This window comes from Hevea brasiliensis, chromosome 17 (assembly GCF_030052815.1).
Source record: "Hevea brasiliensis isolate MT/VB/25A 57/8 chromosome 17, ASM3005281v1, whole genome shotgun sequence".
Classification (NCBI taxonomy): domain Eukaryota; kingdom Viridiplantae; phylum Streptophyta; class Magnoliopsida; order Malpighiales; family Euphorbiaceae; genus Hevea; species Hevea brasiliensis.
Window position 1 is genome coordinate 1687826 of NC_079509.1, and position 117071 is coordinate 1804896.

A 117071-nucleotide genomic window follows, 5' to 3' on the forward strand; every position below is an offset into this window, starting at 1 on the left:
AGCAATTGGATAATTTGTTTTATAACGATTAGATCATTTAATTTCGATTAGGTATTTGATTATGGATAAATAGCTGTACAAAATTCAGTTGGTAATCGTTTTCCACCGTTAGGCTCGAGGAAATGAATTAGTGTATCTGTTATTCAAAACCTGTTTAAGGAATCCAAGTATTATTTATGTTGTATTACAAAATAATACAGTGATTAAGTTTGAACAAGCTCAGGACCTTTCAGATTCTTGAACAAACAGCAACTGTAATTAGGAAGAAATATAGCACGTGATTGTTTTGTCAAATCTGCTGTGGATATAACATTTTCTTTTTAATTTCAATTTAAACAATAGTCCCCATAATAAGTTAAAAGTGTGCAAGCTCTGAAATGTAATACCTTCCACTGTACTTTAAGATATATTATAATATGATATTTACCCACAAGTTTGGTTGATAATGACAGGATGAGCACGCCTATATTGCATCACAGGCTTTATCTAAACAGAGAAAAGATTGCCGGTTGAATGCTTTGTTAATTGCTTTCTGTTATTTTTCCCTGCAGATGATCCCAGAAAGACTGAACACTTACGCGCACTTGAAGGAGCTGAGGAGAGACTTCAGCTGTTTAAAGCAAACCTACTGGAAGAAGGTTCCTTTGATGCTGCTGTTGAAGGGTGTGAAGGTGTTTTCCATACTGCATCTCCTTTTTATCATGATGTTAAGGACCCACAGGTTAGTTTTATGTTCTTGCTCATACGAAAATGTATGTTGTTTCTTGTACATGTAATGCATTATTTTTCATCAAATGCTAGAAAGAAACTTAATGGTTTCCCACAATTATTTTCACATTTGTTTTCCTTACAAAAGACAGGATTGGGCGGTTCTGTCAATGTCAAATGTATAGTTTGTAATTAGCACCTTTTGATATGATAATGAAAAGCTAACAGATATATACTGATATTCAAAGTATGTTACTGCTCTGGTGAACTCTTGCAAAATCCATTTAGTGTTCTTGTTGATTTCTGAATTCTCAAATTCAACAGAAATCTATGATGGCCACCTGAGTTTAGCATTCAATGATTTTTAGCAAATAATTTCAGTTATTGCTTTGCACCATATGGTTGCACTACCATCTTTTTATAAGTTGTTCAGCTTTTAAGGTGTTACACAACGAGATTTGATTGGGAATGCCCGACTTGCTTGTCCTCTTCTATTTTTTGAGATGATAAAATTCTCTAGAGCTTCTGATCACATTGTGACAACCATTGGAATAATGAGGATATGCAGTAGCTCCCGACTACTGGAATATTGAGACTATGCAATGCCTTATATATTTTATGTCAAGTTTCACAGTGTTGAATAGGTATTTGATTCAAAATTTATCCATGATTGCATTAATAATTTAATTTATTAAAATGTTTGATTTATGTAGTTGTTTTCATCTGGGAACTTTTCCCTTCTCGTTAAAACTGTTTGTTCTTGGGGTCAAGGATCTTAGATGTTAATGTTTGGGTTTTTTTTTTTCCTGTCTTTTTGCCAAATTATGGTCTGCATTTCTATTTTAAGCTTCCTTCTATTCTTTGTTCACTGTTAAAAGTGAGTATATTTTTGTAATTGACTATATTAAAGACGTCATGCTTATCAAATTGGTGGCAATATTCCCTAGTAGAACCATTGTGGTATCTCTCTACCAACTGTTAAGAACGTCTGGCATAAGACTTGTGCAACTTTATTTTGTATCTAACTGGATATCCATTTGTTTTATTTAATGTGTAAAACTTCTTCTCTATTGCTTATCTTCTCATTTCAGGCCGAGTTAATTGATCCTGCATTGAAGGGAACACTTAATGTTCTTAACTCATGTGCAAAAGTCCCATCAATCAAACGAGTTGTCTTGACGTCATCTACGGCTGCAGTTGCTTTCAATGGAAAACCTCGAACTCCAGAGGTAGTAGTTGATGAAACTTGGTTTTCTGATCCAGACTTTTGCAAGGAATCTAAGGTAAGCACATTCTCTAAATCATCTACGAGAAAAGCCAATTGCTTGCATATTTAAATTTATGGTCACCAAATCTTGCTCATGACTATTGTCTAGTTTTATTCTTTATACATCATCAAAATGATAACTAAACCATGATTATGTCCTAGCATGGGCTAGCTTCATGAATGTTAGTTCACATATTGATATGTTTGGAGTCTAGGGCTGGCATAAAACATTAGTTCCAAAACATACCTATCACGAAAGGAATTCATGACATGCTACCCCGCCTTGAGAGAGAGAGAGAGAGAGAGAGAGAGGTCTTCCTTCCTCTGACCCATATAGTCCTCGATGTTGCTTTGTGGTTTGGCTTTTAGAGTACACTACATTTTTCTTTTTCTCCTTTGTTATATGATTGATAGTTCTACATTATTATCGTGGATTGAACCGGATCAAATATAGGCGAATGTTGAAATGTAGCTTTAATATTTTAAATCAGCTTTTTACTTCAATACCTAATTTGAATGCAATGGATGGTTTCTCTATTTCTGGGCCATTAAATAATTTACTGTCCACTAGCTTCGGTGCTTAATTGATTGAATAACAATTTTTGTGCTTTGTTAATTCTCTAGTATGGGATATTCCTCAATAATCATTTTCTTCTTTTATTTTTGCTTTAGCTTTGGTATGTGGTCTCAAAGACCTTGGCTGAGAATTCTGCATGGAAATTTGCAAAAGAGAAGAGCATAGACCTGATTGCTATAAATCCAGCAATGGTGATTGGTCCTCTCCTACAACCAACTCTTAATACAAGTGCTGCTGCAATTTTAAGAGTGGTAAAAGGTATATATTTATGCTAGCAACTGCAAATTTTTTATCTTGTATATAAATTTGGCATTTATCTCTTCTTCTTTAATAGCCCTTCAGAAAGAACCAACATAGAGTTAATTGGATTGGATAATTTAGAAGATAATCCACATAAAGGACGTGTATGTACATATTTGTGTTAATTTGTTAGTCTTCCAAACAACTGCTTCTTGTTGCTGGCAGTTCTGTTACATCATGATGCCAATATTAGTATCTGGCTGAAAAGAGAAAATTAAATATTGGAAGGTATTCTATCACTAGAACAGAGCAATTAAGATATAATTATCATTTTCGGAAACATCTAGTCTGTAACTCATAATCTGCATATTGTCAAGAAATAATACCATTCATACTCATACGGTAATATAGTTTTCTTTTTCCTGAAAGTGTGTGCATATTTTTCTCATCTCTTAACTAAATGATAGGAGCGAACACTTTCCCAAATGCAACTTTTGGATGGGTGAATGTTAAAGATGTTGCCAATGCACATATTCAAGCATTAGAGATTCCGTCAGCAAATGGACGATACTGTTTGGTTGAGAGAGTTGCACACTACTCAGAGGTAGTGAATATGTTGCGAGAGCTTTACCCAGATTTCCAACTTCCAGAAAAGTAAGTCTTTTTCTGCTGTTATGTTTTCCTTGTCAAGGGTATTTATATCAACTGATTATGTCCATAGCAATTGTCACTTGTTTTGTGTGGTTTTAATCAAGTTGCACATGTTACTTGGTAAACCAGGCAGGAATTACCAAGGATAACACTGTCACTGCCATCTAGCCATTCTTGTGTTGCTTTATGCAGCGTGCACGTGTCCTCTCATTCTTATGCTAGTTGATAAGCACAGAGAACCATTATTTTTTTTTTTTTAAGGAGATGAAAGAAGGAAAACTGAAGAAGTTCTCTAAGTTAATGCTAGCTTGCATTATATTATGAAATATGCATTAAAGCTCCTAGAGAGGGTAAAGAAAGAGTGTGTGGACTGTGGATACACATTGGATTATAGGGGCTGAATGCCTTCCGGACCACCATGCCATGATGTGATGGAGGAGTTTCATGGTGTGGTGCAGTGTACAATATGAAGGAATAAGCAAAGAGGGGAAAAAAAGAGAGAGACCAGAATTAGAGTTTGCTGAATACTTATGAAAATGTGTACATTCAGTTTTCTTTTGACAATTTCATCGTATTGTCGCTGCTGCTGGTTTATATTTGTTGTGGTTATGTTATAATTTGGCACCTCCATTCATTTTGTACCATTGTAACTATTTCTTAAATTTCAGTGTCCAAAAGGCACTTGAATGAAACATGACAATTGTATTCTCCATATTTCTTTTTTGTTGTAGTAGCTGTAGATTTTTAAATTAGTTTCCTTGCTGGGAAACCTTTGCAGGTGTGTGGACGATAAACCTTATGCGTCAACATATCAGGTGTCCAAGGAAAAAGCAAAAAGCCTGGGTATTGACTTCATACCCTTGGATGTGAGCTTAAAGGAAACAGTTGATAGCTTAAAGGAGAAAGGATTTATCATATTTTGAGCATTTTCTTTCAATAATAAACAAACATGGAACCTGGAACTTGTGTTGGCCTTGTGGTCTTGGTTTGGTGACTTTTGAAAGATGGTTCACATTTTGTAAGCTTGAATAAATGGAACTATTGTCTCTTTAGCTGCATTGTTTTCAGATAATGAAACCTGAAATCTCAATATTAGGTTCTTACGTCGAATAGTAATGGCTAATATGTATTGAGTGTTGTATGAATTTTGTTAAATCAAAGTGGGAAATGAAATTGAGTACTCTCAGTTTAAACCCAAATATTCACCTGTGCGTTTGAATGCTGTCTTGTCATTCCATCAGTAACATTGCTAAAGTTGCATTCCTTAATAAGTACCAAATCATTGTATTTAAGCTTCTTAAATAAACAACTGCTCTGAAAACTGAAAGTTTCCTTGTTTAGATTACATATATATTGAGAAAATAAAGGCAATTTGATCTCCAAATCCACATTCCTAAAGGTTAGTATAAAATTTAAGAAAATTCTTTTGAATGTTTTGTTATTAAAATAAATATATAACTATTAATTTATTATATCATATGATTTATTTAGTATTGAAATAAATGTGTAATTTTTTATTTATTATATCATATTTGTTAAAAAAATTAATGTGCAAAAATTATTTTAAAAACATTTTAATGGTAAATATTAAAAAATATATTTATCAATTAAAAAAATAGTTAATGACTTTTATGAAATAAAAAAATAACAAAACGAGGATCCTATCAGCTCATGTGCAGTACTGGTTCAGTTCCAATTGTTAACAAATCCACTGTCTAACTGCAATTTTTTAAAGGTTATTTTTGTCAATTAATAAAAAATAACATTACAGTTTATAAATAATTTTAATTATATAACCAATACAAAATATAGTCAATAAATATTTTATTAGTTATGTTACACTCTAACCTTTAACTAATAAAACATGCTAACATGAAACTAAACTGACAGATTTCCATGGTAGAAATAATTAGTTGAATACAATAGCTACTAGAGACATAATTCTTCCTCTTTCTAATATATATTTATTCTACCTAAATTCTAAAAGTTTCCAAGTGGTACAACACAACTATCGTAAGAAACCAACAATCAAAAATCAAGCACTAAACCTGTAATATCAAAACAATCAAGGGTATTTATTCAGTAAGTGACATTATTTAAATAATAAAATACTATTACCAAAGAACGACGACTCAAAAGTCAATTGTGTTTCCAACTGCAGAAAAATTTACTTACCTTGGACTGCACTTAAAGGTTGCCTACGTACCACCTAAGAAGAAGGATCAAGCCCACGTAGCTCTTAGTATGTATGATAAACTTAGTGTTATAACTTCACTCAATTGAATTATCCATATAACAATGGAACTCCCACTATTAGCATGTTATCTAAAAGTCTCTAAAGTTCTACTAAAATTTTGACATCTCACTTAAACTAGGATTGTTTTGTTTCCCCCTATCAAAATTTCTTTTACATAGAGTCTTTAGTAGGCACCATAATCACAAGCTTTAAGGCTTAAGTCCAATAGTTTGCATTTTATAGTCCATCATTTAAGACAAGAAAAAAAATATAAATGTTTACAGTGGGAAATACAACAGTAAATTTATCTAGAACACTATAAGAAATAAATAAATAAATAAATGGAAGTATAGAATAAAAATAGCATACTCATTTTAGTATATTTCAAAGATTTTCTAGATGATGAGCTTGATTATTACTCATATCAAAAGTAAATTAAATATGCATATTTTTCCTTTGAGTACAAAAGGCCTCGTGGGTTTAGCTTGTCACTTGAGATGGTCCACTCATTGTCCGATGGCTAAAATTTGAAAAGAAAAGAAAACTATAAATTTGGTTTCTTAGCTTCTTCGTCCATCTTCTCTCTCTCTCTCTCTCTCTCTCTCTCTCTCTCTTTATAAGTCAATATCACACTTGTGAGAATGTGAATGCAAGAGAAGCAATTTACTAGAATTAATCAAGTCTACCACCATAGCATGGCCAGGAAAGATACATATAGGAATAACAATTTACAAATAAAAGAATTCATATTTCACAACTTGAGCTCATATAAAATATTTGCGATAGTTTCATTGTATAACTACCGATTAATTATTATCACCAAGGTCAACCATGAAAATTACACCTGATTGACTTTAAACTTTGTCAGAATGGATTAAAAGAAAGACTGACATGTACTTCTATAGGGCATAACCTGGTTTGAAATGTCTTATTCTTGCTTAAAATTCAAGATTTTCAGGTCATAGAAATGAACTGCAATAGACTAGTTCAATTATTTATAACTTTATGCATGCACTTGAATAACTTTGTACAAGCCTAAGCCTCATTCACATTCATCAATGTTTGTCATGCACAGAAACGAAGAAAACAGATCATTTCAGGGGATATCTTGATCATGTAGATCCATACAGGTATTTTTTAATTTTCTAGACTCTTTTAATCACTAATTTAACTTAAATGAGCACACCCATAGTCTACTAAAGTAGCATTATTTATGATAGATAAGAAAAAAACCATGCAAAACCAATGGAAAGAAGGTACTTTAATAAAATATAAACATGGTTATAATTAACAACCAGCTGCAATATCAATAAGAAGTTTAATACACTGTACCTCAAAGAGTAAATATTTGTCTAGTATTTAAGCATGAGAAAAATTGCAATTATAATACAAACAAACTCAAACAAAACCAGCCAACACATAGCAGAAATATGGCATACTCTATAATCGATGGCATTGAAGTTTTGATACTTTCATAATTTCACTAAACTAGTCCTCCTTTTGAAAATTTTACATCACGATCCTACTTTTGAAATCTAATCAACAAAATAGAGGTAAAAACAACCCAAGTTAAACAATATATAAAAGTTTTTTTTTTTTAATAATATAAAGGAAACTCACAATTGGGTTACGGAAATCATCCAAGCCGAGTTGAGTTTTGGAATTTCCCCTTCACTTTCCTTGACTTAGATGGATTCCTTTTGTTGAGAATTTAACCAAATCTTTGGCGGAGTGTTGTTGCAGAAATTTTCCTATCCCCTCTCCCTATTTTCGCACTCCTCCACTTTCTCCCCTCTCTTTTCTCTTTCACTTGAACTAATGGCTAGAGAGGTTTCATTGGTACATATAGTGATGAGAGTGGAGTTGGCTGCACTAGAAATTGGAGGGGAAAATATGACAGCCACACAACTCTCTCCTTCAATTTTAGTGTTTTCAGGTGTAGATTTCAGTAAATCGATTGGTTGTGGACAACTAAGGGTGAGGAAATGCTGCTAGAGATGAAAATGGACAATGATAAGAGGGAAATTCCACCGAAAATTTGTTGGGGTTCAAGGTCTAGGCCATGGCTTGGCCAAATCTTCACACTTCCCCTCTTTTTCCTGATTCTAGACTCTTCCCCTTACTCTTTTCTTTTCTTCTCTCTTTTTTTTTTTTTTTTTTTTTTTCATTTGCTGGAGAGAGTCCACGTTACCTTATTATGTGGAAGAAAAGCAGCATGCTGTCCATTTTTTTAAAAATTTCACCTTAGTGCTTCAACTCTTTAAAAATTAATTTTAAACCTCAAAACTTCTAATACGATTTATAGGTTCAATTTCAAATTAAAGAGCCTTTTAAATGAGCAACTGGTATAATACCCATCGGCTGCAGTTTGTATAATTTTTATTTTTAGAACTATTTCTCATCAGCTGATAACTATAGCTGATTTGATTTTATTTTTTATTTTAATTATATTATTTTTTTTATTTAACTTAAAAATTAATATTATTAATATTTTTATTTTTTTTATTTGTAATTTTAACATTTTAATTAATGTGTTTTAACTTTATTAAAATATTTTTTATTAATAACATAAAATATAAAATATTTATTTATATCTAAAAACTTAAAATTAATTATAAATTTTTCTATTAACAATAATAATTATTTTATTATTTTATCTATATTTTTAAAATTATTTAATTATCTTAAAAAATAATTATTTTCCTATTTCAATAATAAAATAAATGGTATATTATAAAAGATTAATAATTATATATTTATTTAAATAATATAATACATTAATTTAATAATTATATATTTAATTTAATAATAAGATAAATAATATAATATAATAAATTTATAATTTTATATTTATTTAAATAATAAAATAAATTATATAATATATACCCTCATTTTACATATCAACAGCAACAGTTAGATATAATTTTATCAAACACTTAACATAAAACAGCTATCATCAGCTATCAGCTAACAGTAACAGCTATCTGTTGTATTCAACAGTTAAATCAAACAAGCCCTAAATATTCTCCCCAAAACTTCTATTTTTTTTTCCATATTCTAATACATTCATTTTTATTAATTTCAAGAATTACAGTGTTACAAGCTATCTATAAGCTATTAATTATATCTTAAAAATTTATCAAATACTTACATTCAGTTATTTAAATAACTATGAGTTATTTATAAGCCTTTAAATATCAAAGTCTTAAATTTTACATTATTTTTTTTATATTTTTCTGTTTTTATCTTTTTATATGCATTAAATTAAAAAATCATTAGATTTAATGATCCTTAGATTAACTTCAATTAGAGAAAAAAAATCTTAATATTTCTTTACTTTAAATTTTAAAACCTCAAATTCATCCAAATTTTAAATGTCATATTAAAAACTTTTTGCTCTTTTATACGCACAATTTTTTTTTTTTAAATATTACATTGGTTACAAGTAGATGAGGTTTAATGATTTGATTCTACCATTAATTGTAATCCAACTCAAACAAAGAAAATCAGATAATTTCCTAAAATTTCTAATATAATATATTGAGATAAATATTAAGATAATAAACCTAGTTGGTTTAGATAATACTAGGCTTTGAAATTCTATCTCATCATTTTTTATCATCTTTTTATTTTTTTTTTAATTTTATGGAAAATCTTGTTCATATATAAAATATTAAGAAAAAAAAAATCAGAAAAAGGGTGAGAGAAAAAAGAATTCTAAAGCCTGTTACACTCGTAAGCGTCAATGTTTTCTCTGGAAAAAATTTCTCAGAAGAGTCCAAATATGGAGGCAACTCAGCTACAATACAGGACTCCTTTTACCGTCACTCATCTTCTCCTCCTTCTCCTTCTTCCACTTCATCAATTAGCGGACCTTCCAAACGACCAAGATTACTACCACCTCATGAAAACGTCGCTAAAGACAAGGAGTAACTACCGGAAAATATGCTTTATTGAAAATCTTGTTCATACATGGCAATAACATTCTGTACATTTGAATGTGCACTTACGAAGCTTGCTTTAGTGGACTTAATGACCATTAACAATATGGAGGACCCAAAATACTCTCACAAATCAATCTTTTGCTTCAAAAATGTTTCTACCAACTCCTGTGTAGCAAGAGGTGTATACCTGAAAATTCAAACAATCATCTCTTAAAACAGCACATGATATCAGAACAATTTTACAACTATTTTAGATGTGTAAGGAGCCTACTGTTATAAGCCTACTGTTATAATTACAGAATAAGTTTGGATAATGCTAGGCCAATACATGAGCCACTAACATGTAAACTGAGAATGAAACAACAGAAAGAAAATAGTCTTTTAACGTGATTTAGGTAACTAAAGAAGCTGGATTTAGATTTTAGTTGAATAACTAACGATAGCTGCTAAACGGTACTCCGTTAAGATTAATGCAGGTTAAATCACACTACCAGCAATAAGTGTACCTATGGATACATAATATAGCCGACCCCAACTAGTTTGAGATAAGGCTCAGTTGTTGTTGATGTTTGGATACATAATATGCGAGTGACTATAGATGGAAACCAAGGCGGAACATGGAGACTTTAATAATCAACTTGTCAAACCAATGCAAGTTTTAAAACCCAATGGAAAATAGACTAATATACCAGACCAACTGTAAGTTCTCGAGCCACTGTTTGGTTAATTTCAGTTGAACTTCCAACAATGTAGATTGATGTCCCTTTGAGAAGCTGCATAGCTCCAGCTGTCAAGGATTCCCAATGTCAGGCCATTTCAAATCCGTGTCCTGCTTCTTCAAGTTGATAACAAGCTGATCATCATCTATAAATCTGCATGAAGGAAGAACCTTGTTATCAAATCAAAGGTTTAGAAAAATATGAAAATTTCTAAATATATAGAAAATATAATCCATATGCACTTAGCATCACAAACCAGATTGTTTCAGCAGGCTTTACCTTCTCAAACAGATGACAGGTTTCCATAAGTGTGGTGAGAGGCCCTGAGCATTGTAGTCTGACAATTAAGGAGGTACCATCAGCATCCTCAGATATATATCTCTGAAACTCTGAAAATCTTGGCTTCCAAGTGGTAATCTCAATTCCACATCTGAAGACCCATCAAAAAACTGCATCACATTGTCCAATTAAATGATAGAAGAATTAAAAAAAGAAAAAAGCATTAACCAAATTCAAGAAACTTGTTGAATCCAGGGCATAAATGAAGGAAAAACCTTTATTTTCCATTTAATGGGAAAGATAGTGAGAAAGAATTGAAGAAGGCATCTATTCTTTTAAAAACAGATTCATAGTACGTCGTTGGCTTAGCTGCTCACGTTAATAATTATGAGCACCATCAATAATACTATTCTACACTAGGCAAACCAACAAATTATAGGAAAACAAACAAAGCGTAAACAAGTACGTTATCCACAAAGCCAGATAGAGGATAATGGTGCTCAATTTGGGTATAGCTATTTGTCCGGGAAAAGGAAAAGAAATGAATTTTTAATATAATATAATGAGATAAATATTAAGATTCTAAACCTAGTTGGTTTAGATAATACTAGGTTTTGAAATTCTATCTCATCGGTTTTTATCATCTTTTTATTATTTTTAATTTCATTAAAAATCTTGTTCATATATAAAGAAATTCACAAAAAAAAAAAAAAAGGGGGAAGGAGGAAAAAGAATTCTAAAGCCTCTTACGTTCCGAAGCCTCAATCTCCTCTGTAAAAAAACTCCTCGAAAGAGTCCAACTATGGAGGTAACTCAGCCACAATACTGGGCTCCTTCTACCGTCAGTCATCATCAACTGCCTTCCAAAACCCTCTCTGCTCCTGCTTCGCCTCCTTCTTCTTCTTCCACTTCCAAACGACCAAGATTACTACCACCTCATGAAAACGTCAACAACAACGCTCTTGATGTTGACTATTTTAATTTTTTTCCTCCTGGGTATAGGTTTTGCCCTAAAGACGAAGAGCTTATTGTTTATTACTTGAGAAACAAGGTAAACAATCAGCCTTTACCTCGAAACAAGATCGTGGATGTTAACCTTTATAAATACAACCCCTGGGATCTTGCAGGTACTTTCATCTTAACAAAATATCTTTATGAATGTATTTTTTTTCCCATGTTTGCGAATTTGTAAGTTATGTTTATATATTAACATAAGATCTTTGAAATTGTTGGGATACGAAAATTAACATTGTTGTTTGAATGATATGGTGAACAGAGGAGTACAGAAAATATGGGGAGAATGAATGGTACTTTTTTACACCAAGGGAAAAGAAGTATCAAAATGGAAGTAGACCAAAGCGGGCAGCTGGTAAAGGATACTGGAAGGCAACTGGAGCTGATAGACCTGTCAAGCATAATGATGTTGTGGTTGGATATAGGAAGGCACTTGTTTTTTACAGTGGAGATCCTAAAAGTAGCAAAAAAACTAACTGGATAATGCATGAATATAGGGTCAGTGATGCTCCCTCACGTATCAGAAGAAGTGCCGATGACAAGAAGGTATTGCTTTCTAGTTTTCTTAGCTCTCTGCATTCTCATTAATATAAATTCTTGTTTCAGTTCATTAACGCTCAAACTTGAGACCTTATATAATTTTTAGAGTTAATTTTTTTTTTCTGTGGCCGCAGTTGGATGATTGGGTTTTATGTAGGATATACAAGAGAACTGAGAAATCCATCATAAGTGGACATACAAATGAGGAACCTGCACAGTTAGATGATGGAGATGTTGATGTGAATGTAGAACACGAGGGTGATTCCCAAGGTTACACAAATACTGTTGCTGATTATGAGCAGCCTAATCCAATTTCAATTCCATTGCAGGAGTTTGAAGATATATTTTCTGATCTCCCTCCATTGGAAGACTTAACGAATTTCAAAAGCTATGTTCATCAGCAACCAATTCTAGAAGCAGATAGTTATTGTTCCTATGGGACATCAATGGTGGAACCTGCATTTGAAATCCATCCGATAGAGGACTTCACCACTAAATATCTGAATGAAAATGATTGTGGGTTGAAGTCAATAGCATTACCAGATGAGTGTGCTTTTTATTCAGATGATAGGAAAAGGTACATTCCTGACCAATTTTGTATGGTAAGTTTAGAAAATATTGTGTGCATCAACTCCCAAAACAACCTCTTGAATCAATCTTCCTCCAAATAGTTAACTAATTGATGCACTTAGCTATCATTATTGTTGTTTTCAAAGGTAAAGGAAGATTGGGGGATGTTAGGCATATGAGTTATTGTATTAGCTAACAGAACTGAACTGTACTAAGTTTAACTTCTTTGATGATTTTAATTTGATTTATTTTTCAATTATATTTGTAGTTAGCCATTAATGTTTGAAAATAGCTCTTATCTCTCTGATTGTTGTGCTTGGTATAGTCGTTTTAATTAATAAAATTTTTAACTTGGGGGTAGAGCGGTCATTGTTCATTTTTTATATTTTCTTTTTAATTTACTCTTTTCGATTTTTTTCCCAAAACTCAATAGTAATATTCCAAGGCATTTTTGTTTTATTATTTTATTTTATTTTTTAAATTTATTTAGCTCTTATTATCATTTAAATTTAAAATCTTATTCCAACAACAATATTTTAAAACTTTGTAACTTGGTATTATTATTATTATTATTATTATTATTATTATTATTATTATTATTAACTAAATCAGGACATATTTTTATTGTTTTTAAAAATAGTAAAATGTCCCCTTTGCCCCTATCCTATCTCCCTATTTCCTTCAATGAAAATCTGAATTGGAGAGAGCCATTGATTACAAGACACTCTAACAAGTCTCACCACTCACTGAAATACAGTCATTGAATACAAGATAGTTCATCTCACCACAAATTAAAAAATCTCGATTTTCAAATTTATCTAATGCACCACAACTTTTTTATTTTAAAAATATTAAGATTTATAACAAAACAAAAATTTCATTAGTTAAAGTTTAAAATTAATAAAAATTTACTTTAAAAAAAAAAAACTTATTAAGACTGATTAAAAATAGTTTTCATTAATTGAAGTTTAAAATTTACGTCATTTCTTAAAAAAATTATTTTAATATATAACAATTATTGAATTTAAAAAAAATGAAGTTTTTATTTTGTAATTAAACAAGTTTTCATTTTTCTTAAATTTAAGTTGACTTTATTTTATGAGAAAATAAATTTTAATTCTTATACTAACATTATATTAAAAAAATATTAAACTTGTATCTAATTATTCTTACACTAACGTTTTTCAATTTCTTTATTTTTGGTGTCTTATTTTTTTAAAATTTTTTATTTTATTACCAAAATAAATACTTCCTTTTTAAATTTTGCATGACACAACATGAATATTTTGACACTCTACAGTTTTTTTTTTTTAATTAATTGAATATTTTGAACCATAATGAATATTTAATCCCTTTTAAATTTTTATTTAAATGTTTCATTTTATTAATTAAATTTTTATTTATTTATTTTAATATTTAAACCTCTTATATGTCCAGAAATAAATTATCTTTTTAATAATTTTTACTTTTTACTTTTATTTTAATTGTTTTTAATTTATTTAATTTGTATTTATTATTATTTTTTTCTTAAAATGGTTTTAAAATTATTTTATTATATGATAAAATGAATTTTACTTTGTACACCAACATTGAATATCATACTTTCATTTTATAATAAAGAAAATATAGCAATAACAAATTATTAATATATCATGAGCAGTATTTCTCATACTTTCTTTGTTATAAACACAACTTTAAAATGATAAGATTTGGATGAAAATTATTATTCTTTTTATAATAATAATAATTATTATTATTATTTTAAAAAATAAAAAATATCTATTTAGAGTTTTTAGTAATTATAAATGATAAATAATTAAATTTGCTTTGCTTTTAAATTACAATGTAGTCTATAATATTTTTAATTTATTTTTTAATAATTAAAAAATATTTTAAAACTATGTGCATATGCATTATTGTTATACGCTAAAACTATTATTATATGAATAATATTAGGCACATTTTTTTAAATGGATAAAAAAATTTACTGTAACACTCTTAATTTTTAAATAATTATTTTATATATAAATATAAATATTTTAGTCTAACTTCTGGTATTGTGAGCTTTGCGTAGGTGCTTTTATTTTGTAGCAATTCAATCGTCGCCCGAATCTATAATTTCAACCTGAGCAGATAAGTTGCCAGAATTACTCTGAAATTAGGCCAAAGTTATAGGCTACCTCATAATTTTCAGATGCCTCGGATGCGTTCCATACATCAAAATTGGCATAGGTAAACCTAAACTCTGAGTTTCTTCAATTTTATAGTGCTAAGTTTATAATAAAATTCCATAAAATATTCGTCAGTAGCTAAAAAATTATAATTCCTTTTGCATTAGCTCTATAATATTGCTAAGGACCGCGGGATAAAATTTTAGAATTTTTAGAGCTAGCTAAAATGACTTTTGCAAAATATCCGATTTAAACCTTATAATTGAATTGTTAGATTATGTGAGATTTGCCTGAGTTGGAGGGCCCAGGAGGGGCCATGTGTTGTTGTTGAGATCATGTATGGCTTTAGAAGTGTAATTTGAACTACTTTGCAGATTGGGTAGGTCCTAGATATAGGGAAAACTTTGCTGGATTTTCGACACAATTTAGGGTGATTTGGTTCATTTTAAACTTGTATTAAGTCAATTATATTAAATAATTGTAATATAATTGTCAGGTGAGCCGGGACAGCCTTCGTCCTTTGTCCAGCCACCACATTGACCTCGATTTACGTCTGTGAGTAAAATATTAATTTTAATTATAATTTCAATATTATTATATATTTAGGCATGCCCACGCATCACTTATAAATATATATTTATGTAGTTAAATACTAGACACATTTTATATTGCATCTTTATTTGATGAAATGTTATGGATGTTATTTTATGGTAATTTGGAGCAGTGTGCGTATGTTGTCGTGCATGTGGTGTGTGATATCGGATATGGATAAGTCGGGGTAGGCACGGCTCGAGATGATCTCGCTGGCCCTCGCATTTGGACTATTAAGAGAAAGTCTAGCTTGAGATGTACTCGCTGGTAGAGATTGGATTAAGAGGGCTATATAAGGGATCAACTCCCATATATATACTGTTTGAATATTATGTAGGTGTGTGAGTACTCCAAATTACCTTTTTATTGTTTACGATATGATTTGTATTAAAACTATGAAAGTGTTGCATTCCACTCTTTAGGATGCATTAGCTTTAGATAGCTATAGAAATTGTACTTAAAATAGGTATTTTACTTTTTGAGTTGAACGCTCACTCCTATTCACCTATTTTTCCAAGATACAGGAAGTCATTTATTGAGTTTAACCTGCTATCTTCTTCGCATGTCTACTATTGGCATTTAATTATATTTTGTACCTTTACCCTGTTCTAGAACTCCGCATGTATTATTATTATTTGTGATGTATTCATTTGGATATGTTATGTATGTATTAACTGGAATTGTAGGCATGATATATGAGTATGTATGGATGATTATTGGGTTGAATGAGGGAGCTGAGTTTCAATTTGAAATATTATTGTTATGAGTATATGGAGGGTGAGCTGAACTCTCCAAATTGTTATATATATATTGTGTTTACAGGTCGGATGAGTCAAAAACTCCTCGTTGAATGGTCCATGTTATGGCCGGACTTTGTCCGATTAATTTCTTGAAATTGAGTTCAACATGGGCTTTAGGATTGGGTTAAGAAATAGTTAGGTTTTCTACGGGCCTCAGGGGCTTTAGGCTGGTATAAGTCCTAGTGCCGATCCGACCCATAGGTTGGGTCATGACATTACTTTTTTTACTCTACAATTAAATATTTTTTTCTTGTGAAATTATATTTTTTACTCTATGTATTATAATAAGTAAATGATAAATATTATATTGTTAATATTAGGTTACATTTGGTAGAACGTAATATAATCCAATATAATCACCTATGTAATAAAATTAAAATTGTAATGTAATTTAATAAAATTATCATTATAATTTTATATTTGGTTGCATAAAATATAAGTAATATAATGATAAATTTATCATTAAATATTAATGTTAAGGTAAGTGTTGAGCACTGAATGAGTCGTATGTGTCTAAACTAAGAGATGCAGATATGAGAATGTTAAGGTGGATGAGTGGCTATACTATACTAGATAAAGTTCGTAATGAGAATATTAGAGAAAAGGTAGGAGTGGTGCCAATTTAGGATAAGTTGAGAGAAGGAAGATTGAGATGGTTTGGTTATATGAAGTGTAGACATACGGAGTCTCCAGTTAGACAAGTAGAACACATTAGGTTAGAGGATAGAAAAAAAAGAAGGGGTAGGCCTAAATTGATTTGGAGGAGAGTAGTACAACATGACCTAAAAGCATTACACATTTCCGATGATTTAACCCAAAATCGTTTAGAGTGGAAAAATATAATCCATATAGCCGATCTCAAATTTTTGGGATAAAGATTTAATTTAGTTGAGTTGAGTTGAGTATTTATGATATTAATAATAAGTGATAATGGTTGTAATAATTGATAGTTGAATAGTAGTTGTAAGTAGTAGCGGTTTGGCATTGTGTTTGAAGGCCTAAAATTAATTTTTTAAATAAAAATACTATTTTAGATACTATTGAAAAAAATAATTTAAAAAAAAATTATTTCATTATTTTAATTTTATTATCACTAAAATTTATTAAATTTTATTTTAAATTATTTTTTAATACTTTTTAAGTAATATATATAAGAAAATAATTTTCTTAAAAGCAATTACAATGAAAATAGTTTTAAGCGGTGGTAGTGAGCTTGTATAAACTTATGTGTATGGTGGCCCAGAGGCAAACGGGCTTTAGAGGTAATACTATAACCAATCCTTTCTGGCTAAAACATGGCCCAATTTGTTTGGGTTTTATTAATATTACCCCAAAATTGATCCATGGGATTTGATTTAAGCCTCGTTTAGGATTTGCAATTAAAAAATCATTTTAAAAATGTATTATTATTTTCATAATTTTGTTGTTAAAATTTAATTCTAGCTTTTAATTTTATGCATGGACATTAAGAATGTAATAAAAAAACGCACTTAATAACAATAATATTTTAAATGTTATCAAAAAATAATTTAAAAATTATTTTTTTTAACATTTTATATGAAAATATATTTAATTTAAATTTTATAATTTTCAAATAATAATTTTAAAACATTTTTTTAAAAATATTTATATGATATATAAATGTGGGGAAGAAGACGGGGAATATTGGATTTGCCAAAATACCCTTTTTATTTATATTATTTACAAATTATAATAATATAATTTTTATTATTTTAATTATTTTTAATATTATTATAAATTTAAAAATTTTAACTTGTATTATGTAATTATTTTATTTATATATAATAATTAAATAGAAAAATTAATTATTTAAATAAAATACTAAGATTTTATAATAATTAATATTAAAATTTAATTAGTGTAATACAATATATAAATATTTAAAATTTTTCATACCTATTATTTTATTATTCTTGTTAAATTCTTATATAAGATAACATTTCTTAAAATATGATAATTTCATTACTTTTGATAATTATATTTTGTGAGAGTAATAACTCAAAATTTTTATACATATGAATATATTTAGTATAAAATAATTTAATTATATGTAACATTAGTGATGATATAGGTTTTAAAAAATTATTATATTAGTAAATATTACAACTAATATTTTAATTCTCCAAGATGATAGCAAAATAAAATTATGAAAAAAATAAAAATTTATTATACTATTTATGTAACACCCCTATTTGTATAGCCTGGTATATTTCACTGTTCCGGTGACCGGTGTCGGTCCGGACAATTAAAGGGATCAGAACCATACTTAAGACAACTAGAGAAACTATAAGCACAAATAATTAGTAATGTTCAATTAGTTATGTATAAATAAGAAAAACAGAACATAAGAAGTTAAACGAGTCGAGAGTCACAGCGATGGGTGACCTCCTCGGGAACGACTGCGAAGTCATTTTAAACTCAAATTTCGAACCGTAAAATGTGACGCCGCGGTCCTTAGGACCCTTATGAACACAGTAGAAAAGAGAAAATCACGAAAAAAAATTGTTAAGCAAGTCAAATAATTAGGTCAGGGAGCCAGAAGAAATATGGAATTATTTGTAAACTGGGATGAACCAGCGAGGGGCAATTTGGTCAATTGACCCGAGTGACTCTGACCTAATCACAAATAAAATCGGAGAAAAGAAAATTTCAGAATCGAGAATTAAATTAAAGAACTAATAGAAAAATAGAAAAAAAAATAAAAAAAAAGAGAGGAAAATGAAAAAGTAAAAAGGTGATGACATCATGCATGACCTCATGCATAATGTCATAAACAAATTAATTAAATTATTTATTAAATTGGATTTTTGGTCTTCTAAAAGGGATAAAGATAAAAGAAAAAAAAATTTTAGAATTGTCTTCTTCTTCCATCAAGTTGCCGCCTCCCTTCTCCATAAACCCTCCATGGAAACTTCTCCATTAAAGCTTGCACTCAAGCTTTAATTTCTCCACTTAGTCTTAATAACTCCCTTAAATACCTCACTATAACTTGTAATCTCAACTTGAGAAGAAGATTGAAGGAAGAAAGGAGAACAAAAGATTGGGATTTGAGGATCTAAATAAAGGTTAGTCTCTTAACTATCAATTAGTTATTTAAATGCTTCATTAGTTACTTAAATGAGTTTAGAAGTTAATGAAGTGAAATAAAAATATGTGAAGAGGACTAAACTGAAATTTCATCCAGCTTGGAGGGATTATGATTTTGTATGGTTTGAGGGTTTTGAATGAGTGTAGAAACCTTAATTAGTTGAATGATTAGCATTAAAACCATTAAATGTAGTTAAATACAATGATTTAGTGAGATTAGGGTTTGAATGTTAGGGTTTATGAACCAAAATTTGGAGAAATGCATAAATGATGACTTTGACCTATTGTGAGCTGAAAAATGGTCAATAATGACCAAAGGAGATGTGTTTGAATTGTTGGAAGTGAAGCCAAATTTGGAGGTTGAATGGTCATGCTGCTGGCAGCATGACCAAGCCAACTTTGAAGGACCAAAACGGAAATTTTACAAGTCCAATTGATATGGCATCAATTGGAGATGAAAATAGACATAAAATGCCACAATTTTCATTAAGGAACCATGGCCAAAAACTGACTAAAACTTAGTGAACCAATTGACCAAAGTGAAATGAGAGCAGGCTGCCATTGTACAAACTGACCAAATGAACAGTGTTTGTTCATTTGGTCATAACTCGAGCTAGGCAGGTCAAATTGACCTGAAATTTTACCAGTAGTTAGATCACATATAGACCTAAAACTTTCATGAAGAATACAAGTCCAAATTCTGCCAGCAACCAAGCCATTTGGCCACCCCAAGTTGGTGACTCAAATCTGCCAGCACCCAACTTTGCCCAGAAAATCTGGGTTATGTTCCGTTCGGCAGCCCTGATTCAAAGGGCCATAACTTGAGCTAAAAAACTCCAATTGGGGTGATCCAAAAATGAGAATAAACTTAAGATATTAAGGAACATTTTCTATGAAGGAAGTTTTGCCAAATTCTAACAGTAAAATTGCCAATGGAACAGTGTAACTTGGAGCACCAAAACTGAAAATTTGACAACTTGGCCAAAATGACTTAAGCTTTGAGAAAATGACCAAAACCAACAAATTTAATGACCAAAATGTAGTATGTGGGTGAAGTTGGAGTTCCCATACCTATTAATCCTTAAAAAGTCAACAATTTGACTTGAATAGTGTAGTGAATAGTAACCCGAAACACAAAAACTTCGAGAACGTCGAAATTAGTACATTAAAGCTAGGTAAAAATGAAGTGAAATTTATTTTTGGATTTATGCTAAGTTATGGTACTGAAACACTGTGAAACTGTGTGTTTCAGCTGAAAAAGACTTGGAAATTCGAAGAGACTTAGTCAAGGCTTCAAGGTGACTCAAGTCGAGTTTGTGCACAATAATTCTTGTTTAAATATTTTATTCTAAAAAATTTGACTTCTGTGATTAATTATGTACTGTGTTGCCATTTTATAATCGCAAATATGACTTTGGAAATTGATCAGATTTCTCATAAATTATTTAAATAAATTGTTTTGAATTGATTTTGTGTTCACACTTAGCATGACAATATCACATTATTCCTCCTCCATTTATGGGGTTGAGATCGTTTATTTTCCTCCCTCTCTGGCTTGCCAGTTGAGGTTGAGATCGGATGAGTACTCATTAGCTAGCTAGCCACCTCCCTCATTGATTTCGATTAATGGGGTTGTAGATTGCTTTGTCGTGGTATACAACATGGCATTGATTGGAAATTTTGTGTCATGGCTTAAGTTGTGTAGGACTTTGGCAACACTGTGTTTATGAAATTGTTTGACTAAACTGTGTTTAATAGATTATTTGACAAAATGGTGTTGTTATGAGCTTTGAGATTTGCGAAATATGAAAGGAGGAAACGGAATGGAAAGAGGAGATCATTCCGAAGAACAATCTGTTAAGGCTGAGGTTCAAGGGGAAGCCCTAGCACTCCAGAACATGAGTGGGTCAGCCACTCCAGCTCCTGCACCAACACCGCAGTTCCCTGCTCAATTTGTACAGCAGATGGCTGCATTCTTCCAGCAAATGGCGGGAAATGTGCCACCCCAAGTTCAAATGCCAGTACCTGTAGCACAACCACAGCCCTCAGCTCGGCAATATGAAAAACTGATGAAATTTGGGGCCACCGAGTTTAAAGGCACGGTGGATCCACTGGAGGCAGAACAGTGGTTAGAAAGAATGGAACGAGTTTACAGAAAACTGCAGTGTATGGAAGAGATGAAGTTCGAGTATTCTGTTTCCTTGTTACAAGGGGATGCATATGAATGGTGGAAGACCATCCCCCACAGCTTGGTTGAGCCGCCTGTGCTGACATGGACAGACTTCCTGAGGGAATTCAGGCAGAAATGGGTTCCTGATGCATATGTAGATAAGAAATTGCAAGAATTCCTGAGTTTGAAGCAAGGGGACCAAACCATAGCAGAGTATGAGAGAGACTTCTCAAGGCTAAGCCACTATGCTGGAAGCTTAGTCTCCACCCCCAGAGATAGATGCAAGAGGTTTGAGTCCGGGCTAAGGCCAAGTCTGAGGATGCAAGTTGTGGGTTTCCGACATCAGAATTTTGCTGAATTGATCTCACAGGCCCTGGAACTGGAAAGGATAGAATCTGAAGGGGCAGTGAAGAAAGGTACACAAGAAAAAGATAAGACTGAAAAGACTACTGGACAAGCATCTGAAAGTGGTTCTGGCAAGAGGAAACAGTTTGGGGGATCCAGCTCCCGTAGATCCGGCAGAGGCAGATTTTCTGGCCAAAGACCACCCCGGTCTGGTCAGCCGACCCAACAAGCTTCTCGAGGATCTCTATCAGTACGACAGTGTGAAACTTGTGGTAGAACTCATGGTGGGGTTTGTTTCAAGGCTACTGGTGCATGTTTTAACTGTGGAGGGAGCGGACGTTTCGCTAAAGATTGCACTAGTCCACGCCGGTCTGGACCTTCTGCTACATCTGAGGGATCAGCCCAAGTCTCTGCACCTAGAGGGTCACAGTCAGCTGCTAGAGGTAGAGGCAGAGGTAGGGGTCCTGGTAACACTCCTGGAAGTCAAAGCACTGTTAACCACCAAGATCCGGGCGCACTGTCGAGTGTATACCATGCGTCAGAGGGAAGAAGCTGAAACATTAGACTTTGTAGTTGGTAATTTCTCCATCCTTGACCAAGATGTGCATGTGTTATTTGATCCTGGCTCCACACATTCGTATGTTAGTGCTAGTGTGATGTGTTCTACTGCTATTCAGTGTGTACCAATGAACTATGATGTGCTAGTAACTAGTCCATTAGGCCAGGAGGTCAGGGTAAATAGGCTATATAGGGACTGTCCTTTGGTGATCCAAGGACACACTTTTTTATCTAATTTAATTGAAATGCCCTTCAGAGATTATGACATTATCTTGGGCATGGATTGGTTAGCCAGGCATCATGCAATGATTGGATCGTAGATCAAGATCACTTTTGGTCTTCCTCAGTATGGTGATGTAATAATACACGGGGAGAGGCAGTTATTGCCTTCAAACATCATTTCAGCTGCACTGGCCAGAAAAATGATTAGAAAAGGGTGTGAGGCGTACTTAGCACATGTGATAGACACCCAAGTGGGGAGTCCAGCAATGAAGGACATTCCTACTGTATGTGACTTTCCGGATGTATTTCCTGATGAATTGCCAGGATTACCTCCAGAAAGAGAAGTGCAGTTTGAAATTGATGTTATGCCTAGTGTGGACCCAATCTCCATAACACCATACAAAATGGTACCAGCAGAACTAAAAGAATTGAAAGTGCAGTTGCAAGAGCTGCTTGATAAAGGCTTCATTCGCCCTAGTGTGTCACCTTAGGGAGCGCCAGTATTGTTTGTAAAGAAGAAGGATGGCACTCTCCGGTTATGCATTGACTATCGGCAGTTGAATAAGGTGACGATAAAGAACAGATACCCATTGCCCCGTATTGATGATTTGTTTGATCAGTTGAGGGGTGCAAATGTTCTCCAAAATTGACACGAGATCGAGTTATTACCGGTGAAAGTACAAGAGCGAGTATTCCTAAAGCGCCTTGAACCCGCTATGGTCATTATGAGTTCTTGGTCATGCCATTCGGTTAACTAATGCTCATTTGCTTTATGGATCTGATGAACACTATCTTCAGACCATACCTTGACCAGTTTGTTGTGGTATTTATTGATGATATATTAGTCTATTTGAGGAATGCAGAAGAGCATGATAGACATCTGCGGATTGTACTGCAGACTTTGAGGGAGAAACAACTATACGCCAAATTGTCGAAATGTGAATTTTGGCTGAAGGAGATATCCTTTTTAGGGCACATAGTATCAGCAGAGGGTATTAAGGTAGATCCTAGCAAGATTGAAGCTGTCCTTAATTGGAAGCCACCCAGAAATGTCACAGAGATTCGCAGTTTTCTGGGGTTAGCTGGATACTACCGTCGATTTGTGAATGGATTCTCTATGTTGGCATCTCCATTGACCAAGCTACTTAGAAAGGATGTGAAATTTTAGTGGACGGATAAATGCCAGCAAAGTTTTGATGAATTGAAAAGATGTTTGACAGAGGCTCCAGTCCTGACTTTACCCACACCGGGTAAAGAATATACTGATTCTGACGATGCTTCTCACAATGGGTTAGGTTGTGTGTTGATGCAAGATCGAAATGTCATTGCCTATGCATCACGCCAGCTAAAACCGCATGAGAGGAATTATCCGACACATGATCTGGAGCTTACAGCCATTGTGTTTGCTCTTAAGATCTGGAGACATTATTTGTATGGGGAGAAGTGTTACATCTACACAGATCATAAGAGTCTGAAGTATTTGGGCACCCAAAAAGAGTTGAATTTGAGACAGAGGAGGTGGTTAGAATTGATAAAAGACTATGATTGTCTGATAGACTATCAGTCAGGAAAAGCTAATGTTGTGGCTGACGCCCTAAGTCGCAAGACTATGGCAAGTCTACAGGTTACTCCTTTGTCTTTAGTACATGAGTTGAGATCATTACATGCCAGTCTAGAGATTAATGATGAGGGGCCGACAGCAGTTGCATAGCATGTACAGCCAGTGTTAATTGATCAGATCGTAATGGTCGCCGAATGATGAAAAGTATCAGAAGCTGTTGGAAGAAGTCAGACAGGGCAAGAAACCAGAGTTCTCAATCAGAGATGATGGTCTATTGCTACACCAGGGCAGAATGTGTGTTCCTAATGATGTTGATTTGAGGCAGATCATTTTGAAGGAAGCACATGAGTCTCCTTTTGCCATGCACCCTGGTGGTACAAAAATGTATAGAGGGCTAAAGGAGCATTACTGGTGGATGGGTTTAAAAAGAGACGTGGCAGAGTTTGTATCCAAATGCCTGACTTGTCAGCAAGTAAAGGCAGAGCATCAAGTACCAACTGGGTTGTTACATCCACTACCAGTGCCAGAATGGAAATGGAAGAGAATAACAATGGATTTTGTAATGGGACTTTCGAGGACACAGAAGAGTCATGATGCAGTGTGGGTCATTGTCGACAGACTGACTAAGTCTGCTCATTTTCTGCCAATCCGAATGGACTATAGTTTAGATAGATTGGCCAGGTTGTACATCGATGAGATTGTGAGACTTCATGGAGTGCCAGTATCCATTGTATCAGACAGAGATCCTAGGTTCACTTCTAGATTCTAGGGTAGTCTTTAGAGAGCCATAGGAACTAGATTGAACTTCAGTACTGCATTCCACCCACAGACAGATGGCCAGTCTGAGAGGGTAATTCAGATCTTGGAGGACATGCTACGGGCTTGTGTGATTAAGTTTGAGGGTAGTTGGGATACACATTTGCCTTTGATTGAGTTTGCTTACAACAACAGCTACCAATCAAGCATTGGGATGCCTCCATATGAAGCTTTGTATGGCATAATATGTAGAACCCCATTGTGTTGGGATGACGTGGGTGAAAGAAAGATGATTGGAAACTGAGGAGAAGATCAGGGTGATCAAAGATCGACTTAAAGCTGCATCAGACCGTCAGAAGTCCTATATTGATTTGAAAAGAAAGGATATTGAGTATGCAGTGGGTGAGAAAGTTTTCCTCAAGGTTTCTCCTTGGAAGAGGATTATGAGATTCGATAGAAAGGGGAAACTAAGTCCTCGTTTTATCGGGCCATATGAGGTATTGGAAAGAGTGGGTCCTTTGGCTTATCGTTTGGCACTACCTCCAGAGTTGGAGAAGATACATAACGTCTTCCATGTGTCTATGTTGAGGAGGTATCGATCAGACCCATCTCATGTACTACCAGTAGAAGAAATTGAAGTGAATCCAAACCTCACATATGAAGAAGAACCCTTAGAGATTCTGGCTTATGAGGTGAAGCAGCTACGGAACAAGCAGATACCATTGGTAAAAGTGCTGTGGAACCATCATTCGGGCCAGGAGGCTACTTGGGAAAGAGAGGAGGACATGAGGAGACAATACCCACAGTTGTTCTGAGATTGATACCAGGTAAAATTTCGAGACGAAATTTATTTTAAGGGGGGAAGAATTGTAACACCCCCGTTTGCATAGCCTCTTAGATTTCACTGTTCCGGTGACCGGTGTCGGTCCGGACAATTAAGGGGATTAGAACCACACTTAAGACAACTAGAGAAACCATAAACACAAATAATTAGTAATGTTCAACTAGTTAAGTATAAATAAGAAAAACAGAACATAAGAAGTTAAACGAGCCGAGAGTCACAGCGATGGGTGACCTCCGCGGGAACGACTGCGAAGTCGTCTTAAACTCAAATTTCGAACCGTAAAATGTGACGCTGTGGTCCTTAGGACCCTTATGAGCACAGTGGAAAAGAGAAAATCACGAAAAAGAACTGTTAAGTCAGTCAAATAATTAGGTCAGGGAGCCGGAAGAAATATGGAATTATTTGCAAACCGGGATGAACCGACGAGGGGCAATTTGGTCAATTGACCCCGAGAGCTGACTCCTGACCTAACTGTCAAATAAAATCGGAGAAAAGAAAATTTCGGGATCAAGAATTAAATTAAAGAACTAATAGAAAAAAAAAGAGAAAAATAAAAAAGTAAAAAGGTGATGACATCATGCATGACCTCATGCATGATGCCATAAAAAAATTAATTAATTGAATTATTAAATTAGATTTTTATGGTCTTCCATAAGCCAAAATTTATAAAAGAAAAAAAAAATTAGAAAGCTCTTATTCTTCCCGTAGCTCCCTTTCTCTCTTTCTCCCAAAGCTCTCTCACCCTTAAAACCTCCATGAAAGCTCATCTTTGAGCTTGAAAAACCAAAAATCTCACCATAGAAAATTACTCTACCATGGTTAAAGCTTGTTTTGGCAACTAGAAGAGGTGATTGAAGAATAAAGAAAGAAGAAAGGAAGGGGTTTGAAGGGAAAGAAAATTCTGCACTAAGGTTAGTAAACTAAATTTGATTTTCTAGTTGAATTAGTTGTGTTTATAGCTTAATTTACTTAGAAATAAACTTAAAATGAAAAGAAATTAATTATTGGAGGACTAGATGGAAATTTTGGCAACTAGGGTTTGTGATGAAAAGCATGTGTTTGGATTGAATTTATTATGTTAGGCAAGCTTATGTGAATGTGGTAATGAGATTGAAATGTTTAGATTTGGTTAAATGCAAAGAAATTGTGAACTAGGGTTTTGGGACTTAGGGTTTATGAACCAAAAATGCAAGAAATGAGTAAATGGCATGTTTGACCTATTGTGAAGTGAAAAATAGTCAATTGTGACCAAATGAGTTGTGTTTGAATTGTTGGAAGTGAAGCCAAATTCGAAGGGTGAATGGTCATGCTGCTAGCAGCATGACCAAGTCAAATTTGAAGGACTAAAACGGAAATTTTACAAATCCAATTGATATGACACCAATTGGGGATGAAAATAGACATAAAATGACACAATTTTCATTTAGGAACCATGCCCAAAAACTGACCAAAATCTAGTGAACCAATTGACCAAAGTTGAATAAGAGCAGGCTGTCACTGTACAAACTGACCAAATGAACAGTGTTTGTTCATTTGGTCATAACTCGAGCTAGGCAGGTCAAAATGACCTGAAATTTTACCAGTGGTTATATGAGATATAGACCTAAAATTTTCATGAAGAACACAAGCCAAATTCTGCCAGAAACTAAGTCATTTGGCCACCCCAAGTTGGTGACTCAAATCTGCCAGCACCAAATTTACCCAGAAAATCTGGGTTGTTTTCAATCCGGCAGCCCTAGTTCAAATGGCCATAACTTGAGCTACAAAACTCTAATTGAGGTGATCCAAAAATGAGAATAAACTTAAGACAATAAGGAATATTTCCAACAGTAGATTGACCAATGGAACAGTGCAACTTAGAGCATCAAAACTGAAAATTTGACAATTTGGCCAAAAGGACTTAAGCTTTGAGAAAATGACCAAAACCAACAAATTTAATGACCAAAATGTGGTATGTGGGTGAAGTTGGAGTTCCCATACCTATTAAGCCTTAAAAAGTCAACAATTTGACTTGAATAGTGTAGTGAATAGTAACCCAAAACACAAAAACTTCGAGAACGTCGAATTTAACGCAATAGAGCTAGTAAAAATGAAGTTAAATTTATTTTTGGAGTTATGCTAAGTTATGGTACTAAAACACTGTGAAACTGTGTGTTTCAGCTTAAAAAGACTTGGAAACTCAAAGATACTGAGTCAAGGCCTAGAGGCGACTCACGTCAGGTTTGTGCACAATAATAATTGTTTAAATATTTTAATCTCAAAAATTTGACTTCTTTGATTAATTATGTACTGTGTTGCCATTTTATAATCGTAAATGTGACTTTGGAAATTGATCAGATTTCTCATAAATTGTTTGAATAAATTATTTTAAATTGATTTTATATTCACACTTAGCATGATAGTATCACATTATTTCTCCTCCATTTATGGGGTTGAGATCGTTTATTTTCCTCCCTCTCTGGCTTGCCAGTTGAGGTTGAGATCGGATGAGTACTCATTAGCTAGCTAGCCACCTCCCTCATTGATTTCGATTAATGGGGTTGTAGATTGCTTTGTCGTGGTGTACAACACGGCATTGATCAAAAATTTTGTGTCATGGCTTAAGTTGTGTATGACTTTGGCAACACTGTGTTTATGAAATTGTTTGACTAAATTGTGTTATTATGAGCATTGTTAATTTGAGAAATATTTAAATTGTGTTTCACCAATGAATGATTTATGTATTGCATTTTAAATTTTTATTGTGCACCACTGAGTATTTTATACTCAGCGATAGCTTATTTTGCTGTCGCAGATAAGAGCAAGGAGAAAGCAGCAGAGTAAGCTGCTATTAAATCGAGGACTACTCTGATCATTTTGTACGGGTATTATTTTATACCCTTGTAGATAATTTTAATGTAAATATATAAATGTTGTACGTATCAATGTAGTCGAGCAGTTGTAAATAAATTGTAATAATATTATTTTCGATTCTCTTCTATAAATTTAATATTTGTACATATGAATTTTCTGCTTTATGCTTTGTGAATGGAGATATTAAATATTTTGAGATGAGAAATCTTGATTTGTATTGTGAAATTATTTTGAAGTGTATTGAATTGAGATGATTGAGTTATTGAAGGTTGGGAGTTGTGAAATATTTTTGGAAGTGTTTTTTTTAGGTATTTAAAGAACAGTTTTCTCCAGTTTCAAATGGAACTCTGTCAAAATTTTTATAAAATTTATGACAAAATTTAAATGGACAAAATTTTTTACTAATCTTTAAGCTTTGAATAAATGGTTTTTAATTCTCACTAAAATGCTCACCACTTCCAAAATGTAAGAAAATCGTTTTAAAATCTCTTGTAGGGTACTTAATGAGTTATCGGTAGGTGAAGTTCGGTAGTTCATTAAGTATTCTACGGGATCATGTTATGCCTTACGGAGGGGTAAGATGTGACAGGACAGCCTTCTTCCTCCGCCCAGCCGCCACAGTGACTGCTATCAAGTCTGTGAGTAAAATATTAATTTTAATTGTAATTTCGATATTATTATATATGTAATGCATGCCCATGCATCACTTATATGTATATATCTATATAGTTAAACCCTAGGCACGTTTTATGTTGTATTCACAACTGTTAAAGTGCCATGGATATTGTTGTGGTAATTTAGAGCAGTGTGCATGCGTTGGCGTGCGTGTGATGTGGTGTTGGCTATGGATAGGACGGGTAGACACGGCTTGAGATCTTCGCTGGGACCCGGTCCTTCGGGGTAGACACGGCTTGAGTTCTTCGCTAGGACCCCAATTTGGTTTATTAAGCGAAAGTCCGGGTTGAGTTCTTCGCTGATACAGGTTGGATTTAAGAGAGCTGATCAACTCTCATATATTTATGATTTGATATTACTGGGTGTGTGAGTGCTCCAAATTATTTTTTTGTTGTTATGATGTGAAACTATTGCTGATGTTGCATTTCACTCTATAGGGTGCATTAGCTTTAGATTATTATAGAAATTATGGTTAAAATTGATATTTTACTCTCTGAGTCGAACGCTCACTCCTGTTCAATATTTTTCCAGGCCACAGGAGGATATTTTTGAGGTAAACCTGCTTTTCAGGTCGTTTATTAATGTTTGTATAAACCTGTTAACTCTTAGAATTTCCGCATGTATTAGAAATATTTATTTGATTTGGGTCTGTAATATAATTATCATGTTGGACCTGTAAACGTTTTATTATATGCATGTTTGATAGACTGGATGAGGGAGCTGAGCTCTCATTTATTTTTATGACATTGAGTATGTGGAGGGTGAACTGAGCTCTCCAATTGATTATATATTGTGTTTACAGCTCGGGTGAGTCAAAAACTCTCCGTTGAAAGGTCCAATTTATGGCCGGACTTTGTCCGGTTGAATTCTTGAAATTGGACCCAAATGGGCCTTAGAGTTGAGTTAAGGAATAGTTAGGCTTACTACGAGCCTCGAGGGCTTTAGGCTAGCTCAGGTTCTAGTGCCGATTCGGCCCATAGATTTGGTTGTGATAAATTACAAGCTAAGTTTATAATTTATATAAATTTAAATTTCTTAATTCTATTTGTTTTTGTCCTTCAAATTTTTTTAAAATCTAGTTTTATCTGTAATAGATACTCTAAGAGTCGTACAATAATTAAAATAAAATATTTAGTAATAATAATTATAAAAGGCAAGTTATAGTAAATATTCATCAAGTGAGGTAGGTTATAGTTAAAAATAATTTAACTTGTATTTTAATTTTAAAAATTCAAGTATTTATTTTGAAAGAATTTTGAAAATAACAGTCAATTTTAATAAATTTGATTTGATTGTTTAGATTAATTTTTTATTTAAACTTAAATTTTATTTTATTAACAATTTTTAGTTGAGTTGATAAGTGAATTTTCTTAAAATTTAATTTTAAGGTTAAAAGTTATAAATTTAATTGTAAAATAGTTATCTCATCAATAATGAAAAATTAAATTTATATAAATAAAAATATATAATAAAATTTATTTTATTATATATTAATTTTTTTAGTAATTACATTACTATGTTATTATTTAGTTAATTTAAACTTAATTAAATTAAATTCTTAAAATTTTTTAATAATTTTATACTTAATAATATATATATATATATATATATATATATATATATATATATATATAATTCAATTGTTCATTGATTAGCAAATTCATTTAATTTTTTTTTATTTTTTTAATTAAATCGTATATGTGTAAAATTTTTTATAATTTATAAATACATGTACTTTTTTTAAAAATAATATTATTAAATAGCCCACACCAAAAAACGGCATATAAACTTGTCGTATTTGTCAATTTAGAATTTTTTTATCAGATGATAAAAGGAATGAATTGAAGGAATGCTTGTCATCAACTGCATCACCGGCTAAGTCATCGCTGTTGAAAAATTATTGCCTACGTCCCTGCACGCGAAAGCACAGCGTGATACGTCCCTGCACACGAAACCACAGCGTGATTATGAGGCACCGTTACCACTTTTGTAATGGCCAAAAATGGCTATAAAACGAGGATAGATATCGGGTGAACTGAGCAGCCAGAACGTGGAGGAAACAGAGACAACGAAAATGAGCAGTGGAGTAGGGAAGATCGTTTGCGTCACCGGGGCCTCCGGTTACATTGCTTCCTGGCTTGTGAAGCTCCTTCTCCTCCGTGGCTACACCGTCAAGGCCTCTATTCGTGATCCAAGTTCGTACTCATCTGTTTCTTCATCCGATTCCCTTTTCTTTTTTGCTTCTCATTTCTGTATATGTAGATGTACATAGCAATTGGATAATTTGTTTTATAACGATTAGATCATTTAATTTCGATTAGGTATTTGATTATGGATAAATAGCTGTACAAAATTCAGTTGGTAATCGTTTTCCACCGTTAGGCTCGAGGAAATGAATTAGTTTATCTGTTATTCAAAACCTTTTTAAGGAATCCAAGTATTATTTATGTTGTATTATAAAATAATACAGTGATTAAGTTTGAACAAGCTCAAGACCTTTCAGATTCTTGAACAAACAGCAACTGTAATTAGGAAGAAATATAGCACGTGATTGTTTTGTCAAATCTGCTGTGGATATAACATTTTCTTTTTAATTTCAATTTAAACTATAGTCCCCATAATAAGTTAAAAGTGTGCAAGCTCTGAAATGTAATACCTTCCACTGTACTTTAAGATATATTATAATATGATATTTACCCACAAGTTTGGTTGATAATGACAGGATGAGCCCGCCTATATTGCATCATAGGCTTTATCTAAACAGAGAAAAGATTGCCGGTTGAATGCTTTGTTAATTGCTTTCTGTTATTTTTCCCTGCAGATGATCCCAGAAAGACTGAACACTTACGCGCACTTGAAGGAGCTGAGGAGAGACTTCAGCTGTTTAAAGCAAACCTACTGGAAGAAGGTTCCTTTGATGCTGCTGTTGAAGGGTGTGAAGGTGTTTTCCATACTGCATCTCCTTTTTATCATGATGTTAAGGACCCACAGGTTAGTTTTATGTTCTTGCTCATATGAAAATGCATGTTGTTTCTTGTACATGCAATACATTACTTTTCATGAATGCTAGAAAGAAACTTAATGGTTTCCCACAATTATTTTCACATTTGTTTTCCTTACAAAAAGACAGGATTGGGCAGTTTTGTCAATGTCAAATGTATAGTTTGTAATTAGCACCTTTTGATATGATAATGAAAAGCTAACAGATATATACTGATATTCAAAGTGTGTTACTGCTCTGGTGAACTCTTGCAAAATCCATTTAGTGTTCTTGTTGATTTCTGAATTCTCAAATTCAACAGAAATCTATGATGGCCACCTGAGTTTAACATTCAATGATTTTTAGCAAATAATCTCAGTTATTGCTTTGCACCATATGGTTGAATTACCATCTTTTTATAAGCTGTTCAGCTTTTAAGGTGTTACACAAAGAGATTTGGTTGGGAATGCCCGACTTGCTTGTCCTCTTCTATTTTTTGAGAGATGATAAAATTCTCTTGAGCTTCTGATCACATTTTGACAACCATTGGAATAATGAGGATATGCAGTAGCTCACGACTACTGGAATATTGAGACTATGCAATGCCTTATATATTTTATGTCAAGTTTCACAGTGTTGAATAGGTATCTGATTCAAAATTTATCCATGATTGCATTATTAATTTAATTTATTAAAATGTTTGATTATGTAGTTGTTTTCTTCTGGGAACTTTTCCCTTCTTGTTAAAGCTGTTTGTTCTTAGGGTCAAGGATCTTAGATGTTAATGTTTGGGTTTTTTTTTACTTTTTTTTTTCCTGCCTTTTTGCCAAATTATGGTCTGCATTTCTATTTTAAGCTTCCTTCTATTCTTTGTTCACTGTTAAAAGTGAGTAGGTTTTGTAATTGACTATATTAAAGACGTCTTGCTTAACAAATTGGTGGCAATATTCCTAGTAGAACCATTGTGGTATCTCTCTACCAAGTGTTAAGAACGTCTGACATAAGACTTGTGCAACTTTATTTTTTATCTAACTGGATATCCATTTGTTTTATTTAATGTGTAAAACTTCTTCTCTAATGCTTATCTTCTCATCTCAGGCTGAATTAATTGATCCTGCATTGAAGGGAACACTTAATGTTCTTAACTCATGTGCAAAAGTCCCATCAGTCAAACGAGTTGTCTTGACGTCATCTATGGCTGCAGTTGCTTTCAATGGAAAACCTCGAGCTCCAGAGGTAGTAGTTGATGAAACTTGGTTTTCTGATCCAGATTTTTGCAAGGAATCTAAGGTAAGCACATTCTCTAAATCATCTACCAGAAAAGCCAATTGCTTGCATATTTAAATTTATGGTCACCAAATCTTGCTCATGACTATTGTCTAGTTTTATTCTTTATACTTCATCAAAATGATAACTAAACCATGTTTATCTCCTAGCATGGGCTGGCTTCATGAATGTTAGTCCACATATTGATATGTTTGGGGTCTAGGGTTGGCATAAAACATTAGTTCCAAAACATATCTATCACGAAAGGAATTCATGACATGCTACCCCGCCTTGAGAGAGAGAGAGAGAGAGAGGGTCTTCCTTCCTCTGACCCATATAGTCCTCCATGTTGCTTTGTGGTTTGGCTTTTAGAGTGCACTACATTTTTCTTTTTCTCCTTTGTTATATGATTGATGGTTCTACATTATCATTGTGGATTGAACCGGATCAAATATAGGCGAATGTTGAAATGAAGCTTTAATATTTTAAATCAGCATTTTACTTCAATACCAAAGTTGTATGCAATGGATGGTTTCTCTCTTTCTGGGCCATTAAATAATTTACTGTCCACTAGCTTCAGTGCTTAATTGATTGAATAACAATATTTGTACTTTGTTAATTCTCTAGTATAGGGTATTCCTCAATAATCATTTTCTTCTTTTATTTTTGCTTTAGCTTTGGTATGTAGTCTCAAAGACCTTGGCTGAGAATTCTGCATGGAAATTTGCAAAAGAGAAGGGCATAGACCTGGTTACTATAAATCCGGCAATGGTGATTGGTCCTCTCCTACAACCAACTCTTAATACAAGTGCTGCTGCAATTTTAAGCGTGGTAAAAGGTATATAGTTATGCTAGCAACTGTAAATTTGTTATCTTGTATATAAATTTGGCATTTATCTCTTCTTCTTTAATAGCCCTTCAGAAAGAACCAATGTATAAATTTGGCATTTATCTCTTCTTCTTTAATAGCCCTTTAGAAAGAACCAATATAGAGTTAATTGGGTTGGATAATCTTGGAGATAATCGACATAAAGGACGTGTATGTATATATTTGTGTTATTTTGTTAGTCTTCCAAACAACTGCTTCTTGATGCTGGCAGTTCTGTTACATCATGATACCAATATTAGTATCAGTCTGAATAGAGAAAATTAAATATTGGAAGCTATTCTATCACTAGAACAGAGCAATTAAGATATAATTATCATTTTCGGAAACATCTAGTCTTTAACTGATAATCTGCATATTGTCAAGAAATAATGCCGTTCATACTTATATGGTAATATAGTTTTCTTATTCCTGAAAGTGTGTGCATATTTTTCTCATCTCTTAACTAAATGATAGGAGCGAACACTTTCCCGAATGCAACTTTTGGATGGGTAAATGTTAAAGATGTTGCCAATGCACATATTCAAGCATTAGAGATTCCGTCAGCAAATGGACGATACTGTTTGGTTGAGAGAGTTGCACACTACTCAGAGGTAGTGAATATGTTGCGAGAGCTTTACCCAGATTTCCAACTTCCAGAAAAGTAAGTCTTTTTCTACTGTTATGTTTTCCTAATCAAGGGTATTTATATCAACTGATTATGTCCATGGCACTTGTCACTTGTTTTGTGTGGTTTTGATCAAGTTGCACATGTTACTTGGTAAACCATGCAGGAATTACCAAGGATAACGCTGTTACTACTCTCTAGCCATTCTTGTGTTGCTTTATGCATTATTCATGTGTCCTCTCATTCTTATGGTAGTTGATAAGCACATAGAGAACCATTATTTTTTTTAAGGAGATGAAAGAAGGAAAACTGAAAAAGTTCTCTAAGTTAATGCTAGCTTGCATTATATTATGAAAAATGCATTAAAGCTCCTAGAGAAGGTAAAGAAAGAGTGTGTGGACCGCGGATACACATTGGATTATAGGGGCTGAATGCCTTGCAGACCATCATGCCATGATGTGATAGAGGAGTTTCATGGTGTGGTGCAGTGTGCAATATGAAGGAATAAGCAAAGAGGGTAAAAAAAAGAGACCAGAATTAGAGTTTGCTGAATACTTATGAAAATGTGTACATTCAGTTTTCTTTTGAGAATTTCATCATATTGTCGCTGCTGCTGGTTGATATTTGTTGTGGTTATGTTATAATTTGGCACCTCCATTTATTTTGTAGCATTGTAACTATTTCTTAAATTTCATTGTCCAAAAAGCGCTTGAATGAAACATGACAATTGTATTCTCCTTTTTTCTTTTTTGTTGTAGTAGCTGTAGATTTTTAAATTAGTTTCCTTGCTGTGAAACCTTTGCAGGTGTGTGGACGATAAACCTTATGTGCCAACATATCAGGTGTCCAAGGAAAAAGCAAAAGGCCTGGGTATTGACTTCATACCCTTGGATGTGAGCTTAAAGGAAACAGTTGAGAGCTTAAAGGAGAAAGGATTTATCATATTTTGAGCATTTTCTTTTGTTGATAAATAAACATGGAACCTGGAACTTGTGTTGGCCTTGTGGTCTTGGTTTGGTGACTTTTGAAAGATGGTTTACATTTTGTAAGCTTGTATAAATGGAACTATTGTCTCTTTAGCTGCGTTGTTTTCAGATGATGAAACCTGAAATCTCAATATGAGGTTTTTATGCCGAATAGTAGTGGGTAATATGTAATGAGTGTTGTATGAATTTTGCTAAATCAAAGTGGGAAAGGAAATTGAGTCCTTTCAGTATAAACCCAAATATTCATCTGTGCTTTTGAATGCTGCCTTGTCATTCCATCATTAGCATTGCTAAAGTTGCACCAAATCGGTGTATTTAAGCTTCTTAAATAAGCAACTGCTCTGAAGAATGAAAGTTACCTTGTTTAGATTACATATATATTGAGAAAATAAAGGCAATTTGATCTCCAAATCCACATTCCTAAAGGTTAGTATAAAATTTAAAAAAATTCTTTTGAAAGTTTTGTTATTAAAATAAATTTATAACTATTAATTTATTATATCATATGATTTATTTACTATTGAAATAAATGTGTAATTTTTTTATTTATTATATCATATTTGTTAAAAAAATTAATATGCAAAAATTATTTTAAAAACATTTTAATGGTAGATGTTAAAAAATATATTTATCAATTGAAAAAGTACTTAATGACTTTTCTGAAATAAAAAAAATAACAAAACGAGGATCCTATCAGCTCATGAGCAGCACTGGTTTAGTTCAAATAAACCACTGTCTAACTGCAATTTTTTAAAGGTTATTTTTGTCAATTAATAAAAAATAACATTACAGTTTATAAATAATTTTAATTTTATAACCAATACAAAATATAATAAATAAATATTTTATTAATTATCTATAAGCTAGTAATTATATTTTTAAAAATTTATCAAACCCTTACATTCAATTATTTAAATAAATATGAGTTATTTATAAGCACTTAAATATCAAAGTCTTAAATTTTACATTATTTTTTTTATATATATTTTTCAGTTTTTATCTTTTAGTATACATTAAATTAAAAAATCGTTAGATTTAATGATCGTTAGATTAACTTCAATTAGAGAAAAAAAATCTTAATATTTCTTTACTTCAAATTTTAAAACCTCAAATTCATCCAAATTTTAAATGTCTCATATTAAAATTTTTTTCCCTTTTATACATATAATTTTTTTTTTCAATAAAAAAAAACATTATTATTGTTGGTTACAAGTGGATGAGGTTTAATGATTTGATTCTACCATTAATTGTAATCCAACTCAAACAAAGAAAATCAGATAATTTCCTAAAATTTCTAATATAATAAATATATTGAGATAAATATTAAGATAATAAACCTAGTTGGTTTAGATAACACTAGGTTTTGAAATTCTATCTCATCGGTTTTTATCATCTTTTTATTTTTTTTTTAATTTTATGGAAAATCTTGTTCATATATAAAATATTAAGAAAAAAAAATCAGAAAAAGGGTGAGAGAAAAAAGAATTCTAAAGCCTGTTACACTCGTAAGCGTCAATGTTTTCTCTGGAAAAAATTTCTCAGAAGAGTCCAAATATGGAGGCAACTCAGCTACAATACAGGACTCCTTTTACCGTCACTCATCTTCTCCTCCTTCTCCTTCTTCCACTTCATCAATTAGCGGACCTTCCAAACGACCAAGATTACAACCACCTCATGAAAACGTCGCTAAAGACAAGGAGTAACTAACGGAAAATATGCTTTATTGAAAATCTTGTTCATACATGGCAATAACATTCTGTACATTTGAATGTGCACTTATGAAGCTTGCTTTAGTGGACTTAATGACCATTAACAATATGGAGGACCCAAAATACTCACACGAATCAATCTTTTGCTTCAAAAATGTTTCTACCAACTCCTGTGTATCAAGAGGTGTATACCTGAAAATTCAAACAATCATCTCTTAAAACAGCACATGATATCAGAACAAATTTACAACTATTTTAGATGTGTAAGGAGCCTACTGTTATAATTACAGAATAAGTTTGGATAATGCTAGGCCAATACATGAGCCAGTAACATGTAAACTGAGAATGAAACAACAGAAAGAAAATAGTCTTTTAACGTGATTTAGGTAACTAAAGAAGCTGGATTTAGATTTTAGTTGAATAACTAACGATAGCTGCTAAACGGTACTCCGTTAAGATTAATGCAGGTTAAATCACACTACCAGCAATAAGTGTACCTATGGATACATAATATAGCCGACCCCAACTAGTTTGAGATAAGGCTCAGTTGTTGTTGATGTTTGGATACATAATATGCGAGTGACTATAGATGGAAACCAAGGCGGAACATGGAGACTTTAATAATCAACTTGTCAAACCAATGCAAGTTTTAAAACCCAACGGAATATAGACTAATATACCAGACCAACTGTAAGTTCTCGAGCCACTGTTTGGTTAATTTCAGTTGAACTTCCAACAATGTAGATTGATGTCCCTTTGAGAAGCTGCATAGCTCCAGCTGTCAAGGATTCCCAATGTCAGGCCATTTCAAATCCGTGTCCTGCTTCTTCAAGTTGATAACAAGCTGATCATCATCTATAAATCTGCATGAAGGAAGAACCTTGTTATCAAATCAAAGGTTTAGAAAAATATGAAAATTTCTAAATATATAGAAAATATAATCCATATGCACTTAGCATCACAAACCAGATTGTTTCAGCAGGCTTTACCTTCTCAAACAGATGACAGGTTTCCATAAGTGTGTTGAGAGGCCCTGAGCATTGTAGTCTGACAATTAAGGAGGTACCATCAGCATCCTCAGATATATATCTCTGAAACTCTGAAAATGTTGGCTTCCAAGTGGTAATCTCAATTCCACATCTGAAGATCCATCAAAAAACTGCATCACATTGTCCAATTAAATGATAGAAGAATTAAAAAAAGAAAAAAGTATTAACCAAATTCAAGAAACTTGTTGAATCCAGGGCATAAATGAAGGAAAAACCTTTATTTTCCATTTAATGGGAAAGATAGTGAGAAAGAATTGAAGAAGGCATCTATTCTTTTAAAAACAGATTCATAGTACGTCGTTGGCTTAGCTGCTCACGTTAATAATTATGAGCACCATCAATAATACTATTCTACACTAGGCAAACCAACAAATTATAGGAAAACAAACAAAGCGTAAACAAGTACGTTATCCAGAAAGCCAGATAGAGGATAATGGTGCTCAATTTGGGTATAGCTATTTGTCCGGGAAAAGGAAAAGAAATGAATTTTTAATATAATATAATGAGATAAATATTAAGATTCTAAACCTAGTTGGTTTAGATAATACTAGGTTTTGAAATTCTATCTCATCGGTTTTTATCATCTTTTTATTATTTTTAATTTCATTAAAAATCTTGTTCATATATAAAGAAATTCACAAAAAAAAAAAAAATAATAACAGAGAAGGAGGAAAAACAATTCTAAAGCCTCTTACGTTCCTAAGCCTCAATCTCCTCTGTAAAAAAACTCCTCGAAAGAGTCCAACTATGGAGGTAACTCAGCCACAATACTGGGCTCCTTCTACCGTCAGTCATCATCAACTGCCTTCCAAAACCCTCTCTGCTCCTGCTTCGCCTCCTTCTTCTTCTTCCACTTCCAAACGACCAAGATTACTACCACCTCATGAAAACGTCAACAACAACGCTCTTGATGTTGACTATTTTGATTTTTTTTCCTCCTGGGTATAGGTTTTGCCCTAAAGACGAAGAGCTCATTGTTTATTACTTGAGAAACAAGGTAAACAATCAGCCTTTACCTCGAAACAAGATCGTGGATGTTAACCTTTATAAATACAACCCCTGGGATCTTGCAGGTACTTTCATCTTAACAAAATCTCTTTATGAATGTATTTTTTTTCCCATGTTTGCGAATTTGTAAGTTATGTTTATATATTAACATAAGATCTTTGAAATTGTTGGGATACGAAAATTAACATTGTTGTTTGAATGATATGGTGAACAGAGGAGTACAGAAAATATGGGGAGAATGAATGGTACTTTTTTACACCAAGGGAAAAGAAGTATCAAAATGGAAGTAGACCAAAGCGGGCAGCTCGTAATGGATACTGGAAGGCAACTGGAGCTGATAGACCTGTCAAGCATGATGATGTTGTGGTTGGATATAGGAAGGCACTTGTTTTTTACAGTGGAGATCCTAAAAGTAGCACAAAAACTAACTGGATAATGCATGAATATAGGGTCAGTGATGCTCCCTCACGTATCAGAAGAAGTGCCGATGACAAGAAGGTATTGCTTTCTAGTTTTCTTACCTCTCTGCATTCTCATTAATATAAATTCTTGTTTCAGTTCATTAACGCTCAAACTTGAGACCTTATATAATTTTTAGAGTTAATTTTTTTTTTCTGTGGCCGCAGTTGGATGATTGGGTTTTATGTAGGATATACAAGAGAACTGAGAAATCCATCATAAGTGGACATACAAATGAGGAACCTGCACAGTTAGATGATGGAGATGTTGATGTGAATGTAGAACACGATGGTGATTCCCAAGGTTACACAAATACTGTTGCTGATTATGAGCAGCCTAATCCAATTTCAATTCCATTGCAGGAGTTTGAAGATATATTTTCTGATCTCCCTCCATTGGAAGACTTACCGAATTTCAAAAGCTATATATGTTCATCAGCAACCAATTCTAGAAGCGGATGGTTATTGTTCCTATGGGACATCAATGGTGGAACCTGCATTTGAAATCCATCCGATAGAGGACTTCACCACTAAATATCTGAATGAAAATGATTGTGGGTTGAAGTCAATACCATTACCAGAAGAGTGTGCTTTTTATTCAGATGATAGGAAAAGGTACATTCCTGACCAATTTTGTATGGTAAGTTTAGAAAATATTGTGTGCATCAACTCCCAAAACAACCTCTTGAATCAATCTTCCTCCAAATAGTTAACTAATTGATGCACTTAGCTATCATTATTGTTGTTTTCAAAGGTAAAGGAAGATTGGGGGATGTTAGGCATATGAGTTATTGTATTAGCTAACAGAACTGAACTGTACTAAGTTTAACTTCTTTGATGATTTTAATTTGATTTATCTTTCAATTATATTTGTAGTTAGCCATTAATGTTTGAAAATAGCTCTTATCTCTCTGATTGTTGTGCTTGGTATAGTCGTTTTAATTAATAAAATTATTAACTTGGGGGTAGAGCGGTCATTGTTCATTTTTTATATTTTCTTTTTAATTTACTCATTTTTTTCTTCTCACCACCCAAAACTCAACAGTAATATTCCAAGGCATTTTTGTTTTATTATTTTATTTTATTTTTTGAATTTATTTAGCTCATATTATCATTTAAATTTAAAATCTTATTCCAACAACAATATTTTAAAACTTTGTAACTTGGTATTATTATTATATATAACTAAATCAGGACATATTTTTATTGTTTTTAAAAATAGTAAAATGTCCCCTTTGCCCCTATCCTATCTCCCTATTTCCTTCAATGAAAATCTGAATTGGAGAGAGCCATTGATTGATTACAAGACACTATAACAAGTCTCACCACTCACTGAAATACAGCCATTGAATACAAGATAGTTCATCTCACCACAAATTAAAAAATCTCGATTTTCAAATTAAAAATATTAAGACTTATAACAAAACAAAAATTTCATTAGTTAAAGTTTAAAATTAATAAAAATTTACTTTAAAAAAAAAACTTATTAAGACTGATTAAAAATAGTTTTCATTAATTGAAGTTTAAAATTTACGTCATTTCTTAAAAAAATTATTTTAATATATAACAATTATTGAATTTAAAAAAAATGAAGTTTTTATTTTGTAATTAAACAAGTTTTCATTTTTCTTAAATTTAAGTTGACTTTATTTTATGAGAAAATAAATTTTAATTCTTACACTAACATTATATTAAAAAAATATTAAACTTATATCTAATTATTCTTACACTAACGTTTTTCAATTTCTTTATTTTTGGTGTCTTATTTTTTTAAAATTTTTTATTTTATTACCAAAATAAATACTTCCTTTTTAAATTTTGCAAGACACAACATGAATATTTTGACACTCTAAAGTTTTTTTTTTAATTAATTGAATATTTTGAACCATAATGAATATTTAATCCCTTTTAAATTTTTATTTAAATGTTTCATTTTATTAATTAAATTTTTATTTATTTATTTTAATATTTAAACCTCTTATATGTCCAGAAATAAATGATATTTTTAATAATTTTTTACTTTTTACTTTTATTTTAATTGTTTTTAATTTATTTAATTTGTATTTATTATTATTTTTTTCTTAAAATGGTTTTAAAATTATTTTATTATATGATAAAATGAATTTTACTTTGTACACCAACATTGAATATCATACTTTCATTTTATAATAAAGAAAATATAGCAATAACAAATTATTAATATATTTGAGCAGTATTTCTCATACTTTTTTTGTTATAAACACAACTTTAAAATGATAAGATTTCGATGAAAATTATTATTCTTTTTATAATAATAATAATTTTTATTATTATTTTAAAAAATAAAAAATATCTATTTAGAGTTTTTAGTAATTATAAATAATAAATAATTAAATTTGCTTTGCTTTTAAATTACAATGTAGTCTATAATATTTTTAATTTATTTTTTAATAATTAAAAAATATTTTAAAACTATGTGCATATGCATTATTGTTATACGCTAAAACTATTATTATAAGAATAATATTAGGCACATTTTTTAAAATGGATTAAAAAATTTACTGTAACACCCTTAATTTTTAAATAATTATTTTATATGTAAATATAAATATTTTAGTCTAACTCCTGGTGTTGTGAGCTTTGCGTAGGTACTTTCATTTCGTAGCAATTCAATCGTCGCCCGAATATATAATTTCGGGCTGAGCAGATAAGTTGCCAGAATTACTCTGAAATTGGGCCAAAGTTATAGGCTACCCCATAATTTTCAGATGCCCCGGATGCGTTCCAAACATCAAAATTGGCATAGGTAAACCTAAACTCTGAGTTTCTTCAATTTTATAGTGCTAAGTTTATAATAAAATTCCATAAAATATTCGTCAGTAGCTAAAAAATTATAATTCTTTTTGCATTAGCTCTATAATATTGCTAATGACCGCGGGATAAAATTTTAGAATTTTTAGAGCTATAATATTGAATTTTTAGATTATGTGAGATTTGCTTGAGTTGGAGGGCCCAGGAGGGGCCATGTGTTGTTGTTGAGATCATGTGTGGCTTTAGAAGTGTGATTTGAACTACTTTGCAGGTTGGGTAGGTCCTAGGTATAGGAAGAACTCTGCCGGATTTTCGGCACAACTTAGGGTGATTTGGTTCATTTTAAACTTGTATTAAGTCAATTATATTAAATAATTGTAATATAATTGTCAGGTGAGCCGGGACAGCCTTCGTCCTTTGTCCAGCCACCACATTGACCTCGGTTTACGTCTGTGAGTAAAATATTAATTTTAATTATAATTTCAATATTATTATATATTTAAGCATGCCCATGCATCACTTATAAATATATATTTATGTAGTTAAATACTAGACATATTTTATATTGCATCTTTATTTGATGAAATGTTATGGATGTTGTTTTATGGTAATTTGGAGTAGTGTGCGTGTGTTGTCGTGCATGTGGTATGTGATATCGGATATGGATAAGTCGGGGTAGGCACGGCTCAAGATGATCTCGCTGGCCCTCGCATTTGGACTATTAAGAGAAAGTCTAGCTTGAGATGTACTCGCTGGTAGAGATTGGATTAAGAGGGCTACATAAGGGATCAACTCCCATATATGTACTGTTTGAATATTATGTAGGTGTGTGAGTACTCCAAATTACCTTTTTATTGTTTACGATATGATTTGTATTAAAACTATGAAAGTGTTGCATTCCACTCTTTAAGATGCATTAGCTTTAGATAGCTATAGAAATTGTACTTAAAATAGGTATTTTACTTTCTTAGTCGAACGCTCACTCCTGTTCACCTATTTTTCCAGGATACAGGAAGTCCTTTATTGAGTTTAACCTGCTATCTTCTTCGCATGTCTACTATTAGCATTTAATTATATTTTGTACCTTTACTCTGTTCTAGAACTCCGCATGTATTATTATTATTAGTGATGTATTCATTTGGATATGTTATGTATGTATTAACCAGAATTGTAGGCATGATATATGAGTATGTATGGATGATTATTGGGTTGAATGAGGGAGCTGAGTTTCAATTTGAAATAGTATTGTTATGAGTATATGGAGGGTGAGCTGAACTCTCCAAATTGTTATATATATATTGTGCTTACAGGTCGGATGAGTCAAAAACTCCCCGTTGAATGTTCCATGTTATGGCCGGACTTTATCCGATTAATTTCTTGAAATTGAGTTCAACATGGGCTTTAGGATTGGGTTAAGAAATAGTTAGATTTTCTACGGGTTTCAGGGGCTTTAGGCTGGCATAAGTCCTTGTCACGACCCAACCTATGGGCCGGACCGGCACTAGGACCTGGGCCAGCCTAAAGCACCCGAGGCCCGTAGTAAGCCTTAACTATTCATTAACCCAACTCTAAGGCCCATTTGGGCCCAATTTCAAGAAAACAAGCGGGACAGTCCGGCCATAAAATGGACTTACCAGCGGGAGTTTTCGACTCACCCGACCTGTAAACACAATATATAGTCAATTGGGGAGCTCAGCTCACCCTCCACATACTCATCAACATAATAATAAATGGGAGCTCAGCTCCCTCATCCAATCCATCAAAACAGACATAGGATATTAAGTTTACAGGTCCAACATGATAATAATATTACAGACCAAATTCAAATAATTACTGCTAACACATGCGGAAATTCTAGGAGTAATTAAAATTACACAAATATTGATAAACAACCTGCGAGGTAGAAAAGCGAGTTAACCGAACAAAATATCCTCCGTGGCTGTAAAAATTTTTGAGCAGGAGTGGCGTTCGACTCGAGAGTAAAATATCAATTTTAACCATAATCTCTATAACTATCTAGCCCTAATCCAACCTGTGGAGTGAAATGCAACAGCAACAATATTTTCACATCATAACATCAAAAGGTAATTTGGAGCACTCACGCACCCTGTAGCATCAATCATAACATATGGGAGCTGATCCCTATCTGACTCTCTTAAATCCAACACAGTGCCAGTGAAGAACTCAAGCGGACTTTCGCTTAATAAACCAAATCGAGGGTCCCGAAGAACTCAAGCGTGACTACCCCTCGAAGGATCGGGTTCCCATGAAGAACTCAAGCGTGACTACCCGTCCTATCCATAGTCCACACCACATCACACGCACGCCAACGCACGCTGCTTGCTCCAAATTACCACAACAACATCATGGCACTTCAACAGTTATCAATGCAACATAAATCGTGCCTAGAGTTTAACTACATAAATATATGCATATAAGTGATGCATGGGCATGATGAACATATAATAATATCGAAATTACAATTAAAATTAATATTTTACTCACATACTTGACTACAATCCTTTGTGGCGGTGGGCGGAGGAAGAAGGCATCGCTCACGACAATTATATTACAATTATTTAATACAAATTTGACTCAATACAACAAAGAAAAAGACCAGTACGTCCTAAGTCGTGCCGAAAATCCAGCAAAGTCTCTCCTATACCTAGGACCTACCCAACCTGCAAAAGTGCTCAAAACACACTTCTATACTCACAATCAATATATCCACAGCTCAATCATAACACACAGCCCCTCCTGGGCCCATCAAATCAATCATCCATCACAGTATGTAATATTTCAATTTAGTCCTTATAATTGACCATTTTTGCAAAAAAAAACTGCTCAAATAAGCTCTAAAAATTATAAAACTCTGCCCCGTGGTCCTTAGAAATATTACTAAGCTATTGCAAAAAGAATCGTAATTTTCTAAGCTACCACGAATATTTTATGGATTTTTAATCCTATTTAAGCACTAGAAAATTACGAAAAAGCAAGGTTCGGGTTTACCTTTGCCGATTCCGACTTCGGGAACGCGCTCGGGATGCCTGACAATGGTGGGGTAGCCAAAGCCTCGATCCAATTCGGAGACTTTTCCGGTAGATGGTCTGTCTGGCCGGAAATTCACAGATCCGGACAACTGTCGAATTTCCGCGAATTGAGGATACCTACACGAAGCCCAATAATAATATATAAAAAATCAGGGGTGTTACATTCTTCCCCCCTTACAGAAAATTCGTCCTCGAATTTTACACAAGGCAAAATAAAGCACATGATTATACATTGAACAAATAGGGGTACTTGCTACGCATGTCCCGTTCTGACTCCCAGGTGCACTCTTCCACTGACTGACTCCTCCACAAAACCTTAACCATAGGGATCTGTTTTGATCTCAGCTGTCTCACTTGGTAGTCCACTATGGCTACAGGTTGCTCCTCAAATGTCAAGTTCTCTTTTAGCTCTATCACATCCGGCTGCAGTACATGAGAAGGATCGGGAATGTATTTCCTGAGCATGGAGATGTGAAACACGGGATGAACGTGAGAGAGGTTGGATGGTAGCTCCAACCGGTAGGCAACTGCTCCAACTCTATCAGTAACCTCAAAAGGTCCAATATACCGAGGTGCCAACTTGCCCTTCTTTCCAAATCTCATGACTCCCTTCATTGGAGAAACCTTCAGAAATACATAGTCGCCACGCAAACTCCACATCCCTTCGTGCAGGGTGCATAACTCTTACGCCTCTTGAAAATTTTTTTGATCGTTCACGATTAAAGGAACTACCTCTGAAGTGTACTGCACTAGGTCTACATCATGTACCTTCGCTTCCCCCATTTCTGTCCAACACAGAGGAGACCTACACTTTCTTCCATATAATGCCTCATAGGGTGCCATTCCTATGCTAGAATGGTAACTGTTGTTGTAGGCAAATTCTACCAAAGCTAGCTGCTCATCCCATTGACCTCCAAAATCCAAGACACTCATGCGAAGCATGTCTTCCAGTGTTTGGATTGTCCTTTCAATTTGTCAGTGCATGCGAGGGTGGAAAGCCGTACTGAAGTTCAACTGTGTGCCAAGTGCCTCCTGCAACTTTCTCCAAAACCGAGAAGTGAACTGGGGCCCTCTGTCAGATATTATGGAAGCCGGAACTCCATGCAATCTGACTATTTCTCGAATGTAGAGCCGAGCATACTGTGCCACAGAATATGTAGTCTTCACAGGTAAGAAGTGAGCTGATTTGGTCAAGCGGTCTACAATTACCCATATCGAATCATATCCTCGCGTGGTACGAGGCAACCCAGTCACAAAATCCATAGTGATCATCTCCCACTTCCATTCTGGGATAGGGAGCTCTTGCAGCTTCCCTGACGGTCTCTGGTGTTCAAACTTCACCTTCTGACAAGTCAAGCACTTGGACACAAAGTCTGCTAGGTCTCTCTTCATGCCATTCCACCAATAGCTATCTTTTACATCATGGTACATCTTGGTGGAACCTGGGTGGACACTGTACAGTGTGTAGTGTGCCTCTCGCATGATTTCATTCCTGAGGTTGTCCACATCGGGCACACATATCCTAGAACCTTGCACTAGGGCGCCATCATTGGCAAATCCGAACTCACCACCTTCACCTTGCTGTACTCTTTCTATAATCTTCATCAATTGTTGGTCTCTGTGCTGGGAAACTCTAACTCTGTCCCTTAAGTCTGGCCTCACTGAAAAGTGAGCCAACAATACCCCCTCATCTAAAAGATCTAGGATTAAACCTTGATCCATCAACTCATGTACCTCCTGAATCAACAGTCTCTTCTCTACTGAAATGTGCGCCAAACTGCCAGAAGATTTTCTGCTTAAAGCATCTGCTACTACATTGGCCTTCCCAGGGTGGTACTGGATGGGGCAATCATAGTCTTCCAGAAGCTTCATCCATCTCCTCTGTCTCAAGTTTAAATCCCTCTGTTGGAAGATGTACTTCAAACTCTTATGGTCGGTGTATATCTCGCACACTTCACCATACAGGTAGTGTCTCCAGATTTTTAGTGCAAAGACTACAGCCGCCATTTCCAAATCATGGGTGGGATAGTTCTGCTCATGCCTCTTCAGCTGCCTTGAAGCATAAGCCACTACTTTTCCATTCCGCATCAAAACACACCCTAGGCCAACTCTGGAGGCGTCACAGTACACGGTGTATCCTTCACCGCTCATAGGTAGTGTTAACACAGGGGCAGTGGTTAGACACTCCTTATCCTCATCATTATAACTAACTCTATCGAGCTCTCTTCCTGTCCTTTGCATCTTATCCACTTCCCTTTTCCTATTTTTGGTATTGTTGGTATCATTTCAACCTGCTGTACTTATTCCTTAATTTTAGTCCTATCTTATCCTTACACCTTTTCCTTCAAAGATGTCTATCCCATCATCAACTTTAACTTTCTTTTTATTTCTTAGTCTTATCTTGAATACTAGTTTCATTACTTCAAGAATTCTAACCCTATGATTTACTCCTACCAGCACATTCTTCACCTTATGTAACACTTATAATTACCCATAGAAATTTTTTTTTTTTTTTCTTGTATCCCCTTTTTTCCAACTTAACTATCAGAACATTATCATTCCCTATCAGCCTTAGTAGGAAATTGCTTATCCTGGATGAATATGAGCCCCATAAACTATAAGTTCCATCTGAACTAACACTATTTGTAGGAAATATGTGTCATGCCTTAATTCCAAACAAGATACTTCACGTGTTCATTCTCCTTAATATAATCATATATCGCCCATAGCTTTCTAAACTTCAACCTCAAATTACCCATCAGCAACAATTTCATCTATTGAATCTCAACCATAAATAGTACTTCCTCCACTCATAGTTTAAAAGCAGGTTGCAAGCCTTAGTAGCTAACTCAATTTAACTCCTGTCATTACTCTGTTCGTCCTTTCATACTTAATACTAGGTATGCACTTCTTGTCATTCTCATATCAGAAATTATGTATAAATTTGTGCCTACTAAACTCTCAATAACTAGGTCTCCTTGACTCGATTTATGTTCCTTATATAACCTTCTAGAACCAAAAGCACAAGCTAAACTTGAAAAGAAAGACAATATCCTCTTATATTAAACTACACCCGATTGTCATATTATAACGTTTCACCTAAGTTTCTTGGTCTTTCTCTCCAAAATTCATCAGCTCCTAGCACAATTATGCTCTACCTAAAAGGTCTCATCTGCATGAACCCTTTCTGAGTATAATTTTCCTTCTTGACATAATATTTTATAATTTATTAACTTTACTTATACTCGACCTATGATTCATATCTATCATCGTTTTTATTGTGCCCTTAACTTTTGTTGATTCCTGAAAGATTTCTCTCACTAATAAATTCTTTCAACACTAATTCCACCCTTATCTAGGGTCATTAATTTGATCCTTGAACTTTCTAGTGATTTATAACCATCCAGACTTGTCACTTTTCGTTCTACCCCTACTATTGTCCTGTCGTTATTGCTTCACTACAAAGTGATTCTGTTGATCACACTAAAAATGTTTGCCGACATTCATAACGAACCTCTAACTACCTTCTCACTATCTCAAAAGTCTAACCTAAAACCTATGTGTCATTATCTATCATTCTTTTCCTCTCATCATACCTATTTGATCTCTTAGACTGACTTTTATTCAACTTACTGCTTACTAACTTCTCTTTCTCTACCTATTTAGGTAGTCCGCAATACCATCGCACACCTTCTAACATTTACTCATTATTATTGTATTCCATACCTCCATCACTTTTCTCACTAATGTGGTCCCATTTTGGGTTTTCCATCCTTGTCATTCTCCTTGCCAAGAATAACATTTAGCCTATCCTATATCTTAACTTTGTTCCTTTTATTATGCGCTCTTTAGGTTGTCCTTTCATTTATTTCCTTTGTCTTACCCAAAATAGAACTTGACTATTCTATCCCTGGTTCCATTCTTCTTCCTAACATAATAGCTGTACTTGCTAACTATATCTTTCAGAGTCTCTATCGCGTTATCATATGTCTGTGCTACTCAGATTTGGTCCTTTGACCACTCTAGCTAGTACTTCCACTAGCATTTAGATTATATTGCATCTGTAATCAATTGCCCAAACTTTCATTCTGCACTTTCTTTATCCATTGGCCTTCTGTGATTTATCTTCGCTAATTTATTACTCTTAACACTATTATAATTATTTTCCATGTTTACTCAATTCCAAAACTTAAGATTTCGGGCACCCAAACCCGTCATCCAATTCAAAGGATTTACATCCATCGTGATCTGATTATATATGATTCGTATAATGGAACTTGTATCCTCTCCAGGATACTCGAGCCAACTACTCTCTACCACACTCTATAGTCCCATCTGGGATACTATTCCATAAGTCATCATTATCAGTAATAACCTTCGATCCATTCTGAAAAGATAGGACTATATCCTAACTTGCTGCAACAAAGGTACTACATCTACCACCTTGCCAGAACCATGTCAAGTTAATGACTCTTTTATCATATCATAGCTCTATAAATCATCAATTCATAGTTTCGACCTTCTCTAGGTAGTAGAGTTGTACTTTATTCCATACTGATACACACAAGGTATACTATTCTCACTCTATAAGTGTCACCTTTACTTTGCAACTAGTCCAAAACCTCTGGTCTGATGGCAACTCTTGATGTAACTCTAACTCATCTTTGAGTAGCCAGTCCGACTCTAGTTATCACCCAACCGTGACCTTTCAATATTCTAACTCTAGACTCTTAGCCAGAGTTCCCAACTCCTCTGCAAATATAGAACTCGTTCTAGCATAAGCTGTACCAAAGCAGAAGCCATCTCAAACACCCTCATTATGGAGCACCACGGGGATGCACGCGACTCTACACAATAATCTCATGTGCATCAGTGTCTGCGACACAGAGCGGACATCGAGAACATTGTATAGTTACTACGATACGTCTGACAGACTAGGTCTCCTAATTTCTTATCTCTCCGAATCTTCTATTATCACAAACTTATTACATTTGGGTCATCTCGATGTTACCGATAGTGGTATCCTCATCCTTATCTAGGGCAACTGTACTTTTAAGACTCACTTTTATGTACTCGTGTCTTACACGAAATGGGCACACCATTGACAAAAATATAACATTTCTTGGAGTACGTATCCTCATGATAGATCTCACATGTCTACTAACTCTATTTCACATTTCTGTGTACTCCACGAAAATCAAGACACTAACTGAGGTAATCTTATATTTCCCGAGGTATAACGTAGAATCTAGAAACAAAGAATTACAGGAAAAGACGAAACAGAATCCTATACTCCGTATGTGACTCCTAGTAGACTCTTCCCAATACTTAGATAATTTTTCCCTATGAATCTGGAGCCTAAGCTCTGATACCACATTGTAACGACCCAGCCCAGCCCAGTCAGTATTGTCCGCTTTGGCCCGTGGGCCTCACGGATTTGTCCCTTGGGAGGTTTCGCTCCCAAAAGCGCGCTGAAAGGTTTGAAACTGTCCTTTACATATTGGGCCCATTCGGTACCTGTAGGCGTTACGTATCGCCGTCCCCACAGTCCGCTCTGATACCACATTTGTCACGACCCAACCTATGGGCCGGACCGGCACTAGGACCTGGGCCAGCCTAAAGCACCCGAGGCCCGTAGTAAGCCTTAACTATTCATTAACCCAACTCTAAGGCCCATTTGGGCCCAATTTCAAGAAAACAAACGGACAGAGTCCGGCCATAAAATGGACTTACCAACGGGGAGTTTTCGACTCACCCGACCTGTAAACACAATATATAGTCAATTGGGGAGCTCAGCTCACCCTCCACATACTCATCAACATAATAATAAATGGGAGCTCAGCTCCCTCATCCAATCCATCAAAACAGACATAGGATATTAAGTTTACAGGTCCAACATGATAATAATATTACAGACCAAATTCAAATAATTACTGCTAACACATGCGGAAATTCTAGGAGTAATTAAAATTACACAAATATTGATAAACAACCTGCGAGGTAGAAAAGCAGGTTAACCCAGAACAAAATATCCTCCTGTGGCCTGTAAAAATTTTTGAACAGGAGTGAGCGTTCGACTCAGAGAGTAAAATATCAATTTTAACCATAATCTCTATAACTATCTAGCACTAATGCAACCTGTGGAGTGAAATGCAACAGCAACAATATTTTCACATCATAACATCAAAAAGGTAATTTGGAGCACTCACGCACCCTGTAGCATCAATCATAACATATGGGAGCTGATCCCCTATACAGCTCTCTTAAATCCAACCTGGTGCCAGCGAAGAACTCAAGCCGGACTTTCGCTTAATAAACCAAATCGAGGGTCCCAGCGAAGAACTCAAGCCGTGACTACCCCTCGAAGGATCGGGTCCCAGCGAAGAACTCAAGCCGTGACTACCCGTCCTATCCATAGTCCACACCACATCACACGCACGCCAACGCACGCACACTGCTCCAAATTACCACAACAACATCATGGCACTTTAACAGTTATCAATGCATCATAAATCGTGCCTAGAGTTTAACTACATAAATATATGCATATAAGTGATGCATGGGCATGCTGAACATATAATAATATCGAAATTACAATTAAAATTAATATTTTACTCACAGACTTGACGACAATCACTGTGGCGGCTGGGCGGAGGAAGAAGGCTGTCCCGGCTCACCTGACAATTATATTACAATTATTTAATACAAATTTGACTCAATACAACAAAGAAAAAGACCAGTACGTCCTAAGTCGTGCCGAAAATCCAGCAAAGTCTCTCCTATACCTAGGACCTACCCAACCTGCAAAAGTGCTCAAAACACACTTCTATACTCACAATCAATATATCCACAGCTCAATCATAACACACAGCCCCTCCTGGGCCCATCAAATCAATCATCCATCACAGTATGTAATATTTCAATTTAGTCCTTATAATTGACCATTTTTGCAAAAAAACTGCTCAAATAAGCTCTAAAAATTATAAAACTCTGCCCCGCGGTCCTTAGAAATATTACTAAGCTATTGCAAAAAGAATCGTAATTTTCTAAGCTACCACGAATATTTTATGGATTTTTAATCCTATTTAAGCACTAGAAAATTACGAAAAAGCAAGGTTCGGGTTTACCTTTGCCGATTCCGACTTCGGGAACGCGCTCGGGATGCCTGACAATGGTGGGGTAGCCAAAGCCTCGATCCAATTCGGAGACTTTTCCGGTAGATGGTGCATGCGGGGAAATTCACAGATCCGGACAACTGTCGAATTTCCGCGAATTGAGGATACCTACACGAAGCCCAATAATAATATATAAAAAATCAGGGGTGTTACAGTCCTAGTGCCCATCCGACCCATAGGTTGGGTCATGACATTACTTTTTTTACTCTACAATTAAATATTTTTTTCTTGTGAAATTATATTTTTTACTCTATGTATTATAATAAGTAAATGATAAATATTATATTTTTAATATTATGTTACATTTGGTAGAACGTAATATAATCCAATATAATCACCTATGTAATAAAATTAAAATTGTAATGTAATTTAATAAAATTATCATTATAATTTTATATTTGGTTGCATAATAAAAATATAAGTAATATAATGATAAATTTTGTTTTATTATTTAATTTATTTATGATATTAATCATAAATAAATTAAATATTAAAACAAAATTTATCATTAAATATTAATGTTAAGGTAAGTGTTGAGCACTGAATGAGTCGTATGTGTCTAAACTAAGAGATGCAGATATGAGAATATTAAGGTGGATGAGTAGCTATACTATACTAGATAAAATTCGTAATGAGAGTATTACAGAAAATGTAGGAGTGGTGCCAATTTAGGATAAGTTGAGAGAAGGAAGATTGAGATGGTTTGGTTATGTGAAGTGTAAACATACAGAGTCTCCAGTTAGACAAGTAGAACACATTAGGTTAGAGGATAGAAAGAAAAGAATGGGTAGGCCTAAATTGACTTAGAGCAGAGTAGTACAACATGACCTAGAAACATTGCACATTTCCGATAATTTAACCCAAAATCGTTTAGAGTAGAGAAAGATAATCCATATAGCCGATTTCAAATTTTTGGGATAAAGGTTTAGTTTAGTTGAGTTGAGTTGAGTATTTATGATATTAATAATAAGTGATAATGGTTGTAATGATTGATAGTTGAATAGTAGTTGTAAGTAGCGATTTGGCATTGTGTTTGAAGGCCTAAAATTAATTTTTTAAATAAAAATACTATTTTAGATACTATTGAAAAAAGTAATTTAAAAAAAATTATTTTATTATTTTAATTTTATTATGAGTAAAATTTATTAAATTTTATTTTAAATTATTTTTTAATACTTTTTAAGTAATATATATAAGAAAATAATTTTCTTAAAAGTAATTACAATGAAAATAGTTTTAAGCGGTGGTAGTGAGCTTGTATAAACTTATGTGTATGGTGGCCCAGAGGCAAACGGGCTTTAGAGGTAATACTATAACCAATCCTTTCTGGCTAAAACATGGCCCAATTTGTTTGGATTTTATTAATATTACCCCAAAATTGATCCATGGGATTTGATTTAGCCTCGTTTAGGATTTGCAATTAAAAAATCATTTTAAAAATGTATTATTATTTTCATAATTTTGTTGTTAAAATTTAATTCTAGCTTTTAATTTTATGCATGGACATTAAGAATGTAATAAAAAAACTCACTTAATAACAATAATATTTTAAATGTTATCAAAAAATAATTTAAAAATTATTTTTTTTAACATTTTATATGAAAATATATTTAATTTAAATTTTATAATTTTCAAATAATAATTTTAAAACATTTTTTTAAAAATATTTGTATGATATATAAATGTGAGGAAGAAGACGGGGAATATTGGATTTGCCAAAATACCCTTTTTATTTATATTATTTACAAATTATAATAATATAATTTTTATTATTTTAATTATTTTTAATATTATTATAAATTTAAAAATTTTAACTTGTATTTAACTTCTGTTTAATTCAAAATAAAATTTTATAAGAAAAATTAAGTAAAATGAAAATTATTTTTAAAAAATAATTTGCATGGAATTTTTTTTTAAATATAACAATCTTATGAAAAATAAATAATTCAAAATTCATAATTCATTTTTTTAAATAATATATATATATATATATATTAGTTTTTGAAGTAAGTACAACGTACATCAAAAGAATTTATAATATGTAATTATTTTATTTATATATAATAATTAAATATAAAAATTAATTATTTAAATAAAATACTAAGATTTTATAATAATTAATATTAAAATTTAATTAGTGTAATACAATATATAAATATTTAAAATTTTTCATACCTATTATTTTATTATTCTTGTTAAATTCTTATATAAGATAACATTTCTTAAAATATGATAATTTCATTACTTTTGATAATTATATTTTGTGAGAGTAATAACTCAAAATTTTTATACATATGAATATATTTAGTATAAAATAATTTAATTATATGTAACATTAGTGATGATATAGGTTTTAAAAAATTATTATATTAGTAAATATTACAACTAATATTTTAATTCTCCAAGATGATAGCAAAATAAAATTATGAAAAAAATAAAAATTTATTATACTATTTATTTCTGTTATCAATCATTTTTCACCTGTTATTGTGGGTATAATGTTTTATATAATTTTTTTGAAAATATCATGATTTTCATCCTTCATTCTTTTTAATATTTTAAGTGATTTTTAATATTTTTCTTTACATTAACAAATAATATAATTATTACATAAATAAAATTTTTGAAATTTACTAAGTTAAATAAAAGTATATAGTGTCATAGTTTTATCTATGTTAATTGATCCAAATTTTATGAAGAGAACAAAATTTTTCCAATTAGGGTGATCATGGATCTAATTTTAAGATCGAATCATTGATTTTCATTTATAAAATTAAAGACTTGATATCGTAATCTTAATTTCAATTATTTTTTTGACATTTGAAAATTATTTTAATTTTTCAATAAAAAAGTCAATTTGATCTTAAATTGAATAATTTACTTTTAATTTAAAACAAAAGCTAAAAATGCTCTATTTAAATTGATTCTAATGTTTTTTAAAATCTCAAATTAAAATGATTAATTTTAGTATGATTTTGAATTTTAAACATATTATGGATACATGTAATTTGGCTTTATAGGTGACCATAAGATATAAGAATAAAATTTAGGGGTGGCCACGGTCCGGTTTCGAATTGAAATGAACCGGAATCGGATTGGTCAAAACCGGACCGAAACTGATCAAAACCGGACCGAAACCGTCCTTCTACGGTTTGGTTCAGGTTCATATTTTTTAGAAATTATGAACTGGCGGTTTTGAACAGGATTGAATTGACTGTTCGAAACCGAACTAAATCGGTTTAAATACAAAAAAATACAATAAATACCTCACTCCACTCTTAATTCATATATATATTATTAATTCTCAACACAATTAATCTCTACACTCTCTTTAATTCTTAATACTCTTTCAATTTCTCTCAAATTTTCTAAATAATTATTTTCTACACTCCTTTTAATTATCAGTATTCTCACAATTCCCCTACTTTATTATTTTATATGCTCACTGAAATTTTTAATACTATCTCAATTACTCTGTTATTATTTTATATCTTCAATAAAATTTTCAATACCCTCTATTTTAATTTTTTTTTCTTTTATACTTTTTTAATTATCGATTATCATATAATTTTTTAAAAAATGGCAAGTAATACTCAACTCAACTAAACTTTTATCCCAAAAATCTATTGGGGTCGGCTATATGGATTCTCTTTATCTACTCTAAACGATTTTGAATTAAATCCTCGAAAGTGTGTAATGTTTCTAGGTCATATTGAACTACTCTCTTCCAAGTCAGTTTAGGTCTACTTCTTCTTTTCTTTATATCTTTTAATCCAATGTACTCTACTTGTCTAACTGAAACTCTCGTATGACTATACTTCACATGACCAAACCACCTCAATCTCCCTTCTCTCAACTTATAACTGAAAATTTTGATTCCCCTAAATCCTAAAGGAATACATAGGCAAAATTAAGTTCATGCACCTTTTTCTAATTTTTTTTTAAATTAATTTCATCTCTAATTTTTTAATAAGTTCAAGTATTTGCTTATTAAATTTTTCTTAAAAATAAGTCATTTTCATTCTTTTTTTTCTTATTTTATTTTGATTGAAAGATTTCTAAAAAAATTAAAATATTTTTACAAATATAACTTAAATTCTAAATTAATAAAATTTTCCTCTAATTTTTTTTCCTTTAAGTCGCTCTTAAACTGCCCTTAAACCGCTTCCAAACGGTCCTCCAAACTATCTTGAACCATTATTTTTCGAACTATCCTTTAAATCGGGGTTCGAACCGGAACCGGCGGTTCAGAAACTGTCTTCCAAACCGTCCCATGACGGTTTGGTTCAGGTTCATGATTTCATTGAACTTGAATCAGTGGTTTAGGAACCGTAACTGACGGTTCCTGAATCGTGGCCACCAAAAGAATTAAATATTATATATATATATATTAAAATATTTAAAATTAAAAATTATAATGTAATTTAATGTATTTATAATTAAATCTTAAAAAAAATAAAAGAATGAAATTTAATATTGATCCTATAATTACAATATATAATCTTAATTATAAATAAATATAATCATATTAAAAGTAAGTAATATATTTAGAAAATAAAAAAAATGCATATATAAAATCAGTTTTTATTTTAGTCAATAAAATTGTTAAGTAATTTTTGAATTGGGCTAATTTACATATAAATAATGATTAAACATTAAGACGGTGCAATTTTTAATAGTAAAAAATTCAGTCATCATTTTAATTTTGTTAACAAATTTTACGAATTTAACATTATCTAAGAAAAATTTATGGTTGCATAATAAATTTTATGTCAAATAGAATAATAAGTTAAAGTTATATTGTATATGCCATTATGAAGCGGAATCCAAATTCTAATTCTGTTTGGGCTCTAATTATCATTGACAATTAATTATATAAAATTGATTTTCAAATAAATTAATTATATTTAATAAATTTTATATTAATTATTTAAGTTAATAGCATTTTAAAAAGAAGGGGAATGTTTGAAATTTTTTTATTATCAAGAATTTTAATTTAATTACAATTTTTATAGCATTAAAAATTTAATACTTTTAAGATTTTTTTATTTATTTAAATAGTGATAGTATTTTATAAATAATAATTTTATAAATATAATAAGAATATATTTATCCATTCAAAAGTTGGTCTCTCATTCGTATATTTATATATATTATAAATTATATATATATATATATATATATATATATATATATATATATATATAAATGTTATAAGGTTTTTTTTTTAAATTAGTTATTAAAATTTATTACTTTGTTAAAATATATAAAATATATAAATTTAACTTTTAATCTAGAATTTTATTATAAAAGGAATTTCATATGTGTGAAAAATCCTATTAATACTACCTATACACAATTATTCATGAGTCTTGATTGTAATATATTATAATATTTTACTTAATTTAAAATAAAATTTTATGAGAAATAGTTAATTATAGTAAAATAAAAATTAATGTTTCCAAAAGAATTTTTATGAAATTATTTTAAATTATTAATTTTATGAAAAAGGTTAACTAAAAAATAATAAATTTATGTTTTAAAAAAAATCATAAATTTATGCTTTAAAAAAATATCTAATTTAGATTGAAACTCAAAGTGTTATAAAGGCCTTTTTAATTATGTAACACCCCTAATTTTTAGATATACTATTTTTAGGTAAATATTGATATTTTATTTTATTTAAATTTTAGGAAATTATTTGAAATTTTTAGAGTTTTAGAAATCGGGTTCGATTTTTCAAAAATATAAACTTTGATGATTTTTAAAAATTAATTTAAAGACCACGTGGCAAAACTAAAAATATATTTGGAGTCTACGAATTTTTCTGAGTTTTCTAGAATTTTTTCGTAATTTTTGGGCCTCGTTTTCGATCCCAAGACAGAGAAAAAAAATTTAAAATTTTGTATCTTGAATCGAACTGGACCGGATCGGACCGATCGAATCAGACCGGCTTCTTCTTCCTTTTTCTTTCTCCCCGCGCGCGTCCCGACCTCTCCTTCTCTCTCTCCTGTTTTCTCTCTCCTCCCTCCTCCCCTCGTCGGCCAGCCGCCACCCAGCCCTCTCCACCTCGCCGGCGCGCCACCCCAGCCTCCCCCAATCGCTAGTTATCGCCTGGAACGCCGGGAAACTGCGCACGAAGCCTCACGACGCGCAGCGCGCCGCTTCGTCTTCCCGGCCAAAATTCGACCAATTTGGCCACCGATTGGGCCGGGTCTTGTATCAAACACCATCTATACCTCGAGAGCTTTCCATAGACACCAAGAACACCAAAATTCATCCCGCAGTTTGTCCAATTTTTATTCGGAAAGTTTTAGCCCATTTTGACTTTTGGGCTAGATTTCTCGCAAACCATGAACCCCACGAGAAAACCGAGAGTACCAGAGCGCTCCACTCGTCCAGAGCTTCGCGGCAATATAAATTTCAAAATTTTTCGACACTGTTTTTCAGTGGATCCCACGAAATTTCGTAGTGTTTTTTCGAGCATTAAATGAGCTTAGAAAATTCCGTAAAATTTATGTACTAACCCCCGTGTTGTGGGCTTCGTGTAAGTATCTTCAATTCGCGGAAACTCGACAGTTGTCCGGGTCTGTGAATTTCTAGCCAGACAGACTGGCTACCGAAAATGTCTTGGAATTGGATCGGGATTTTGGCTGCCCCACCTTTATCAGACGCCCCGAGCTCGTCCCCGGAGTCGGAATCGGCATAGGTAAACCCGAACTTTACTTTTTCATAATTTTCTAATGCTTAAATGAGATTAAAAATTCATAAAATATTCGTGGTAGCTCAGAAAATTATGATTCTTTTTGCATTAGCCTAGTAATATTGCTAAGGACAGCAGGGCAAAGTTTTAGAATTTTTAGAGTTTATTTGGGTAGTTTTTGCAAAAAGGGTCAATTATAAGGACTAAACTTTAATTTTATATATTGTGATTGATGACTGTTTGGATGGGCCCAGGAGGGGCTGTGTGATATGATTGAGTTGTAGGTGTATGGTTGGTGGATATAGAAGTGTGTTTTAAACCCATTTGCAGGTTGGGTAGGTCCTAGGTATAGGGGAGACTCTGCCGGATTTTCGGCACGACTTAGGACGTATTTGATCTTTTCTTGGGTTGTATTGAGTCAATTGTATTAAACAATTATAATAAAATTGTCAGGTGAGCCGGGACAGCCTTCTTCCTCCGCCCAGCCGCCACAGTGACTGCTGTCAAGTCTGTGAGTAAAATATTAATTTTAATTGTAATTTCGATATTATTATATGTTTAATGCATGCCCATGCATCACTTATATGTATATATCTATGTAGTTAAACCCTAGGCACGTTTTATGTTGTATTCACAACTGTTAAAGTGCCATGGATATTGTTGTGGTAATTTAGAGCAGTGTGCATGCGTTGGCGTGCGTGTGATGTGGTGTTGGCTATGGATAGGACGGGTAGACACGGCTTGAGATCTTCGCTGGGACCCGGTCCTTCGGGGTAGACACGGCTTGAGTTCTTCGCTGGGACCCCGATTTGGTTTATTAAGCGAAAGTCCGGGTTGAGTTCTTCGCTGACACAGGTTGGATTTAAGAGAGCTGCATAGGGGATCAACTCTCATATATTTATGATTTGACATTACTGGGTGTGTGAGTGCTCCAAATTACCTTTTTGCTGTTATGATGTGAAAATATTGCTGATGTTGCATTTCACTCTATAGGGTGCATAAGCTTTAAATGATTATAGAGATTATGGTTAAAATTGATATTTTACTCTCTGAGTCGAACGCTCACTCCTGTTCAATATTTTTCCAGGCCACAGGAGGATATTTTTGAGGTTAACCTGCTTTTCTCCCTCGCAGGTCGTTTATTAATGTTTGTATAAACCTGTTAACTCTTAGAATTTCTGCATGTGTTAGAAATATTTATTTGATTTGGGTCTGTAATATAATTATCATGTTGGACCTGTAAACGTTTTATTATATGCATGTTTGATAGACTGGATGAGGGAGCTGAGCTCTCATTTATTTTTATGACATTGAGTATGTGGAGGGTGAGCTGAGCTCCCCAATTGATTATATATTGTGTTTACAGGTCGGGTGAGTCAAAAACTCCCCGTTGAAAGGTCCAATTTATGGCCGGACTTTGTCTGGTTGAATTATTGAAATTGGGCCCAAATGGGCCTTAGAGTTGAGTTAAGGAATAGTTAGTCTTACTACGAGCCTCGGGAGGTTTAGGCTAGCCCAGGTCCTAGTGCCGGTCCGGCCCATAGGTTTGGTTGTGATAAATTACAAGGTAAGTTTATAATTTATATAAATTTAAATTTCTTAATTCTATTTGTTTTTGTCCTTCAATTTTTTTTAAAATCTAGTTTTATCTGTAATAGATACTCTAAGAGTCGTATAATAATTAAAATAAAATATTTAGTAATAATAATTATAAAAGGCAAGTTACAGTAGATATTCATCAAGTGAGGTAGGTTATAGTTAAAAATAATTTAACTTGTATTTTAATTTTAAAAATTCAAGTATTTATTTTGAAAGAATTTTGAAAATAACAGTCAATTTTAATAAATTTGATTTGATTGTTTAGATTAATTTTTTATTTAAACTTAAATTTTATTTTATTAACAATTTTTAGTTGAGTTGATAAGTGAATTTTCTTAAAATTTAATTTTAAGGTTAAAAGTTATAAATTTAATTGTAAAATAGTTATCTCGTCAATAATGAAAAATTAAATTTATATAAATAAAAATATATAATAAAATTTATTTTATTATATATTAATTTTTTTAGTAATTACATTACTATGTTATTATTTAGTTAATTTAAACTTAATTAAATTAAATTCTTAAAATTTTTTAATAATTTTATACTTAATAATATATATATATATATATATATATATATATATATATATATATATATATATATATATATATAATTCTATTGTTCATTGATTAGCAAATTCATTTAATTTTTTTTTATTTTTTTAATTAAATCGTATATGTGTAAAATTTTTTATAATTTATTAATACATGTACTTTTTTTAAAAATAATATTATTAAATAGCCCACACCAAAAAACGGCATATAAACTTGTCGTATTTGACAATTTAGAATTTTTTTATCAGATGATAAAAGGAATGAATTGAAGTAATGCTTGTCATCAACTGCATCACCGGCTAAGTCATCGCTGTTGAAAAATTATTGCCTACGTCCCTGCACGCGAAAGCACAGCGTGATACGTCCCTGCACACGAAACCACAGCGTGATTATGAGGCACCGTTACCACTTTTGTAGTGGCCAAAAATGGCTATAAAACGAGGATAGATATCGGGTGAACTGAGCAGCCAGAACGTGGAGGAAACAGAGACAACGAAAATGAGCAGTGGAGTAGGGAAGATCGTTTGCGTCACCGGGGCCTCCGGTTACATTGCTTCCTGGCTTGTGAAGCTCCTTCTCCTCCGTGGCTACACCGTCAAGGCCTCTATTCGTGATCCAAGTTCGTACTCATCTGTTTCTTCATCCGATTCCCTTTTCTTTTTTGCTTCTCATTTCTGTATATGTAGATGTACATAGCAATTGGATAATTTGTTTTATAACGATTAGATCATTTAATTTCGATTAGGTATTTGATTATGGATAAATAGCTGTACAAAATTCAGTTGGTAATCGTTTTCCACCGTTAGGCTCGAGGAAATGAATTAGTTTTTCCGTTATTCAAAACCTTTTTAAGGAATCCAAGTATTATTTATGTTGTATTATAAAATAATACAGTGATTAAGTTTGAACAAGCTCAAGACCTTTCAGATTCTTGAACAAACAGCAACTGTAATTAGGAAGAAATATAGCACGTGATTGTTTTGTCAAATCTGCTGTGGATATAACATTTTCTTTTTAATTTCAATTTAAACTATAGTCCCCATAATAAGTTAAAAGTGTGCAAGCTCTGAAATGTAATACCTTCCACTGTACTTTAAGATATATTATAATATGATATTTACCCACAAGTTTGGTTGATAATGACAGGATGAGCCCGCCTATATTGCATCATAGGCTTTATCTAAACAGAGAAAAGATTGCCGGTTGAATGCTTTGTTAATTGCTTTCTGTTATTTTTCCCTGCAGATGATCCCAGAAAGACTGAACACTTACGCGCACTTGAAGGAGCTGAGGAGAGACTTCAGCTGTTTAAAGCAAACCTACTGGAAGAAGGTTCCTTTGATGCTGCTGTTGAAGGGTGTGAAGGTGTTTTCCATACTGCATCTCCTTTTTATCATGATGTTAAGGACCCACAGGTTAGTTTTATGTTCTTGCTCATATGAAAATGCATGTTGTTTCTTGTACATGCAATACATTACTTTTCATGAATGCTAGAAAGAAACTTAATGGTTTCCCACAATTATTTTCACATTTGTTTTCCTTACAAAAAGACAGGATTGGGCAGTTTTGTCAATGTCAAATGTATAGTTTGTAATTAGCACCTTTTGATATGATAATGAAAAGCTAACAGATATATACTGATATTCAAAGTGTGTTACTGCTCTGGTGAACTCTTGCAAAATCCATTTAGTGTTCTTGTTGATTTCTGAATTCTCAAATTCAACAGAAATCTATGATGGCCACCTGAGTTTAACATTCAATGATTTTTAGCAAATAATCTCAGTTATTGCTTTGCACCATATGGTTGAATTACCATCTTTTTATAAGCTGTTCAGCTTTTAAGGTGTTACACAAAGAGATTTGGTTGGGAATGCCCGACTTGCTTGTCCTCTTCTATTTTTTGAGAGATGATAAAATTCTCTTGAGCTTCTGATCACATTGTGACAACCATTGGAATAATGAGGATATGCAGTAGCTCACGACTACTGGAATATTGAGACTATGCAATGCCTTTTATATTTTGTGTCAAGTTTCACAGTGTTGAATAGGTATCTGATTCAAAATTTATCCATGATAGCATTAATAATTTAATTTATTAAAATGTTTGATTATGTAGTTGTTTTCTTCTGGGAACTTTTCCGTTCCTGTTAAAGCTGTTTGTTCTAAGGGTCAAGGATCTTAGATGTTAATGTTTGGGTTTTTTTTTCTTTTTTTTTTTTCCTGCCTTTTTGCCAAATTATGGGTTGCATTTCTATTCTAAGCTTCCTTCTATTCTTTGTTCACTGTTAAAAGTGAGTCGGTTTTGTAATTGACTATATTAAAGACGTCTTGCTTATCAAATTGGTGGCAATATTCCTAGTAGAACCATTGTGGTATCTCTCTAACTAGTGTTAAGAACGTCTGACATAAGACTTGTGCAACTTTATATTCTAACTGGATATCCATTTGTTTTATTTAATGTGTAAAACTTCTTCTCCAATGCTTATCTTCTCATCTCAGGCTGAATTAATTGATCCTGCATTGAAGGGAACACTTAATGTTCTTAACTCATGTGCAAAAGTCCCATCAGTCAAACGAGTTGTCTTGACGTCATCTATGGCTGCAGTTGCTTTCAATGGAAAGCCTCGGGCTCCAGAGGTAGTAGTTGATGAAACTTGGTTTTCTGATCCAGATTTTTGCAAGGAATCTAAGGTAAGCACATTCTCTAAATCATCTACCAGAAAAGCCAATTGCTTGCATATTTAAATTTATGGTCACCAAATCTTGCTCATGACTATTGTCTAGTTTTATTCTTTATACTTCATCAAAATGATAACTAAACCATGTTTATCTCCTAGCATGGGCTGGCTTCATGAATGTTAGTCCACATATTGATATGTTTGGGGTCTAGGGTTGGCATAAAACATTAGTTCCAAAACATATCTATCACGAAAGGAATTCATGACATGCTACCCCGCCTTGAGAGAGAGAGAGAGAGAGAGAGAGAGAGAGAGGGTCTTCCTTCCTCTGACCCATATAGTCCTCCATGTTGCTTTGTGGTTTGGCTTTTAGAGTGCACTACATTTTTCTTTTTCTCCTTTGTTATATGATTGATGGTTCTACATTATCATTGTGGATTGAACCGGATCAAATATAGGCGAATGTTGAAATGAAGCTTTAATATTTTAAATCAGCATTTTACTTCAATACCAAAGTTGTATGCAATGGATGGTTTCTCTCTTTCTGGGCCATTAAATAATTTACTGTCCACTAGCTTCAGTGCTTAATTGATTGAATAACAATATTTGTACTTTGTTAATTCTCTAGTATAGGGTATTCCTCAATAATCATTTTCTTCTTTTATTTTTGTTTAGCTTTGGTATGTGGTCTCAAAGACCTTGGCTGAGAATTCTGCATGGAAATTTGCAAAAGAGAAGGGCATAGACCTGGTTACTATAAATCCGGCAATGGTGATTGGTCCTCTCCTACAACCAACTCTTAATACAAGTGCTGCTGCAATTTTAAGCGTGGTAAAAGGTATATAGTTATGCTAGCAACTGTAAATTTGTTATCTTGTATATAAATTTGGCATTTATCTCTTCTTCTTTAATAGCCCTTCAGAAAGAACCAATGTATAAATTTGGCATTTATCTCTTCTTCTTTAATAGCCCTTTAGAAAGAACCAATATAGAGTTAATTGGGTTGGATAATCTTGGAGATAATCGACATAAAGGACGTGTATGTATATATTTGTGTTATTTTGTTAGTCTTCCAAACAACTGCTTCTTGATGCTGGCAGTTCTGTTACATCATGATACCATTATTAGTATCAGTCTGAATAGAGAAAATTAAATATTGGAAGCTATTCTATCACTAGAACAGAGCAATTAAGATATAATTATCATTTTCGGAAACATCTAGTCTTTAACTGATAATCTTCATATTGTCAAGAAATAATGCCATTCATACTTATATGGTAATATAGTTTTCTTATTCCTGAAAGTGTGTGCATATTTTTCTCATCTCTTAACTAAATGATAGGAGCGAACACTTTCCCGAATGCAACTTTTGGATGGGTAAATGTTAAAGATGTTGCCAATGCACATATTCAAGCATTAGAGATTCCGTCAGCAAATGGACGATACTGTTTGGTTGAGAGAGTTGCACACTACTCAGAGGTAGTGAATATGTTGCGAGAGCTTTACCCAGATTTCCAACTTCCAGAAAAGTAAGTCTTTTTCTACTGTTATGTTTTCCTTATCAAGGGTATTTATATCAACTGATTATGTCCATGGCACTTGTCACTTGTTTTTTGTGGTTTTGATCAAGTTGCACATGTTACTTGGTAAACCATGCAGGAATTACCAAGGATAACACCGTTACTACTCTCTAGCCATTCTTGTGTTGCTTTATGCATAATGCATGTGTCCTCTCATTCTTATGGTAGTTGATAAGCACATAGAGAACCATTATTTTTTTTAAGGAGATGAAAGAAGGAAAACTGAAAAAGTTCTCTAAGTTAATGCTAGCTTGCATTATATTATGAAAAATGCATTAAAGCTCCTAGAGAAGGTAAAGAAAGAGTGTGTGGACCGTGGATACACATTGGATTATAGGGGCTGAATGCCTTGCAGACCATCATGCCATGATGTGATAGAGGAGTTTCATGGTGTGGTGCAGTGTGCAATATGAAGGAATAAGCAAAGAGGGTAAAAAAAAAGAGACCAGAATTAGAGTTTGCTGGATACTTATGAAAATGTGTACATTCAGTTTTCTTTTGAGAATTTCATCATATTGTCGCTGGCTGCTGGTTGATATTTGTTGTGGTTATGTTATAATTTGGCACCTCCATTTATTTTGTAGCATTGTAACTATTTCTTAAATTTCAGTGTCCAAAAAGCGCTTGAATGAAACATGACAATTGTATTCTCCTTTTTTTCTTTTTTGTTGTAGTAGCTGTAGATTTTTAAATTAGTTTCCTTGCTGTGAAACCTTTGCAGGTGTGTGGACGATAAACCTTATGTGCCAACATATCAGGTGTCCAAGGAAAAAGCAAAAGGCCTGGGTATTGACTTCATACCCTTGGATGTGAGCTTAAAGGAAACAGTTGAGAGCTTAAAGGAGAAAGGATTTATCATATTTTGAGCATTTTCTTTTGTTGATAAATAAACATGGAACCTGGAACTTGTGTTGGCCTTGTGGTCTTGGTTTGGTGACTTTTGAAAGATGGTTTACATTTTGTAAGCTTGTATAAATGGAACTATTGTCTCTTTAGCTGCGTTGTTTTCAGATGATGAAACCTGAAATCTCAATATGAGGTTTTTATGCCGAATAGTAGTGGGTAATATGTAATGAGTGTTGTATGAATTTTGCTAAATCAAAGTGGGAAAGGAAATTGAGTCCTTTCAGTATAAACCCAAATATTCATCTGTGCTTTTGAATGCTGCCTTGTCATTCCATCATTAGCATTGCTAAAGTTGCACCAAATCGGTGTATTTAAGCTTCTTAAATAAGCAACTGCTCTGAAGAATGAAAGTTACCTTGTTTAGATTACATATATATTGAGAAAATAAAGGCAATTTGATCTCCAAATCCACATTCCTAAAGGTTAGTATAAAATTTAAAAAAATTCTTTTGAAAGTTTTGTTATTAAAATAAATTTATAACTGTTAATTTATTATATCATATGATTTATTTACTATTGAAATAATTGTGTAATTTTTTTATTTATTATATCATATTTGTTAAAAAAATTAATATGCAAAAATTATTTTAAAAACATTTTAATAGTAGATGTTAAAAAATATATTTATCAATTGAAAAAGTACTTAATGACTTTTCTGAAATAAAAAAAATAACAAAACGAGGATCCTATCAGCTCATGAGCAGCACTGGTTTAGTTCAAATAAACCACTGTCTAACTGCAATTTTTTAAAGGTTATTTTTGTCAATTAATAAAAAATAACATTACAGTTTATAAATAATTTTAATTTTATAACCAATACAAAATATAATAAATAAATATTTTATTAGTTATCTATAAGCTATTAATTATATTTTTAAAAATTTATCAAACCCTTACATTCAATTATTTAAATAAATATGAGTTATTTATAAGCACTTAAATATCAAAGTCTTAAATTTTACATTATTTTTTTTATATATATTTTTCTGTTTTTATCTTTTAGTATACATTAAATTAAAAAATCGTTAGATTTAATGATCGTTAGATTAACTTCAATTAGAGAAAAAAATCTTAATATTTCTTTACTTCAAATTTTAAAACCTCAAATTCATCCAAATTTTAAATGTCTCATATTAAAATTTTTTTCCCTTTTATACATATAATTATTTTTTTTTTCAAAAAAAAAAAACATTATTATTGTTGGTTACAAGTGGATGAGGTTTAATGATTTGATTCTACCATTAATTGTAATCCAACTCAAACAAAGAAAATCAGATAATTTCCTAAAATTTCTAATATAATAAATATATTGAGATAAATATTAAGATAATAAACCTAGTTGGTTTAGATAACACTAGGTTTTGAAATTCTATCTCATCGGTTTTTATCATCTTTTTATTTTTTTTTTAATTTTATGAAAAATCTTTTTCATATATAAAATATTAAGAAAAAAAAAAATCAGAAAAAGGGTGAGAGAAAAAAGAATTCTAAAGCCTGTTACACTCGTAAACGTCAATGTTTTTTCTGGAAAAAATTTCTCAGAAGAGTCCAAATATGGAGGCAACTCAGCTACAATACAGGACTCCTTTTACCGTCACTCATCTTCTCCTCCTTCTCCTTCTTCCACTTCATCAATTAGCGGACCTTCCAAACGACCAAGATTATTACCACCTCATGAAAACGTCGCTAAAGACAAGGAGTAACTACCGGAAAATATGCTTTATTGAAAATCTTGTTCATATATGGCAATAACATTCTGTACATTTGAATGTGCACTTATGAAGATTGCTTTAGTGGACTTAATAACCATTAACAATATGGAGGACCCAAAATACTCACACGAATCAATCTCTTGCTTCAAAAATGTTTCTACCAACTCCTGTGTAGCAAGAGGTGTATACCTGTGATGCATACATTTTGCATAGTCATTTAGGTTTAATTTTATAGCAATTTTATTTGATTATTAGTCAATTTTTAGCTAATTTCATTAGTTAATTAGTTAGTTTTTCATAATTGTCAATTTTGGATTAATTTGTAATTTTTACTTTGTTTTGTAGGAAAAATGGTGTTTTTGAAGGACTGAAGAGAAATTTTGCCATTGAGGAGTGACTTCTACAGCCAAAGATGTCAAAAACAAGTTTTCAAGTTGAAATATGCATTGACCAAATTGCGCATAACTTGCCGCATAAGCTCTGCATAAGGAGAAGAAACACTGTTCCAACACCTGCCGAATTATGCATAAGGGGAGTGCATAGCTTATGCAGATTCACGCCTCCCTTATGCAATCTCACGGAATTGTACATAACCTATGCGCCAAGTTATGCAGTTTCGCATAAGTGAACCAGAAGCAATCGCATAAGGGACTGCATAACTTATGCAGTCCACTTATGCAGTCCCACAAAGGTTTCATTAATGAGCTGGCAGAAGATTCCCTCAGAAAATTCCTCATAAAACACACCGTTTTAGGGCTCCATGTCAGAAAATTTCTATAAATAGCCTTATTTCCCATTTTAGAAAGGAGAAGGAGAACAGAAAAAGGGAGAGGAGCAGGAGCAGCTGAAGAGTCATATTCATTTTCCCCACCATTTCCAATCAGATTTGGAGATTTCTTTCTTTTTTTACATTTTTCCTACATTTCTAGTGTTTAGTTTATTGTTTCTTAGCTTAGATTAAAGCTTTATTTCCATACAAACTAAGAATTTATTGTAAACATTATGGGTAGTGAGTAGTTTTAATTAGATTCTGGAGTAAGGGTTGTAATATTTGAGATATTTTGTGGATTTTGATTGGGTAATCCATATTTTGTGGTCTTAATGAGTTTTATTCATTTGTTGTGTGCTTAATGACATGCTTAGTGTAGGATCCTATTAAGCAATGTTCTTAATCCATGGTTGAGACATCGAAAGGAGAGGCCTTGTGATAGATAATCAAGAAATTGGACTTAATTAACTTAGATCTAGAAATAGACTAAGAATTAAGAGGATTCACAGATTAATTAAAGAACCTAATGGGTCTTAATTAACTCTAACTCCACGAAAGTAGGCACTCTTTGTCTCACTCGAAAGAGTATTCAAAGGATTTAAGAATTAATCTCCTTAAAACCCGTAAGTTCCACAAGATTGGATAACCAATTTGAAATCCCAAAATAGCTTGAATATGAAATCCCGAACTCCGGAATCACCTTTTTATCATTGTTAATTTCTAATCAAATTTAATTGCTTGCCATTTTAAATTTTGCCATATTTCAACTTGCTTATTTCAAATTGATGCAATTTTAGTTTAATTAATACATTGTTGGATAGATTATTAATTTTGCACATATAGATTTCATACTCCAATACCCATCAATTTATTGCTTTAATTTCAAAATTAGTTCAATTTAGTCAACTTTTTATATCAAAAATTTAATCATTAACACAACTCCTCGTGGGAACGATATCTTTTCTATATTACTTGTACGACCCTTGCACTTGAATGTGCACTTATGAAGCTTACTTTAGTGGACTTAATGACCATTAACAATATGGAGGACCCAAAATACTCTCACAAATCAATCTTTTGCTTCAAAAATATTTCTACCAACTCCTGTGTAGCAAGAGGTGTATACCTGAAAATTCAAACAATCATCTCTTAAAACAGCACATGATATCAGAACAATTTTACAACTATTTTAGATGTGTAAGGAGCCTACTGTTATAAGCCTACTGTTATAATTACAGAATAAGTTTGGATAATGCTAGGCCAATACATAAGCCAGTAACATGTAAACTGAGAATGAAACAACAGAAAGAAAATAGTCTTTTAACGTGATTTAGACAACTAAAGAAGCTGGATTTAGATTTTAGTTGAATAACTAACGGTAGCTGCTAAACGGTACTCCGTTAAGATTAATGCAGGTTAAATCACACTACCAGCAATAAGTGTACCTATGGATACATAAAATAGCCGACCCCAACTAGTTTGAGATAAGGCTCAGTTGTTGTTGATGTATGGATACATAATATGCGAGTGACTATAGATGAAACCAAGGCGGAACATGGAGACTTTAATAATCAACTTGTCAAACCAATGCAAGTTTTAAAACCCAATGGAATATAGACTAATATACCAGACCAACTGTAAGTTCTCGAGCCACTGTTTGGTTAATTTCAGTTGAACTTCCAACAATGTAGATTGATGTCCCTTTGAGAAGCTGCATAGCTCCTGCTGTCAAGGATTCCCAATGTCAGATCATTTCAAATCCGTGTCCTGCTTCTTCAAGTTGATAACAAGCTAATCATTATCTGTAAATCTGTATGAAGGAAGAACCTTGTTATCAAATCAAAGGTTTAGAAAAATATGAAAATTTCTAAATATATAGAAAATATAATCCATATGCACTTAGCATCACAAACCAGATTGTTTTAGCAGGCTTTACCTTCTCAAACAGATGGCAGGTTTCCATAAGTGTGGTGAGAGGCCCTGAGCATTGTAGTCTGACAATTAAGGAGGTACCATCAGCATCGTCAGATATATATCTCTGAAACTCTGAAAATCTAGGCTTCCAAGTGGTAATCTCAATTCCACATCTGAAGACCCATCAAAAAACTGCATCACATTGTCCAATTAAATGATAGAAGAATTAAAAAAAGAAAAAAGCATTAACCAAATTCAAGAAACTTGTTGAATCCAGGGCATAAATGAAGGAAAAACCTTTATTTTCCATTTAATGGGAAAGATAGTGAGAAAGAATTGAAGAAGGCATCTATTCTTTTAAAAACAGATTCATAGTACGTCGTTGGCTTAGCTGCTCACGTTAATAATTATGAGCACCATCAATAATACTATTCTACACTAGGCAAACCAACAAATTATAGGAAAACAAACAAAGGGTAAACAAGTACATTATCCAGAAGGCCAGATAGAGGATAATGCTGCTCAATTTGGGTATAGCTATTTGTCCGGGAAAAGGAAAAGAAATGAATTTTTAATATAATATATTGAGATAAATATTAAGATTCTAAACCTAGCTGGTTTAGATAATACTAGGTTTTGAAATTCTATCTCATCGGTTTTTATCATCTTTTTATTATTTTTAATTTCATTAAAAATCTTGTTCATATATAAAGAAATTCACAAAAAAAAAAAAACAGAGAAGGAGGAAAAATAATTCCAAAGCCTCTTACGTTCCTAAGCCTCAATCTCCTCTGCAAAAAAACTCCTCGAAAGAGTCCAACTATGGAGGTAACTCAGCCACAATACTGGGCTCCTTCTACCGTCAGTCATCATCAACTGCCTTCCAAAACCCTCTCTGCTCCTGTTTCTCCTCCTCCTTCTTCTTCCACTTCCAAACGACCAAGATTACTACCACCTCATGAAAACGTCAACAACAACGCTCTTGATGTGGACTATTTTGATTTTTTTCCTCCTGGGTATAGGTTTTGCCCTAAAGACGAAGAGCTCATTGTTTATTACTTGAGAAACAAGGTAAACAATCAGCCTTTACCTCGAAACAAGATCGTGGATGTTAACCTTTATAAATACAACCCCCGGGATCTTGCAGGTACTTTCATCTTAACAAAATCTCTTTATGAATGTAATTTTTTTTTCCCATGTTTGCGAATTTGTAGGTTCTGTTTATATATTAACATAAGATCTTTGAAATTATTGGGATACAAAAATTAACATTGTTGTTTGAATGATATGGTGAACAGAGGCGTACAGAAAATATGGGGAGAATGAATGGTACTTTTTTACACCAAGGGAAAAGAAGTACCAAAATGGAAGTAGACCAAAGCGGGCAGCTGGTAATGGATACTGGAAGGCAACTGGAGCTGATAGACCTGTCAAGCATAATGATGTTGTGGTTGGATATAGGAAGGCACTTGTTTTTTACAGTGGAGATCCCAAAAGAAGCACAAAAACTAACTGGATAATGCATGAATATAGGGTCAGTGATGCTCCCTCACGTATCAGAAGAAGTGCCGATGACAAGAAGGTATTGCTTTCTAGTTTTCTTACCTCTCTGCATTCTCATTAATATTAATTCTTGTTTCAGTTCATTAACACTCAAACTTGAGACCTTATATAATTTTTACAGTTTTTTTTTTTTTCTTTTTCTGTGGCCGCAGTTGGATGACTGGGTTTTATGTAGGATATATAAGAGAACTGAGAAATCCATCGTAAGTGTACATACAAATGAGGAACCTGCACTGCTAGATGATGGAGATGTTGATGTGAATGTAGAACACGAGGGTGATTCCCAAGGTTACACAAATACTGTTGCTGATTATGAGCAGCCTAATCCAATTTCAATTCCATTGCAGGAGTTTGAAGATATATTTTCTGATCTCCCTCCATTGGAAGACTTAACGAATTTCAAAAGCTATGTTCATCAGCAACCAATTCTAGAAGCAGATAGTTATTGTTCCTATGGGACATCAATGGTGGAACCTGCATTTGAAATCCATCCGATAGAGGACTTCACCACTAAATATCTGAATGAAAATGATTGTGGGTTGAAGTCAATACCATTACCAGATGATAGGAAAAGGTACATTCCTGACCAATTTTGTATGGTAAGTTTAGAAAATATTGTGTGCATCAACTCCCAAAACAACCTCTTGAATCAATCTTCCTCCAAATAGTTAACTAATTGATGCACTTAGCTATCATTATTGTTGTTTTCAAAGGTAAAGGAAGATTGGGGGATGTTAGGCGTATGAGTTATTGTATTAGCTAACAGAACTGAACTGTACTAAGTTTAACTTCTTTGATGATTTTAATTTGATTTATCTTTCAATTATATTTGTAGTTAGCCATTAATGTTTGAAAATAGCTCTTATCTCTCTGATTGTTGTGCTTGGTATAGTCGTTTTAATTAATAAAATTATTAACTTGGGGGTAGAGCAGTCATTGTTCATTTTTTATATTTTCTTTTTAATTTACTCTTTTCGATTCTTTTCTTCTCAACACCCAAAACTCAAAAGTAATATTCCAAGGCATTTTTGTTTTATTATTTTATTTTATTTTTTAAATTTATTTAGCTCTTATTATCATTTAAATTTAAAATCTTATTCCAACAACAATATTTTAAAACTTTGTAACTTGGTATTATTATTATATATAACTAAATCAGGACATATTTTTATTGTTTTTAAAAATAGTAAAATGTCCCCTTTGCCCCTATCCTATCTCCCTATTTCCTTCAATGAAAATCTGAATTGAAGAGAGCCATTGACTACAAGACACTATAACAAGTCTCACCACTCACTGAAATACAGCCATTGAATACAAGATAGTTCATCTCACCACAAAAATATCTTCCCATTCACAAAAATATTTTCAAATTTTATCTATTGCACTGCGACTTTTTTATTTTAAAAATATTAAGACTTATTACAAAACAAAATTTTCGTTAGTTAAAGTTTAAAATTAATAAAAAAAATTACCTTTTTTTTAAAAAAAAAAAATTATTAAAGACTTATTAAAAATAATTTTCATCAATTGAAGTTTAAAAGCAGTAAAAGTTTACGTCATTTCTTAAAAAAGTTATTTTAATATATAAAATTCCTTGACTTTAAAAAAATGAAGTTTTTATTTTTTTAATTAAACAAGTTTTCGTTATTCTTAAATTTAAGTTGACTTTATTTTATGAGAAAATAAATTTTAATTCTTACACTAATATTATATTAATAAAATATTAAACTTTTATTTAATTATAATAAAAATATAATAACAACAAATTATCATCTATTTTAATAATATTTCTTGCTCTTTTTAAAATCATGTGTATATACATTATTTTCATATAATAAATCTATTAATCGAATAATAGATAGTGTCAAGCTTTTTTTACAGATAGATTAATTAATTTATCTTTTTTTAATTAATATTTTTATTATCTTTTAAATAATAAGTGTTATGTTATTATTATTAATTGATCTTAAACTAAACTATATATATATAAAAATAATTCACTGTATTGCATATATATATATATATAATTATTAAAATTTTGTTATGATTTCAACAATTATTAATAGACTACAACTTTCTTTGTAAAATTTAAGTACAATATTTTATATTTTATAAAATAAAATTAAATATAATTTTAGTATAAATGTTTTTTATTTATCAATCATATTAACATAATAAATATAAGAGAAAAATAATACCTTCAGCGCAGGATTTATGGATTCTATACAGTAAAACAGAATTCCAAAGTACTGTTCATGGGAACAGTAATTTGGAAACCCCATTTTTTTTTATTAGGATGATTTTTATAATTTTTTTTCCTAATTGTTCAATTTAGCTTATTCTATAAAATTATAGCACTTTATTTTTTATATTACTATATAATAAATTATAAATAATAATTTTAAAAAAATGTACACGTACAAATTTTATTTATTAATAATATTGTAAGTTTTTGGCAACAAAAAAAAATAAAAAAAATTATACCGGCAATTAGGTTGTACATGGGCTGATTTATACCGGTTCACTATATTTTATCAAATTAAACTGATGAAATTAGGTATTCAAATCGAAATTAATAAATATTAATTTAAAATATATTATTTAATAAAAATAAATAAGAATAAGTTTATTCATGTTTTATATTTATCTATATATATATATATATTTAAAAAATAACTAAAAATTTAATTTATAATGATTTTTAAATTGTAAATAATATTTAAATATATAAAAATATTAATTTTAAATTAGATTCATTCGAATAAACCGAAATTTCAATTTAGCAATTTTTTTTTTTTGATGATCCTACCCACAGCATCATGTGGGTATTGGAGCTTGTAAATGCTACTTAATTAACTTAAAACGTCAACGTTCCAAACACCGCCTTCTCCTTCCCCACAAGAACTGTGCACGTGTTTCATTCTCTCCACTGATTTGCATATTCCACTGCATGACCAGTCGAATGATGCCACGCATACCTTCCCTGCTTGGGCCTTCCATTCACAATCTGACATCACACCATCTTTAATTATCATCTTGCAAATACACAGTGTGCTGAATTCAATTCTTATATCAATTTTTATATTTAAAAAGTTAAAAATTATTAGAATTTATTTTTTTAATTAAAAAATAAATAAATTATTTTCAAAGAGTCAACAATTTGGAAACTCGAAGGAAACAAAAAATACCTGGAGGGGTTCCACAACACATGGAACGCTCATCCACATGTTCAACTTCCAATCCAATGAACCATGACCCCAAAGAAACATCTTCATTGGCATATCTATGCAATATCGGACTGCAAAGTTTTGCAATAACCTCAGTCAGTATGATCAACAACAAATGACGAAGAAAATGGTAACTTACGAGTTAATGGAGATATAGGTAGCAAGGTCCTTGGAAATGGCATAGATTTGGCCAGTTGCATGTCTGAAGTATTTGTTCCCTTCTTCGCCAAACTTCCAGAACTCTGGCTCATGATATTTAACCCCTCTGCAATCCAATATTAATATTGAGTAATCTCTTGGATTCTTGCTATGAAATATTTTTACTACCTTTTTTTTTTTCTTGATGATAAAAACTTACTTTTGAGAGAGAACTGGACCAGACTTCATGCAGCCGATATAGATCCTAGGCTTGGATCTGTGTTTAGCGAGAGTGGTGGTTAGCATACCTAAATTGACATGAACATCATCGTCTACCTTCATGTAGAAATTGGCGTCCCAAATGGAAACCGCAGTGGAGAAGTATAATCTGGTCTTGGTGGAGAGCTGGTGGTAACCCTCTACGTGTTTCAGCCTAAGAAAGTCTTTGTGCTCTGCTTCTTCTGAATCCAACGCTTGATCAAGAACCCCACCTGGTGTTGCACTGTGTCCAATCACAAACCTTATCACAATCCCTTTCTCTTTCTCCAATTCCTTCAATTTATCCCCTGCATGGATCAATAATCACTCTGCATATGCCATCTTTTTTTAGAGAAGCTTACGCACAGAGAGAGAGAGAGAGAGAGAGAAGGAGACCTTTTGGCATCCAAGTTTCTCGAACTGAGTCTCGGCGTTTGCTGCTGCTGAATGCGGTGTTTATTCCAATCACAACAAATGCCTTTTGCAGAGATCGATTGGTGGGTCTTTCTAGTGAAAGCTGGCCACTTGATCGGCTTGTTCGAGCCGCTGTTAATTCCATTTCCAACGCAGAAATTGTATTCTCCAGTGACCTATGTATGTATTCAAGAAAAACAAAAAGATACAGGACTAGCAATTTAGAAAGAGAACAAAGGGGGTGGGGGTGGAATTAATTGAATTAGAATTAGCTTACTTGATAGCTTTATGGGTTTTCTTAACTTCTCCCATGATATCTCCAGGTTTTCCTTCAGCAAATTTCTAAATAATTTGATACTTAACATTAGCTAATTGCTACTGCAGAATTCTAAGGTATTGAATTTGAGTCCTAGTTCGAGAAGGAAAAATCTTCATGTGAAGTAATCAAAACTTACACGCTTGTGATCGCAATCTCGTTTCACTTCCTGCAGCTTGTTCACATAATGAGAAATGAGAGGAACATTCTGACGATCTTTAGCCTGTGAAGGAGAAGGATGAGTCCCTGTTCTACTAGTAAACAGAGAACCAGCGATGAAGCTTGCAATGCACAGCACAATAATGGCTTTTCCTGAATTGATTGGCTTTCCTCTCATTTTCTTGGACTCTTTGTCAGGCTGCCACTGCCACAATCCTTTCAACTGCTTCTTTTCTGAAGAAGCAGCCAAATTTTTGCGGCCTTGATGAAATTATTCATAAAAAAACAGATGAATGTTAGTTTAATACAGGCCTGAATACCAAATGCTGTAACACCTGGTATTTATACATGTATTTTTATTACTCTTCCATACAAGTTCTTGCACAAGTAATTGAGTTGCTGCATTAATCTCTGAAATCTTCCCATTTGAGCCGTCCAATTAATGGAAATAATTGGATTATTCTGGTCCTTGTAAGATTTAAAAGCATATAGCCAAAAAAAGCAAAGAGCATGTCATGTGAAGGATTGATTTTATACTAAAAATGAATTCATTTTCTGAAACATTCCATATGCATCAACCAAGATTTACTCTGAAAATTTAGTTCTTAATGAAAAGAGTACTGATAATCTTTTGGAAAAAGAAAATAATCAACAATCAATCTTTCAAACGACTATTGTAAGAGGAATACAAATTGGAGTTGGAAAATAACATTAGTAGAAAGAACATTGCACATGTACCTTTAAAAGAATGACGATCATATGAGATTAACAATGATTTTGAGACGCTTTCTAGTGCAAAATTTTCATATTTAATATGCTAATGAAGGCGTGTACTTGTTTATCAATGATAAATGGACGGCTTTAATTGGGGGGTTGGCAGTTTAATCATGTGATTTTCATTGTTCAACAAACTTTCTTTTGATTAGCAGAAAAATACTTTCTTCATTCCAGCATTCTCATTGGCTATATTTGCGTGCATATTGAGAACTTCCAGCTTAAGAGAGAGAAAGCCAGAGCTTTTAAATCACTTGACACATAAACATTACATGTTAGCACATAAGACACTCTTTTTTGGCCATTCATTGGACTGATCCCCACTTTATTAAACTTCATATATGTTTAAAAAGAAGCAAAAGCTCAGGCATTATATATATTGAGCTAATAGTTACTAATTGCAACTTCATTTATTTTCTTAAATTATCAAATCTAAGATGGGGTATGAGAAATCTAATTACCAAAATTCAAAGGGAAATGCAATGGTAATTCATAATTCTCCACAAGTTCTTCTATATTGGAATGGTCACAAGTCACTAAGTTTAGATACTTAAGAAGACAGGATTCAGGGCATTAGGAATCTCTCTGCACATTGTAAGAGAGGGGACAGTGCAAAGGAAAAACTCCCCTGTTATTTTGCCTTAACAATGGTGATGAATTTCCAATATCTCTAAATGGTGAGCGTTTCAAAGTATTAAGTCCACTTCCACTTGTTTTTCTTCCATTTTCCAATGACTCCTGATGCTTGCAGCAATCATCATTTGCTTGGCCATTTTCCTTCAATCGACAAACCAGTACTCTTTTCTCCATCTCGTTTGGCGATTCATGCAAATTCGCTGCTGAGATTTTGTTCCTATTTGTTTTTCTTGTTTTTTCCTTCCTCAACTTTTCCATCTCAGCTCGAAGCAGTGATACCTGAGCTTGTAGCTCATTTGCCTTGGCTTCTGAGGAGAGAGCTTGCCGTCTCCATTTTTTCACCTATACAAGACAACCCCATCTCAGTTGCCTCCATTAATATAGCAAAATGCACAGTATGGAATCAATACAGCGGCTGACTAGCTGTAGCAGGCTGAAAGTGAGAGACAACGCACAACCGTATAAAACCTGGTGTACTTACAGCAGAGTTTAGTGATTGAATTTGATGATCAGAATCAAGTGCTCGATCTTCCCAAAAATCTCTAGAAGCCTGCAATTCCTCCATCTCATTCCGGACTTGGCCCAGCATCTCTTGCATTTGGGACCATTGCTCTGTCTCAGCCCGAACTTGCTCCACAACCCTTTGCACTATTGCCTTGCAGCATCCTGAACATGCTCTCTCCTCATAAGGCTTTCTCTCCTGCACAAGCAATCTATCAACTTTCAGACACGTGATTACCGACTTATCCCAGGCATATAGATTTTGAATATTCTTGAACCATGAAAAAGTCTAAAGGTAGATTTGACAACTTTAATTCAGACCTAAATCTACCCAGTTAGAAACTACTCTTGCTAGAGTCCATTGCAGTTAATATAAGGTGCTTGGTTACTATGTTCATTCATACAACTGTTACATAGAATGGTTGAGTTAAATGGTGAAAAAAAAAAAAAAAAACAACAACAACAACAACGACAACGACACACAAAGAGACACAAAAAGAGGGCACCTTGCATGGTTGTATCATTGAGGATGAAGATATCTCTAAGAGTTCGAATCGCTTGGAAGTGGCAGCATAACTAGAACTAGAAGCAGAACTGTTGGCTGTAGAGAGCATCGACCCATATTCAACTTCCATCCTCTCTAGCAGATTACCCTTTGACAATCCCTCCACTTTCTTTCTCAGAGCCTCCATCTGTACATATTTTTTATTAGAAATTACCAACATATAAAAGTAGAGTTATTAGTGAAACATAATAAAAGAAATGGATAAATGGAGAAATGTAGAGTTATTAGATTCATTTAGTTGTTTTCATTTCAAATAGTGATTAGATTTGATACTGAAGAAATGGAGAAAGTTAATATTACATTGCTGCTGCAATTCAAAACAAAATTTTCTTTGATGCTGCTAGTGGTATTGATGGACAAGCATGCTTCTGCCATCTCTTGAATCTCCTTCACACATATCTCATCTGATTCTCCTGCAAACTTGTGTAGCCTTCTTTGAAGAAGAGATGCTTGTTTATCAAAATTGCAACCCTTTCGAACATCTAAATCCTTATTTCTTGATCTCTTCTGCAACTTCTCTAGTTTCTCAGCCAATTCTATGATCTCTACCTCCAAAACCATGTTTGCATTCTTTCCATTGCACATCTTTTCTCTCCCCTACAAACCAAGCACAAAACTCAAGTATTAAAAAGGAAATTCATCTGTCAAAAACCTAATCTTGCAACCAAGTCAAATGTGCTGCACTCTTGTGAGTTGTGAATCATAGTGTGTGAAAAAAGAAGATAAACAGCAAGACATTTTTGAAGCCAAGTGGACAACCTGGCACTTATTATTATTCTAAATAGCATCCAAGATCCTTTTTTTTTTTTTCCTACACCTGACTTTTTCAACCCAACAATGCTCTCCAATCAAAGGGAATTTCTCAGCTTGCAGTTGAGGAAACGTCTCCTCACACATTTTCTTTTCCAAAATTCCATCTGCCTTGCATGAGCTCTTCCCTGTAGCCCTCAACAGTACAAAGAGGCCAAAACCCTCACTTTCCCTTACCAAAATAAAGAACCAAAAAAAGAGAAGACAGATGCAAAATAAACTTTTTAGTCAATATTAAGGATTAGGCTTAAAGAACAATAAAAATGCAGCCTACGTCAGAATTACTTTGAGTTGAGGCAGAATTCTCCCTGGTTTTATATCCAAATCTAAAACTTCAATTTTTTTTTTTAATCAAGAAATGTATAGCAAAGAAATTTCATTGCTTCTTTCCCCTGCACTCCGTGGAGAACCGAAGCATAATGATTATGTCTATTCTCACAATTTCTTGATAACGAAGCACACCACTTAAAAAAGCAAAACAAGGCAAAGGAGAGAGAGAGAGAGAGAGACTAACAGCAAGCAGAGTTTGAACAGCAGATCTCAAAGCCCTTTCCACCTGGACCCTTCTTCTCTCCATCTTCTTCACAGCAATCTCTCTTTCCATCCTTAGCAAATTACACTCTGCCCTCAATATCTCAGCTTGAAACTTCCACTTCTCCTCCTCCATCACCACGCTCTCTCTTTCCTCCACTCTCTCTCTCCTCTCCTCCTCACACTGATAATCTCCTCCACCACTCACCGTTACAACTGGAGTAAACCCTCTTGTAAACTCTCTTTCTTGATCAAACAAACTCTCCAGCTTACCTTTCCTATCTCTTTGTGAACTGGACTTGGTAGCACTAGCCTTTGCTGGTGGCTTCCTGTGAGGCCTGCGAGGCAAATGCAGGATTCTTGGTGTAGGTGGCGGTGGTGGGTATTGCCATTTTGACCTCCTCAATGTTGTTTTTGTCGATGCTTTGTCCATGCAATACCAATGGAATCTTGGTTTGATATGTAAAAGCAGTAATCTTGGTTTTTGGCTTCTGAGTGTTGTGTTTTACTTAAAGAAAAGCAAGACTTTTAGAACCCGAACACAAATTCTAAGGAAAGCATTCTTGTTTACAGATTAAAGTCCAATGGAATAAAGAGTTTGAAAAAGCATTGAACTGATTGGTACAAATTTGTAACAACTAACAACCCCTTTTCCTATTGGTGGGAAAAATGGGTTTCAGTTTGAGATAGGGAACACTGAAGAGAGTTTTTTAATATAAAATTTTTACCAACTTCCCCTTGGTTTGAAAATGTACTCGTTTTGTTTGATTGTGCAGGCTGTGTACTGAGAGACTGCTGGGGGATGGGTTTTAGTTAGAAAGAGTGACAGTTTGGAAGTGGAATTTTGGAGTTTTGCGGCAGAAATAGTACCGGATTTCCTTATGGTTTGAAAATACTGAAGAAAATGGTTGATCGGAATAGGATCAGTAGGATACAGAAATAGATAAAATATTAAAGTCCAAAATGTACCGCATATGTAGCAACCGATATGGAACTAAAAAGGAGAGATTCATAAAGATTTTGAGAGAGCTCGATTGAAGGGCTATTAATATCCATCTTTATCAGCTTTTATTTGAGAAATAGAGGCTTTCTGGTACATTCTAATTACAGGTTGTGATCTAAGCTTGAAAATAAAGGTGTTAACTTTTGCATCCATCAAGGTTTAGAAGAGAGAGGATAAATAAAAAGCACAGGCCTGCAACCTCATTATGTGAAAGAAACAGGGATTTCAAATGAAATTGAAAGGTGCGTGAGTGTTTTTCCATCTCTTCTACTGGGAAATTGAAAGAGGAATGGGTGCGTGCCGTTAAAGGTCATGTAATTAAGTTAATTGTTTAATTAATAATGAGGGGTTGTTCTGTTCTGTACTGTTCTGTTCTGACACTCTCATTCCTAAGCCTTCTCTCTCTCTCTCTCTGTCTCTCCGATTCTCTTGATTTTCACGTCCACTGTTTGTAATTTTTTTCATTTTCCAAGCAAAGAAACCCAAACCCAGAGAAGCTTTGTCGGTGCTGATATTAATAATATTTGGACTTTCCCATGAGGGTGAGACAAGCATCAGTTTTGAATCCATGAAAGGACCACTTGCTTTAATTAGCGACTCCTTTGTCTTAAGCTCCCCACAACTCGAATTTTTATTCAATAGAATTGTTATACAAACTTTAATATAATTATGATTATTAATAATAATTAAATTCATATAAAAATCATCATAATAACAAAAATATTATTATTATATACATTAATTTTATTATATAATTTTGAGCAAATGCACGCATTAAACATGAGGGGTTGAAATAATCAAAGAAAACTTGAGAATAAAAAATAAAAATCCAAAATTATTTTTAAATTATTAAAAATTCAAATCATATATTATTAAAATTGAAATTGATATCATAATTACTTTTTAATTATAGAAGTGGGTTGAAGTTGCAATAATTTTATAGCAAGTTAAGCATAGTTTGTTGTGTGCACCAATTCTAAGATGTTATTTGTCTCTACTTCACTTGGATAGAATACAAGCAACCTTAAGTCAATGTCTTTTTTATAATTAACTTAATTACAAACTATAATAACCAAATGACTAATTTTGTCCTATGCATTGGAAACTTATGTTGTTAATTGTCCTCTCATTTTCTTCCTTTAAATTTATTTAAACAGGATTAATTCTTTTATATGGTTATTCGGTGTACTAAAAAATAATACATCCATAAATTATAAAAAAAAATTAATTACCCTTTGAATTTAGTAATATAGGATCCACTGCTATTTTGTGAGTGAATATAGGCTAATTATTAGATGTACCGAGAGTATTAAAAAATAGTATTTTCTCTCTCATAAAAAAGTAGATCATTCGTATAATATAAAGATAATCCATATGTACCGGGTGCACCTAATAATTTATTATGAGTATATACATACAAGAAGCATTCAATAATTTGCCTTTTAAAAGGATTTTACCACTAAAAAAATTAATGATAAAAATTTCCAAGTGAAATTCAATTTAAATTCTAATAAAAGAAGGCTAATCAACTAAAAATTATGAATTGAGGGATTTGATCTTATGAATTTAAATTTGAACTAGATAATATTTTTGATGAATGTGAATTTGAATTTAGTCCAATAACAAACCTAAAAACTAAAGATTTAAAATAATTACATTTGCCTCGTTTATCTCAAATCCATACTAAATATATTCATTTTACATAATATCACGAAAATTTTTTTTATTAATAAAATAAAAAAATTTAAATTTAAATGCAACTTACGATTATTTTCTTCTTTAAAAAATAATTTAATTTAAATTTCAAATTCTCAATAGAATGAAATACTCGTGAGCTTGATTAATGATTATTATTTGAGTGGAGTAACCGTACAAAACTACAAATACAAAAGGTGTGAGGACAGATGCTCAGCGTGTTCTCCGCCGATTCTTTCTGCGTAGCCGCGTAAATTAAGCAGAGTACCAACAACAGCCTTTTCTTATGCCTAAAGTGTGGACCCATTTACCCCAACTCAGGCCCAAGTCCAATAACTTCAAACCCTAAACTAAGCCTAAGACCAAATGGCTTCTTATATTGTAATGTCGGCCCAATAAACATGGGCCAGTTTAAGCCCAATCCAATATTACTCTTTCTGAGACTGCACCCCACGCCACACCATTCAAAACCCTAATACTATATAAACTCATTTTCATTCGCTCCTCTGCGTTTATCTCCAGCCTTAGACTCTTTGTTTTTTTTTTTTTTTTTTCCTTTCTCAAATCTAAGCTTAACTGTAACCATGGCTGACAGAGGCGCAGGAGAAAGGGGAGCTTTTCGCCGCGGCTTCGGCGGTCCATCTCGTGGCGATCGCGGAGGCAGAGGCCGCCGTCGTGCGCGCCGTGACGAGGAGGAGAAGTGGGTTCCAGTAACCAAACTGGGCCGCTTGGTGAAGGATGGAAAGATCAGAAGTCTAGAGCAAATTTACCTGCATTCTCTTCCGATCAAGGAGCACCAGATCATCGACACTCTCGTCGGTCCATCCCTCAAGGATGAGGTCATGAAAATCACCCCTGTCCAGAAACAAACTCGGGCTGGGCAGCGAACCCGATTCAAGGCCTTTGTCGTCGTAGGCGACGGGAATGGCCACGTCGGTTTGGGAGTTAAGTGCTCGAAGGAGGTTGCTACTGCCATTCGTGGCGCTATCATATTGGCTAAGTTGTCAGTGATCCCCGTGAGGAGAGGATATTGGGGTAACAAGATCGGAAAGCCACACACTGTGCCCTGTAAGGTCACTGGCAAGTGTGGATCCGTGACAGTGAGAATGGTGCCGGCTCCACGTGGTGCCGGGATAGTCGCTGCTCGGGTCCCCAAGAAGGTTCTGCAGTTTGCTGGGATAGAGGATGTGTTCACCTCCTCCAGGGGTTCCACGAAGACACTCGGGAATTTCGTTAAGGTCTGTTCAACTATTTCTTTATATTCATTATGTGGAATTCAGAGCTTTACAGTTAATCTATTTTAACATGTTTATTGAATTTTTGTCATCTGAACTTGATTATTTGGTTTAGCATTATATATTGCCTCATTGATTGATCGCTTATTGAAGATTGTATATGCATATTAGGCTAACATTCTGCTATCAGCACATTGTGATTTTGTGTGGAGTTAGTGTGTCTTAATACGTTGTCTTCTAATTTGTAATGATACATATGCTTTTAAATTGTTCAATGTTTTCTCATTGTATCTTGGCCTGTTCTGTTATTATATGAGCTTGTGTTAATAATGTAACAGTCATCCATTCAATTCCTGAAAATCGCTAGAAGTTCTGAAATTTTATGTTCTTGTTTGCATGTTAAAAGAAAGGAGCTTTGAAATCTTCGTCATTTTTTAGTTAAATTAGGGTCTATTAACTGTTTGTGGATGATTTGAATGTTCCTTAATTACTATGCTTGATTGGTTTGAAATGCTCACATGACTTCAATGTGATCCTGAATTATGCCTCTCTTGCCATAACCCAATAGTAGCTTATATGTAGCCAATTTCAAACAAATGATACTATCTTTGTGAATTTGTTATATAGTAATAGGATTTCCACACTACTAGTAGACAGTATTTGTTTGCTAGATGGTTATGAATGTCCATTGCTGGATAACTGTGTTGTTGATAGTTAAACATGAGCCTTTTTATGGAAGTAATAAATATTCCTATCTTGCTGATGTAAAAAATTCACTTTATGTGTGTGTGTGTGTGTGTGTGTTGGTCTAGGTATTGTTTAACAATGATAAAATTCTGTGATGCTTCTTTTTTGGATAATTACACTCTTTATTCTGTTGTTCTTTGTTGGTTTAATTCACGTGCATGCCATGTAAAATGCAGGCCACCTTTGATTGTCTTTTGAAGACCTATGGATTCTTGACTCCTGACTTTTGGAGGGAGACCCGCTTCACCAAGTCGCCTTTCCAGGAGTACACTGATCTATTGGGGAAACCAACAAAAGTCCTAATTGAAGATGCAGAGAGAGTTGAAGCTTGATGCACAGAAACCATTCCTGAGTATTGAAGATGGGAATATAGAGCCAAGAGTTTTGTGTTAATTTCTTGTTAGGTTCTTAAGACTATAAGTATGCATTATTATTATTATTTTTTTTTTGATAGGCAAGACTATAAGTATGTTACTGTTTTGTTTATGGTTTTGTTGAGGATTTTTGGATTAGGTAATAACTTTTGCTGTTTTAATCAATTTGGAAATGGATATGCATTGTTTTCTTTTAAATTTTGATCTCAAGTACTGTGTTTTATATTTGATTTTCAGTCCTTTATAATGGAAGCCTATAACCGAGAATGAAGTATTTTTTTAGGGAAACTGTTATGTTCCGCGAAAGAAAAATGAACAAACCTTAGACAATGGGCTCTCGTACGAGAAGAGCAGTTCTTATTCATTTTTGCTGGTTTTTATCCTGGGTGCTATTTAATGCTTCTTGCTGGTTTTAGCTTCTCTCTCTAGGATAAAATAGATACCACCGCTAGACGTTCTCCTTGCAGTCCTGGGCCTTCACAACCCATGAAGCGTAGTAAAACCAGCAGCTTTTGGAGTGCCGGCGCATGGCAAAGCTCACTGTGCCACCCTCGCCTTTAGGGTCAGCTATCGGACAATCAATGGTTGGTTAAATTAATGGCCTTAGAGATGCCATGCACCAGAAAAAACTAGCACCACCCTTCATAGCCCAATTTAAGATGAAGCACATATTTCATACCTAGCCAAAAAAGTGCAAGTCAAAGAGAGGCTTTTTCAAAGTACCAGCGAAATTGTAATTCAAAAAGAATGTATACAATTCAACCCAGAGGTGGTGGAGAGAGCAAAACCGGCCAGGGGAAACCATCCCCCATCCCTTTTGGGCAGGGAGGGGACAGCCATAAGTAACAGCAATAAATCTCGTCAAAATTGTTGGCTAAATATCCTTGTTTAAGCTTGTTAAAAAAGGATATAAACTAGAACATCTAAACGATTATTTTTTGCTAATGAAATTATGAGATATTTAAATTATGTTATCTGCTCATGTTTTTAACTTGTCAAGTAAGGTGAACTAAGCTTTTGAAATCTCGGAAATAGTGGAAAGCTTCAACACAAACGCATAATCATGGAAGTACTGTGCCGTGGTGGTGACTATTCAAGCAATGTTTGTTGAGACCAAATCTTTCACTTCCGCCACTCACCAAAAGGATTCGCAGCCACAAATTCTGGACAAGATAAAGGGCACGTGGCACTAATCCATTTGATGAAACGTTTATTGAGATAAGGAAATGGATGACGATCTCCTAAGGCCCTTAAGCCATTGGCATTTGCGAGCAATAATAGTCCACTTCCTTGTATTTGCATCTGAGAACCAGACACTACACTAACTCACTTCAGCAGGTCATAAGCAGAATTTGCAGAGATGGCATCCGTGACCATGACAGCCTCATTCCTAGCTGGTTCGACCATGGCCAAACAACCCTTGACAACCCCACGCAGAGGGCTGATCGTGGCTAAGGCCTCAAGAGCCACAGAGGAAGAAAGGGTCAGTGTGGAGATGAAGAACAAGGAAGAAAGAAGCAGTGGGAGGAGGGATTTGGTGTTTGCAGCCGCAGTTGCTGCTGCATTCTCCATTGCCAAAGTTGCCATGGCTGACTATGAGCCTAAGCCGGGTACCCCAGAAGCTAAGAAGAAGTATGCTCCTATCTGTGTCACAATGCCTACTGCTCGTATCTGCCGCAAGTGAAAGAATCCTATCTACTTTATAAATTAATGTTGATCTTTAGATTAATGTAAAAGCTGTATCCACTTGTATCTTTTCATTGGACAATCCTCTTTGTTATATTCTTCTCCTCCTAGTTTTCTTTTCTCTCTTTTTAAACAGCTTTACAAAATTCATCTTCCCCTTCAGACGTCTTCTAATTTAAGGAGTTCATATCGGAAACGTTGACATGTCTTAAACCCCAATTTTGACTTGATACCATCGGAGTTGTCCCTAACTCTCTGGTAGGAATAACATTTTGAATTGGAGACCCAATTCGAATTAGCCGAAAAAGAGATCAACGAGCAGGAAACTTCCGCCAAGCATTGAGGATGGTCGCTGGCTTCCACTAACTATGAGTCCAATGTTGACCTTTTGTAGTTTATCAGCTCGACTCATTCTTGTCTAATAATTAATGTTTATAGATGCTAAACTACCTGTCTGCTTCCAAAATATGCTGCTCTGACCAACGATTATAGAATTGACACTCAAGATTAACAACTAAATGCCATTAAAGTTTATACCTCAAAATAGAAAATGCCAGCTTAGTAGTTCAGTAGTTAGAAAAATTTAATTCTTGAAATTATTTCATATAAAATGAGAAGTTACATAGATTTACATAAACCCAAAATGGTAACAATATGAGATAAACCAGATTAATAATTCTCAGAGCAAAGAAACCACTCCTGACATGAAATGTGTTCCTAATGCACTGACAGATTTGTCCTCTGATCGCACAATATTTTAGTATGAAGCAGCTGAATACAAGACTTCGAAATACTATCCCCACCAGAAAGCACACAAGGAAATAATAAAAATAATAAAAATAAAAGAAAAGCAACTTCCAACATTTTGATCTGAGTCAAACTGATTATTCATCTGCAAAAACTCTGGGATTGCACCAAGGTTGCCATCAATAAGTGTGCGCAAGAAGACTCCCAGTAAGTTTCTGCGTCCGGTTATCTAGAACTGCTAATTGTGGCAAGTCTTTGAGAGTAAACTGAGAATCAAAAATACAGAAAGGATAATTTTATTTCAGGAGAAAGAAATGAAAATCAATCTCTTTAAGAAATCATCTTAACTGGATACAAGGCCTAACGTCAAATAATACAGAATACAGTTCTCATAAAAACTTCAACAAGCAAAACTGTCGTACAGAATGATACCAAAACTACCATTCATTACAGAGCTGCTGTTACCATGCAGTAACAGCACAGGGAAGGGTAGTTTTTTTCCTTATTCACCTCAGCCTTTTTTGCTCAGCAGCAACATTTTTTGTACCGCACATGAGCACCTCATTCCCCTTTCCCGTTTTGCTGGGCAGTAGCATAATTGCGAATAATTTCCATGGCTAACTGGTGAGCAGTCTTATTCTGCAGTTTTGCAAGTTCATCAATTTTATCATATGTGTCCTTATCAGAGAAGAGCCTCAGGTTGTACTTGGGGGGTGTAGACACAACGCCTTCCCATTTGTCAACCCACTCCTGAAGTTTCTCAAATCCCTAACAAAATAATTGGAAGGGCACCAATTAATTTGCCTTAGACAAACAGTAAGTTATAATGGAACCAGACATTTTGTAGTAAAACTAGGTAGCAATATCAAATAGTAATTTCTATGCTCACCATGCGGATTGTGAAGTCGCCAAATGATTCTTTTGATTGCCTTTTTCGTTTCCAATAATAAAACAGAGGTTCCAGAACTTTTTCAAGTTCTTGAATCTTAACCTTATTCATGAAGCTTCTTGCCAATGCAGTTTGACTGGGTGTTCCCCCAAGCCAAATCTGTTTCAAAAGAAAAGGAGCATCAAACTTTTTTCAACAACTCTCATTTATATTCAAGAGAGAGGGGAAAGTAGGGAAGAATCACTCAAATTTTTTTCAACAACTTTTTTCACCTGATAACTATTGGGACCATCACCAACAAATCCAAGTTCAGCCATGTATGGTCGAGAACAACCATTGGGACAACCCGTAATCCTTATTACCACAGATTCATTGTACGTGAGGCCCACCTGAAATAGTGAAGACCATTACAGTCAACACATGTCCAGATCCTAATTTGCGTGGAATGTCAATACACAAAATATATATCTATCAAGTTGATTCTTACGAACTCATTGGAACAGCTAATACCTTCTCAAATACAGCCCTAACCCGTTTGAGGATGTCAGGTATTCCCCGTTCAGCTTCCGTTATTGCCAGTGGACAAAGTGGCATTGCTGGGCATGCCATTGCTGTTAAATTGAGGGGATCTACATACTTGGGTTGCTGCCCACAAGCAATACTGGTCAAAATCCCAAAAAAAAATGGAGAAAAACAGCAAGAGATAACAAGAAAAAAATAAAAGGAAAGGGCAAAAGCATGTTTAACCAAATAAATATTATCATGGCTACCATGAATACCAGATTAGTATGTTCAGCATAAGATGCACATGATCAAGAAATATAAGAAAATTCTCATCTCAGACTCCAACGCCCATTAACAACAGCTAAATTGCCACAGTTAAAAGTCAAGACTGATAACAGTAACTGGTTGTGCCCATAACATTTAATGGAAATTTTAGGAAGCATTACAAAGATTTTACAGTCTCTTAGTCGTTAACCAACAAAAAGGTAAAAATATATGTTCAATCATTCAATGCAATTGACTGGAGAATTTTCACAGGCTACAGGATACATGGCCCAAAAATCATATAGATGTAGAAATCCTACCAGCAATCCAGCTTGTGCAAGAGTTGCAGTGATGGGGCGCTTCCAAGCCTTGCGAATACCACACAAGATGATATTCTGGTTTGGTGTCAGTTGCACATCTAAATTGTACTTCTCTATTACCTCTCTCAATGTTTTCTTCATTTTCCCTCCAATACGACCATTATCAATGTGGAGCCCACAAAATAAACCACTATTTCCCTGCCAACGATTTTTTTAATTACCTAGTATCAGAGGATACCAATTCAAGAAGCAAGAAACTGGCAAATGAAGGTGTGTGTTTGGAAGTGTATGACCCCAAGAAGATCAGCGACATTGTAATGTGAGAACACAAACAATTTTGGAATCTTTAGAACAAACCTGCTCATGCCATCCCAAGTAACTTTTAAATTCCCATTCAGGCAACTCACGAAAAGGCTCAAATTTCTTTCCATAATATTGCTCGACGACACTTCTGAACTTCTCAATCCCCCAGGAACTGATCAAATATTTCATTCTACTGTATTTTCTATCATCTCTCCTCCCATTTTCTCGTTGGGTAACAACAATAGCTTTCACTGCATATAAAATGTCTTCTTTTGGTACATAACCCAAAGGTTCAGCCAGGCGTGGAAAAGTGGTCTCCAACCTATGTGTTCTTCCCATACCACCACCAACCTGAAGTAGAAATTGTAAGAAACAGATGGTTGTATGCAGTTAGATTAATAAGTGATAATGATTAAAACTTTGTTGATCTTACATATATATTGAACCCCTGAGGCTCCCCATTCGCATCAGTAACCACAACAACACCAATATCATTTGTGAGAATATCCACAGAGTTATCTGTTGGTACAGTGACTGCAATTTTAAACTTCCTAGGCAAGAACTGGGTTCCATAAATAGGCTCTGGCGAGCCAGGGAAGTTCGTTCCATGAGAATTGTCATTCCGGGCCTTCACCACCTCAGGAGGTTCTGCAGTCATGATTTTCTCACCATCCACCCACATATCATAGTAGAACCCAGATTGAGGAGTTAGAAGCGCAGCAATGTTCTCAGCAGTTTTCTGTGCAAATTGGTAATCTTTTCTCGCAAATGGAGCAGCAGGGCCCAGAACATTCCTGTTGAGATCACCACATGCACCAAGAGTTGAAGCCATGCTATGAATGATGGTCCTCATTACAGTCTTGAGGTTCTGCTTTAGAACACCATGTAGCTGAAATGTCTGCCTAGTTGTCAAACGAAGAGTTCCAATTCCAAACTGATCAGCAAGATCATCCATGGTCAAGTACAGTTTGTTTGAGACCTTGCCACAAGGGTTCTTAGTTCGAAGCATAAAAGAGTAGGATTTTGCACCACGTTCATCTCTGTTATACTGCTGATAGCTCCCATGGAACTTGATTAGTTGGGTTGCAGACTCATTAATATTTGGGGCATCTGTCAGCAGCTCTTCATTAAGAGGGTACCTGATGTAATTACTTTGTTCTTTGATTATTTCAACCTTACTGCGCTTAGTTTCAGTCTCAGGCTTCACTGGCTGCCAACAAAAATTACCCAATGAAGGAAATTCGTTAAACTTAGTACATATAATATATAAATCAAATCAAATGGAGCGACCACATATATACATTATAACTCAGGGGAGGGGGAAAAAGAAAAGAAAAACAAGAGACCAAAAAAGGGTGAAGACTAAAGAGTAGTTTAGGGTGAAGACTAAAGAGTAGTTTTTTTACCCAAGCTAAAAAACTTTTCTTTCTTCTGGTTTCCAAAGAGAAAGAATTCAAACGTGCTTCTATTACGAATTCTTTTTTACTTTGGAATCCATTCCCCCTCCCCCGCCATATACATAGAGTAATATTTGAAAAAGCAGCTCTTAAAAATAAAAGCAAACGAATTCATTCTCTCGCCTAACATTTTGTTACAACCAAAATGCAAATCCGCAAACAAGAATTAGACCCACAAAAGATTTTAAGTTCGAAACTGTCAATTCATCATCAAAATGATTTATCATTCAGAGACAAACTATATTAATCCATGAAAATTCCAAAAAATTAAGAATAAGAGCTTGAAGGAGGGAGAGGGACAGGCAAATCGTAGAAATCTCACCGTGGAAACAGCTCGTACAAGCGAAGGTCTGGAAGAAGAAACAGAAAACAAATTCACATTTCTCGTCAAAGCAAGTGAAGAATTTGAAGATCTCAAACCATCAAAGCTCCGTATCTGGATCTTCGGGTCCTTCAACACCGCAGTGTTGGCCGCTCCAAAGGAGGTCGTCGTCGTCGTCATGAACTCTGAAATCAAGAACTAACCCGACAGTAAACCCCAGGCAACGAGAGCTAGGACTCTTATAAGCCAAGCTCCAGTGAGAGAGAGATACTTACGGGGATTGGTTGAGTGGCGATGACTGAGCTGAGAAATGAAAACGAAAACAAAAATTTTATGGTACTTAATGATAATCTGCTGGATTGTGGTCGTTTGCTAATGTGCGTCGTCACTTGCCTGACACGAGCACCTTTTTGAGCCGGATCACCTCAGTAATGCTCGACGCGCTCTCCGGCTCTTGCTTACCAATTGCGATATTCCAATTTCCAAACCGTAGCGAGTCACGCGTGTGAAACGTATAATAGTTTGGTGAATGGTAGAGGCGCGTGAAAATAGAGAGTGGGCATTGTAGGACCGACATGCGAAACTAAATTTGGATTCTGCGGTGCATTGAACCCAGACGGAATTCTGTTTCTACGGAGTACAGACTACAATTAAAAAATTTCGGTAGTGGACGTTGCTTAATTATTTATTAGTTAGAGGAAAAGCCAAAAGCAGAGGAAAATGGGAGGGCCATACTTAAATGGGAGATAAATTTCAATAATCCTTTTTAATCTGTAAGCTTAAGACTGAGTCATTTTTTAATTTAAAAATAAAAAATAAAATTTTTTTAAATTTTAAAATTTTATATAATAACTTTTTTTTACTTTTAATAATTAATTTAATATGTTAATATTAAATAATTTAAAATAATATTAATATAAACGATTATTATTATTTTTTAAAAGTAAATTTTTTTTAATTAACTGTTATATATATATATATATATATATATATATATATATAGTGATTTATGATTTTATATGATTAAAATTTTTTTTATAAGTAATTTAGAAATAAAATTATAATTTAATTTTATCACTATTATATGAAATAAAAATTTATATTATTAGTAGTTTAAATTAAAAATTAATTTGATAATTTAAAATTACAAAAATTAAATTTTAATTTTTGGGTTACCAAATAGGGGGTTTAAATGTAATTGAAATCTAACTTGTGATGTATTTACAACCACATAATTGTGGAACAATTCCTTTAACCAACTTTTTCTGTATCTCTTGCAGTAAACAAATTCTAAAACACATTAAAAGAAACTTAAGACAATTGCTCTAATCCTACCTATCCATTTAACATCCCATGAAGTTGAAAAAGGAAAGGTGATAATAATTTCATAAAACTCAACAACAATAGAGGAGGATTCTTTTCCTTTCTGGCATTGGTTTTTTTTCTCTTCACTTTGCTGATTCTCCCTTCAATTGACTACCTGCAATGATCCATCTCTCATTAATTTTAAGCTCAGACTATTGAATCTTTCTCTTGAATATTGCCTTGAGGCTTTTCTCCAGTCTGTGCCAGCCTTCATCATTGCAGCAAACTCCTCATAGCTTATGCGCCCATCCTGCCAGATAGTATGCCAGCAAAGTTAATCTTACATAAGCAATCAAATGCAGAATGATAAGAGATGCTACATTACTTATATTATAAACCATGTAATCATACAAAAGAATGAGACAATATCAAATGGGGAAAAAAATCATATCGCAAGTAAACAGTCAAGCATTACACACATAGAGAGGCCCAAATTGACTATTGGCACATCATCTCACAGTTTCCATTCCAATTAGCAATAAAATATTGGCCTCAGCTAGAGTAGACTGACGGAGAAATCAAGAGTTGAAAAAGGATTCTTTCCTATCCACAAATAGGTTATTACTAACCTTGTCTGTGTCAACATCATGCATGATGGCATTGATAACATCCTCGCTACAGGTGTCAATTTCATCATTTAAGGATTCTCTCAACTCTTCGATCTCTATGTAACCACTCTGATTTTGATCAAAAAAAGCAAAAGCTTTATGTAGGTGCTCATCATTGCCCATCTTTTTAATGTGAACTGAAACTGCAACAAACTCTCCATAATTCAGTGTTCCATCACCATCTACATCAGCCTGTAGAAACCAGTTCTCAGTTATTCATTTCATAAAATGTAAAACTGGAACAAGTGAAACTTGCTTCAGCAAACATAATAAAGCCAAACTTGAATTTTGGTTAGGGTAAAGAATCAAGAACTGTAACTAGGAATAAGTTAATTTTTTGACAAAAATTCAAATATAGGGCACATGAAAATTCCTTCGGTAAACACAAAATGATTAAATTTGGGGAACAATCAAACAAGGTTCCCCCGGCCCTTTTTTCTCCTCTCTCTCTCTCTCTCTCTTGCTTGGATTGGGCAAACAGGGGATAAAAGTTAAAGGAATCTTGCCAAACTCATCACAAATGGAATCTGTAGTACCCAAAACATATTGCAGTTTTAATTATCAGAGTTGGGCTTTTTCTACTAATCTACCCAATTAGGCTTCTTCTCATTAGCACCAATTTTGCAGAAAAGTGGGATGAATGGACTACATTTCATTTCATTTTTTCTCTATTTGGGAAAAGGAGGAATAACTTGGTTAGAAACAAAATAATGCTTACAGCATCCATTAGAATTTGAAGATCCGCATCAGGAATCGGCTGTCCAAGCTTTTGCAACCCAATTCTAAGTTCTTCAACGTTAATCTTGCCTCTTTGGGCAGTGTCCATCATGTCAAAGGCCTCCTTTAAGCCTGCCACTTCCTCCACTGACAAATGCTCAGCCACCACCTGCAGACACAATCATACATTTAGTGAAAGGTCTTTAGTTATCCCTACAAAATTCTGTATTATGACAATGGAAGCTAAACATATGTTTCAGTGGACAATTGAAAACATTACCCTAAGTGCTCTTTTTTTCAGCTTGTTCATCACAGAGAACTGTTTGAGCCTTGCTTTCACAGTCTCTCCCAATGAGACATTTGGAGCCTTCTTTGCATTTTGTAACCAAGGATGTTCTGAAGAAAGAGGAGCTCAGATGATTGTATTATGAAGATAAAGAACACATATAAAATATATTGCCTTACTGAATAAAAACCCTACCAAGCACTTGCTGAGCTGTAAGTCGTAGCTTAGGATCAGGATTAAGCATTTTCTTCACCAGGTCCTTTGCATTATCAGAAACTTTAGGCCATGGGTCCCTCTTGAAATCAATGACAGAGCGAATAATTGCCTGCGCTACCCCTTGCTCAGTTTCTGGATAAACAAGATAATGCATATTATGTGAAGAAAAAGGAAAAAATACAGTCAAAACTATAACAGTGCCTTGGGAAATATCAACCAATAGAAGGGTGAGTGTTAGCAATTTGAAAATTCATTTTCTCTTCTTTTTCTGTTCAAGCCTTCAAGGGAAGGGAAGGAAGAAGCAAAGGCTTCAAGAACCCCTGACTAACTGCATTATGGGCTTTCAGAGGATTTTTTTTACTACTCTGAAACCATAGAACATAAACTACACACCACAAATTAATTTCCAACACTCATTGATCACTAAAATTAAGAAAACAAACCTGCCCAGAAAGGTGGGACACCACAAAGTAAAATATAGAGAATAACTCCAGCACTCCAGACATCAACTTCAGGGCCATAATTGCGTTTTAGAACCTCTGGGGCCATGTAATAAGGACTACCCACTATCTCATTAAATCTCTCACCTGTAGAAAAATGCAGTCTTCAGAAACATAACAAGACATAAGAGCAAAATGGCAATGGCTGGTCGCAAATTCCCAGAAATATAAGTGCCATTAAAAAGGCTGACATATGCAATGGCTCTCATATAGTACAATACCAGGTTTAAAGAAGACTGACAATCCAAAATCAATTGCTTTTAAGGGGGAATTTTCCTTCTTATTTGCAAATAGAAAGTTCTCTGGTTTGAGATCACGATGCATAACTCCATGTTTATGGCACATCTGCAGCCAAAATGCATACAAAAGCAAATCAGATTATTTCATGAGAGTATGAGACCAAGAACCCCTAATATGGAACAGTCATCTAACAGTGAAAACCTTATGATTATCATTAGCAATAAGAACCAAAGTCGCCAAATGACAAGACAGACACAGAAACTCACATTCTTTTATTACTATAAGTAGGATGCATACACAGAAAACTCCCATTGATAATGATCCTGAATCTATATGATATATCTAGAAATTGCAAGGGCCAATATAAATCTAAATGAAAATGAACAATATGGAAAAGAATTGATAACAAGCCACCAAGTAGGTGGGCGCTTTAATGAAAACTCTTGTTAAGCGAATACTAATTAGGACAGTTGAGTTTTTATGCAAAGACAATAAGCACATGAAAACATCAGATATTATAAATATCTTAAAAATATTTTTAACTGATAGCATCTTCAAAACCTAAAATTCAATATAAGCAGTTTCATAAATTATCCAGAAATTCAGGCTACTAACAACCCAGCACAAGCAAACACAAACCAGATCAGAAACCCATAAAAGAAACAAAATGTAAATTCAATGCAAGATCATATTTACAACATTCTCAAGAAAACCAATTGGACGACAATAAATGATAACAAATCCAACCTGAACAACTTCCACAATAGTCCGCATAACCGCAGCAGCAGCCCTTTCAGTGTAATGCCCCCGTGCCACAATCCTATCAAACAACTCCCCTCCCTCACATAATTCCATCACAATGTGCACAGCACTATCATCCTCATAAGTACTCTTCAAAGAGACAATATTTGGGTGGTTAGGCAAATGCTTCATTATCTCAACCTCCCTCCTCACATCCTCAATATCCACTGCAGTCCTTAGCTTCTTCTTGGATATAGATTTACAAGCAAGCTTTTCACCATTGCTTACATCAGAGCACAAGTATGTAATCCCAAATTCACCCCGGCCAAGCTCAAGACCCAGATCATAATGTGCGGAGATATCACGGCCAGTAGGTTCTTTCAAAACCAAGAGCTTGTCTATAGGTCCAGATCCATTCTTCACAACATAATCATTGCCAAAGAATGGATTTTGCTGCTTGTTTTCCCCTTTGGCTTTCTTCTTATTCTTGTCAGATGAAGAGCTCGAAGCTGGAGTCACACAGCAATTACCCATGGATGGACGCTTCTCTCTCAAACTTCAATTTCTACCAAAAACCAAAAACCAAAAACCTGCAGAGGTTGCAAGAATGCCCAATAAAGCAAAAGAAATAAATTTATCAAACATTGATTTCTCTCTTCAGATGTAAGAAAATTTACAATTTTGAATTGTAGCTTTCAAGAAAAGACGGGTTAAAAAAATAAGAGACAATAACGAGAAAAAAAAAAAAAGATAATTCTCCAAAAAAATTAGAAATTGTTGCAATATTTGAGTTCTCAAAAACCCAGAAGAACAAAAGAGATAATAAATTTACACAGCTAAAAAAAAGTAGTTATATACAATAAATATCCATTAAAGAAGGGAAAATTTTTATATAGTCGCAACAAAAATGAGATACAACACTATTTAAAAGAAAGATAAAATCAAGAAATAAGAAAAACTTATTTTAGCTCAAATAGCGAAATGCTGAGTTAAGAGGAGGAAACCCCACCAGGTAGTTCCGAATATTTGGATACTGATAGGAGAATCTGAGGGATACCCAAATGAGCTTCACTTAAATAAATGCAAGAGCTGGAAGAATGTGAAAAGACCAACGCAGAACTATGAATTTAAAGAGATAATTGGAGAGAGTCAAAGAAGCTCTTTTTTTTCTTTTTCTCTTTTGCAGAGGCTCTCTCCCTCTCTCCTGGATTCAACGATGATACAAGGAGACAGAAAGAGAAAAATCCTATTGCTCTTTTTTTATCCTCTTTTCTAATATATTCAAACAAACCCAAGAAGAAAAAAACAAAGAAATAAGATATAAAACAATTGCTATTCCACCTTTCAGTTTTGTAAATATTAAAATGCATTTCTTTTTCTGAAAAAGAAAATGCAACTCTGCTTTCTCTAACTCTGAGGTTTCGTAGATTAAAGCAGACAAATTTTGCTTTGGCTATTAAAAAAAATGTATTATCAGAGAATAAGGAAAAGAAGTAAAGAAATATTTTCCTCCTTTTTTTGAAAAAATATATAGAGAGAAAGTGAATACCTTGTTTGAGATATGCAATAATGGTTGCAGGTGAAAAGTGAAAAGAAATGGCACCCAAATTGTAGGTGGGTGTTGGATGGCTGGGTGAGCCTTGTCAAACTTTCACCTTCATCTTCATCAGACAAATCTGAACCTTTTATATGATACTGAACATGTAGATTCATCCAAAGCCAAGCATTTCTTGTACTTCAAGGGGGTCAAACACAGGCATATCAGTGATGGTCAAATCTTGATAACCTTCAATTTTGACTTTTTTCTGCACTTGTGTTTAGTTAGGATTCCTCTCTTCATCACTGTAGTAATGATAAAGACTTTTTCTTTTTCCTGGAATTGAAAATGACTTTTGAAGGTACCGAATTTTGTTGTCTTTAATACCCTTTTTTTGTCTTCAGTCCGTTTAATTTCTTTGTGACTTACATTTTTCCTGGGTCAAAATCCCGGAAAGAAAAATTTCATATTGAAGTAAGGTTCGGACGACTGAAATTGCTACAGCTTGGAAAATTAATACACAGTAATAATAAATTTTAAATTTTAAAATTAATACATAAATTTTATACAATAGTTTAGTTTTGTATAGAAAATAATAATAATATTTAATAATATTTCATTTTAATTAAATATTAATTTAATGTTAATTTTTAAAAAATATTTACAATATGTTACGATAAGTTAAAAGAATATTTTTTAAAATAAAATTAAAATTAAGTAATTAAAATAAAATAACTGATTACCTAATTACCTAATAAATTACCATGACATTTGGTAAGTAGGTGGGAGATTTACAAGGCAAGTGAATTTCTTGTGAGAAGGGGAAAAGGAACCTCCATAGCCAAAATGTGTTCATTGTTCAAGATGGTGTTTTCCATCATAAATTTTCTTTTCCCATTTTGCAGAGAAAAGCTATTTTCAATTACTTGAAATGACATTATTGTTATGTAACTTGTACACAATGCAAAGTTAGCATTAAATTTTGACTAAGTATAATTAGAAGCGTGCATTCAGTTTAATTTAATTTAATTAATTTCTTAATTAATTAAAATTTTAATATTTGAAATAATAATCTGATTAAATCGAAATTAAATGAAAATCAAATATAATTAAAATTGAAATTTTTGATTGGTTATTAATTATAATTCAACTAATTGAAAACAAATTTATTATATAATTTATATTATTAATCAATAAAATATTTATGAAAATATATTTTCAATTATCTTTTACATATAAAAATAATAAATATGATAATTGTTAATAAAAGAATAATTATAAATAAATACACTATTATTCTATTATAATAAAAGAATAATTTTAAATAATATATTATTAATAAATGAATAATTTATATATTAATTATTAAATATTAAATTATTTTAATTATCAAATTAAAAGTACTCAATTGATAATCAAAATCAAAATCAAAATTGAATCCTCTTATTAAAATAATCAAATAATTATAAAATATTAATAATAAATAAAGGTAAAAATAAAAAAATAATTAATATTTTTTCAATTTTCTAAAATGATCAATAAAGTAAAACAACAAAATAAATGATAAAACATTATAAGTATGTTTTGTTAAAATTATATTTTTATTATTATTTAAGATATAATTGTAAATATACTTTTCATTTAAGTATTTATAAGCTAATTTAATTAAATATTTTACTATATTATTTTTATTTATGTTTAAACTTTCATTATATATTTTATTTAATATTATTTTTAATAATTTTTAAAAATAAATATATTTATAAATTATTTTTTATTAAATAGATCAATAATTTATTAGTCATATTTCATTTAATTACTTAAAATTTTAAATATTTATAAACTCTTATTAGCTTATAAATGCTTTTAAGTTGATAAGTTGAGTTAAACACCTTTGTAATATTGATCTAACCTTAATTATGTTGTCGTGGCATGATTTTATTGGTTATAGAAGGAAGGACAAGTCATTAACCAAAATTGCTGGGGTCCACCTAAACATATAATGGGTGGTGAAATAAAGTAAGAAATTTTAAAACAAATATGTAAGAATTTAAAATTTATGGATTAAATCAATTATACAAATTTTGGAAAAAAATTGAATTATATAAATTAATAATTTTATATTTTAACCTTTTATACTTTATCAATAATAATAAATTTTATAAATGAGTTCAAAAATTAACAATTCTATAAATTTTATAAAAAATACAAGTGATATTTTTAAATAGATTCTTAATTAATACAATAAATTATTTTTACAATATTTTTTTATAAAATTTATTTTCATATTTTTAATTTAGTTAAATTTAAAATTTTCATATATTAAGAAAATTTTAAAGTAGATTATGTATGATGCCTTCAATATGAATTTATAAAAGAAAAGAAAAATTTATTTAGTTTTTAAATAAAAAATTTAAAATTTTAAAATATTCATAATTATAATTAAAATTTTAAATCACATGAATTATAATTACAATAAAAAGATAAAATTAAATTTAAGAAAGTTAATGATAAATTATTATAAAGTTGAATTTAAGAAAGTTGACGTTAAATTATTATATAATTTATAAAATTTTATTTAATTAATAAAAATAGTTTAATAATTTAAATTTTATATTTAAATAATTTTTATTAAAATATTTTGATTTTTTTTCAGTAAGACTTTTTATTTTATAAAATTTTATTGAAAAAAAAAAGGCAGAAACATTATAATGAAGAGGGAAAGAGGGAGAAAAAGAAAGGAAGGAATAGATGCGGAAATCAGGAGGAGCAGAGAAGAAAAGGGTGCGAAGATCGTCAGGAGCCGTACAAAACGGCACCAGAGATCCCAGTTCCGATACCCCTCATATGGTTTGTTCTCTCCTCCTCTGATCTAGCGTTCTCTTATACATTTACGTCCTATATACATTACATATCAAGCATTTTTAACCGTACATTTCTTTCAAGGAGGAAGGGAAAATGTCACATTTTTTCCCTTTTGGGTTGTTGAGATTGTCGATAAGGCTACGCTAGATTTGCACTCTTCGTTTCTTTTGCGCTCTATTTGGTTTCTGGGAAAGGTCAGTGTAGAAACATGAAGCGAGCAAGTTGTTTTCTCATTATTGTAAGACCGGGAAAATTCGCGCTTACTAAGCTCTGATTTAGGTGGGTCAGCTTTTTAATGCTCCGTTGTGAAGCAACTTAATGCACAATTTTTACCTAATGAGGAAATTTGTGCTTGGTATTATTTTTATGCGATTGGGATTCAACTGACCCAGGATTGTTGGATTTTCCTAGGAAGTTTGATTATTTACTTTTGCTTGTTTTCTTTTTGCCTTCTTGCACAGCAGCCAAATTTAGGTTTTTGATCGTCTTATTATAACAATTGGGGTCCACATAACAAGTAGAAGAAGTTTGCTTTCCACAAACCCACACCCCACCCCCCCACCTCACCCACTTCCTGTATCTGGTGAATGGTGGAATTTTGTCTATTTGTAGTTAACGTTTAAAAGCTGTCAAGGGCATTCATCACTTATGGTTTCTGATTTTTTTACAATTATTTTTCTCTTTAGAAACAATCTACAAAGAAGGATGTGTTTCAGTTGTTTGCTGAGAAAGTGAGAGACCACAAAGATTTGGTTTCTCGTTGGGCTGTTTTGCAGGAGACACGAGTCGAATACTTTAGAGGGAAGGATTTCGTAAATTTCCTGAAAAATCATCCCGAGTTAAAAGATATATTGGAACCAAATAAAAGTTTAGAGGTTGAAGAGATTGCTAATACTTTATTAAGAAAGAATCTTTTAGTGCGCTGTGATCGTGTGGTGAAAACAGTTCGTCCTGGGAAGAAAAAGTTCTGGCCAGCACATTTAGAGATCTTCCCTGTAAGTTATTTCTTTTTGGCATTCAGGCATGTGAACTTGTAATTAATTGGTTTTAAAGTCAGTTAAACTGCTTGAATTTCTTATTTTATTATGTACATTATTCAGTGTTTTGTACTAGGTGTATTTCCTTTTTATATGACAATTGTTTAATTTTAATGGAGTGTTCCCGTCTGATTGATGTAATTGATCTTTTGAAGACCAATTCCCTGCAGGCATCTAGGCTTAGTAGTTAGTTTAAAAGTAGAATCCGGCTCAATCTTTTGCTTTTGCTAAGTTTGCTTGATTAATGATGTAGATTCCTTGTGTTCTTATAATTGCTATATTTAGTTCTTGTATTGTGTTTCTTCTTTCCATACTTTCATTGTGTTACGAGAATAACATTCTATTGTAAAATGGTCAAACTTACTATCTACTATATCATTTTCCGTGACAAGAAAACTGTAAATTGTTGGAATAATGAGATTTGAACAAGCCTATTAATGAATTGACTGCATATCTTGTCTTGAGATGGCTAACCTTCAAACAGTATGCCAATCTGAGTATTTCCCTTTTAACCTAGCAAATTCAAAGCATGCTATTAAATGAATTCTGTTGGCTAAGATATTATTGTGCTGCTGTTTTTTGTAGGATCAAGTATTTTCAGAAAATGATGCCTTTTTCGCATGGACATTTGTAAAACGGCAGCCACTGTGGCAGACACTTCTCTCATTTTTTTGGCCGGTGTTGACTCTAGCAATTTGCCTGTTTCCTGTATATCCCCATCGGTGCAAAGTACTGATTCTCTACGCATGTGCAGGAGTTCTTTTACTTATTCTCTCCCTGCTTTTATGTAAGTACTGAGTACCATACATTCTCTCTCTCTCTCTCTCTCTCTATCAATCTATATATATATATATATAAATTTTTTTTTCTTGTAATTTGCCTGTTTCTAATAATTTGTTCTGGTTTTTGATATCTAGATTCTGATGTTGGTGGAAAAAAGACAAAATTTTGATGGTGCATGCAGTATTCACTTTTCTAGATCATTAGATTTTTTTGTTTTGACATAATTTTCTTCCATGTATGGAGTGTGATTAACTTTATTTGCTGTACAGATATAATAGGCTAATTACATTTTTAACCTAAATTTATTTGAGAGTATGTGATTTCATGTGTCAGTATAGATAGTTAACGTTCTTGGCCGTCGCAAATATCCGTCAGAGGGTGAGGATAATCCTGGAATGTCATACTTGTATTAATTTAGTTGATTTCATATTAATAAGTCTCTTCCTTCTCCAGTAGTCTATGATTTATCCTTTATTTGCCTTTTATTCTTTTCTACCCTTTAAGGAGAATGGTGACTGATCCTCACCTTGCTAATGTTGTGTTTAAGGAAATTGTGTTTATTAAGATTTTCTGTTTAATTTGCAGTGAGAGCTACAATATTTGGTGCTCTATATATCATTCTTGGAAAGCGTGTTTGGTTTTTCCCCAACATCCTTGCTGAAGAAGCTACATTGCGAGAATTATTCCGTTTCTGGCCAAAGAAAGATGAGGAGGAACGACCTACGTGGACAGCAAGACTTTTCTATGCAGTAGTAGCTATGCTGGTCATATTACTGTTGAGACATCATGCCCCTGATGAGGCTGCCAGAGCTAGGTCAGTCCTATTTCTGCACTTATTAAAATGAGTAGATCCAGGAGTCTTTTTCTTTTGCATGAGGTAAAATCTGTTTTGTTTACCATAGGATAAAATACAATTATACTGTGAAGAATCTATGTTAGATGCACAATAACATGTTTATGCTAGTACAGGTACACAAAACACTGCAGCCTTGTTAAATAGTCTGCTATTTATGATCTGAAGCACTACCTATTTTCTTGCAGGTATCAAAAACGGATGTTCAATATCATTGATGATGTTCTTGAGTGGTCTCCAAGGCTTGCTCTGTCTGGGATGATAGAGAAACAGCAGACTGTGGTTAATGCCACGGAGCCCAACAACAGTTTTGCAGATGGGAGAAAAACAAACTCAGAGCACTCAGAGCAATCTGGGGATGAAGTATTTGGAAACATAGATGACGTGGATCAACCCCAGCATGAAGATCATATACAAGGATAGAAAAATGCAATATACTGAGCAGAAGATAGATATACTACCTTCTTTCTTTGGGTTTTTATCTTTAGTTTTGAGTGTAAAACAAAACTGTAATCAAACAGTGAAATAAAGCAGTTGGCTTGTAATGCCCCCTTAATAGAATTATGAGAATAGATTACAATGTTAAGTTCAGGGAAGTTGGTAAACGGTAATGGACATCAAACTATATTGATCATTTATCTGATACGCTCAGATGCGTTCTCCAAAAATAGCAACTTATTGTTTCCACTGACATGACTGCACAACAGTTACTGATAATATTTTTCTTGGCATCCTTTGGGAAGGAGATGAGATTGCTCTGTGGTCGCAGCCAGGCATGCTCCCGATAAGACGCTCTTCGACAGCCAGGCAGATGCATCACAACCGACTTTCTTTCTCCTTGGTTAATCATGATCGAGCCTGTTTGTTCCATTTGTAACCAAGTTACATGCGAATGAGACGGTTCCAAAGTTTTCCTGAGGGAAACTGTGGTCCCATTCACCACTGAGATAGTGGTTGGTTCATCTTCTCCGGTGAGTCTTTTCATTTTCGGACTGTGGAAAGCAAATAATTGAAGTGGGTTCCACTTGAACGAAGGCGTCCCTTAATTGGCTCGCGTCATTGCTGATGATCTTTTGGGAATTGTTATAAGGTGAGAAACTTGAGAATTTTGCAATATGACATATCTTATAAAGTGTACCATATCTGATAAATCCTATCAACAAGAGTAATTTTTTATAGTAATTATAATGTTATCTGAAATCTCTGTGAAATATAATTGCCGTTTACCCAGCACGAGTTACTTCAATATTTATCACTAAAATGGTGGGATCAGGCATGAAAAAAAATGCGGCTGCATACATTCAGTGTCGAGTAGATTATATGTCCACAGCTACGACCACACAAACCTATCATGATGAGAGGTTGAGCCCCAAACTCTACTCACTTCAGAGGCTGAGCACAACCGACTTCACATATATTAGAATACCTTTAACATTTGTAAAGAAATGATCTGCGACATGAACACTGACTAAGAAATACCAGACCATCACTAGAACCAAAAAGAAAGGAGAAAAAAAAAGTCCACAGTCCAATTTCAAGCAAATAAACAATTGTCAGACGAGCACAATTCCTACACTAAACTAAAGAACTGTTTCCCCATTTAAAATTCCTCCGGACTATTTCTACTCGCGTTTATTCCACACATTACTGTACACAGGAAAAAAGAAAATGGGAAAGATGGTGGTGTTATGGGCATTGACTGACTTAAAAGATGCCAACAACCTTTTCATCCCTTGTTTCCCTCCGTCATTTGAGTCGCAACACAAAACAAAGCCAAGAATGAATTGCCGCCTAGCAAAATTTTGCCAGAGATGTGATTACCAAATAAGAAGAGGATTCAGCTGTCTCTACTAGGGTGAATTGAATCCTCCATCTTGGCATCCACTTACCATACTGGAGTTCACTGGATAGAAAGTGGCCTCCGTGAGGCCTGGTTTGAGGAAATGCTCCCTCGTTGTTGACCTGAACAGTCTCCCTCCCCCTTTTCACCTGAGTGTGAATGATGTGTTGAGGTCTGCAAGCCATTGATGTTGTGGTGAAAAGTGCCTCCATTTACATGGTTTTTAGCTTCAGAAGTTCCATGCACTTGTGGTGCTCCTCTTCCCTCTTGTTGACCACGGGGGAAAATCCACACCTCAGCAGAATCTGAAGGCAATGGCTCAGAACCTGATGAACTGCCAGACTGAGATGAGGGGACTGGACCAGAATCATTGACCTTTCTTTCTGTGGTGTTCTTGGAAGCATCTGCATGAGTTTTCTTTGCAAATCGTCCTCCAGTACCCCTTGCCCTTCTCATAGCATGCTGGTGCCGAGACTCATGAAGATATGGCTGGAAAAATATGAAAACTAATGTGATATCACATGCCTTGACTACCACATATCGAACAACACAAAATATACAAAGGTAATACATTACTGTTGCATCTGTAAAACGTTGCCCCAGCATTTTTTCCAATTGAATCAAACCATGAAACTTTTACTCTCTTATAACTGGAAAACATACCCAAAAAAAATACACCTATTATAGATTTAAGGTAATTGAGGTACAAAAAGAGTGATAAAGATCTCATTCAACTCAACTGTTCAACAGTAAAACAGCAAATTCACTTTTTGGAACTGCATCTGACAACTCAAATTATCACTGGAAAATCATTTGTCATTGAACCAAATATAACAACTTGTCAACGTTGTTATAAAAAAAATTTCCATGGTAACCTGGTTAACTAAAATGATATAAGCCACAACTTTGAAGGTGCATGAAACTGCTACACAAGAAATTGAATAGGAAATTAGTTAATTACGTGAACTGTAAACAATAAATCACTGTTAGCATACTTTCAAATAGCAAAAGCCAACGAGGGCCAAACAACAAAATAATCCCCAATATAACTTAAAAACACTTAAATCTACCTTTCTAACTTTTATCAGCTTCTTCTCAACCTCTGCTTTTGCACGTGCCTGTCTTCGCCTCAGAATTCCTTGGTATTGTTTGGCATTTACATAAACAGGTTCCTGGGCGATCTCATGAGGTAAAGGCATTCTTGGATGATGCATTGCTATCACATGAGGATAACTCTAACATTGAAAAGATTAATGTATTAGATTTTCCCATATGACAAACTTTGAGGAAAAAAAATGATGAGAAGAGGAAAATGAAGAACAAGAAGCGTCTTGCTAGAATAGGAATCATCCCCCAACTGAACAGTACCCCGACCAAAAAGAAATAAGGACCAGTAGATTTGATTTCACTTGCAGTCTGCAAGTAATTAGCACATCAGAAGTATGCCAAAGGGATCATCTCTGAATTTGACTTCATATTTCATGTGTAAATAATATGCATGTAAAAGTTATGTTACCATGTTCTCCTTAAACAATAATCTTTGAGTTGAGAAAGAAACTCAATCTTCTTTTGTAGGAATTTCAGTATCCAAGTGCTAGAAAATATCTTTTCTTCCTATTCCACCACCAACCAAGAAAATCTAACTACAACTTCCCAGAAGAAAGCAGTGTCTATCTGAGGGTATGGGTAAAAAATTCACAGCATTAAACTTAGGCCAAGAGCTCCCAAGTGCTTTGATGCCAATAGAAGTCCACGTTGTTGCCATTCTATCTAGAAATACGAGTACAAGACAAAGAAAAATAACTTTATTCTTGCAATCTTGCAACTGAATTGAATATCTTTGCATAATTTAATTTTTGCCCCCTTTCTAAACAATGGAAAGAAATAGACGCGCTGCTTTGCTTGTTGTTGAGTAACAAATAGAAAAAGGATTTCAACAGAACCAGAAGTTATCAGCAAAGGGCCAGTAAGGGATCATATGTTCAGAATTATTCTTACATACCAAAGGTTGATGCCCATAAGCTGCCATCATTCCACCGTAATATGGATCCTGGTATGGATTTGATGCACATGCCTGCAAAAAGAGTTGCAAGAAAACTAGGAATCCCTTCTGTTTTCATGTAAGAATTTGTCGCTTAATTCTTAGAATTAAAGAATCCTGAGTCTGCAAGTTGACTAGTTTTCAGTTGAATGCCCTAAAGGCAATAAATTTACTCCTGGATGTGGACAAGTGAAGGAGGGGGGCTGGAAAATGGAAGCACTTACAATAGAGTGACCAACAAGTTCAAGCTGAGGAGGATGTGTCAGGGACTCATCATGCAACAAAGTCACACTTGAAGCAACATGGTGCATATTTCTGTGTTCTTGTCCACTATTCACAACTGAAATTAAAGATGATATATATTTTCAGCAACTTAGCTAACAAACAATAAGCTCTCTCTCTAGTTACAAAGGATACATAGCGTACATGTTTGTAAGCATACTTGCAGGAATTTAGATCTGCAGCCTATGTTGCATATTAATCCTCATGGAAACCTAATTCAGGTCTTAAGTTGATTTTGCTATGATTACAACACAAGGAAACATGATGCAAGTCTCCAGATAAAACTAAATAAAGAATCTACAATATGTGAACATGTCACTATTACAAAAGCATGGAGAAATGCTAAAAGATTTATAGAGCAGTATGGATAACAGTAATCATAAAGAGAAGTCATTGCTATATCCAAAGAAAGGCTTCTGCAGAAAGGATAATTTTAAAATCTGCTGGTTTACAAAAATAAAAGTTGACTCTAAAGTTACAACACAAAGATTGAGTTAATGCAAAATTTCAAAACAATTCCTAAACTGTAACTCATGCAGTTGATGAATCATCAAATATCATCCTTCTGTGAGCTTTGTATAACTAAAAATACCTGATCGTGAAGATGCAGTCGCTTGTGATTCTTTGCTCACACCATCATCATCATCCTCATTCAGTCTTTCATTTGACAGTGACTGATCATCATTTGACAGTGAACCATTTGGGCCATTAGATGAGGACAAATTGGTTGCATTTTCCCCCAGCACAGCTGGAGGCACGGTATTACAACTGACACTACGCCACCATGGTTCAGAGTGAACTGCATATGGTTGGATGACACGTGGATCTGGTTCCAGTTGATTTGCACTTACAGGTTTTGACTGCATATCTTCTAATTCCTTCAGATGATTAATTTCTCTGTTCCCTGTCCACACATGGTAACCAATCTAGCAGGTAACCAATCAACCGAGAAAATAGAGTTTGAAATTTCAAAGATATTAGCACCAAACATAGATATATAAATAGAAAAAAATTGAAGAAAACATCCTAAATTGATCATGCGGAACTCTAGGCCCTTATACTATTAGAAAATAAATATTCGGTGTTGAAAGAAATTAGACTTTTTTACTATCATTCATTGTATCGCTTTATTACTATAATCCTTATCTAAATTTCAAAATTCATTCCGTCAAGTTCAAATTCTTCAAACATAGACTAGATAAAACCCAAAGTCACAGGGATAAACAAACACAGAACAAAGAAAAATTGAAATTTACTTCAGACTCGCTTTACGATTTTACAATCCCCAACTACAAATCATAACATTTACCAAAAAAAAAACCAAAACAAAAACGTAACCACGCACAATCATAAAGCTCAAATTCCACAAAAGAGCAGATAATTTCTAAAGAACCCCGATTCAGAAACCCCAATAAATTGAAAACTGAAATTAATAACTACAGAATTTAGAAAGGCCGGAATAAAAATAAAAATCCAAATAACGAATGAGATAAAGAATGATTTCGACACTTACTGGCTAATGATAGTGGATTGGAACAAAACCCTAGATTTTGGGGTTATTTGGCGTCTGAGATAAGGGGAGACCAAGAGAGTCAATCTAGTTCTACCACAGCGATTCTCTGGAGTTTGTTTAAGAGTAGCATCCTAACCGTATTAGAACAGTTTCCCTATTTAAACTCCCTTAGTTGGGTTATGATATGTTCACCGTCCCTCCTTCCACATAGATTGTCTTCCCGGGACACGTGGATGGCCTGCAACAGGTAACTCTCCTCTCCGGGTTCTTTTTTTTTTTTGAAATATTCGACAATTTTTATTTTAAAAAATCTGCAATTATTATAAGAAGTTAATTTTATAATAAATAAATAAAGAGACTTATAGATTTTATTTATTTTATAAAAAATAATTTATATATAAAAAAATATTTTTTATATAAATTATTTTTTTAAAACAATATTTTTCATAAAAATAATTTTAATAATTTGATTGTAATATTAATTAATAATAAGTGTTTATATTATATATATATATAAGTTTTTTATATTTTAATAATATTATTAAAATTCAACAGAAAAAAAGTTAAATTATCTAAAATAACATTTTTTAAGAAAATAATTTTCAAACGATCTTAGCTTAAAATTCTTCTAGATGAAAAATGATCAAGTTATTTCTTAATTAACTAATTATTATAATTTTATATAATAATAATATGTGAAATTTCATTATAATTAATATAAAATACAATCAATTGCTAAATTATATTTTAATTTTAATAATAAATTTTGATATACTTTTTTTAAAAGCATGCATATTATAATAATATTATTATTAAGCAATAAAATTAATCTAATTAATAATTATAAATTTTTCTTTTTATTAATTATAATTAATTTTATTGGTGACACTTTAAAAATAATAGCTTTAAATATGTAAAGCATATATTGAAAATTATTTTCTTAGTATTATTTTAAAATAACACTTAATTATAATATATATATATATATATATATATATATATATATTAATTTAAAAGCATATTAACGGTAAAAAAATAAAATAAAATAAAATAAATATAATAATTATTATTATTTTATAACTGTTAGTAGTATGCCCTAGAGCATATCATTTTGTATGTATCTTATATATATTTTATTAATAAAAGTCTGAAGTTTATGCAAACTCATAGTATGGTGAGGGATATTCCTACTATAAGTGTCAGTGGTGAGATTTGTGATAGTTGTCAGTATAAAATTCAAAAGAAATAACTGTTGTGCACAAACCTCTGATAATTGTCTCCTAGTCTTGACACAGTATTTCCTTCGCTTTCCCTGAGTCTTTGCTAACTGAGAAACACAATTTAATAAAGAAATTAATTAAATTATTTAGTAATTAGGATTTTTAGTCTTCTAAAAGGGATAAAGATTAAAGAAAAGAAAAGAATACCCAATTGTCAAAAGCCAGCTTTAAGATCAAACTTGGAGAAGATATGGGCTTCATGTAGTTGAGTGCAGAGAGTACCAATGGAGAGGGAAGAGGCATAGCATGAGTTCATTATATGTGTGGTAAGGGCTCCCGGCTTATCTTGGTATCAGAGCCTGATTATGTTTGTATTATACATACTTCACTGGTGAGTAGGAGAGAAATTTTCAAACTCTGGTATTACTCTTAATATCTGTATCACTGTTTTCTGCCATCTTCTCTTATCTTGGTATATCGGCTGGAAACTAGTAACTGCTTGATTCCTTCCTAGAAGGTAGAGCGATCTCTAGTCACAACGCCACGTACCAAACATGGCTTGTCAAACACCTAACCCTGTCTCTGAAACTCATCTTCAGACCCCTTCTCCCTCTGAAATTGTTAACCTCACTTCTTCTCTTTCTTTTTCTTCACCACTCAGAAGAACACTTTCCTCCAGAATTGATAATCTCGTGGAAATATCCACTTTACCTGAAGACGCTCAGGTTGGAGAATCTCTTCTTCCTCTTCTCAGTCCATACAACATCTACAGACGATCTGGATCTTTGACCAGATCTATCAGATCTCTCATTTCTTCCAGAAGATCTTTGTCAAAAGAATATGTTCAGGCATCCAGGATGGATCAATGCTCTCTCCAGAGTTCATCTGCTGAACAGTACGTAACCTTAGAAATCCCTCCTCAGCTCATCCCCAGATGGAGACAAGAAGGGTTTTCTCATCTTCACTTTGGAGTTGTTCGACTTATCCTCAGTCTACATGGACGACGAGGACTTCCAGTAACAGCAAGAGTATCACTCCTCGATACGAGGTTTTTACAGTATGAACATGCAGTGATAGGGACATGTCTTACCACTTTGCATGCAGGAAGTGTGGTCTTGACATTTTTCCCTAACTACAATCTTTCCCTTAGAGATCCACATCTCAGCACTGCTTTAAAAGTCCAAATCCAACTCACGGGGGCAGCCCAAGTCACATCTTCCATGATGGCTACGTTACACCACCAAATTATCTACAGACTGCAAGATCATGCAGTAGATCTATCTCAGCCATCTGTATCAAATGATGCTCTGCTTGTGCTAGCAGACACTGAAACTACTCCAACAATTGTTCAGATACCTAGGCAACTGCCTAGAAGTGAGCTTGAACAGCTCATCCCAAAGGAATGGTTAACCAACTACGAAAGGCTCCATTCAACATCTCAACCAATCCAGATCACAGAATCATCTTTCAAAAGGAATCCTGACGGAACAGTACAAACTTCCTTCCAGCCACCACGGCATTCAACAGGATCCCTGCCTGTATTCCAGACCATGATGGTCCAGCCATTAGAGAAGGAGCAAGAAGACTATCCCATTGGAGCGGTGACACCTGACAACCATTACATCTATCCTCAAAAAATAGATGGTCATTGCCCCTGGGATCTCCCAGGCTCTGGAGCATGCGATGAGGATTGTGATTGTTGTGATAACTACTGGGAAAATGAATATGACCATCCCCTGTCTGATAAAAATTGGAGGAAGCTCACCAAACAAACCAGGAGAGTCTCTTGCAAGCCTCAACAAATTCACAGAAGAGACTATCCAGATAATAGTCCATGGATTGGTATCCATGAAGAAACCAAGCAGAAGAAGCCTCTTCCCATCTATGAGCTTGCCCTTGATATCATCAGAAAGGAAGGAAAGAAACTACCCCCTCTCAAGCCAGTTTCTTCCCCTCCTCCTGCACTTCCTCTGGTACAACCCTGCATGATGTTCTCACCTGCCTCTTATGAAGCAGACTTTCCTCCACTGGCACAACAGACAGACCAGCAGACCAAAATCTCCATCAGACCTTTCATCTACTCAACAAAGGTTGATAGTGAAGGTCAGATCACCCCGATCACTCAAGCTGAAGAAGTTTTGAACTGGCAAACCAAGAATGCTGCTGTCCAGAATAAGGCACTACAGCGTATTGATTCCAAGATTGACCAAGTCCTCACCAGGACTCAGCATGTTGATCAAAAAATTGACTCCTTCACTGCTTTTGCCCAAAACATGTACAAGGACTTACAAAGCAGAATTACCCAGCTTGATAGAGATCTGAAGGCTTTGATCCAACAACGGAGATTTGGCGTAGAATTCAACCAAAAGGAACAGGAGATAAGAAGGCTGAAAAAATAGTTGGCCCAAGTTGAGGCAGACTTGCATAAGCTCACAGAAGCTCCGGTCTCTTACAGCCCATTCAGTCCTTTCTCTGCTCAAACAACTCCTAATCCTTTTCTTCCTACCCCTGAACCTACTTACTCCCCTTTTGGACCTTTTAACTATTCATATGAACCACCTCCAACATACCACCCGTCTCCTTTGTTCAAACCTAATCCAACACCTGCCAGATATGAGCCAAAGAGTCCATCTTCCTTGGAAGAATCCCATCCTCCAAAAAGGAAAATTGATAAAGGGAAGGACAAAATGTATCCTGATCCTCCTCCTCAGCATATGGTGTCCATACCCTCTGAGCCAGAACCAGAAGAAGATTCTTCTGATGGCTTGTCTGATGACAGTGAAGACGGACGTATGGATATCACGACACTGCTCATGGCTGATCCTCAGCCAACAGCTTCCCAAACAGGTCCTTCACCAACCACAGATTCTACCAGTGGCACTACAGGCCCTACAGGGCCTCCTCAAGATCCCCATGTTGAGATCCCTGATGATGAACCAATTCTAGATTTTGGACTACCAGGAGCTCAACAACAAACCAGGCCCAGTTCAGGCCCATGGTTCACCTTAGATGATGTTCCCCCATCAAAGTGGAGAGATCGCCTTGCAGAATTTAAAGCTTGGCTTGATGTCCAAATGCTCCGGGAAGGTGCTGACTCCCACACTATACTCAGAGAATTCATCTCTCGAACTGTTGGCACATTGCAAGATTGGTTTTCCTCCATTGGAGAATATCAAAAAGCTCAATTTTGCCACCTGACTCCCTTACAAGCAGTCAACGCTCTCTTTGCTGAGTTTCTCGGAGATGCATCCTTATACAGCAAGCAGTTAAGACAAGAGTTCTTTGATATGCGTTGCGGTTCTTTAAAAAGATCAGACATTGAAAAACACTACCAGCGCATGACTCAACGTTATTATTTACTCAATGGTTACAATGATGTCAACCTCAGGCATACTTACATTACCTCCTTACCAGAAGCATTATAACCAGAACTCCACAGAAGTATTACTGCTACCAGAAGAGCAATGAATGCTATCACTATAGGGGAAATCCATCAAATGACTTTGGCCTGTCTGGACAAAATGTGTGAGCAACAGAAATTGTTCAAAGATATCATTGACAACAGCAAAGCTTTGAAGAATGTACCAAAAGTCTCACCCTGCCATTAAATGCAAGGAAAAGAACTGTGAATGCAAGCCAAAAAAGAAAGCACATTACAAGAAGCATCCCTCTGGGTTCAAACCCCCATTCAAGCAAAAGAAAGGAAGGAAGCCAGTCCGATACTTTCGAAAGAAAAGAACGGGTGCAAAGAAGTCTGACAGATGCTATGTCTGTGGCAATCGAGGCCATTATGCCAAGAACTACCCAAAAAACCCCAATAAGGCAGTTAAGCTATTACAACATATATAGCAGGCTTCTCACATCTCCCTAGAGCATGATGATGTTGAATCCCTGTTCTCTGAACAGGATGAGCCGATGAGGATACAATTTTTGCCCTTGGAATAGACATTGGATCAGAAGAAGATTACTCATTCACTTCAGAAGAATCCAGCTCAGATACTGAAGCCCATTACCCGTCTTACCTGGCCCAACATATCCAATCCTCCCAATCCACTTATAGCCCAGACACTATTCCAATTCCTTTGGTCCCGATTCATATCCTTCCCAGCAAGTATGAACAGCCCATTAGTGTTATTGGCTTTTTGGATACCGGGGCTCATAAAAGCATGATGAACCCAGCCATCTTACCCTCAGAATACTGGGTCCCTCACGAAGAATACTTTAAGGCTGCAGATGGAAATGTTTTCAAAACTAGCCTCATCACTAAGCATCCAATTGGAATCCAGTTCTTCCCCACTTGTATCCTCTGGACTAGGGTCATCGGGTCGGATCTTCCTGACAAGGATCTACTGATAGGCTTTGACTTATATCAACAGGCGAAGCATTTGAAGATCCTCCCCACAGGATTGAAGTATAAGAGAAATTTTCAGTCGTTTACTTCTGTTCCAAGGTTATACTCTCTAGCTGATGCCTCTGCTGAATTCCAAGAACACAAGGAGCTCCTCTTAAGGTCCTGTGCTGATTCCCATGCACATTTTCACCATCACTACCCCCTATGGAAAAACCCGGAATTCTTTGTCAGTCTTCCATTCAAACTCAATGAAGATATCAATCCGACAAAGGCATCACACCCGGGAATGAATCCTACAGACTTGGCTCTAGCCCAAGAAGAGTGCAGACAGCTTCTTCAACAAGGCCTCATAGAACCCACTTCCTCCCAATGGGCCTGCCAGGCCTTTTATGTTGAAAAAAGATCAGAACGACTAAGAGGGAAGAAAAGACTTGTCATAGATTACAAGCCTCTGAATCATTTCCTCCAAGATGACAAGTTCCCATTACCAAAGCCTGAAGCCTTGTTCACTCAACTACACGAAGCCCATATCTTCTCCAAGTTTGATCTTAAAGCTGGCTTTTGGCAATTGGGTATTAACCCCTCTGATAGGCCCAAGACTGCCTTTTGTATTCCTACGGCCTAATACCAATGGACAGTCCTTCCATTCGGCCTTAAGACGGCCCCATCAGTTTTTCAAAAGGCCATGACAAGGATATTCGAGCCCATACTACATAGTGCTCTTATTTATATAGACGATATCCTTCTCTTCTCCAAAGATGTTACGGCCCATAGGACACTCCTCTCCACATTTCAACAATTGGTGGATTCCTATGGAATTATGCTATCAGAAAAGAAGAGTTCACTGGCCCAAACTG

The 117071-nt window shown here is 33.6% G+C and overlaps 14 protein-coding genes and 2 long non-coding RNA genes across 19 annotated transcripts in view; 9 read left to right on the top strand and 7 right to left on the bottom strand.

Annotated features, from left to right (window-relative positions):
- Positions 1–4495, top strand: part of LOC110666683 (phenylacetaldehyde reductase-like) — a 4923-nt gene extending 428 nt beyond the window's left edge. Inside the window, exons 2-6 of the mRNA XM_021827261.2 lie at positions 552–721; positions 1800–1991; positions 2648–2810; positions 3260–3446; positions 4222–4495. Coding sequence (XP_021682953.2) covers positions 552–721; positions 1800–1991; positions 2648–2810; positions 3260–3446; positions 4222–4366 — 857 coding nt within the window. The 3' untranslated portion in view covers positions 4367–4495. The remainder of the gene's footprint in view (positions 1–551; positions 722–1799; positions 1992–2647; positions 2811–3259; positions 3447–4221) is intronic.
- A 1434-nt stretch (positions 4496–5929) lies between these two features.
- Positions 5930–7860, bottom strand: LOC110666689 (uncharacterized). Its single transcript, XR_002497191.2, has 2 exons — positions 7300–7860; positions 5930–6199 (listed from the first exon to the last, which is right to left on the bottom strand). It is a non-coding gene; the product is annotated as an uncharacterized LOC110666689 (long non-coding RNA).
- A 3491-nt stretch (positions 7861–11351) lies between these two features.
- Positions 11352–13004, top strand: LOC110666708 (NAC transcription factor 47-like). Its single transcript, XM_058139145.1, has 3 exons — positions 11352–11748; positions 11898–12181; positions 12310–13004. Exons 1-3 carry the CDS (start codon positions 11424–11426, stop codon positions 12844–12846), a joined length of 1146 nt encoding a protein of 381 aa, XP_057995128.1. The 5' UTR covers positions 11352–11423; the 3' UTR covers positions 12847–13004.
- Positions 13005–31209: 18205 nt separating this feature from the next.
- LOC131175338 (phenylacetaldehyde reductase) lies at positions 31210–36364 on the top strand. Its single transcript, XM_058139146.1, has 6 exons — positions 31210–31594; positions 32221–32390; positions 33478–33669; positions 34321–34483; positions 34988–35174; positions 35944–36364. The coding sequence occupies exons 1-6, from the start codon at positions 31474–31476 to the stop codon at positions 36086–36088; spliced, it is 978 nt and encodes a 325-aa protein (XP_057995129.1). The 5' UTR covers positions 31210–31473; the 3' UTR covers positions 36089–36364.
- Positions 36365–39765: 3401 nt separating this feature from the next.
- Positions 39766–40852, top strand: LOC131175474 (NAC transcription factor 32-like). The gene is made up of 3 exons (XM_058139878.1): positions 39766–39955; positions 40105–40388; positions 40517–40852. The coding sequence occupies exons 1-3, from the start codon at positions 39766–39768 to the stop codon at positions 40850–40852; spliced, it is 810 nt and encodes a 269-aa protein (XP_057995861.1).
- A 10936-nt stretch (positions 40853–51788) lies between these two features.
- LOC131175366 (uncharacterized) lies at positions 51789–53413 on the bottom strand. The gene is made up of 3 exons (XR_009145474.1): positions 53316–53413; positions 52808–52865; positions 51789–52231 (listed from the first exon to the last, which is right to left on the bottom strand). It is a non-coding gene; the product is annotated as an uncharacterized LOC131175366 (long non-coding RNA).
- Positions 53414–62501: 9088 nt separating this feature from the next.
- LOC110666682 (phenylacetaldehyde reductase) lies at positions 62502–67622 on the top strand. Its single transcript, XM_021827260.2, has 6 exons — positions 62502–62841; positions 63468–63637; positions 64722–64913; positions 65576–65738; positions 66243–66429; positions 67202–67622. The coding sequence occupies exons 1-6, from the start codon at positions 62721–62723 to the stop codon at positions 67344–67346; spliced, it is 978 nt and encodes a 325-aa protein (XP_021682952.1). The 5' UTR covers positions 62502–62720; the 3' UTR covers positions 67347–67622.
- Positions 67623–72527: 4905 nt separating this feature from the next.
- On the top strand, positions 72528–74090 carry LOC110666706 (NAC domain-containing protein 2-like). Its single transcript, XM_058139879.1, has 4 exons — positions 72528–72928; positions 73080–73363; positions 73497–73943; positions 74058–74090. The coding sequence occupies exons 1-4, from the start codon at positions 72604–72606 to the stop codon at positions 74088–74090; spliced, it is 1089 nt and encodes a 362-aa protein (XP_057995862.1). The 5' UTR covers positions 72528–72603.
- A 2087-nt stretch (positions 74091–76177) lies between these two features.
- LOC110666688 (probable beta-1,3-galactosyltransferase 8) lies at positions 76178–78700 on the bottom strand. The gene is made up of 8 exons (XM_021827266.2): positions 78595–78700; positions 77837–78117; positions 77659–77723; positions 77364–77557; positions 76930–77275; positions 76711–76836; positions 76533–76642; positions 76178–76351 (listed from the first exon to the last, which is right to left on the bottom strand). The coding sequence occupies exons 2-8, from the start codon at positions 78032–78034 to the stop codon at positions 76197–76199; spliced, it is 1194 nt and encodes a 397-aa protein (XP_021682958.1). The 5' UTR covers positions 78035–78117; positions 78595–78700; the 3' UTR covers positions 76178–76196.
- Positions 78701–79104: 404 nt separating this feature from the next.
- On the bottom strand, positions 79105–82919 carry LOC110666681 (uncharacterized). The gene is made up of 5 exons (XM_021827259.2): positions 81657–82919; positions 80633–80929; positions 80274–80459; positions 79748–79966; positions 79105–79608 (listed from the first exon to the last, which is right to left on the bottom strand). Exons 1-5 carry the CDS (start codon positions 82104–82106, stop codon positions 79204–79206), a joined length of 1557 nt encoding a protein of 518 aa, XP_021682951.2. The 5' UTR covers positions 82107–82919; the 3' UTR covers positions 79105–79203.
- A 1943-nt stretch (positions 82920–84862) lies between these two features.
- Positions 84863–86925, top strand: LOC110666684 (40S ribosomal protein S2-4). The gene is made up of 2 exons (XM_021827263.2): positions 84863–85609; positions 86530–86925. The coding sequence occupies exons 1-2, from the start codon at positions 84956–84958 to the stop codon at positions 86683–86685; spliced, it is 810 nt and encodes a 269-aa protein (XP_021682955.2). The 5' UTR covers positions 84863–84955; the 3' UTR covers positions 86686–86925.
- A 1064-nt stretch (positions 86926–87989) lies between these two features.
- LOC110666687 (photosystem II 5 kDa protein, chloroplastic) lies at positions 87990–88507 on the top strand. The gene has a single exon (XM_021827265.2). It carries the CDS (start codon positions 88088–88090, stop codon positions 88409–88411), a length of 324 nt encoding a protein of 107 aa, XP_021682957.1. The 5' UTR covers positions 87990–88087; the 3' UTR covers positions 88412–88507.
- Positions 88508–88986: 479 nt separating this feature from the next.
- On the bottom strand, positions 88987–93636 carry LOC110666679 (sulfite reductase [ferredoxin], chloroplastic). 3 transcript variants are annotated; one of them, XR_009145472.1, is made up of 9 exons: positions 93220–93556; positions 91874–92650; positions 91495–91791; positions 91138–91335; positions 90560–90694; positions 90322–90438; positions 90050–90208; positions 89671–89928; positions 88987–89426 (listed from the first exon to the last, which is right to left on the bottom strand). XR_009145472.1 is itself a non-coding variant. In XM_058139316.1 (9 exons), the coding sequence occupies exons 2-9, from the start codon at positions 93397–93399 to the stop codon at positions 89722–89724; spliced, it is 2070 nt and encodes a 689-aa protein (XP_057995299.1). In that variant the 5' UTR covers positions 93400–93404; positions 93495–93636; the 3' UTR covers positions 89441–89721. The 3 variants fall into 3 exon arrangements, 2 of the variants coding, with proteins under 2 accessions (XP_057995299.1, XP_057995298.1); XM_058139316.1 differs by lacking the exon at positions 88987–89426 and having other exon boundaries at positions 89441–89928; positions 93220–93404; positions 93495–93636; XM_058139315.1 differs by lacking the exon at positions 88987–89426 and having other exon boundaries at positions 89441–89928; positions 93220–93603.
- Positions 93637–94417: 781 nt separating this feature from the next.
- LOC110666690 (calcium-dependent protein kinase 8) lies at positions 94418–98464 on the bottom strand. Its single transcript, XM_058139318.1, has 8 exons — positions 97899–98464; positions 97133–97256; positions 96855–96998; positions 96391–96543; positions 96190–96305; positions 95911–96078; positions 95154–95384; positions 94418–94834 (listed from the first exon to the last, which is right to left on the bottom strand). Exons 1-8 carry the CDS (start codon positions 98424–98426, stop codon positions 94688–94690), a joined length of 1611 nt encoding a protein of 536 aa, XP_057995301.1. The 5' UTR covers positions 98427–98464; the 3' UTR covers positions 94418–94687.
- A 3658-nt stretch (positions 98465–102122) lies between these two features.
- Positions 102123–105558, top strand: LOC110666691 (uncharacterized). Its single transcript, XM_021827274.2, has 5 exons — positions 102123–102279; positions 102981–103289; positions 103917–104118; positions 104700–104928; positions 105156–105558. The coding sequence occupies exons 1-5, from the start codon at positions 102181–102183 to the stop codon at positions 105388–105390; spliced, it is 1074 nt and encodes a 357-aa protein (XP_021682966.2). The 5' UTR covers positions 102123–102180; the 3' UTR covers positions 105391–105558.
- Positions 105559–106432: 874 nt separating this feature from the next.
- LOC110666692 (nuclear transcription factor Y subunit A-1) lies at positions 106433–110791 on the bottom strand. 2 transcript variants are annotated; one of them, XM_058139320.1, is made up of 6 exons: positions 110644–110791; positions 109723–110034; positions 109073–109188; positions 108810–108881; positions 107878–108042; positions 106433–107296 (listed from the first exon to the last, which is right to left on the bottom strand). In XM_058139320.1, exons 2-6 carry the CDS (start codon positions 109994–109996, stop codon positions 106868–106870), a joined length of 1056 nt encoding a protein of 351 aa, XP_057995303.1. In that variant the 5' UTR covers positions 109997–110034; positions 110644–110791; the 3' UTR covers positions 106433–106867. The 2 variants fall into 2 exon arrangements, with proteins under 2 accessions (XP_057995303.1, XP_057995304.1); XM_058139321.1 differs by having other exon boundaries at positions 109723–110056; positions 110644–110787.
- Positions 110792–117071: the final 6280 nt, after the last annotated feature.

Excerpts from the sequence above, each read along its gene's own strand:
- LOC110666691 (XM_021827274.2), top strand. The coding sequence starts at position 102,181 with ATGCGGAAATCAGGAGGAGCAGAGAAGAAAAGGGTGCGAAGATCGTCA. Across the intron at positions 102,280-102,980 it reads GTTCCGATACCCCTCATATG|AAACAATCTACAAAGAAGGA; the intron begins GTTTGTTCTCTC and ends TTTTCTCTTTAG. Across the intron at positions 103,290-103,916 it reads CACATTTAGAGATCTTCCCT|GATCAAGTATTTTCAGAAAA; the intron begins GTAAGTTATTTC and ends TGTTTTTTGTAG.
- LOC110666682 (XM_021827260.2), top strand. The coding sequence starts at position 62,721 with ATGAGCAGTGGAGTAGGGAAGATCGTTTGCGTCACCGGGGCCTCCGGT. Across the intron at positions 62,842-63,467 it reads GGCCTCTATTCGTGATCCAA|ATGATCCCAGAAAGACTGAA; the intron begins GTTCGTACTCAT and ends TTTTCCCTGCAG. Across the intron at positions 64,914-65,575 it reads ATTTTTGCAAGGAATCTAAG|CTTTGGTATGTGGTCTCAAA; the intron begins GTAAGCACATTC and ends ATTTTTGTTTAG.
- LOC110666679 (XM_058139316.1), bottom strand. The coding sequence starts at position 93,399 with ATGACGACGACGACGACCTCCTTTGGAGCGGCCAACACTGCGGTGTTG. Across the intron at positions 91,792-91,873 it reads CTCAGGGGTTCAATATATAT|GTTGGTGGTGGTATGGGAAG; the intron begins GTAAGATCAACA and ends TTTCTACTTCAG. Across the intron at positions 90,695-91,137 it reads TTGCACAAGCTGGATTGCTG|CAACCCAAGTATGTAGATCC; the intron begins GTAGGATTTCTA and ends GCTTGTGGGCAG.
- LOC110666688 (XM_021827266.2), bottom strand. The coding sequence starts at position 78,034 with ATGAGAGGAAAGCCAATCAATTCAGGAAAAGCCATTATTGTGCTGTGC. Across the intron at positions 76,837-76,929 it reads GGTCCAGTTCTCTCTCAAAA|AGGGGTTAAATATCATGAGC; the intron begins GTAAGTTTTTAT and ends ATTGGATTGCAG. Across the intron at positions 76,352-76,532 it reads GTGTTGTGGAACCCCTCCAG|ATTGTGAATGGAAGGCCCAA; the intron begins GTATTTTTTGTT and ends GTGTGATGTCAG.
- LOC110666687 (XM_021827265.2), top strand. The coding sequence starts at position 88,088 with ATGGCATCCGTGACCATGACAGCCTCATTCCTAGCTGGTTCGACCATG.
- LOC110666690 (XM_058139318.1), bottom strand. The coding sequence starts at position 98,426 with ATGGGTAATTGCTGTGTGACTCCAGCTTCGAGCTCTTCATCTGACAAG. Across the intron at positions 97,257-97,898 it reads CTATTGTGGAAGTTGTTCAG|ATGTGCCATAAACATGGAGT; the intron begins GTTGGATTTGTT and ends TTTTGGCTGCAG. Across the intron at positions 96,999-97,132 it reads GTCAGTCTTCTTTAAACCTG|GTGAGAGATTTAATGAGATA; the intron begins GTATTGTACTAT and ends ATTTTTCTACAG.
- LOC131175338 (XM_058139146.1), top strand. The coding sequence starts at position 31,474 with ATGAGCAGTGGAGTAGGGAAGATCGTTTGCGTCACCGGGGCCTCCGGT. Across the intron at positions 33,670-34,320 it reads ATTTTTGCAAGGAATCTAAG|CTTTGGTATGTAGTCTCAAA; the intron begins GTAAGCACATTC and ends TTTTTGCTTTAG. Across the intron at positions 34,484-34,987 it reads AATTTTAAGCGTGGTAAAAG|GAGCGAACACTTTCCCGAAT; the intron begins GTATATAGTTAT and ends ACTAAATGATAG.
- LOC131175474 (XM_058139878.1), top strand. The coding sequence starts at position 39,766 with ATGAAAACGTCAACAACAACGCTCTTGATGTTGACTATTTTGATTTTT. Across the intron at positions 39,956-40,104 it reads CAACCCCTGGGATCTTGCAG|AGGAGTACAGAAAATATGGG; the intron begins GTACTTTCATCT and ends TATGGTGAACAG. Across the intron at positions 40,389-40,516 it reads GAAGTGCCGATGACAAGAAG|TTGGATGATTGGGTTTTATG; the intron begins GTATTGCTTTCT and ends CTGTGGCCGCAG.
- LOC110666684 (XM_021827263.2), top strand. The coding sequence starts at position 84,956 with ATGGCTGACAGAGGCGCAGGAGAAAGGGGAGCTTTTCGCCGCGGCTTC. Across the intron at positions 85,610-86,529 it reads CACTCGGGAATTTCGTTAAG|GCCACCTTTGATTGTCTTTT; the intron begins GTCTGTTCAACT and ends TGTAAAATGCAG.
- LOC110666692 (XM_058139320.1), bottom strand. The coding sequence starts at position 109,996 with ATGCAGTCAAAACCTGTAAGTGCAAATCAACTGGAACCAGATCCACGT. Across the intron at positions 109,189-109,722 it reads GACTGCATCTTCACGATCAG|TTGTGAATAGTGGACAAGAA; the intron begins GTATTTTTAGTT and ends CTTTAATTTCAG. Across the intron at positions 108,882-109,072 it reads AACTTGTTGGTCACTCTATT|GCATGTGCATCAAATCCATA; the intron begins GTAAGTGCTTCC and ends CTCTTTTTGCAG.
- LOC110666681 (XM_021827259.2), bottom strand. The coding sequence starts at position 82,106 with ATGGACAAAGCATCGACAAAAACAACATTGAGGAGGTCAAAATGGCAA. Across the intron at positions 80,460-80,632 it reads TTTTGAATTGCAGCAGCAAT|ATGGAGGCTCTGAGAAAGAA; the intron begins GTAATATTAACT and ends AAATATGTACAG. Across the intron at positions 79,609-79,747 it reads TTCAATCACTAAACTCTGCT|GTGAAAAAATGGAGACGGCA; the intron begins GTAAGTACACCA and ends TGTCTTGTATAG.
- LOC110666706 (XM_058139879.1), top strand. The coding sequence starts at position 72,604 with ATGGAGGTAACTCAGCCACAATACTGGGCTCCTTCTACCGTCAGTCAT. Across the intron at positions 72,929-73,079 it reads CAACCCCCGGGATCTTGCAG|AGGCGTACAGAAAATATGGG; the intron begins GTACTTTCATCT and ends TATGGTGAACAG. Across the intron at positions 73,944-74,057 it reads TTCCTGACCAATTTTGTATG|GTAAAGGAAGATTGGGGGAT; the intron begins GTAAGTTTAGAA and ends TTGTTTTCAAAG.
- LOC110666708 (XM_058139145.1), top strand. The coding sequence starts at position 11,424 with ATGGAGGTAACTCAGCCACAATACTGGGCTCCTTCTACCGTCAGTCAT. Across the intron at positions 11,749-11,897 it reads CAACCCCTGGGATCTTGCAG|AGGAGTACAGAAAATATGGG; the intron begins GTACTTTCATCT and ends TATGGTGAACAG. Across the intron at positions 12,182-12,309 it reads GAAGTGCCGATGACAAGAAG|TTGGATGATTGGGTTTTATG; the intron begins GTATTGCTTTCT and ends CTGTGGCCGCAG.